This window comes from Heloderma suspectum, chromosome 6, assembly GCF_057233095.1.
Source record: "Heloderma suspectum isolate Gila_16-S chromosome 6, 16-S_ref, whole genome shotgun sequence".
NCBI lineage: Eukaryota > Metazoa > Chordata > Lepidosauria > Squamata > Helodermatidae > Heloderma > Heloderma suspectum.
The window spans coordinates 109,484,760-109,607,810 of NC_139463.1; the positions used below are offsets into that span (position 1 = coordinate 109,484,760).

At 45.1% G+C, this 123,051-nt stretch overlaps 5 protein-coding genes across 15 annotated transcripts in view; 2 read left to right on the forward strand and 3 right to left on the reverse strand.

Moving 5' to 3' along the window:
* The first annotated feature begins 4,108 nt into the window (after nt 1–4,108).
* Nucleotides 4,109–55,792, forward strand: SLC12A6 (solute carrier family 12 member 6). 6 transcript variants are annotated; one of them, XM_084806153.1, is made up of 26 exons: nt 4,109–4,288; nt 5,102–6,284; nt 36,190–36,234; nt 39,530–39,624; nt 40,333–40,464; nt 41,001–41,147; nt 41,771–41,825; nt 44,507–44,637; nt 44,865–45,106; nt 45,429–45,643; nt 45,933–46,091; nt 46,590–46,688; nt 46,830–46,887; nt 47,372–47,546; nt 47,666–47,784; nt 47,860–47,958; nt 48,328–48,447; nt 49,083–49,187; nt 49,400–49,568; nt 50,796–50,991; nt 51,075–51,244; nt 51,331–51,462; nt 52,040–52,147; nt 52,244–52,428; nt 53,051–53,184; nt 53,293–55,792. In XM_084806153.1, exons 2-26 carry the CDS (start codon nt 6,038–6,040, stop codon nt 53,382–53,384), a joined length of 3,429 nt encoding a protein of 1,142 aa, XP_084662279.1. In that variant the 5' UTR covers nt 4,109–4,288; nt 5,102–6,037; the 3' UTR covers nt 53,385–55,792. The 6 variants fall into 6 exon arrangements, with proteins under 6 accessions (XP_084662279.1, XP_084662277.1, XP_084662276.1 ...); XM_084806151.1 differs by having other exon boundaries at nt 52,040–52,428; XM_084806150.1 differs by having other exon boundaries at nt 53,051–55,792.
* EMC4 (ER membrane protein complex subunit 4) lies at nt 54,724–63,190 on the reverse strand. 2 transcript variants are annotated; one of them, XM_084806161.1, is made up of 6 exons: nt 63,118–63,190; nt 59,025–59,116; nt 58,784–58,898; nt 58,439–58,592; nt 56,607–56,767; nt 54,724–56,160 (listed from the first exon to the last, which is right to left on the reverse strand). In XM_084806161.1, exons 2-6 carry the CDS (start codon nt 59,108–59,110, stop codon nt 56,125–56,127), a joined length of 552 nt encoding a protein of 183 aa, XP_084662287.1. In that variant the 5' UTR covers nt 59,111–59,116; nt 63,118–63,190; the 3' UTR covers nt 54,724–56,124. The 2 variants fall into 2 exon arrangements, with proteins under 2 accessions (XP_084662287.1, XP_084662288.1); XM_084806162.1 differs by having other exon boundaries at nt 54,726–56,160; nt 63,043–63,190.
* Nucleotides 63,191–63,618: 428 nt separating this feature from the next.
* On the forward strand, nt 63,619–80,181 carry SDR39U1 (short chain dehydrogenase/reductase family 39U member 1). 5 transcript variants are annotated; one of them, XM_084806160.1, is made up of 7 exons: nt 63,619–63,663; nt 65,690–65,796; nt 66,268–66,350; nt 67,867–67,988; nt 68,997–69,140; nt 74,641–75,101; nt 78,608–80,181. In XM_084806160.1, exons 1-6 carry the CDS (start codon nt 63,648–63,650, stop codon nt 75,054–75,056), a joined length of 888 nt encoding a protein of 295 aa, XP_084662286.1. In that variant the 5' UTR covers nt 63,619–63,647; the 3' UTR covers nt 75,057–75,101; nt 78,608–80,181. The 5 variants fall into 5 exon arrangements, with proteins under 5 accessions (XP_084662286.1, XP_084662282.1, XP_084662283.1 ...); XM_084806156.1 differs by lacking the exon at nt 78,608–80,181 and adding an exon at nt 64,343–64,702 and having other exon boundaries at nt 63,619–63,770; nt 74,641–75,220; XM_084806157.1 differs by lacking the exon at nt 78,608–80,181 and adding an exon at nt 64,343–64,702 and having other exon boundaries at nt 63,619–63,727; nt 74,641–75,220.
* A 17,770-nt stretch (nt 80,182–97,951) lies between these two features.
* Nucleotides 97,952–110,386, reverse strand: LOC146342455 (vomeronasal type-2 receptor 26-like). The gene is made up of 6 exons (XM_084807847.1): nt 110,289–110,386; nt 108,150–108,441; nt 106,768–107,622; nt 105,186–105,413; nt 99,118–99,244; nt 97,952–98,856 (listed from the first exon to the last, which is right to left on the reverse strand). The coding sequence occupies exons 2-6, from the start codon at nt 108,438–108,440 to the stop codon at nt 97,952–97,954; spliced, it is 2,406 nt and encodes an 801-aa protein (XP_084663973.1). The 5' UTR covers nt 108,441; nt 110,289–110,386.
* A 10,765-nt stretch (nt 110,387–121,151) lies between these two features.
* LOC146342456 (vomeronasal type-2 receptor 26-like) overlaps nt 121,152–123,051 on the reverse strand; it is a 9,881-nt gene continuing 7,981 nt past the window's right edge. Inside the window, exons 3-4 of the mRNA XM_084807848.1 lie at nt 122,930–123,051; nt 121,152–122,056 (exon numbers count right to left, since the gene is read on the reverse strand). The exon at nt 122,930–123,051 is cut by the window's right edge and continues 5 nt beyond it. Coding sequence (XP_084663974.1) covers nt 121,152–122,056; nt 122,930–123,051 — 1,027 coding nt within the window. The remainder of the gene's footprint in view (nt 122,057–122,929) is intronic.

The window sequence follows — 123,051 nt, forward strand, 5'->3', positions numbered from 1 at the left end:
AACGACTGAACAACAAACTCTGTGGGAGAGTGATTACTTGCATTTGATCTCTTTTTAGTTCAATTTGCTTGAGAGAGAATAATGATGACATCACTAACCATTGGGAGAGAATACACACTTCTATATACAGTTGGCTGAGCCTTTTTATCTGAGCCAGGCTTGCATATCTTGTGACCACCAGGCCAAATGGTGCTGAGCAACTAACAAGGCTTTAAGAAACCTATTTTTGCTATCTGCCTGTGACTACAAAAATAGGTTATGAATCACCTGGCAGACCACACTGTGTGGCTACTAGGCAATGTTAATCTTGGTGGGTCACAGTTTTGGTCTTAATAGCCTAAAAGCCCCATTTTCCTGCCCAAGCTGGGAATCCAACAAGGAGATATTGCTTCCCGCCCTCCCTCCCTCTCTAGCATTAGACATCCCACTGAACCCCCAGATCAGAGGATAGGACCCAGGAATTTTTGTTGAATATAAAGGTGTTGGCAAAGAAACTGCAGTGGGGGTGGGTGGGTGCCAAAGCTCTGCAGAAAGGATTCAAAGCCAGAGAGTGTAGTCAACAATTTACATTTGGAGGATATCACCCCTAATGTCTTTCCCGCAGAGATTGTGATTAGAAAGATGGTTGAGGTTGTCGCTAACATATGCTGGGACATGATAGCATGTTGTATCTTGGGAGTGGGATTCTGGAAATACACCTACATCAATTAATTTGATGAGCTCCCCTCCCGCATTGTTTCCTTTGTGTCTTGGACATATTTGCATGATCATGCCACCGCTAGAAAGGGGCTATGCCTTTTTCCATCCTGCAATGTACCTTAGTGTGTAGCGTGACATTATTCAGTGGCATACAGTCATTGCCCCACAGTTGTAGGCCAAAGGTGCTTTGGGAAAAGGGTGGTTAGCCACATGCTCCAGCAGACATGTTATCTGTTCCTGGTTACCAGATATAGCAGGAATTCAGAGGAGTAATATTAAGATAGCTTGCTCATTATGCGTTTTCATCTTGTGTTATTGTGTTACCTCGCTCTGCTTCATTTCCTGCCTCAAATTGGAAATGTTCATGGCTTATCTGAGTGAAGGGCGGCTCATTAAAATGCTTCCTGCTTGCATCCTGCCACTGAAACCGCAACAGAAGTTGTTGTTGTTGTTGTTGTTCAGTCGTTCAGTTGTGTCCGACTGTTCATGACCCCATGGACCATAGCACGCCAGGCCTTCCTGTCCTGCGCTCTCTCCCGGAGCGTGCTCAAGTCCATATTCATTGCATCAGTGATGCTATCTAGCCATCTCATCCTCTCTCGTCCCCTTCTCCTTTTGCCTTCAGTCTTTCTCAGCATCAGGGTCTTTTCCAGAGAGTTTTCTCTTTGCATTAGGTGGCCAAAATATTTCAGCTTCAGCTTCAGTATCTGTCCTTCCAATGAGCACTCCGGGATGATTTCCTTTAGGATGGACTGATTTGACCTCCTTGCAGTCCAGGGGACTCGTAAGAGTCTTCTCGAGCACCACAGTTCGAAAGCATCAATTCTTCGGTGCTCAGCCTTCCTTATAGTCCAGCTCTCACAGCCATACATTACTACTGGGAAAACCATAGCTTTGATTAGACAGATCTTTGTCGGCAAGGTGATGTCTCTGCTTCTTACTATGCTGTCTAGGTTTGCCATAGCTTTCCTCCCAAGGAGCAAGCGTCTTTTAATTTTATGGCTACAGTCACCGTCTGCGGAGATCTTGGAGCCCAAGAAAGTAAAATCTGTCACTGCTTCCATTTCTTCCCCTTCTATATGCCAGGAAGTGATGGGGCCAGATGCCATGATCTTAGTTTTTGTAATGTTGAGTTTCAAGCCAGCTTTTGCACTCTCCCTTTCACCCTCAACAAGAGGCTCTTTAGATCCTCTTCGCTTTCTGCCATTAGGGTAGTATCGTCTGCATATTGGAGGTTGTTGATAATTCTCCTGGCAATCTTAATTCCGACCTGTGATTCATCCAACCCGGCGTTTCTCATGATGTACTCTGCATATAAGTTAAATAAGCAGGGTGGTAATATGCAGCCTTGTCGTACTCCTTTCCCAATTTTGAATCACTCGGTTGTTCCTTGTCTGGTTCTTACTGTTGCTTCTTGACCCTCGTACAGGTTTCTCAGGAGACAGGTAAGGTGGTCTGGTACTCCCAGAATTTGCCACAGTTTGTTGTGATCCACACAATCAAAAAGTGGGGGAAGCCAATCAAAGGCAGTAAAACAGAAAGGCTGCTGTTACTTGATGTCAAGATGTGAAAGCTAAGGTGGAGGCTATGCATCGCACAAGTTAACAATTCCCAAATCAGCACCTAGTGTGACAGCTCTTTGGTGCTGTTCAGACATTTTTCTGGCAAGGGCGTGTAAATAAGGAAATTTGTGTCCTCGAGCAGGGAATACTCAAGCTTGAGTGCTTGTGATGGCATGCCAAAAGCTGACTGTTGTTCATAGTCCACGCACATGACTGGCTTACTTATGGTGTGTGGGAGCCACCATACTCAAGTTTTTCCTTCAGAGCACATGCATAGGCTAGACATTTAGGGAGTTTATTATATTAAGTGGTATATAAGTATTCCTAAGAAATAAATTTGCATCAAAATGCTACCTCATGTTCCCCCTGGCGCCTTCACGAGCTATACTGAGGGCCAGTGTGGTGTAGTGGTTAGAGCAGGGGTGGAAAATCTCTTTCAGCCTGAGAGTCAAATTCAGTGTTGGAGAAGCTCTTGAGGGCCAGATTTTGGTGGTGGGTGGGGCTGAAGGCAAAGCCCCCGCCCCAATTAACATATTGCAGCTTGAAGCTCTTGCTGCCAGTAACTAATCCTTAAGAGAGGCTTTTAGAATGGGGATAAAACTGCACAAAGGCTGGAGAGACACAAAGCAATCAGTGGTTGGGAGAAAGGGTTTGTGGCCGGGGCAATTGGGTGTGTCCATCTGGGGAACCTCAGAGGGCTGGATTTGGCCCCGGGGCAGAGGTTCCCCACCCTGGGTTAAAGTGTTGGAGTAGATCCAGGGAGACTCAGCTTCAGCTCCTCAGTTGTCATGAAGCTCCCTGGGTGACCTTGGCCTATTTCACTGTCTCTCAGCCTAACCTACCTCACAGGGTTGTTGTGGGGGATAACATTGTGTGAGTGGGTGAGAGGGGGGAGAATATGTATGAGCTTTGTAGAGGAAATGTGGGTCATAAATGAAATAAAATCACCCAAGCAGTTAGTTTGTAATATAAGATGTAACAGGGCTGATGCTGGCTTACATCGCTTTGACATCGAAGCCCTGCCCTGTGTCTGTTCCAGATACATTTTTGTACAGAATGTGGTTACTCGGGTACTCGCTACATGTTGAGTCACTTTCTTCTGTTTTATCAAATATCCTTCGCATCCCCCTCCTCAAATACTTCCATATTTCCCCTACCAAATACGCCCATAATACCACCAAACGTAGCTAATAATTTCAGGTCAAGAACGGGGGTGAAAAATCGCTGTACTCCTGACAGAAGTTCGACTTGTGAAGATCCTCATTTACATGTATTTTGAGGGGATATGGTATTACAGTGCAGATGTGTTTTTAAATGTACCGGTGCTTCTGTTTTACTACGAGCCACAGTTAGTATGCGTAACCCCTTAAAATGTGTCTTTGGGGGCAAAACCAAAAGCAACCCCTTTGACCCACCACGAACCAATATTTAAGGGCGAACATACAGCAAACTGGCTTACAGTGCGATCCTATGTATGCCTACTCAGAAGAAAGTCCCACTGGGTTCAGAGGGGTATAGTTAAGTGGATATAGGATTTCAGCCTTAATCGTCAGTTGTTTCCCTAAAGTTTCCCCAATTTGCCTATCAAATATCCTCCTAACTAAATATTAGTTTCACGCCCACCTATTCTCGCATCTGCTTGCCCATCTGCACCCTCACTAAAGAGAAACTACACCTCCCAGCAACTCTCATGCGTTTGTAGCTCTCCCCGACACGTTTCTGCCCTGCCTCCCCCCCGCCGGTTCCTTGAAGAGAAGAAAACCCAGCAACAGCGACCGCTACTTCGCTCTGCGCATGTGCGGAGCCAAACGCGGGGAGGAGGGAAACGGGGGAGGATGAGGACAACTGAGACTTTTGCTCTTTTCCCTCCTCCCACATCGGAGCCGGCATCTGAGGTAGCGGCAGTAGCGGCGCGCGAGCAGCAGCAGCCGCCGCCGCAATAGCAGCAGCAGCTGCAGCGCGCGCCGGCAAAGTGCGCGCGAGACCCCTTCAGAACGTTGGGAGAGCAGCTGCGGCGCGCGCCTCAGGTAAACAGTTAACGGCCACTAACTGCCGCCTTTACTTTCTCGGGGGCTGCACATCAAGGGAGGGGGACGGGGACGGGGGGGGGAGAGAGAGACGGCGCCGCGCACGCGCAGTTTCACCTCCCCCGGTTCTGCCCAGTGACTTGGGCAAGGTGGAATACACACACCTGTACCTCCTCGTTCCCTCCCCCCCCCCGCGCCCCAGGCGTTCTTGCACGCTCCTCGCAGTGGGGCACACGTAGGAGTCTTTTATATGTGGCAGACCCGGTTGCTAGTGTGGAGGGAACGTCGTTTCTATCCGTGGCAGAAGCTGACAGGGTCTTCTTGCACGTTACACGTTGCCTTGCTTGCCACTGGCCTTGGGAGTCGCTCTCACACGCACGCACACTTCGTACCATGGCCTCTCTGCCCTTGGTCTTGCTCGGCCTCACACCCTCCTCTGACTTGTGCAGCCCTTACGTGCCATTACCTGCGTGCCATTACCTGCGTGCTCCCCTTCTCAATCTGCGAAATGTATGTGCCTCCCCCCCCCGCCCCATTTGCACGCGTCACAGCGGTGCCAAGTGCCATTCCCTGACGCCTTTTGGGTGATAATGTGTGGTGTGTTCAGACGCTTCTGCACTTGCCTCTTTGTGAACTTGCAGTAAAAGTCTTGAACCTGCCCTAATGCCTTATGGGATGTGCACCCAAGTATGGAGAGTTTGTGGGATTGGCACATGACCTAACGCGGGGCCCCTGTGTAGAAATGACTCATCTCTGCAGTTTCAGTTTTGTGTAAGACAGAGTTTTATATATATATTCAATCTGTTTTTCCAGGACCCTATAGGAAACGTATATCCTCTCACGCCATCCGAGCGAGGGCTGGTCATTCCCTTGCACTAGGCCCCATCCAGTGGTTATCTTCTCACGTCAGGAACTTTGAAAAACCACCTCAAACCTGTGGAGTAGTTGGGCATCCTTTTACAGTGATATCATCTTAAGGAATAACTATGCTTTCAGCTTTTTTTATGTTCTTGACTGGGACGCTGTGACATTTCTTCTCCTCCATTTGAGATAAGAAGCCTTTCAGTATTTCTACACCAGAACTATAGGGGATATTTGCAACAAAGAGTATTTTCCTTGCATGTCACACTGGAAAACAAGTGGATTATGATCTTACTTTTAACAGGAACTCTCTAGCCTTTTTCTGCACCTTTCAGACCTTCACACTTGGATTTTCCCAAGTGGGAAGAAATTACCTCTATGCATTTTGCTGTGCCAAAAAAACATATTTGCCTAAAATAAATTTTGACCAGGATCTGCAAGACCGCCTCTTACAGGTGCATGTTAATGCCAGGAGTGTACAGTATGGCCCTTTGGCAGGCAAAGATTACAGCCAGCTTTCATTTGGATCTGTAGACTGCCTCTGGGAACAGAAAACGGCCATATTTGCCTGATAAATGGGATTCTTTGAACTAGTCATCCATGAAATACTAGCCTGAAAAATCATGGGGTATCATCCTCTCTGTCTTTGGCCATGCTTGTGGAAAATGCACCTGATAATAACTGATGTCTAGATAAAACATTGTGTGAGACAGTTCATGAATTAATGCTAGACATGCATTTTTTTGTTGCGAGCGCCTTTGGTAACAGAGTTGGCGTCTGTTGCCCTTTTGAATGGTCTTCTTCCTCTTACTACTTAGTACTCCAGTCAACTTTTGCTTAAAGTTATCAAGGAAGTAATTTTTTTCCCCTTCCATTCCTGCTGCCAAGATGGCTTCTGTCCGGTTCATGGTTACCCCCACAAAAATTGACGATATCCCAGGCCTGTCCGACACCAGCCCAGACCTCAGCTCCCGCTCCAGCTCCCGTGTCCGCTTCAGTTCCAGAGAAAGTGTCCCTGAAACAAGCCGTAGCGAAGGTGCCAGTGACTTTTCTAGAGCAACCACTTCACTAGCCACTGAAGCAGCTGAGCCAGCCACGGACAAGACAACCAATCCCCACACAGATGTGGCTGAAGGTAGGTCGCCTTTTGGTATATTGGGTGGGAGAGGGAACACCCGGAAGCTAGAGGTAACATTGTCATTGGAGAACGCCAACTTATAAGTGCCTTTGCAGTTGAAGAGGAGTTATGGAAGTGTTGGAGGTGCACACTGTTTGAACAGCTCGCCGCTTCTAAGTTGTGGAAAGGACAGGTCAATTCTTGGCTATGCTGCTGATATCCCTTTATATCTCATGTGACTTGGGAAATGCATGGTTGTGTTGAAGGTGGCAGGGATCTTGAATGGATCTGTCTCAATTCCTGCATGCATTTTGTTGTATCAACCACTGTCTGGCAGATGGTGTTTTCTGGCATGGCTGGATTTTCCTGCCATCAGAAATACCTTGACTTGCCCTCTCCTCTTATGTCAAGGGCTTGACCAATATGTTTCAGGCTGCCACGGAGAGAATAGTTCACCTCCTAAATTTCCTAACCCCTTTTTCTGTGAACACCTCTTGGCTTCTTAGTTTCTAAAACAGGGGCAGGCTGTGTTTTCTCCGTGCTATGGCTTCTCTTTGAGGTTATTGGCGTTGCTGATCTGTCGAGTTCTTCAGTTCTTTTTTTCCCTTGTGCCAGGAAATGCTGAGCAAGTCTCATGGGAAATGACTCGGGAGAATTTCAGTTCTCTTAATCTTGTTGGTTCCCTTGTCTAACGCATTTAAAGCACAACAAAGAATATCTGAGGTCAGTCTGGGCTTTGCTCAATCACCACTGACTCAAAGTCACATCTATTGTGGGGCTTATGAATGGCAACATTGAACCCTCAACAGTCTTTTTAGAGGCTGTTGTCCACTAACCACCTTGTGATACTTATTTCACACGCACTTGTATTTTTTGCTTTTTGAGACACATGCACAAAAGAAACACATAGCCAGATCACACTTTCATCCACACACATACATGAGTTGTGTTAGTTGTGGGACAGTCCACAGTAGTATGACCTCCCCCTCCCAAAAGCTGAGTGAAAAAAGTGGAAATGTTGCATTAGATAGTGAAATAATAAACTGAGTTAGTGTCGATGTAAATGGGGACAAAGAATAGTTATACAAAAGGCCATCTATAAAGGACTAAATACCACTGGCCCAGGCTCGTAAATAACCCTTTTCCTGTTCAGCTGCGGCTAGCAAGAATCACCTCTGGGATATCAGGCAGGGAAACTTTTGTAAATTGAGTGTTGATTGCACTTCACCCACCCAGGTTCATCAGTGACTGAAATATAGGGACATGTGGGCACTAGCTTAGTTTGGTTGTTTTAAGTTGGTTTTTGTAAGGATGTCATTGGTGGCAAGGGAATAGTGCTGTTGGTGCTTTTTCTTCATAGTGTGTATGTGTGTGTATGCCTGTATATTAATTTATTACATACCATATATACAGTAGATATAAAGCTCCATTTCTCATATCCTTCGTTGCCCACCATATGCCCATCTCTTCCATATACGTGTCTGTCCTTCAAAGGATGAAAACAAATTCTATGTAAAAAAAGAAAAGAAAAAGTCTATCCTGCCCTCCTCTGCCCTATGCAAAAGAATACTGCATGTGATACTTGTGCACAAACAACCCACACTGTACATTGCTCCTATATCCTTCCGGGGGGGAGGGGTGAGGATCAGGGGAATATATAACTCCACTGACACATGCGTCTGGGTTTGGATCATGAGGGTAAAAGAAGCCATCATGGCTTCTCCCCCGCTGTGCATGTCACACATGTGACTGTTGTTTGCATAATTACCTGTGCAACTGTGTGGGTTGGCGTGTCGTTTGAACCCAGTGTGTGGCACAGCAGGATGGCTTCATACCCACCCTACAAGCCCTACTGCAAGTCATAGGTTATAGGGTGGATATGAAGCCACCAGGTTTGGACGACATGCCAACCCGTGCTGCAGTGTGGGTAATTATGCAGACAGTGCTCATGCTCAGGGCGGGGGCAGAGGGAGAAGCCACGATGGCTTCTTTTACCCCCATGATTGTCCAAACACCCCCATGGTGGTAAGATCATGGGTTGGAAAAGGTCAGTACAGGAGTTAATACCAGAGAAAGTTTAATATTATTCTTTGGTGGTATCTTTGGCACTGTTGTCTTACTGGTCACCTTTTCAATTTTTATTGGATTGATCCTGCTGTTGTGGCTTTAACAGTAAGTGGTCACACAGAAATATAGCTACAACAACCAAGGGTCATGCTTCATTTTAAAGTAACAGATTTATTATAGCATAAGCTCTCATGGACTAGAGTATACTTCATCAGATGATTTGTCGAAGGTGGGTAGATAGAGATTTTTATAGTGCAGCTGTATCTATACCAATGCCCGATGACAGTTCAAGCCCTGTGGTTGAAGAGCATGGCAGGATATAGGAGAGTAGGCCAGGCCAGGCCAGGGGACTGACCAGGAGGCAAACAGTGATCAGTTTGTAATCACCAAGATATAGCCTGGTGATTTCCCTCCACAACTACTTCGTAGGCTTTGGAATTATATAGCAGGCAATACTGTGGGATTGGCTCTCCTTGATCATCTGACTTCCAGGATCAGGACAATTCTGGTCTGTCATGTGGCTTGGAGTAGCTGCAGTTTCTTCCTCTAATCTACCACTGCCCCTGATGGTAGAGGAAATAGGGAACCATAAGGCTTCCTGTTTCAAGCCCTGTAGTGCTTTACAAGTAGCCTCCTGAATCTGTTTCAGAATTAGGTCCCAACCATACCCAAGATGAGAACTGATGCTCTCTCAAACAAACAGGTCGCTGCATTGCTTTCAGATAAGGTGGGCCTTGCTCATCCAATGTGGTCAGGTCTTGTTTCCCTTTCTGCTCACAGAATGAAGTATTGTTTGTTTGTTTGTTTCTGTATTAGTTTTAGTTCTCAATATACCCTACCCAATTTGTATACCTCAGCCTTCCTTCCCTAGCTTGCTTGTTTTCAACCTGCAAGGTTTTATGTGAACTGCAAAAAAAGTAACCAATCTCTAAAAACAGAGGCTGGACTCATTCCTATCAAATCTCAGGATAGGCTTAAAATCGTGAGATTAAAATAGCATCGGGGTTTTCACTTCACCTGTCCTTTGGTTTTAGAGCATTACAGTATTTTACAGTGTAAGTCTAGAGCCTTAATTTATGTATCTGTCTCTGACCTGGTTTGCATGTAACGGTGGCAAACTGTGGCTTAATAACCTAGGATTTGCCAAAGCACATGCTGGGCACATTCTGCAGCCATTTTGAATATTCAGACCCCGATCAGGCTGATTGGGGTTGCTACATGACATCTGAACCCAGGCACTATTGGTTAATCATGGGTTAACCCACAGTTAACCTACAATAAGGCCCTGTTCGAATGTAACAACAAGCCATTGATTTAAAAACCAAGGGGTTGTCATGCATGAGAGGGAGATAATAGGTGCGCTACCTGCAGCATCCCCACCTCTTCTTCTTTTACCCAGCAACCCACGATCAGCTTCTCCGTAGGTTGCTGAGCATGATGTCTGAACCCAGACCATTGGGTTGTTTAAGGGCTAAACAACTCAGCAGTTAACCCAACAACAAACCATGTCATTACCTGCGAGCCAGGTCTTAGTAATTAGGTTAACTGTAGGTTGTTTAACTCACGATTAACCTACAGTGTCTGGGTTCAGATGTCACATAGCAATCCCCATTTGACCTGATTATGGGTTGAATATTCAAAAAGACAGCGGAATGTGCCTGGCACATGCTGTGGCAAATCGTGAGTTAATTATCCCACAATTTGTTGTCTTATATATGAACAGCCCATTTTTATGCATATTTTAGTAAGTCTTCCATGGCTGACGGAATTTTAGGCTGTGATTCTAAGCTAGGAATGCTTGACATTGTGGAGGTTTGTTTTAAACACAATGAAGTCAATTTTAAGTTCCATTGCTTGCTCATTTCAGTCATCTGGTGGTGTGTCCCCACCCCACCAAATAAATGTGTATTGGGCTGTAAACAGTTTTGAAGCACCTTAAATTGTGAAAGTTAGCGAACCATCTTTACCTCCCTGTTGGCTTGCTCAGTTATTGCCCAAGCTTGCAGAGCATTGATATACACATGTTCTCCCCTTCAGTGTCAATGTCTCAGGGTCTAATCCTTCAGATTTGAGAAAGTATTTTTTCATCTTCTGCTGGTACTGCATCTCTAGTTTCCTCCCAGTCGCTATATTCGCACCCCATCCTCCATACACTCGTTCCTAGGCATCGATTTACATCAGTTATTTATACTCCCCACTCCACCACTTTCCTTTCAGATCATGTTGACATTTTATGCAGACCCATACTGTAAATGTAGGTCATTCCATAATATCCACGTTTTTCTGTTAGCTATTCAGATTTTTCTAATGGACCAGCACAGATGGCTGAAAATGTTGCCTTTTTTCTCTTGTGTTTGAATGCCCTGTTGTTGGAGTCCCAATCCCTCTAAGGTTGTAAATGAAGCCAGCAAGCCTGGCTTCCTTCCCCCATTTATCTCCACATGCACAGATATCAGGGAAGATATATTGTGTAGCCAGCCAGCCTGTCAGTGCCTCCGGGACTCTATGTCCCTGGTTTATCTCCTGGAAGTTGCAGGCTGTCTGATTCCAGTGGGAAACTCCTCTCTGCTGCTTTGTCCTTGTAGTAATAATATAGGTGACCTGTGGAGAAGCTGGCAGTGGGGTGATGGCTTCTCAAGGCAGGGATGTGTGAGTGAAAGGAAGCCATGGGCAGGAAAACATATGCTGTATTCTTCTCCCCCACCCCATCTAGTAAATCTTGAGCCATGCACACCAGTCCACATTGGCACTTCCAAGGTTGTTGTTTATTTCTGAAAACAGCTCCAGGGACCTCCTTACATATGCAGAGTTCGCTTTACTATTACATATGTGCGCAAGTGTGGGAGACACTCATATACACAAAGCAAGAATGGTTTATGCTTTGACACGAACACATTGGTTACCCTTCTCCAGATGCAGGTTTTCAAATGTGTATGTAAAGCTCACTTCATTTACTTTAGCTTTTAATTTGCATGCCTGCACACATGAACAAATGTGCATACTAATGGATATTCCTATAGGAGTTCCATAGGGGTGTTTTTGTCATGTTCAAGTACATTATCTGCCCTATTTGCTGTCTTTGTGCTCCTATACATATATTCCCCATTTGTTTTTACACCAGGAGGCTCACATTTGGAGAAATCGTATTAGAATACCCAGAGATCTGTATGCTTCTAGGGAGGAAATAATTTTATCTTAGTGGATATCATGGGAAAGAATGGAAAGGGCCCTTTTCCAGTAATATCCCTAGGTGGCAGATAGATGCACATGTTCACAGGAGTGCTAACAACTGCCTTTAGTAAATATGAAAGCTGAAATTCTCAGGATTCTGCTTAATTACCTGGCTCACATGTTAAATGTCATTTTGTCTGTGACCTGATCATGGCCACATAGATTTCCCAGACAATAGCATCTGGTCTGCTGAACTTCCTCTGTTCCCTTGTTGTTTATGCCAGATAGCAATCTGCTTTCCTCCCCCATTTGTCTTTCTCCCCCACCCCCACCTTTGATCTTGTAACAAGAAGCTCTTTTGCTCTCCCTGCCTACACATGTTTCATTTCAAATGCTCAGCAGAACCCCAGAGAGGGGAAAGCTTCTAACTCTTTTGTTTCTCAGATGTGCACTTTAGCCCCCAGTCCCTTCCATTTGGATGTTTCACAGGCCCCCTTAGTTCTGCCTCTTGTAAGTAAGGTAGGGGGAAATCTCCCATGCAGATAAAGTAGTATTCAAAACATATTACATTTTAACCCATTCACTTTCAGTCACTTTGAGAATATATCCTTAGAAATGTTTGTTGTGTCCTCCCACTAGCTACCTTGCAGCGCTTAGATGAGAGGATGCCCTTTGTGAAATATGAATATGGTGCTGTTGCATAACCATACACAAGTTGCAACATAATTTCACTTTTCCATACATTGTCTGTTGTTAGATGTCTAGAGATTCCCACAAATGAATTGAGTCCAAAATTCTGGAATTGGGCAGAAACTAATAGACTTTTATAGTTCAATGGTTTCCCAAGATGACACATCTTAAGTAACTAGAAACTTCTCAATGGTCTATTCAGATTCCAAGGAGGTCCCACAATGTCCTTGCTCTTAAAGACAGAATCCAAAAACTTAAGATGTGCATTTAGGGCTGAAACACGCTCTCAGCTGGAGGTTTCTACCTATGGATCCAAAGAAGTGAGGTAGGTGTGTGTGTGTGTGTGTGTGTGTGTGAGAGAGAGAGAGAGAGAGAGAGAGAGCTCGGGAGGGGACCCATGCACAACTTGGTTGTTACTTTTCCTAGTAGCTAAGCGGCTTGTTTCTGTAGTAGTGGAAACAACGCCTCATTTTTTTTGCACCTGTTCATTATGTGTTTGGATTGCAGGTATAGTTAGGAAATTTTCCCTATGTCTGACTTAATCTTTACCTCACAGAGTTTATAATGTGTGTGTGTGTGGGGGGGGTCTCCTCTCCTCCATGCATAGGGTGAAAATCATGTCCTTCTGTGAATCTTTTTACACATTTGAAAATTTAGCATATCTTCTCCCCTCTCCAACACATTGACCTAGTTCACACGAGCAAAATAAGACACCACAGCTTAAATAACCCTACATCAGCCTATTGTTTATTGGAGAATTGTTTTCCCCTCCAACAAGTTATTCCACCTGGGTTCAGATGACACGACAACCTGCACTAGGGTGGTTTTTATGGAAATCACACCCAGCATGTGCTTGGCATGCACTGTGATTTAAATAAGCCACAGTGGCTTCTTTTGATTGTGTGAGCCCACCCATAGTCTTCACTTCCATAAGGTAAACCTTTTAGCCTTTTTGTCATACTGTTTGCTGTTATGAAGTATGCTTTAATTTACATGGACGTTCATATCACATAAATGTAAACCAAACACATACATGAGGGATCTTTTGTCATTGGACACTGGGTGCTTAGGAAAACCTGATACCCCCAAAAGCTGAGTCAGAGACCACAACAAGGTCTTTGAAAGCAATTCTTTGTTTTATGAAAGAATTTAAAATAAATTTAAAATAACACATCAGGGGAATTAGAACTATATATACATTTGGGGAATCAGAATTACACATTAACACTGAGAGATAATTATGCATTTAAAGTCGATAGTGAAGCTACGTGCACTGGGATTTATGGAAAATTTGTATGTGTGTGTGTGTTTCAAAGAGGCTTGATAGAAGTGCAGCACCTCAAAGAGAAGTTTTAACTCCTAGCAAGGGGTGTGTGTGTGTGTGTGTGTAGCTGATCATGGAGGGAGGGGGAGAAAGTGGGTGGGGGGAGAGAGAGAAATTTCAGCTTGGGATCATTTGTCTGGGGGAGAAACAGACTCTTTTGAGAAATTGTGAGAGAGTTTGGGAGGAGGGTGTTAGAGCAAATCCAAAGGTTTGGGAAGAAAGTGGATGGAGAGGTGTAAAAGAGCAACAGGGAGCTCCCAAAGCCAAGGGCGTTTGAAGTTTGGAATGGGATGGAATATTAGGAAAAAGGGAGGAAAAAAGAATAATTGAAGTATGGACCACTTAGAAGGAAAACAGAAGATAATCCGAAGATTTACCTGTCCGTATCTGCTGACTTGTGAAGTGCTGAGAAGCTCTGTTGAGCTCCTTTTCTGGAAAAGAAGGGGAAACAGAGGAGGAAAAAGGGGTGGATTGCTCTTCTGAGCAGAAAGGATGGAAGGAATTCCTTTTCCTTCTCTCCTTCTCTGTGTAATCTATGGATTTGGATTGCTGTTTGTATCTCTCTTCTCAGGATTTAGTAGTCAAAACAAAATAAGTTATTCTTCTAAGATTGCTCATGAGTGTTGGAAAATTGATTTTTAGGTGTCAGACATTAAAGAAAGAATGAAGACAATGGGCTCCTCTTTCTTTCCTGATGTGAGGAAAGGATGGGAGTTGATGGGTGCATATCTCTGGGTATCACAGGTCTAGGTGAGCATGATAGCCAAGGGGATTTTGGTAACTGTGTTAAACAAAGTTGACAAAAAGAGTCATGTAGGCATGCCTGCTTACACAGTGTTGGGTTTTCAGGGCCTCACAGCTTTAAAGGACATTGAATTATTTATTTTTTCCTTTTATTTGGCTTAAACAAGAAGGTTAGAAATCAGCATAAAATGTTTCAGTGTGGGGACTTCTGTGGTTGTTGTCCTGAGGCAGGATCTGAAATTTGCCAGTGTTAACACGGAGGAATTAAGGAAATCTGAGCATAGTGGCTGATCAAAAAGTTGTATGCAAGGAGTTTGTAGCTCCACTTGGGATGTGGAAGTCCTCAATATCCTGTGGAACCTGCTTTTCTGCTCTTCTCCAAGACAAAAAAACCAAAACAAAACCCATAGTCCCTTTCCATATACAGGCCCTCTCTTCCCAAAACAGCAGAATTTTGGGGTGCTTCATAACATTACCTTGGAATCAGAGAGGCCATTTATAGGTGAATCACTCTAGACTTCTCCAAAACCAAGGTTAAATTCTCTCCAGGCTTTGACTCTTGTCTTCAGTGCTCCTAGATTTAGGCCAAGTGGGAATTTGGGATGATAATAGCCAGATAACACGCACATATTTAGTGGGCATATGTGGATATACTCCAGAAAGCTGGTCAGAAGCCCTAGAAAATCTGTTACTATCCATTATGGATTTTGTGGATTAGTAAAAATATAAAGCTCACCAGTTGGCAATTTCCAGTAATACAGGGCTCTGCTGTTATCTGGTGCTTTCTGTAAAGATTTGGCCATTTTTCTATGAAAAACTAAGTATATAAGACAAAAAAGCTTTTCTTTGGTAATAATCAGAACTGTGGTGGTGTTTCATCATTAATAAATGAGCAGCTTTAGTTCTGTATGCTGTACAAATAGAAGGAGGGATGCCTGCCTTCCCCAAAGGGCTTACATTTTTTATTTAAAGTATTTCTAACCTGGTCCCAAACCATTCAGGGCTTTAAAGGTTAACACCAGCGTTTTGAATTGGGCCCAAAATCACACTGGCAACCAGTGTAATTGCTGCAAGATCGGTGTTAACATGTTTTGACTTTCTCACCCCCACCAGCGTCTGGGTAGCTGCATTTTGCTCTAACTGAAGTTTCTCAAAGCAGCCACACTTAAAATGCATTAGAGTAGTTCATCTTGGAGGTAGCTAACCCTAGCTGCATCTGATCATTATAGTTAGAGTTGCAGCTGGCGTACTTTCTAGTATCTTAACCCTGAATATTTTGCATGGCAAATGTACTTGCAATGCTAGAAGACCATAGGCTGGGTTAGCACAGTAACCCCCTTACAAAAGCAGTGATGTGCAGTGGCTAGAGAAGCTATCCCCAAGTTGATCCCCTCCAGATGTTTTGAATGTCAGTTCCCATCAGCCCCAGCCAATGGTCAGGAATGCTAGGGGTTTATGGCACAAAACATCTGGAGGGCATCAGGTCAGGGAAGACTGCTGGGTTTGGCTGCATGAAATCCCAGATCAAATCCTCCTTTGGCTATGAAGCTCAGTGTGTGGTGGCACTGGGATTTAACAGTGTCTCCACCTAAACTACCTCACAGGGTTGTTGTGTGGATAAAACAGTGCTTTAAGCTCCTGAGAGGAAGGGCATGTTGTAAATGTTACCAATAAAATGATAGCTTGAGAATTGGTGTGCTGGTACAGCAAGTTTTAAGACTCGGCTATAAACCTGGGCTGATGGGTAGACCAGGCAGGTGCTGTAGCTCAATAGAAGGCAGAGAAGCAGCCATGCAAGTATCATAACAGTTCCACAGAGTAATTTGTTTCCCCATCTGACTGGTTTGCATGACAGTATGGTTTCCTTACCACTTACACAGCAGCAACACTTAAATATGTCCATTTTATTAATAAGTTGATGTGTGAGCATGTGAATAGGCCTGCGCCAAAGTGTATGGATGGAGGGTGAAATGGCAAAAGGCAAGATCAAACTCAGTAATATTATACTCCTGAAAAATGTAGGAGGGGGATCTCTGCAGTGGGTAAGGTGTCTTTTTAGCCATTCATCCTGCCTAATATTTTGTCTTTGGGCAAAATCTGCACAGATCCTGTACCTTTTTCTCATACAATTGGCTTTCTAGACTCATGTCTTGTAACTTTCCCCTGAAGACTGTCCAGATTGTCAACATTTTGTGTAAACTCAGAACTGAATGCAAGCTTGTTTCAAAATCTATAAGATTATTTAAATGGCAAGCTTATTCAACAGTGGATCTCCTTGTAAGTACAGCACCTTTCCATTTGTGGCTTCTAGTTGTAAGAAAATTAATTTTAATCATTATAGTCACTGAGGGCTTGCCTGATATAGATGAGAGTATGTCATGCATTTGTGTATGTGTGTGATGGGGTGGTAATGGCAATGCTGGGTGGGTGGTGGGGAAGAGGAAAATTGTGTCAAAGTATAAAGAAATGATAAAACGTTGCAAATTGTGGCAATTTTTTAATATTATTTTTTCATCATCCATTTTTGGATAGAACAGAGAGCCTTGTGGCACCCTAAAGACTAACAAGTTAAGCTTTTATGGACACTGTCCACTTTATCAGATGCAGGAAGTGTCAACCTCAAATTGGCTGATCTATATACACATGCAAGGGTGGTGGGGAGATGTAAACAGTGTTGTCAGAGGGAACTGGAATGTAAAAAATGTACAGACAGTGATAATTACCTTAACAGGTAATGCAAAAGACTGTCTGCGATAGCACAGACATCATTACAGTGCTGAGCTGATTAACATATTGAAATACAGAATTGAAGTGCAAAGAACTACAGACAGTGATTGACACTTCCTGCATCTGATGACATGGACAGTGTCTCCAAAAGTTTATGCTACAATGAATAAATGCGTTAGTCTTTCAGGTGTCACAAGACTCTTTGTTGTGTTTTCTGCAACAGACTAACACAGCTGGCCCTCTGGAAATTCTTGGATAGGACTGCTGTATAGTGCACTTTTAATAAGAATAGCCATGAATGGATAACTATCAAGTGCTTTTTTACTTAGACCAGGATGTCCTCTTTCACCATTTACAAGTAACCTTTGTAGAGAGATGCTGTATTGCAGTTATGTCTCATAACAATATTTAATCAACAGCTTTATATACCAGGGTGTATGTTGAGATACAGTGGAATTCTAATGGGTAAGTTGTGGAACTTGAAATTATCAGGAAATTAAATGAATCAGAGCTGTTAGATCACTGCACAGCTGGAAAAAAAAAGAATTAAGAAAGTTATGCCATGAAAGATGGAAAGGGAAGTTAAATTATCTAAAGATAACATTGATCTGCTGATTAATAAGATGAGGCAAACATTGATTAAGGTTACTATCCTATTCACAGTTACCTGGGAGTACACCCCATCAAACTCAATGGGCTTACTTCTGGGTTCATGTATAGGATTGCATGGTAAATGATCCAAATGTGATGAGATCATGGATAGGAAGAGTCACTATAGTAGAAATGAACGTCTTGCCTAAATTTCTGTTCATTTCCTAAATATGATACATGTGGCATAGATAACTTCTTTAATATAGTATAAATCGTTTCATATGGAACAACAAAGCTCCTGGATAAAACAAGTATAATGTATCAAAAAGGTTAAGGAACAGGGACTGGCATTAGCAAGCATTACAAAATATTGCTATCTGCTATACTAACTGTGCTGAGTCATTGATGGGAGGAAAAAGATAACAATACTGGATTATAGAAAAACTTGATATATCTTCTCCTTTAAGGTGGCAATCCTATATACATTTACCTGGGAGTGAGTCCCATTGAACACATTGGGGCTTACTTCTGAGTAGACACACATAGGATTGTGCTGTAAGAGAATGTGTTTTTTTGTTAGGGGAAAAAAGTCTTTGACTTAAGCGTAACTATTTCTGCATGTGACGCTTTAGTAAAAGATCTGGGACTGATCTTATATGATATTTGTTTTTGTTTTTTACCATCAAGACTTCATTTTTGCTAGATATGTTAATAATGTTGGCATGTGGGGAAGAACCATTATGACTAGATTTTATTAGCTACATATAGGAGATTAGTTTATAACCCTTTATTTAGTAGTTTAAAGAGTTTTAATATTAAGAGTGGAAAGAGATGACTAAAAGGTATTTGGAATTTAACTAGTTGTCAGCAAATTCTAGTATAGCTGAAAACATACCAAGGTCTCTTTTTCAAAGATTTACCATATATGTACGGTTATGCAGATAAATACAGAAGGTAATGGGAGAGAAACTTGCAGATCAACATTCCTGCTGCACACTGGAAATAAATTTTTGTGATAGGGCCTTCAGATTCAGCAAATGCAGCAGTCAAGGCAAGTGTTTACAAAACAGAAAATAGGAAGCATAATTGGAAGACTTAAAACAGAACAGCAAATGAGAACATTTTGTAAACTGACTACTTTAATTTTAGCTGGACTCATGCTTTCTGAAGAATTTGAGTTAATGGCATGAAACATGGGGGTGACTCTGTATTTAATGGGCCTCTGCAGGATCTGGCCCTTACTTCCTTTAGCCCTGAGAGTTAAGAGGATCATCTAATTGAAGCCCATGCAGTGGCAAAATTTTCAGAAACCCATATTGTTCTCCCTTAGCATATGACATGCTGAGCTCAATCTCCCTTCCTTCCTCTTCATGGCATTAGCTTACACCCGTGCTTATAGAGCTATGGTAAAGATCAATGGAGGAAAAACTGGAACAGCCAGGACTGAAATAGCAGATGAGGATGCAGTCAGATTACAATTGAAGGGTATATGTAATGATTTCCAAATGACGGGTCCAAAGAACATGCCAGTGGGTCACAGGTGCTTCATTATTCCTGAATAACACCAACATTCTGTTGGAAGTACAGTCTGGGAACCAATGCCTCCTAGTAAGCTCGGTGCTTAACCTAACAAAATATGTAACCCACTTTTACCCATCTCGACAGAGACTATACGGTAGAAACTATCAGTGTGCTTTGAACAGGGCTTAATTTGGATCAGGGCTCAATAATTCCTGAGAAGGTTTGAAAATCAGGAAATTAATGATTTAATGAAATAGAAATGTCCACTTAAGAAGGACAACACCTCAGGTCCTGCTTGAACCTTTGCCAAATACCTCTGGTCTTACAAAGAGGCACAGAATTTACAAGGAGTTTTGCAATTATATTCTGGCACTCTTGTCTCTGTGATGAAATGGAGTTAAATATTTTCTGAAGACATCATTCCAGTTTGTTCCTGCTCACTTCTGCTGCTCTATATCTTTCTTAAAAAAAGGAAGAAAAGGTAACCCCTCAGAGACTGCACTCTTTCTCCCTTGTTGCTTCAAACTGCCTCCCAGAACATTGGCGTGATGCCATCTCCCTTAATTCCTTTAAAGCCTTTCTCAACATCCACCCTTTCTGTGAAGCTTTTGTCACAACCCTGTAGTTCCCATGACTTACTGTAACTAGGCCTAACTACATACAACTGAAATAATAGCAAGTTCTCCCCCTGTTTACCCCATCTCCACTTCTTTCCATTTGTATTCCCTATGTTGAATTTTAAATTGTAACCCCCTCAGGGCAGAGACCTGCTGTCTTGTAATTTGTGAAGTGACAGGCACTGAGAGGTAATGTACTATTTGGGTCGCAAGGGTCAGTGCAAATGAAATTCTGACTTTAATGTTAACATTTAAATGGCATTAAATAAGATGTTTAAACACGATTATTATGTATGTTTCATTAAGTTTGTAATACTACCTGTTCAACAAGCACTCCAAACTTTGATGAACAGGCAGTATTCAACAGGCATGGATTTTGAAGCTTGCCAGAGCTTCAGTGGGGGGTGGGGGTTCCCCAACTAGATTCATTCTGGGAGCCATGTATGATGGGGATATGTGTGATGGGGATAGTTCTGGTTTCCTAGATCCCAGCACATGCAGTGCTGGCGCTGGGCTGTTTGTAGCACTGGCCTCATGTTCCCAGTTAGCTGTCTTTTAAGTTGATTATGGCCTTGGTCCTAATCTCTGCATCTTGAGGGTATAAATAGTGTGGGTGAGATTACTGGAAGTAGGAGCAACTGGAATTTTCTACATTTGGCTCACAGCCTCTACTCCTCTGACCCACTAGAGTGCTGCTACTTTTATTAAATGGATATATAGATTACTAAGGGCTGTGCAAAGATATAGACATGATACAGTCTCTGCCCAAGGGACTTGGCATCTACATAAGGTGTACAGAGGAGGTTGTGTAAGCACAGACCACAGATCTGACCAGTGAGTGTTGTGTGGATTCAATAAAAAACATATGTTGGAGATGTGGGTCTTGAGAAAGTACTTGGGAAGAGACAGAATTGGGTTGACAAATAGAAAGGAGAGGCTATTTCAGTGATAGTCTGTTATCTCACTCTTCCATCCCTTTCCAGTCTTACCAAAACTGGAGGTCATACCTAGGAGTTCCAACTCCCAGCTTTTATTTCCTTCCTTTTTCGAAACGACTAAATCCTGTTCTGTTCCTGAGCATGAAAATGCAAGCTCCCACTCTCCCTGCTAGCTTCTGTTCTCCCCTCAGAACCAGGAACAAATCCCGGGGGGGGGGGGGTGCGCTGCCAATACTGCAGGGTCAATTTCAAAGCAATTAGGGAGCTCTCTGCAGTGAATTGTCACCATGCAGCTATATGCACTGTGAGTCATGTTATGGCTTTGGGGAACGGCATTTTGCCCAGAGTAGACTGTCTTCTGATGGGGAGTTGGTTTGCTTTGCTTTAGTTTGTTTTACAGAACACATTTCTTGTCTCACAGGCACTGCTAGTATGGCTACACCTCAGTCACTCCTGTTCTTTGCATTATACTGTTCAATTACTCATAGCTCGTATTCTTTAATTATACACTGGTTCCTGCCCTCAGGTGCATGACCTTCACAGCTTCTCCTAACTTTATAGTTCCCTGCTTCCCAAGCACCCTCTGTGTGGTGCGGGGCAGTTGCTAACCAGCTTTTGTACCTGCAGGCAGGCTGCATTTCAAGCTCTCAATGGGAAGGTTTCTATGTGGTTGCTCCAATTTAAAGGTTGTTGCAAATCAGTGCTGTGTGGCTGTAAATCTCCTTTCTCACTGTCCTGATAAACTGAAGACAACAGTATACATGGAGGGGATAATCCTTTTACTGTCAGGATAGTAAATACACTTACTGGCATGCATGCTCTTGGACACACGCGCGCACACACCGTTGGAGGCGTGTCTCCCTAACACAATACACATACACACACCTTATCCCTCCCCTTCCCTGGGGGTTGCCTGTCACCTGATCCACCAACACTTTCAGTTCTTCATTTCCTGGCCTGGGAGAAAGTTTTGCCTTGAACATGCCTCAGTTCACTGTGACGAAGGTAGAAGATGATGAAGAGGGGGAAGTGGAGGAAAGCGGGCAGAAAAGACCCAGCACAGGGCAGATCTGGAAACCTAATGAGACTGTGTCAGGTAAGCAAGTTAGACTGGATGGTTTCTCTGAGATTAAGACTGCTCCCCCTTCTCTTCACCATCAACCCCCCTTTCAGCTTTTCATTGGAGAAGCCTTGGTGTGAAGAACTAATGTTTAATCCCAGTTACTCCTGTCCTAGCACACGGCCTTTGTGTCTCCTCACAGAGAGCATGACCCGGCTGAGCTGGTTTCCAGCTCTACTATAATTCCAGATTTCCCTTTACCGCTGCCTCTGTGCTTAGTGGCACTCCAAATGTCTCCCTCACTTTAGTTCCTATCCCTCCCACCTGGCCTTATATAATGCCTCCTTTCTAGAGTTCTCTGGTTTGACCTTTAGTTAAACAATAACGGAATGCCAAGGGGATGACTACTGAAGTGGAAGAGAAATGTAATCTAATGTACTCTAGTTATAGAGCCTAGTAAAACTGGGGACCAGGTCTCCTGAGCTCTGCTTCTCACTCTTGGAAAGAAATAGGATCCACGTGGTCACAACAGGCAATCCAGGTCTCTATTTTCGGCTCAGGAAAGGAGTCTATTTATTTATTTATTTATTGCATTTATACCCCGCCTTTCTCCCTCTCGCAAGGAACTCAAGGCGGCTTACATTATCCTCCTCCTCCTCTACAGCAATGGGGGCAAACTATACTTTCCGTGTTCTCTTGAGAGTATCATCTATGGGTCAGAGCAAAGTAGAACTGGGCCACATGATTCCCTGATGCCATAAAAATCCTTTAAAGCTTCTCTTTTGTGCCTTTCTTGTCTTCATCTTACACAGAAGCAGTTTTTTATGAACTTTTAAATTAAACCTTAGAATAACCCCTCCTTTCCTCTCTGGGTTTCCATCCATGCTAGCATCTTTTCATATCTTATCCACAAATATTGCTTGTGGCTGTGCCATGTCCCCACCCTAGCAGTGGCTAAATATCAGTTCCAAACAGGTAATACCTGTGCAACACTTTCTCCTCGTAGCTTAGTGCATGGTTTGAGAGACACCTTGCTCTCCGTATGCGTTTCTGTGTGCTGCGCTATCTGTTTGACAGTATTTACTTTCTTGTGATTTCTGTTTTAACTGTACAAGTGGGACCTCCAAGAAAACGTTGTAGAGTGGAGTGACCCTATTCAGGGTTCCATCCAGCTAAACATGACTTCTTCCAGGACACTCAATTTCATTTCCCCTCCCCACTGGTTTTCCACTCCCCCCTCCCCAACAGCTAGCATTCTGTGGCCACTGAGCATGCTCAGTCCTTGTTAGGTTGGGGTTTGGGGGGTACACCCCCTTCTAGGGTTTTGTTTTCTGAAGGGCTTTTTTTTGTACTTCTACACACCTTGGGGTTTCCCCAGGCCTGCTGACACCTCCCTCTTGTGTTTGGCCAGTGCCATTTTGGCTATGTAAGGATCTACACTTGGAGAATTGAGTTTGCTATTTGTGGGTGTGATCATCATCATCATGGCGATCACTCGTGACCGAGTAAGATTGTCTTCCAAAGATAGAGTCTATATAGATAACTCTTTAAAAGGATTAGACAGATTCATAGAAGTTAGGTCAATCAACACATTAATCACTAGCAGTGGGTCTGCAGGTGGCTGTAAAGGCCGATTCTGGATCTACACAGCCTCCCACAGTGAGGACATAGGCTTCCAGGTGGAAGGCGGTCACGGTGAGGGTTTGCTTGATGTGCCTTCCGCTGAGCTCATTTCTCCCTTTCGCTCTGTACTCGTGCTTCTTCAAAGTCTATAGCGCCTTTAATATAGGCTGACCTCCAGATGGAACGCTCATGAGTTGGAGCTTCCCAGTTCTCAATGCTTATGTTACATTTTTTTAGATTAGCTTTAAGAACATCTTTAAATCTCTTTTGCTGTCCACCAATATTCCATTTTCCATTCATAAGTTGGGAATAGAGTAACTGCTTTGGAAGACGATAATCAGGCATTCGAACAACATGGCTGATCCAGCAAAGTTGATGTTGGAGAATCATTGTTTCAACACTGGTGGTCTTTGCTTCTTCCAGTACACTCACAGTAGTCCGTCTGTCTTCCCAAGTAATTTGCAGAATTTTTCGGAGGCAGCGTTGGTGGAATTTTTTGAGAAGTTGGGAGTGGTGTTTATAGATGGTCCATGTTTCACAGGCGTACAGTAAAGTTGGTAGTACAATGGCTTTGTAAACAAGCATTTTGGTCTCCCTGCAAATGTCCTGATCCTCGAACACTCTACGCTTCATTCGGGAGAATGCTACAGTCGCAGAGCTCAGGCAATGCTGAATTTCAGCATCGATGTCAGCTTTTGTGGAGAGATGGCTGCCAGGATAAGAAAAGTGATCGACATTTTCCGGCATCACACCGTTAAGCTGGATTGATGGCACTACAGAGGGATTGGTTTGTGCTTGCTGGTAAAGCACTTTGGTTTTTTTGATGTTAAGCGAGAGGCCGAGCTTTTCATATGCTTCTGCGAAGATGTTTAGGATAGTTTGGAGATTTTCCTCTGAATGTGCGCAGATTACGCTATCATCAGCGTATTGAAGTTCTGTAACAGAGGATGTAATTACCTTTCTGCTTTCAGCCTTCTGAGATTAAAAAGTTTTCCATCTGTTTGATATATGATTTCTACACCAGTGGGAAGTTTCCCTTCAACAAGGTGTAGAATCATAGTGATGAAGATAGAGAATAAGGTTGGAGCAATGATGCATCCCTGTTTAACACCTGATCCCCCTTTGAATGGATCACTTTGAGAGCCATTGTTATCCAAGATTGTTGTCGTCATGTCATCATGAAGGAGCCGCAAGATGTTCACAAATTTATTAGGGCATCCGATTTTCAGAAGGATGGTCCAGACAGCAGTGGGTGTGATCTATATGATTGTCAGCTACAGCATGCAGTCTTCATTTACAGATGACTGGGGCTCAGTTAAAAATGGCTTGTATCTCTTTTTTTTCTATTATCTTCATCAGCCCATTCTCAGCCAGGCCTTGCTCTCTGCGTGATGGGAATTGGCTTGAATGGCTTATCTTCAAGTTGTTATCTTGCTATCAGCATGAACAAAACCTAAAGTGCCTCATGAAAGTCTCCTTGTTGCTGGCCCTGGTTAACAGGCGGAAAAGCATTGTACACTAAGTAAATGGGGTGGTGTAATAATGACAACTTGCCTTTATTTGTTGCATACTATTGTTGTTGGTATAGGATTGTTGATTAGCATTGCTGGGCAAAATGCTTTGTCTCTTTCTTCTGTCCAATCACTCAATAAGGTAATTAACTATTACTCCCATTTTATAGATACTAACAGAAGCTAAGTGACATTGACTTACTCAATGCTACCCATTGACTTTAAGGAACATAATAAGCTGCCTTATACTGAGTCAGACCATCAATTGGTCCATCTAGCTTAGTATTATCAACACTGACTGGCAGCCACACTCTAGGGTTTCAGGCAGGAGTCTTTCCTAGCCCTACCTAGGCGATGCTGGGGATTGAACCTGGGATTTGCTAAATGCAAAGCATGTGCTCTACCACTGAGCGATGTCCTTTCCCATTTTCTTATAACAGATTAAGGATTTGAGCCCAAGTTGAAAAAAGACTCCTGTGTTCTGCTCCAAGGTGCAGAAGATGGATGCCTAAGAGTATTGTAGCCATTCCCAATGGGATGGCTGCAGTACTAATGCCCTACAGATGTTTTGGACTACATTTTCTTGCATTCCTGACCTTCGGTCATGCTGGCTGATGCTGATGAGAGTTGTAATCCAAAATATCTAGAGATACCAGATTGGGGAAAGTTGGAGTATAGACTCCTGCATTTCCTTTCTAGCTAGGAAGAAACAAAGTGGCGGTCCAAAGCAAGAAGATTTGTAAGTTAAGGATTTCTTTGTTACAGGTCAGACTGTAATGCTCTTCATAAAAACATAGCATAAGAAGAGCTATGCTGGATCATACCAAGGGTCCATCTAGTCCAGCATTCTGTTCATACAGTGGCCAACCATCTGTCGACCAGGAACCCACAAGCAGAGCATGAGCACAACAGCACCCTCCCACCCATGTTTCCCAGCAACTGGTGTAGATAGGCTCACTGTATCTGGTCCTGGCAGTAGCAAATAGCCATCAAAACTCGTAGCCACTGATAGCCTTTTCTGCCAGGAATTTGTCCAACACCCTTTTAAAGCCATCCAAATTGGTGGCCATCACTAATCCGTGGTAGCGAATTCCATAGTTTAACTCTGCGCTGTGTGAAGAAGTACTTCCTTTTATCTGTCCTGAATCTCCCACCATTCAGCTTCATAGGATGACCCCAGGTTCCAGTATTTTGAGACAGGGAGAATAATGTCTCCCTAGCCACATTCTCTACACCATGCATAAGTTTCTACACCCCTATCATGTCTCCCTTTACCCTCCTTTTTTTCCAAGCTAAACAATCTCAGCTGTTGTAACCTTCTCTCATAGGGGAGATGCTCAAGCCCCTGGATCATTTTAGTTGCCCTTTTCTGCTCTTTTTCCAGCTCTACATTATCATTTTTAAGGTGTGGTGACCAGAACTGTCCACAATATTCCAAGTGTGGTCACACCATAGGTTTGAATAGGGGCAGTATGATATTGGCAGTTTTATTCTCAATTCCTTTTCTAATTATGCCTAACATGGAGTTTGACTTTTTTACAGAGGCCGCACGGTTGACATCTTCACTGAACTGTCCACCACAACCCCAAGATCTCTTTCCTGGTCACTCACCACCAGCTCAGATCCCATCAGGCTATACTTGAAGTTGGGATTTTTTGCCCCAACATGCATCACTTTACACTTGCTTACATTGAACAGCATTTGCCATTTCGATGCCCATTTTCCCAGTTTGGAGAGATCCTTTTGGAGCTCTTCACAGTACCTTTTTGTTTGAACCACCCTAAGTAATTTGGTGTCATCCGCAGACTTGACCACTTCACTGCTCACTCCTAATTCCATATCATTTATGAACAGGTTGAAAAGCATTGGTCCTAATACAGATCCCTGTGGGACCCCACTATTTACTTCCCTCCATTGGGAGAATTTACCATGTATTCCTACTCTGTTCTTTAACCAGTTACTGATCCATAAGAGGACCTGTCCTCTTATTCCATGACTGCTAAGTTTGCTCAGGAGTCTTTGGTGAGGGACATTGCCAAAAGCCTTTTGGAAATTCAAGTAAACAATGTCTACCAGATAACCCCCGTCTGCATGCTCACTGATACTCTCAGAGAACACTAAAACGTTAGTGAGACAGGACTTACCTTTGCGGAAGTTATGTTGATTCTTTTTCAGAAGGGCTTGTCCTTCTATATGCTTACTAATTTTATCTTTAATAATGCCTTCTACCAATTTTCCCAGAACAGATGTTAAGTTAACTGGCCTGTAATTTCCCGGATCCCCCCAGATCCCTTTTTGAAAATTGCTGTTACATTGGCCATTTTCCAGTCCTCTATATCAGTTGATCTTAGGGACATGGTGCATATTTTGTTTAGAAGATCAGCAGTGTCATATTTGAGTTCTTTGAGAAATCTATCTATCTATCTATCTATCTATCTCTATACTGACCAATAGCCAAAGCTCTCTGGGTGGTTCACAAAAATTAAAACCAAAGAGCACCAATAAAATAATACAAAATATATAAAACATTAAAACCACAGTAAACAATACAACCAGAATAAACTCTAGGATGGATTCCATCTGGGTCCAGTGATTTATTTGCTTTCAATTTATCAATAAGGTTGAGAACTTCATCTTTTGTCACCACTATTTGCCTCAGTTCCTCAGACTCCCTTCCTGAAAACGTCAGTTCAGGCACAGGTGTCTGTCCTATATCTTCTGCAGTACAGTTCTTTGTTTTCTTAGTGTTCACCTTAGAAAGAAAGGAAGGAAGGAAGAAACAGTGGGAAGGACTGGTTTACGTGTGTGGGAACAAACCCACAGTTGAATGGAGGACGTGAACAAAAGCTACACATGCACACCAGGATGGCAGCAGTGCTACAGATCTGCCAGCTGTATAGTTAGATATCTGCCCTGTCCACAAAAATGAAATGCAGATTTTTTAAATGACTCTAGAAATTAAAGGCTGTCCATCTTTTGCTCTATGCAAAAGCAGATGCTGTTTTTGGGAGGCCAGGAGTTGTCATGGGTTGTGTGTATTTGCTTTGGGTGGTGGCAAGTGGGTAAGAATCTTGGGTCACACAGAAGCCCAGATAATTTGTTTTAAGTTCTTTCTGGGAAAACTGACTGTGGTCTGGCAACACCAACTAAAAATACATGTAATGCCTGGCATAAGAACATAAGAAGAGCCATGCTGAATCAGACCAATGGCCTATCTAGTCCAGCATTTTGTTCACATGTACTACCCAATTAGATGTTTACGTGAAGTTCACAGGCAGGATATGAGAACAATTTAGCACCCTTTATGTTCCCCAGCAACTGAGATTCAGAGGCATACTGCCTCTGATACGGGATGTATTATATATAGCCATGACTAATGACTCCCACAGTGGAGGCATTCAAGATGAAGCTGGACAGACACTTGTCAGGGATGTTTTGACTTGGATTCCTGCATTGAGCAGGGGGTTGGACTCGATGGTCTTATAGGCCCCTTCCAACCCTATGATTCTATGATTCTAATAGCTATGGATAGCCTTAACTTCCATGAATTTGTCTAATCCCCTCTTAAAGCCATCCAGGTTGGTGGCCATTGCTACATCTTGAGTAGTGAATTCCGTAACTATGCTCTGTGTGAAGAAGTACTTCCTTTTATCTGGCTTACATTGGTCACATTCTAGTTCTTTGGTATAGAGGCTGATCTTAGGGAGATGTTACATATTTTTGTTAAAGATCTGCAATTTCACCTTTGACTTCTTTAAGAACTCTTGGATGGGTACCATCTGGACCCAGTGATTTGTTTTCAATCTGTCAATAAGGTCTAGAACTTAGTAGTAACATGCCACTTTATATGTACCATGTCCCTAAAATCAGCCTCTGTACCAGAGGACTGGAGAGTGGCTAATGTTCATAAATTATCTGGAATTAGGAGTGAGGTGGCTATGGCTGTTGATAATATATTTAGAATGGCTAAAATAAAAGGGGATCGTAAAGAGCTCCAAAAGTATATCTCCAAATGGAGACAATGGGCATGAAAATGGCAAATACTTTGTACTTGCTTACATTGAACTGTAATACATGTTAGGGCAAAAAGAATCTCAACTGCATATATGTGATCCGAGTTGGCAGTGACAGACCAAGAAAGAAATATTGGGGTTGTGGTGGATAGCTTAATGAAAATGTTGACCCAGTGTGTGGCTGCTCTGAACATGGCAAATTCCATGTGTGCATAATTAGAAAAGGAATTGAAAATAAAACTGCCAACATTGTACTGCCTTTATACAAATCTATGGTGTGACTACACTTGGAAGACAGTGGACAGTTCTGGTCACCACACCTCAAAAAGGATATTGTAGAGTTGGAAAACATGCAAAAAAGAGCAATCAAAAGGGAAGGTTACAACTTCTGGGACTGTTTAGCTTAGAAAAAGGGTATATAAGGGGAGACACAATAGAGGCGTACAAAATTATGTATGGTATGGAGAAAGTGGATAGGGAGAAATTTTTCTTAGAACCTAAGATCATCCCATGAAGCTGATTGGTGGAAGATTCTGAACAGATAAAAGGAAGTACTGTTTCACACAGTTAAACTATGGAATTTGCAACCAGAAGATGTTGGCCACCAATTTGGATGGCTTTAAAAGGGGATTAGACAAATACATGGAAGGATAAGGCTACCAATAGCTACAAGTCATGATGACTATGGTTACCTCCAGATTCAGAGGCAGTATGTTCCTGTATACCAGTTGCTAAGGAGCATCAGTGGAGGGCGCTATTGCACCCATGTCCTACTTATGGACGTCCCACAGGCAGCTGGTTTCCTATTGTGTGAACAGAATGCTGGACTAGCTAGGCCTTTGGTCTGATCCAGCATGGCTCTTACGTTCATCTCTTGTCACCACTATTTGCTTCAGTTCCTCAGTCTCCCTTTCTGGAAATATCAGCTCAGGCACAGATACCTGCCTTACATCCTCTGCAATGAAGACAGTTGCAAAGAATTCATTCAGCTTCTCTGCAATTTTGCCATCCTCTGTTAGTACTTCTTTAACATCCTTGTTATCCAACATTCCAACTGCATCCTTAGTTGGTTCCTTACTTCTGATGTATTTATTTTTATTTTTATTATTATTGGTCTTTGATTGCCCTTCGGAATCCGTTTTTGTTCCTTTATTGCTTCCTTTGTATACATTTGTGTTCCTTTTTGTTCTCATTTGGACAAGATTTCTGTTTTCTGAAGGAAGCCTTCCTTTCACTAATAGCTTCCCTGACACTTTTTGTTAACTATTCTGCTGACCTCTCGGACTTGGTGCTATGCTTCCAAATCTGTGATATACATTCTAGCTAAGCTTCTATTATTGTAGTTTTGAGTAACCCCCAAGCATTCTGGAGAGATTTGAGCCTCTTGACTTTGCCTTTCAACTTCCTTTTTATAATTTCCCTAATTTTAGAGAAGTTTCCTCTTTTAAAGTCAAATATGTGTTCAATTTCTCTGGAAATTTTCCACTTACATATAAATTAAATTTGATACCATTGTGTCCAGTCAGTTAAACAACACTCACAATTCACACTAGCTCATGGGCACCACTTAGGATTAGGGCCAGGTTCACCTTCCTTCTGGTTGATTCCATGACCAACTGTTCTAGGCCACAGTTGTTTAGAGTATCTAGAAATTGTATATCTTTGTCATGGAACATGCATTTATCCAGTCTATGTAGTTGAAGTCACCCATTACTACAAAACTTTCTCCTTTGGATGCCTCCCTGTAGAACTGGCCCTACTGAGGCAACTGCCTCAGGTGGCAGATGCAGTAGTGGTGCCCCACATCTGTTCCTCCTGAGTCCTCCAGCCATTCTCATCTGATGGAGGGCAGAGCTCTGTATGCCACATGGCCTGTTCTCGACTCCCTAAACTAGCCTGCTCCCTTAGGTGCAGTGGAGGACACTATCCTGTTAACTGCTAGTCCAGTTGGATTCTGTCATTGGAATGGAGAGGCGTTGTTGTCTTATCCTTTGCCTCAGGCAGCAAAATGTATTAGTACAGCCCTCCTTCCTGATTTAATTCTCCATCACAAGCCCATGGTATCCTGCCACTCTGTGTACCCAGCCCCTTCCTCTTTCTCATGCTACCTTAATTCTTCTTGTAGTGGTTCATCTTGGATCTTGGGATGTACATCCTACTATGGAAGGGAAAATCTGGTTAAATTAAAAGGGTTAAGAGATCCAGGCTTCTAGTTTACACCATTCCCCACAACTCAGATGGGAATGTTTAAAGCTGGAGAAGAGACTTTTATTGATAGCCTAGCGTATTTGATGGGCTCAGAGTAGGGCATGCAGACAAGAAGGATGCAGACAAGCTGGAGAGGGTTCAGAGGAGAGCAACGAAGATGATCAGGGGACTGGAAACAAAGCCCTATGAGGAGAGACTCAAAGAACTGGGCATGTTTAGCCTTGAGACGAGAAGACTGAGGGGAGATATGATAGTGTTCTTCAAGTACTTGAAAGGTTGTCAGAGAGAAGAAGGCCAAGATCTCTTCTCGATCATCCCAGAATGCAGGACATGGAATAATGGGTTCAAGTTACAGGAAGTCAGATTCTGACTGAACATCAAGAAAAACGTCCTGTCAGAGCAATACGACAATGGAACCAATAACTAGGGAGGTGGTGGGCTCTCCCACACTGGAGGCATTCAGGATGAAGCTGGACAGCCACTTCTCAGGGATGTTTTGACTTGGACTCCTGCACTGAGCAGGCGGTTGGACTCGATGGTCTTGTAGGCCCCTTCCAACCCTACTATTCTATGATTCTAGGTTGTAGCAATAATAGGCATGAAAGCCAAAACCCGTGGCACATACTATGTTGATGAAGTCAGGGTTGTCCTAGGACTGCTGCATTCAGTGTGCCCCCCCCCCCCTTCCACACACACACACATCCCATGGCCTTGGTCAAGTAACTTAAAATGTGTTTTAAGAGAATCCAGCTTTGTGACACATCTTAAAGTATTCTTGTTGTATATAATTTACCTTTTGTGAATTATATTTCCATTTTGTTCAAGGGCAACAAAGCCACATTTAGTGTGTGCTATTTGGACCTCAGAGTCTTTTGAAGGCTGAAAGTTAAAAACAGATGAATAGCTGCTTCGGGGCCTAAGTTCTGAACCCTGGAATAGACCCTGAAGTAAAGCAACAAGCCTCTTAACCCAAGATCTCCTAGGCTGAATAATACATTTTTATGCCAACAATATGACAATCCTAAACCCAAAGCTTTTATCTGACCCTCATAAAGATCAACATCTCTAGGGATTTGCTTGCTATTCTGCTGCTCTTGGTGGAAAAAAACAGACGTCCCATGCAAGTCAGTCCTAGATTGTGTACATGCATAGTTTCTGGTCGGAAATGCCCAAATCCCTGCAATCTCCAAATAATCTGTTTATCCCAGGCAGTTTGAATGCCTCTGTCCAGACAATGAACAGGAACTATGCCCTATGTGTTGAGCACTGAGTGCAGACTCACAAAGAATACTTCTGCCGCTGGAAGTCAAACTGTGCCAACAGGGCAAGGGAAACTGCCCAGGCTAAAATGGTTGACAGGAGTGAGGATAGGTTGGTGAGTGGAAACACATTATTTGTGTTTTATCCCTCATCAACAGGCCTCACTCCTGTCCATCTCTTCTGAATGATCTGTTGTTTAATTGGCATCCCCCACATATTCACTTTAGAGAGTGAAGTCAAGTGGGCCTTAGGAAGCATTACTAACAAAAAGCTAGTGGAGATGACAGTATTCCAGCTGAGCTATTTAAGATCCTAAAAGATGATGCTGTTAAAGTGCTGCACTCAATATGCCAACAAATTTGGAACACTCAACAATGGCCACAAGACTGGAAAAGGTCAGTTTACATTCCAATTCCAAAGAAGGGCAATCCAAAGGGTGTTCAAACTACCGTACAATTGTGCTCATTTCACATGCCAGCAAGGTGATGCTCAAAATCCTACAAGCTAGGCTTCAGCAGTATGTGAACCGAGAACTACCGGAAGTACAAGCTGGGTTCCGAAGAGGCAGAGGAACTAGAGATCAAATCGCCAACATTCGCTGGATCATGGAGAAAGCAAGAGAATTCCAGAAAAACATCTATTTCTGCTTCACTGACTACACTAAAGCCTTTGGTTGTGTGGATCACAACAAAATGTGGCAAATTCTCAAAGAGATGGGAGTACCAGACCACCTTACCCGTCTCCTGAGAAACCTGTACGAGGGTCAAGAAGCAACAGTAAGAACCGGACATGGAACAACTGAGTGGTTCAAAATTGGGAAAGGAGTACGACAAGGCTGCATATTGTCGCCCTGCTTATTTAATTTATATGCAGATTACATCATGAGAAACGCCAGGTTGGATGAATCACAGGTTGGAATTAAGATTGCCGGGAGAATTATCAACAACCTCAGATATGCAGACGATACCACCCTAATGGCAGAAAGCGAAGAGGATCTCAAGAGCCTCTTGTTGAGGGTGAAAGTGGAGAGTGCAAAAGCTGGTTTGAAACTCAACATTACAAAAACGAAGATCATGGCATCTGGCCCCATCACTTCCTGGCATATGGAAGGGGAAGAAATGGAAGCAGTGACAGATTGTATTTTCTTGGGCTCCAAGATCACCGCAGACGGTGACTGTGGCCATGAAATTAAAAGACACTTTCTCCTTGGGAGGAAAGCTATGGCAAACCTAGACAGCATAGTAAGAAGCAGAGACATCATCTTGCCAACAAAGGTTCGTATAATTAAAGCTATGGTTTTCCCAGTAGCAATGTATGGCTGTGAGAGCTGGACTATAAGGAAGGCTGAGCGCCGAAGAATCGATGCTTTCGAACTGTGGTGCTGGAGAAGACTCTTACGAGTCCCCTGGACTGCAAGGAGGTCAAATCAGTCAATCCTAAAGGAAATCAACCCTGAGTGCTCATTGGAAGGACAGATACTGAAGCTCAAATATTTTGGCCACCTAATGCGAAGAGAAAACTCCCTGGAAAAGACCCTGATGCTGGGAAAGATTGAAGGCAAAAGGAGAAGGGGACGGCAGAGGATGAGATGGCTAGATAGCATCACCGATGCAATGAATATGGACTTGAGCATACTCCGGGGGAGAGCGCAGGACAGGAAGGCCTGGCGTGCTGTGGTCCATGGGGTCATGAAGAGTCGGACACGACTGAACGACTGAACAACAACAACATATTCACTTGCAGGCCTGGATGATTCTGATGTACGTGACTTGTCTTGCTGGCCTCCATCTATAACCATGGCCTTCACTCTGCTCCACTCTCCTCCTTGCTCCCTGTAGCTGCCCAAGAAAGAGGGCAGTAACCATTTAGCAGGCATCTATAGTTCCGAATTCATTCCATGTGGAACTTGCACATGACTTGCACATTTAACTTTGAGGAAAACACCTTGAAACCTTTCTCCCCGACACACCCCACAATGTTAATAAAATAGTTGTTTCTATAATTGCCTTTCCTTCATTATTTCGCCTTTTGGCCTATACGAGACCCAAAAGGCATTTGGCAACATAAAAACACACCATAAAAATAAATAAAGCATAAACTTTATTAACAGTAAGCAATTTAAATCTTCAGAACAACAAAACCAACAAAATAAACTGCAGTAAAATCAAGGTAGCAGCACCAGTAAAAAGCCCCTCAGCAAAACACACTGATTAAGAAGACATTTTGAAATAAAGAATTCTACCGAATGTCTAAAAGCGATAGGTGAATAGCCTGAGAACCCTCCTAACAGTGTTTCAGAGTTTATCCTCCTCTAGGAATTTCAAATTGGTTTATTAATGGTTTTCTGTTGCCATTTGCACAGTACGCTGAGCACATTAATAGCTGGTATATAAGCACCATGCCATAAATGGATTTGCCAAGTCCTCCTTCAGAGGTTCAAACCAATTTTAACCCCAACTCTTCTCGTCATCCCCAGCCACCATGGCCAGTGGACAGGGATGCTGGGAGTTATAGTTCAAACAACATCTGGGGTCCCAAGGTTGGGAAAGGTTGCCCTAGGGCATAGAAACCCTGCATCTGAAACTATAGTACACTCTGCTGCCTCTCATCTTCCCCCTTCTATTTTTGAATTGTGTGTGTGATGGTTCAGGAAAACCAGCTTTTGGTGGTGGATTTTGGGGTCTGAGCCTCTTACATTTTTATTACAAGCAGACTCTCTAGGTATAATTAAGACAAAACAAAGCTCATTTTATCCCAGGACCAGGGAGATCAATAAAAAAGGGAATCAGCCTGGTACCCCATAAACTCCCCAGAAAATTTAAAACAAAAGGGAAGGAAATTAGGGAATTGGTCCCCAGCATCGCTAAGTACCTCACATTAGGAGAAACAGACATATAAACTGATTAAGAGAGAGAGAGAGAGAGAGAGAGAGTAGGGGGAGATGTCCATATTATGCCTCATAGTCAACATGGATAAAATTCAGGGGTGGAGAGGATGTTGGGTAGAAGTTTGCATCTCTCTTAGCAACAGTTTGTGCCTGCACAACAACATGCACTGTGCATGCCTAAGCCTAAATGAATCAGTGTATTTCTTATACAAAGATCGCTTTAAATCTAGACTGTAATAAGGGTGTTAGTGTGCTTTCCCCACTCACAATGCTTACTATTTTGAAGGACCCTAGAGCGTCTATGTTCCTGATCTGGCTGTCCTTTTTGCTTGACTGCTGCAGCAGGCAAACCAAATCATACACTACAGGGAAAACTAGCTCCATCATTGGATGGCTAGCTAATTAGATCTGGGGAAATTCATGCATATGAAACAAAGCTAATTTACACAGAGAATTTGAATCACCATCTCTTAATGGCAAGGAGAGAGACTTATCTTTTGCTGTCCTGTTGATCATGCCAGTTTCCCCACCCTGCACAAAATCCAGAGGGCTCTAGAATGGAAAGAGCCGTTCTGCCAGTTGTTCATCGCCGTAGAGCCTGAACCACCCAGTGGAAAAAGAATCCATTATCTCTCTGTTCTTTTGGATTACAGAGTGTTTTCAGCTGTGTATGGGAAGGAAGGGAGAAAAATAGTTCCCTATAGTGCTTGAAAGACTTCTGAATATTCTTGGTTCTTTTCCCCCTGATTGCAGCTATTTTTGGTTTTGAAATTACAGCATAAAATTCCATGATCTTTTACTCCGTACCCTTTTTGCTATTGATAGTGATTAGTGGGGGGGACGGGACCATTTGCTTTTTTTTTTTTTATCCTGGGGAGGTGGGAGAGAAGAACCCTCGCCTATCACCTTATTTTCTCATTCGCTTTATTTTGCAATTCATTTTCTTTCCCATCTTCTGTTTGATTTTTCAGATGTGAGTCAAACTTCCATCACAGGGGAACAGTATCAGCTCTTAGGTACAGTATTGCAGACAACTCTTGTATTTGTTTGCGTGTGTGCAGTATATCTGTCTGTGTTGTCCGTTGTTAAACAGTCAAAGGTGTGTGTGTGCTCCTGTGCATTCATGCCTGTTGCATGCAGCTAAGTTAGTGGGCAAAGGAAAGACTAATACTCTGTGTGTGCAAACTTCTAATTGAAATAATATGTGTGGAACCATCCCATGCTGAAGGCAGAAGTCTTCCATTGACATGGTTCTCATATAACAACAATCCCATCAGTTTAAAAACTATAGCTTGTTGGGGATGAGCAAGAGAGAGCAGGTGTGCTGCCTACAGCATACATCTCTCTTCCACTTTTACTCCACATCCCACAGTCAGCTCCTTCATAGGTTGTGAACTTGGACTGCTGGGTTGTTTAGATGCTAAACAATCCAGCAGTTAACCCATGGTTTGTTGTTGGGTTAACCGCCGGGTTGCTTAGCCCTTAAACAAACCAGCGGTCTGGGTTCGCACATCATGCCTACGAAGGAGCTGATTGTGGGTTGTGAAGTCTAAAGCAGAAAAGGCAGGTGCACTTCAGGCAGCATGCCCGCTCATGCACAACATCCAATCTGTTTTAAACCAATGGGTTATCCTTAGATGTGGGTGTCCTTTAGGGCAGTCTTGTAAATAGCCACTTTCCTTGTTGCCTGTGGCAAATGTTCTCCAAGTAAGCACAGCAACTTTACCAAAGTTATTTCTGTTTTGTTTGTTTATAGTAGTAGCTTTGGGGGAGATTTGTGGGGATGAGACAATCAATCAGTCTTGGGAGAGGGGAGAACTTTAAGAATGTTCAAGGTGGTCTTGCCTTAAATATGAGGTGGCTGAGGGTTTTTCATGCTTTTTCTTTTACTTAAAAAGAAAAAGTCTTTTTTGCTATTTCACGCAGCAGCCCAGCACTGTTCTTGCAGGCAGGAAATCCCCGGGAACAATGCTACATCATGACATCGCATTACTTTTGGGTGCATTCTGTCCCCAGGAACACTGCTGGGCTGCTGTGGGGATCCAAGCCACTGCCTGAAGCAGCAGAGTTACCTTTTTTTTAGTAAAAGGAAAGGAAAGAAATAACCTGAACCACCTTGTTTTTAAGATAAGCACCACCACATGAAAATTCGTACAAGTTCAGCTGCCCATGTAATTCCCCAAATATCTCTCCCCCACCCCCCATTTCACAGGGGATGAATAGTCCCACAAACAGATGATAGGATATGTAAACTGCCCAGAAAGCTTTTGCTATTGGGCAGTATAAAAGGTAATTAATAAATACATATAAATAAATATCGGGCACACTTTTATTTTATTGGCCATAAATTTTATAGAACATAACATTTGAACAGGCCAGGTATTGTAGATTATTTGCAAGATTACTTTAGTATATGTAAATCATACTGGAACGCTGGTGCTTATGCTAACTTTTGTAGCATTCAGCTTTAACGTAATTTCACCATGGGGCAGCAGCTGTCTCTCTTTGTGTTAGGTAGAGATAGGCAGTGTTCACAGTGTTCTCCTTTGTGCAACACATTCAGTCCAGCCCAGCATCACATCTAGATGCTGAGGAGAGGTGCAATGCTGTGCAGAGACTTGCTTACTTCGGTTATCCGAGAATAGCACTTCTACTTGAACTCACTTATACTTTTTATACATTTGAGGAAGTGAATCGACTCAGGAGAGTTGAAAGAAAGCCAGTGATCTTTGGAAAGATCAGAGACTCTTGATTTGTCTCTCCTTCAGCTTGGGATGATGTAAACAGAAACTAGATTGTTGTTTTTGGTATGTTGGAGTGCATGTAGGGTTCCCCAGACACATGGTCAGCAGGGGTATGTAGCCGAAACACCAAGGAACTCCTTGTTCCCATACACTGGGGATGTCTCAGGACAAACATTCAGAGAAGCCTGATAACCTGATTGAGAGAATAGAGTCTGCATTTTCTAGTAGCAGAAGGGTGGGGGTTGAACTATATCCCGTGTCCACAAAATCATTTCCAATCAACCAATTCTCCTTTCCTATACACAGATAGCTGTTTCAGTGCTGTCTCTCTCATGTAGCCAGAACGGGAAGCAACATCTCCTGAGCTTTATTATCCCATTTGTTCTGGTTGCTGAGGGAAACAGGGTGGGGTGTTAATCCAGCCCAGGCAGATGCCCAGATTCCATGCCTCAGGGTTGTTGGGTAGGGCCTAGCAATAAATGCTGCTGTTGTTTGCTTGGGGCCAAGCCTGTGCCTATAGTTACTTCCATGTAGAAGACCTCCCAGTCCTGCCCAGAATCTACTTGCTTATCTGCCTCTTCTGAGGCAGGGGGGCAGTGGGGGGGGGGAGGGCGCACGAGAGAGATGTTCTCTCACATGGAGTAGAGCCGTATAAAATCTGGGGACTGTTATATGTTGTTGTTTGTGGTTTGGAGATCAGGCACCAGGTTTTTGAGGTTCTGTTCTGGCTCTGTGAATGGGATGGGGGTAGGGGGGAATGGAAGGCAATTTGTAATTTGGGGTGCAAAAAGGGATCAGGCTCCTGGATTCTCTTTTTGCAAGTTGTACCAATCTGTGGTTCTTTCTTTTGTAATTTTTTTCCCCACCAATAAGGAAGTTTAGGGTGGTTTTGTTCTTCCTCCTCAGGGTATTCATTTCTAGCCTTCATGGCTGCAGATAAAAGTTTGGAATGATGGTACATTTGCAGAAGGACTGTATACAAATAAAAAAGCAGCCCAGCTTTATTAGCTTTCTCAGCTGTTGTGATTTTTAAGTCCCCACTCCACCCCATCAAGGGCTGACTGCACCTTTTCACACCTGAAGCACTTTCACAATAAGAATCTTGCAGGAGGAAGGCAGTCTGTCAACCAACCTTAATTGGGAATGCATCATATTCTTGAAAATGACATGCAGTTTAAATATGAAAATTAGCTGTAGCCCTGGAGCTCATTATCCGTTTCCTTGCCAGTAATTGTAGAAGTAAATGATTGCCTTTCGGGAAACCTTGCCTCTATGCAAGAAGGATGTAACAGCTTTGCAGGTAAGTGGCTGCTTCTCCATCTATCTATCCTTCCAGCCACCAGAAGCAAGAATTCCAGAACAGAAAAACTGTGTGGTGTGGGGCGTCCTTGCTTATTCCCTCTGTCTGTAAGGCAAGGAGAGGAACAGTAGGTGTTCCTTTTACCATTCTCAGTGTAATAAGTACAGATACAGCTCTAACGTCCAGTGTTGGGAACACATTTAAGAAACTTTTGCTGGTTGTGGCCTATGCCTTCCATTCCCTTAAGCTCACTCTCTCTTGTTGCAGATCCTGGGCACAAGAAGGATCCCCACACCTATCTCAACAATATCAACTATGAAGATGGTGACGAATTCTTTGACAAAAATTTGGCACTCTTTGAGGTGAGATCATCATTCCCTGAGTTTGTTCTTCTTGCCTCCTCCTCCTCCCACTATCTGTCCACATATGTATTCATCCTTCATTACACCCTTTCATGACATTCACTGATGGGTGTATACTCCTTTAATCCCAAAGCTATATGTGTTCTTCTAAATGGACAAAAATGGTGCAGGGACAATGAATTAGAATTGGGACACTGAATTCTGCATTTTGAAGATCATTTGGCCGGTCTGCCTGCCTTTCTTTCTTTCTTTCTTTCTTTCTTTCTTTCTTTGCAGGATACTTCTAGCCCTCATAGCTACAAAGACAGACCTAAAAAGTATGTAGGCACTGTTTAGTGAAATTTCTAAAAGCCTGATGGAGATTCAGTAGGCTTTCCAGTTGTCACGCAGCAGGCTTCAGTGCTCAGTATCACTGCCCCCCCCCCCATCATTAGAGGAAGCAGAATAAATTATGCAAAATAAGAAACGTTTGCAAACTTGCCTCATTTTTTTATTCAGGCTGCAGAAGTGAGATGCATGTATTTTTTTATCTCCAGATTAAACCTAGCCTGTTTATACCCAGCCCCTGTTTCTCTTCTCTTAATCTGCCTTCCTTGTCCCATCACTACAGCCACATTAGCATTTACTGAATTCTTTCCTCATCCCTCTTAAGGGGATTTTTCATAGCAAATTGTTTTAATGTCTGCTGCCCTCCTTCTTGCTTTGCAGGAGGAGATGGACACCCGGCCCAAGGTGTCCTCCCTGCTCAACCGCATGGCCAACTACACCAACCTGATGCAGGGAGCCCGTGAACATGAGGAGGCTGAGAATGTCCCTCCAGGCAAGAAAAAACCCACCAAGGTGAGGAGCAGAATGGCTGCTTGTTGACAACAAGGCGTGCGGGCAGTTAGAGGGGGGAAGCATCTTGGGTTGAGAGAGCAGAAGAGTTGGAGGTCAGGTCTGTGAGGAGTTGATACTTCCCCATAGCTTCCTTATAACTATGGACACCCCCCTTTCCTGGACCCTTGCCAGAATCAAATTCTGGGCTTCTTTGTGTTTGGCCTGGATTTTAGCTGCTGGGGCAGACCTGGGAACAGGGCTTTATTTTTGTGTGTGTGTAATCTATTTTTAATTTATTTTAATTTGACATCTTACATGTACATATTTAATACTGTTTCCTGCCCTGAGCTTGGTGATTGGTAGAATTTCCAGACCAACTCAAATAAAAGTTTGGAAGGTGGGGGAGGCAAGGAAAAGAGAGCTGAAGGTCTAAGGAGCAGAGATTTCAGGTTGGCATTTAAGGGAAGTTGGCAGAGCGGAAGGCTGGAGAGTAAGGTAGTTACAACAAAGTGAAGAGGATAGGTCTTGTGACCCTGTTTGTCCTTTCTGTATCCCAGACTCCACAGATGGGCACATTCATGGGAGTCTACCTGCCCTGCCTACAGAACATATTTGGGGTGATCCTTTTCTTGCGACTCACCTGGGTGGTTGGTACAGCCGGCGTGTTGCAAGCCTTTGCCATTGTCCTCATCTGCTGCTGCTGTGTGAGTTCTCCACTCTTGCCACCTGTATCACATCCTAGTAGAGTGGCCTTTGATGTTCTACAGAGGAAGATTCAGGGAGGAATTGCCCCCCAGCTCATGGAAGGGGGAAGAGAAATGACACTTTCCCATTTTAGCAGGCCACAGTTGAAATGCCAACATAAAAATCACAAGTTATCCTTCACAAAAGTATCCCATTCTATATTGAGACCAGTGATGGTCTTTGCTTCCACAATTGTTCCAAATTTTCTTTGCCTGAACTATTGTTGTATCTTTTGGAATGTTCCCTGTCCTTCTATCTGACCAAAGTTGTTTTGCTCAACCTAATGAAGAAGGAAAGGGGGACTTCTGTCCTAGCATCTTATCATAATTGCCCATAATAATATCAGTTAGGAAAACCTAATGAAGATGCACAATACATTTGCTCACTTTTTTGTGAAACTGACAAGAAACGAAAGCAAAGCAGATCAAGAGTTGTTAAAATAAGATCCAAAAGTTGTAAGAAGGTGCATCAGTCTTAATATCTGTAGTCTTTATCACACAGCAAGATAAGAGTCAGCAAACCTCTATGTTTGTGTATTTGTCTTCTTAATCCTCCTGCTGTCATTTTCTCGTCTCCTCCTCAGACGCTGCTAACAGCCATCTCCATGAGTGCCATTGCAACCAATGGAGTTGTGCCTGGTGAGTACCTAATATTTAAAGAACCATGTTCGCCTACGTGTACCTATCTGCCCACCAATTTCAGTCATCTTCAGGAGCCCTGCTGATTGCTTCAACCCTCAGAAGTTATACAAGTAGCTATTGGGAAAAAGGATATTTCCCTGTGGTCGCACCCAAATTATGGAAGTCTTTCCCTAAGCGTGTTCACTTATTTATTGATTGATTTAAAATATTTCTTGGCCACCTTTCAGGGCAGAAGCCCTCCCAAGGCGGCTTACATTAAAATACATAAAAACAGTTACAATATTAAAAGTGATAAAAACAACAATAAAAGCCAACAATTAAAACAACAATTAAAACCAACAATGATGTTAACAGCAGCAACATTAGCAGTCATATCATGAGAAGGCCAAGGTAAAATAATACATTTTCAAGGCCTTCTTAAAAGTCTGCAATGACGGAGCATGGTGGACCTCCGATAGCAGCTTGTTCCAAAGATGTGAGGCCACTGCAGAGAAGGCCCTCCCACATGTGTTCACCCACCTGACTGCTCTCATGGGTGGGCAAATGAGAAGGGCCTCTTTTTCTGATCTTAAAGTCTGGGCAGGCTGATATGGGTATAGGCGGTCCTTCAAGTAACTTGGTCCCACACCATTTAAGGCTTTAAAGGTGAAAACCAGCACTTTGAATTGTGCTCGGAAACGCACCGGTAACGAGTGCAGCTGGCACAGTATAGGCGTTATATGATTGAATCGCCTCACCCCCACCAATACTCAGGTGGCTGCATTCTGTACAAGCTGGAGTTTCTGAACAGTCTTCAAAGGCAGCCCCACGTATAGCACATTACAGTAGTCCAGCCTGGATGTGACTAGCGTGTGGATAACTGAGGCAAGGTCCATCCTCTCCGGATAGGGCTGCAGTTTGCGTACCAGCCTAAGCTGGTAAAAAGCCCTCCTGGACACCACAGCCACTTGGGCTTCCCTAGTTAGCTCAGAGTCCAGGAGGACTCCCAGGCTGCGCATTTGGTCTTTCAGGGGAGTGCAACCCCATCTAAAACTAGTTGTAAACCTCCATCCAAAGTAGTTGGTTTCCCAACCCACAGTACCTCCCTCTTGTCTGTTTTCAGTTTCAACTTGTTCACCCTCATCCATTGCAAAACAGCCTCCAGACACTGGTTCAAGAGTTCCACAGCCTCCCTGGGATGTGCAGATGGGAATGAGAGGTAGAGCTGAGTATCATCTGCATACTGATGACATTTCAGCCCAAACCTCCTGATGACTTCCCCCAGCGGTTTCATGTAGATATTGAAAAGCATGGGGGACAAGATAGAACCTTGCAGCACCCCACAGTCTAATGGCCATGGGATGGAGCTGGAGTCCCCCAGCACCACCTTCTGAGACTGCTGCTCCAGAAAGGACTGGAACCACTTTAAAACTGTGCCTCCCAAGCCCAGTCCAGATAAATGATCCAGAAGGATACCATGTTTGATAGTATCGAAAGCCACTGAGAGGTCCAGAAGAACCAACAGGGTAGCACTCCCCCCATCCATTCCCCAGTGTAAGTCATCAACCAGGGCAACCAAGGCTGTTTCTGTCCCATAACCAGGCCTGAAACCTGATTGGAATGGATCTAAATAATCAGTTTCATCCAAAACAGCTTGGAGTTGTGAGGCCACCACACGCTCTAGCACCCTGCCCCCAAACGGCAAATTTGACACAGGGCGGTAATTACCTGGAACCATAGGATCTAAATTTGGTTTCTTCGGGAAGGGCCTCACCACAGCTTCTTTCAAAGCTGTGGGGACCTCGCTGTCCCTCAAGGCATTTACCACCTCTGAGGTCCAGATATCCAGCCCAGCTCTGGCAGATTTCACAAGCCAGGATGGGCAAAGATCTAAAGGGCAAGTAGTAGGCCTCAGTCCTCCAAGCAGTTTGTCCACATCCTCAGGTTGCACAAACCGAATGGTATCCGTTACATTATATGGTGCACCAGCCCCGTCCATATCAGACTCTGTCAAAACAACGTCATCCAAGTCAGCCCAAATATGAGCGATTTTATCTGCAAAGTGTCTGGCAAATTGTTCACAGCGGGCCTTTCAGGGTTCGAGTTCTTGTGTTCTAAGGACTACACCCAAGAGGCCTTTAACCACACAAAAGAGCTCTGCTGGACGACACTGAGCAGATACAATGATGGTGAAGTAGGATTTCTTCGCCGCCATCACCACCACAGAATAAGATCACAAATGGATTCTTACCTGTGTTCGATCATATTCGTTCTGAGTCTTCTGCCATTTGCTCTCTAATCATCGACACAGTTGTTTCATCACCCTCAGCATCTCAGAATACCAAGGAGCTGACACTGTGTCATTCACTTCAAACCACTGTTGTTATCTTCTAGATGTCAGGCCAAGTCCAACCAGTTCTCAGGCTTTTAATGAGCTCTAATGGTATTCGAGATCCTTTTAAATACCGTTTGACCTTTTATCTTTTGTCTGATATCTGCTGATTTTATCATGTTGGTTTGTATTAGAGTGCACTATTGCAAGCCACCTTGAGGCTGTCCTAGTAAAAAGTGGTATATAAATTCTATAAATAAATAAACTCCTCTACAGCAGCGGTTAAGGTGAGTAGGAACTGTAGATAGTAAGATTTTTTGCTCCTCCACCCCCTCTCTCCAGCTACGTCTTTGTCTCCTCTCTGCAGCTGGTGGTTCATATTTCATGATCTCACGAGCGCTGGGGCCCGAGTTTGGAGGAGCTGTGGGACTCTGCTTCTATCTGGGCACCACCTTTGCTGCTGCAATGTATATCTTGGGAGCCATTGAAATCTTCCTGGCAAGTATTCAGCACCTCATAAGATCCGTGAGATGCAAGAAGGCTTCGTACTTGTGAAGTATGTGCCAGGCCACTCAGCTGTGGCCCGTCCTGAGAGGCATGAGACTGCCCTGATCAGACCCAGCTCCTCCTACAGCCATGCAATAATGATGTCTTGTTTTCATGCTTCTGACTAGGCTGTTGCCTCTCCTAAACACGATATGTATCTGTTTCTTGCCCTTTCTCAGATGTATATTGCCCCTGAGGCAGCTATCTTTCATAGTAAGGATCCCCTGAAGGAGTCAGCAGCCCTGTTGAACAACATGCGGGTGTATGGCTCAGCCTTCCTGGTGCTCATGATGCTGGTGGTGTTTGTGGGCGTGCGCTACGTGAACAAGTTCGCCTCTCTCTTTCTCGCCTGTGTCATCGTCTCCATCCTGGCCATCTACGCCGGTGCTATCAAGTCCTCCTTTGCACCTCCCAATTTCCCGTAGGTTACCAAAATGTTTGGAGATAGCTAACTGTGACATCTCCTTAAATCACTCTCAAGATCATGGGTCTCCCTCCCCCAAATGATGCTGGGTAATGTAGTTATGCCACAGTGCTTAGGGTTCTGTGTTCTGCAAAAGAGCTAGAGGTCTCTGCTGATGCTTTTGGAAAATTAGACCCCTCTCTGCACATGCACAGAACTACAGTTCTCCATATCCTTGGGTAATAGGGAGTAGGGACTCTCAAATTGGTTTACATGTCTGTGTGCCTTGACACCTTTAAAGTCTTAACGGTTTTGCTCATCTTTCTCTCTCTCCATTCAGTGTGTGCATGCTGGGGAATCGCTCCCTCTCCAGACAAAACATTGACAAATGCGCCAAGACTCAAGAGCATGACAACCTCACCATGCCCACTCACCTCTGGGAATACTTCTGCAACAACAGCAAGCACCTCAATACCTCTTGTGATGAGTATTTTCAACACAACAATGTCACTGTTATCCAGGGCATCCCAGGGTTGGCCAGTGGCATTATCACTGGTGAGAGAGACTGTTCCTTTTTTTCTTCCCTACCAACAATGCACTTGTTTTTCCATGGTTGAAAAGTCCTAGAGTTGCCTACGCACTGTCCCAATAAGCACCTATTTCCCTTCCTTCCCTCACTGAAAACCAGTGTGGTGTAGTGGCCTTGAAGTTCAGCTGGGTGTCCTTGGGCCAGTCACCATCTCTCAGCATAAGGGGAGAAGGGAGAAGTTTGTACACCACCTTGAGCTCCTTGGAAGAAGGGTGAAATAAACAAAACAATGATGGTGTTGATAATTAATTGCAGAGAATCTGTGGAGCAGTTACCTGATGAAAGGCGAGATCATTGAAAAGCCATCACTGCACTCAGCTGATGTTGGGGGAGCCCTGAACCAGCTTTATGTGCTAACCGATATCACCACTTCCTTTACCCTTCTTGTGGGCATCTTTTTCCCCTCAGTCACTGGTAAGAGCTATGTTGCTGCTGGGCATGGTTCAGATGTATCTCCAGAGCCAAGGAGAATCAGAAGGGTGGATAGCTGGCCTTGAATCTGGCTTATATTCAGAGCTGACTTCTTCCATGGACTTTTACAGATTTCATCAAATTACAGTCTTTCAGCCTGTAAGGAGGCTTAATCTTGGCCAGTGTAAAGCTCCTAGTAGTAGGTGGGGCTGGATGCAACTTAGTTTTGCTGTTTTCCCATAATGGCTCAATTTGACATAAAATAGCAAGGATCTTCCCCATATTGCGTATCATAAAATCGACATATTTTCCCCCACATCAAGGTAATGGATCCCCTACAAAAAAGTTTGTACAAAGAACCAGTATTGTTCTTTAATATTGCCTCCTTCAGTCATGGAATTTGGTTTTTGCACTCGCCATATGTGGTTCAGAATTCACAGTGCCCTATCAGTGGTGAGATATCAAGGGCTCCTACATGCTTCTGTGCTTTTGTCTTCACAGGAATCATGGCTGGATCAAATCGTTCTGGGGATCTGAAGGATGCCCAGAAATCTATTCCCATTGGTACCATCCTGGCCATTCTCACCACCTCCTTTGTGTGTATCCTTTGTGGCAAATGGATGATGCAACATAGAGTGAATAAGCAAGGCTGGGGGCAATTTGGGCATGTAAGAGAAGGTTGCACAGTATTTGTTCTTGTGCAATGATATGTTACTGTTCCTTGACTGTTTGACACACCAGATCTTAGCAATGTGCTGCTGTTTGGGGCTTGTGTGGAAGGTGTCGTCCTCAGAGACAAGTAAGTTATTGTGCCACAGTTCTCAGATAAAAATCAGTTCTCTAAATTTATTCTGGATACTAAGTTTAGATTAAAAGTGTGGGGTTCCTTTGGAGGCAGAATCTGGACTTTTTGGTACACATTTCTGACGTATGCAGTTCTCTTTTTTTTAGGCTGGATATTTGCTGATAGTTTTCTCTCTTGCTTCCTCTTTATAGGCTGGATACAGACTAAGGCTGCTATCCTATTCACGCTTATCTGGAAGTAAACCCTACTGAATTTTCTTCCAAATAGAAATGTATAGGATTGCGCTAGAAGTTAGTTCCCTTTATTCCCATTGAAACTAGCGAGACTCAAATGCAGCTAACCTAGTCTGGATCCATCCTTATGTCCTCTGAATTTTTTTTACCTCCTGGAAGGTTTATTTCAGGTGAATCCCTGCACTACTCATCATTAGCCCTGAGGCCAGCAACTTATGGTCTTGCTCTTTGCTCCCATCGGATAGGTTTGGTGACACAGTGAAGGGGAACCTGGTGGTGGGGACACTGTCCTGGCCCTCCCCTTGGGTCATCGTCATTGGTTCATTCTTCTCCACATGCGGAGCTGGTCTACAGAGCCTCACCGGTGCACCCAGACTGCTCCAGGCCATAGCTAAGGACAACATTATACCCTTCCTGCGGGTGAGAGTGACAACAGCTTATTGTCTTGCTCCTAGATAAAAGCATATTTTTGTTTCAAGCAGTCACTTTCTAAAGTAGAAGTGTGCACTCTCTTTCTCACTCTTCCTTATTCACTCTAGGTATTCGGCCATGGCAAAGCCAATGGGGAGCCTACCTGGGCCTTGCTCCTTACAGCAGGCATTGCAGAACTGGGGATCCTTATTGCTTCTTTGGATTTGGTAGCCCCCATCCTCTCCATGTAAGTGCCATATTTATCGGGGGGGGGGGGGCTAGGAAGCATGCACCACTGACTCCACTTGCTGTTCTCTCCTAGGTTCTTCCTTATGTGTTACCTCTTTGTCAACTTAGCCTGCGCCTTACAAACCCTACTACGCTCCCCCAACTGGAGACCCCGCTTCCGGTACTACCACTGGTAAGAGTGCTACACTACACTACCTGATGGGCTGGGAGAGGAAAGGACATTGGTGGGTACTACATGCAGAGGGGGAAGATAGGGTGGGAACTTGGATGTGGGAGTTCTTATATCAGTTGTGCAAAAGGAATGGAGTCTGCAGATGAGAGTAGAATGGGGGAACTGGGACTCAAGAAGTTTGGGGTTGGACTCCTTGGTCTACCTCCAGAGGTTTGCTGAGAAGTGCACAAGTTGCTCTCTGGAATAGAATTTAGCATCCTGAGAATCTCGGCTCCCATTTAAGCAACAAAACAAGAAAACTATAGCTTTTGTATTTGGAAGTTGACCATGGCCTGGGTACCTTCCCCTTCCCTCTTTCCCTCCTTGCAGGGCACTCTCCTTCATGGGCATGAGTATCTGTGTGGCCCTCATGTTCATCTCCTCCTGGTATTATGCCATTGTCGCCATGGTGATAGCTGGAATGATCTACAAATACATTGAGTACCATGGGTGAGTGTCTCAAACCTTTTGGGGTTCTGGGATCCAGACCTCCTTTATGCAGCCTCCCCGCTGTCAACAAAGGAACAGCTGGGAGTATTCCTTGCAGCTACACTCATTCAGCCATTCTCGGGGGGGGGGGGGGGGGTAGAATCCTTGGTTTCTGGGTCCCCTTCAGCCTTCGACACTCTTGCTGAAATTGTCACATAAAGGGTTGGTTGTGGGTTTCTAGTGCTCAGCCTTTGGATTCTGTATTCAGCTCTTGGAAATAGATAACTGCGGCCACAATTCTTGGGTCTTCTATTTTCAGTAACAGGTCATAGAGGGATAGGATTTCTGCCCTGTCTTCCCCCACTGAGGAAAACCTTTTTCTCTTTGTGAAAAATGCAGCATTGGTCAGAGGATGTTGAACCTTAGAGCCAAGATCCTTTGTATCCCTATCTTTGAAGGATGAGAGATTTAGAACAGCGTGGGGATGAGGGTGGGAGTCATGACCCCTGACCACTTTCTGTCTGGTTTCTTCACGATCACCTTGTCACTGTTTCCTCCTGGAAAACGGGAAAATTCTGGAAAGGAGGGGCACTGTGCGACTTGGCTCTCCTAAGCTCCTTGTTTGGCTGAACCCTTTGTGCATTCATTCCCCCTAGGGCTGAGAAGGAGTGGGGCGATGGCATCCGTGGCCTGTCCCTGAGTGCAGCCCGCTTTGCCTTGCTGCGCCTTGAGGAGGGGCCACCCCACACCAAGAACTGGAGGTAGGGAAGAGACTTCCTGCTTCTGAATTCTGCTGCCTTACTGTGGGATAGGTGTGCATGTTGTAGAAACCTTGGGCACATGCGTGTGTGTATATGTGTGCTGTGCTATCGACCGCTCCATGCATGTACATGAATATGTGCTTGTGTGTGACAGCCTGGACCCATCTACTTTCATTCCCATACCTGCATTTTGGGCATCCTTTTCTCCCTAGGCCACAACTGCTGGTGCTGATAAAGCTGGATGAGGACCTGCATGTGAAGCATCCACGCCTGCTCACCTTTGCCTCCCAGCTGAAAGCCGGCAAGGGCCTCACCATTGTAGGCTCCGTCATGGTGGGCAACTTCTTGGAGAGCTACTGTGAGGCACTGGCCGCCGAGCAGGTGAACCTCTGCTGAAGCCCATTTCAGCTTACTGGACTTCATTGGATAAATAGGAGGCTTAAGCCCCAGTGCATGTGTCATACTTGGAAACCTCCTGGTCCTAAATGCAAAGAGGCAGGCTGGTGGTTATTCAAGCAAAAAGCAAAGCTTTCCAGTAACCATTAGGTGCACAGAATGTGGGAAGCTGCCATATACCAGGGCAAACCATCGGTCCATCTAACCCAGTGCTGTGTCGTCTGACTTGCAGCAGCTCTCTAAATCTCAGGAAATGGGTCTTTTCCAGGCTGGCTATCTCAAACTCTTTTAATTGGAGATACTGGGGATTGAACATTCTGCATACAAAGCAGGTGTTCCATCTCTGAGCTGTGATCCCTCCATAGTGGAGATTTCAGTTCCATACCTGAGCGCTGGCATCTGGAACAGGTCCCAGGTTATGAGCAACTAAGGGTCAAAGCAGACACACACATGTTAACTAAAGCGGGGTGGGAGGGTGGGGATTAACTTCTACCATTAAAGGAGCAAGGGGGGAATGGGAGCACAATCCACTGCCGCACCTTTCCCCCCACCTCTGGCTTTAAGATGCTTCCCCTTAGCTTGACTCCAGTATTGGAGTGAGGGGTGGGAGGGTGTTTTAAAGCAGTGGAGCATGAGATGGTGAGGCAGGCAAGAGGACAGGTTTTGCTCCCACCCATCCTGCACATTTTCCTCTAATTTAAAAAGGTAACATTACTAAACAGGCATGTATCTGGTTTGGCCCTAAGCAGGTTCTTCTGTTCTGTCCTAGCTATGAATGTGGCCTGGCCACACTCAAACCCACATGAAGGATGGAGGAAATTTGCCTGGATTAGGACTAGCCAAGTTGCTGGATATGTGAATTCAGTCTGTGTCTCAAGATTTCAAGTCCAGCAGCATCCATGAAGTGTGTCTTGTTAGAAGGCTGTTGCTCTTCTTTAAAAGAAGATATTCAAATATATTGAGATCCCATGTTTCCACAAGTGAGCCTCAGTTCTCTTATTAGATCCTGTCACAGAAACCTCTAGCAGAGTTATTTTAGAGATTGTTCTGTCGGTGATTCCTCTATCCCCACACTACATTCAGGTCCGAAGGATGGGTTTTAAGTTATACTCTCTTGACCAGATTTCACTGTAGCAAAGCATTCCTCTAACTTGAATATGAGGAGTGCTTTGGATGCTGGCACCCTCAAGCAGCCTATGTATATTGTTTCAGACCATCAAACACCTGATGGAGGCAGAGAGGGTGAAAGGCTTTTGCCAGATCGTAGTGGCTGCCAAGGTGCGAGAGGGCATCTCCCACCTCATTCAGTCCTGCGGGCTGGGTGGCATGAAGCACAACACTGTAGTGATGGGCTGGCCCAATGCCTGGCGCCAGAGCGAAGACGCCCGTGCTTGGAAGACCTTTATTGGTATGGTCACTTCTGTGGGGGGTGGAGAGGAGGCTTCAGCACAGGTGAACCATACTGCCTGATTTGCTATTCTGTCCTTCCAGGCACCGTCCGTGTGACTACAGCTGCCCACCTAGCCTTGCTTGTGGCAAAGAATGTGGCCTTCTTCCCGTGTAACACAGAGCCCTTTCCCGAGGGGAACATCGACGTCTGGTGGATTGTGCATGATGGAGGGATGCTGATGCTACTCCCCTTCCTTCTCAAGCAACACAAGGTGGTGGTGGCGGGGTATTACTAGGGAGGGAAATCAAAGAGGAGGTTAAGCTGGCAAATGGGGTCACTGACTCTCCCTCTTCAAAGGTGTGGCGTAAATGCAAAATCCGCATCTTCACAGTAGCCCAGCTGGAGGACAACAGCATTCAGATGAAGAAGGATCTGGCAACCTTCCTCTACCACCTCCGCATCGAGGCAGAGGTGGAAGTGGTGGAAATGGTGAGAGAGACAAAACTGTGGCAAGAAGAAGCGGGGAGGGGTTAGGGGCACAGGGATTGTTCTTTGTTTCTCCTCTGGTCAACAACTTAGATTGGTGGTAGACAGTGATGACCAGGACTTGGGAGATCAGTTGGTAAATAGGGAATAAGGCAAGGACTTGGAGGCATATTGAATACAAGAATCCCACCTGTGCCTTATGGAATCTGTACTCGACTGCCGTCTGTTTCTTCAGCATTCACTAGTAATTGTGCACAAGTTGCTTGTTGACTTTTCCCCTCCATAGTTATGAGGGCTAGCCACTTGAGATCTTGGTTCTTACATGCTTTCTGCCTTTCAAGGAAGCCACTAGGTTCTGTGTTATAGGCCACAATACTTGATTTTTCAAGACTTGTCTTCAGCTATGCAAATCCCTAGAGAAATCTGCAGTAGATCTGCCATTTGTTGCACTAGGAAGGAATCTAGGCATCATTGTGAACTTCGGAAGTGTGCTGGACATGGCCAAAGGTGGGATGGGTTGTGGCTTTTCACTGTCTACGAGTTTCTACCCTCAGCTCTTCTTTCTTCTTACCTCTGGCAGCATGACAGTGACATCTCTGCCTACACATATGAGCGGACCCTGATGATGGAGCAGCGTTCTCAGATGTTGCGACAAATGCGTCTCTCTAAGACAGAGCGGGACCGAGAGGTGAACTGGGCTAGACAAGGTGGGAGGGAAGAGGCTGAAAGATCTGCAGTGTTGGGTTTCTCCTTCACTGGTCTACCTGGGTTACCCTCCTCACAGGCCCAGCTCGTGAAGGACAGGAACTCTATGTTGCGGCTGACCAGCATTGGCTCAGATGATGACGAAGAGACTGAGACTTACCAGGAAAAGGTGCACATGACGTGGACCAAGGACAAGTACATGGCATCCCGTGGGCATAAACCCAAGACGCTGGAGGGTTTCCAGGATCTGCTCAACATGCGGCCGTAAGGATTTGCCAGTTCCTGGGACACCTCAAATACCTCAGCCCAATTCTGTTCACTTAACTCCTTCCCAAAGATCTGTCCTGCATTCTATGGCTTAAGGAGCTCTCTTGGATAGTGACACAGACTATCGCATACCCTGTTTTTCAAACCCAGCATTTTCGGGGGGTGTCACACTTCTATCCCGTGGCAAGAGCATCCTTGACAACTTGTCCTCTAGGGCTGGGCATGAAGTTGCCCCGCAACAAAGCTGAGAGATGCAAGAAACAAACTTCCTTGCTACTACTTTTCAAGCTGTACCACCAAATGCTTCCTTTTTCTTTCCACTTTGGGGTCCCCATCACTCTGGCAGCAAAAGATTATTCTGTTTATCTTTCTATCCCTTATCCAGCATGGCCCACAGTCGCTGTTGGCACCTTGCTGCAACTGCCATCTCATTCACTGTTCTGTGGGAAAGTCAAGGCACTGCCCCTCTGCCCTCTGATCCATATGTGCTTTAGTGCTTTTTCCATTTTCCCAGATCCCTGTGCCACAGATTGGTTATCCTGATAAAGCACCTCGCTTCTGTATGTCTACATAGGTGCTGGGTCTTTGCCATAATCTGTCTCTTCCCACCCCAACCTAGGGACCAGTCCAATGTGCGCCGCATGCACACAGCTGTCAAGCTCAACGAGGTCATTGTCAATAAGTCCCATGAGGCCAAGCTGGTGCTGCTTAACATGCCAGGCCCACCACGAAATCCTGAGGGTGATGAGAACTGTATCCTTTTCTTCAGAGGCCTGCCGTTATGCTGGGGCACAAGAGGGATTGGAGGTGGTGTCTGGACACTTGTACACTGCTGGTTCCTTGACAGTCTTCCACCTGCAGATATGGAGTTCTTAGAGGTCCTGACAGAGGGGCTGGAGCGTGTGCTGCTTGTCCGGGGCGGTGGCAGCGAGGTCATCACCATCTACTCTTAGGGGAGCTGGGAGGGCTTCCTCCTGATGGACTCTGTCAAATCAACATCTGCTTCCTGCCTGTTACCACCCACCACTTGATCTCCTAAGGAGGGTTGCTATCAGTCCACACCTCCTTTGCTTTCTTCTCCCAGTGGCAAGTTGGGGTCTTTGGTTAAGGTGGTTTTCCTGTTTGGGAGGATGGAGGGCTGACCCCCTTGCCTCCCATAACATTAGAGGTATGTGCTAGAAACTACATAAGCTTGCCACAAGAGGAAATTAGACTTGAATGGGGGTGGGAGATGGCTGTCTCCCCCTCAACTAGTGTAGGAAAAAACTGAGGCAAATACTAACTTTGGAAGGGGTCAAAAGGAGCAAAAAAACCCCCAGGGATGCTCCCACTGCTTCCACCTTAGAGTTGGTGTTGCTGCTGCCTCCCAATGCTAGCCATTACACAGATGGACCCCACAGGGTCCTTCAGCTGGAACATGGTGGGCTTGGAGCAGCTGGAGAGACTGTTACATGACACTGGTATATCAAGAGAAACAAGAAGAGGGCAAAGGGGATGCTGCTGGGAGACTTGGAGGGAGGGAGAGATGCAACCTCCATTGTGCCATTCCCTCCTGGTCATTGCCAAAGTCTGTCTGTTGTTTTTCCCATTGAAATCAAAGTGGGGAGTATTTAGAAAGATGGACCTGAGTTTCATAGTATTTATCTTCTCCCCGAGTCCCTTGTGGGATTCTGAAATCCAAATTCAGTGTTTGCTTGGAGTGGGGAGAGAGAGAGAAGTGGCTGGCTCTTGAGCTGGGATGATGGTGGCGGCATACGGACCAAGGAACATAAGCGACTGTCCTCCCAGTTCCTTTCCCCTCTGGCCCTTGCACTCCCATCTGGGCAAGGCAGCTTAGTTTTCCCAGTCTTTGTACGTGTTCTGTAGTACTGAGAGTGTATAGGTGAGGAGGAGGTGAATAGAGCATCTCCTTCCTAAACGGTTAAAAAGGAAGCAGAAGTGCAGTATCTTCTGACTTTTGTAACTGTGCTCCTGAATGGCTATCCCTCTCCCCACTTCCACCCCAGATCAGAGGGAAACCACTACAGTCCTGTCTATTGCAGACAATAAAGATCACCCCCTTCTTAGAATAGGTGCGTCAATAATGAGGACCCACAACTTGCTGTTTTTGTGAGGGTTGGGAAATGACTCCTTCCTCCCACTCTATAGATGCAAGCTTGGGAAAAGGTGCTGTGTCTGTTTTGTCCTATCCAATTTCAATAATGGATGTCTAAATCTCCTCCTACTCACACCCCTTGCTCAAGAATACTGCACAAGGAGCACTCCCTTTGGGTACCCTTAAAGCAGACACATCTCCAGCCTCCAGTTTTATTTTTAAAGGGAATTTCACAAAAACTTTCTCATCTCTTTATTTTGGGAGAGGCTTTTTAATTTATTGGGGGTGTGAACTTGTTTACATAGCATCAAGTTTTGGAGTATGATTTTTTTTGCTTCCTGAATTATGTAATGAATAAACGTTTTATATATAATTTTGTCTTTCAGCTGTTGTGCATAGGTGGTTCTGCTAGCAGAGCCCATTTATTGATCACATAGTACTCAAACATGGTAGAGCTGAACTATTTTCATTACCTTTATGAATCTGTGAACTGAAAAAGGACTAGTTTAGACTTTTGCTCTATAAACTATCCAAAACATTTGCCAAGAGAAGTTACATTCAGTGACCTGGTTCACATATACATGCAAGAGAAGACTGTGAGTAAATAAGCCATCATGATCCAAGCATTCACCTCACCAGCAGTGCTTTTCCATAGGCAGCTCATATCAACAACTGGAAAATCAAGTGATGGTCATGAATTGTAAATAACCCTGCATGCCCTGTGTGAAGTACGTTGGCTTATTTCAAATGATTCCTACTGGTTTTTATGGTAGAGGGCAAAGCCAGAGTGCTGTACGGTACTTCAGCTGTATTCCTCCCACAAGGAGTCACCAGGCATCCATCCACACCCTCCCCAGCTTATCTTTGGAGTTTGAAGAGCCAAGCATGTTAGGGGGTAGGTGGAACAGGGAAGCCAACTTACACCAGATCAGATGATTTATGCATCTACCCTGACTACCTTTGGCTCTCCAGGCAGAGGTCTTTCTGATCATCTGCTGCGTCATCATTTTTTTAAAGTGGAGCTACTAAAGCAGGGGCAGGCAACTCATGGCTGTCTGGTTGTTTTGGCCTACAAATCCCATTGGCCCTAGCCAGCATGGCCACTGGTGAGGGATGATGGAAGTTGTAGGCTAAAACAACGGGAGGTCCACGAGTTGCCCACCCCTCTGCTAAGGATTTAAGCTGGACCTTCTGCATGCAAAGCATATGTACTGCCACTGAGTGTGAAATATATACATGTTATATAAAAAGAGAATGAAAGATGGGTTTCAGCCTGTTCAGCTTCTTGTGTCCATTTCATGGAAGCTGTGAAAACATTCAAGTGCGTGTTAACACTTTTATTCTGCATTCAACATAACGGCGTGAAAACAACCTGTCGGGATGAGCCCTTTGCTCCTCCCTATACAGAGCATCTCAGACCTTCATATTCTGTTTCCCTTTTTGTCTATGAATTTTCATCTGCTGTTCCACAAAGCAGTTAAAGACCACTTAGGATCCAGGAGCTTCTTAAGTCAGGGAGTGTGGGGGAAGAAGAATATGCTGTGACAGTGATCATCCAGACATCTAAAGCAGCAGCCGGTTTCTGGATCTCACTTGGGTCATAACACTAGACCGCCACCTGTCAACTCCATGCGCTGAGCATAAAAAGAAGAAAGGCAGTGTCACCAACACACCAGAGCAAGCATCTCAACAGCTAAGCTATCCTTAGAACCAGGCTCCCAAACATTGAGACCAACCAACAGAACATAAAATGCACCATTATAAGTTGTTTTAATATCTGGTACTCAGTTTTCATAGTTAAGAGTCAAGAAGGGAGCATAGTTCTGATCCAGGGAAGCCAGTTTTCTGCCACCTCCCTAACTCTCAGCCTCCTTCCAGGAATACGTCCTAGACAGGACATGACCCCTGAGTGGTTGTGTGCTCATGGGGAGGGAGGGTGAGAGAAGATTCCCTATACTCATTCATAAGCCAGTTGTTGTTGTTGTTGTTCAGTCGTTCAGTCGTGTCCGACTCTTCGTGACCCCATGGACCATAGCCAGTACTCTTCTTCAAAATGTCACCCCCACCTCTTCATACTCACCTCTGGTGGCTCAATAAAAGCCAGCCAGTCAGAGGCATGAGTAGGCAGCAGTCCCATTGACTGGCACTTGTAAACGGCCAAGGCCAACCCTAAGAGGTTGCCAATTAAATACACCAGACCCTGAAGGAACTTCTGGCTTGAGCTCTCAAGTAGCTTGAAGGCTGTGGAGACAGCAGGAAAGAAGTCAAAAGACAGAACAGACCACAGAGATACAGCACAGGGCTCTGCTTGCTGCCAGCTTTGGATGTGAAGACCTGTCTGCACATCTTTTGAATGACAAGCCAAAAAAGGTACCTTTCTAGCATGCTCAGAAGTTATCTACACCTTAGCAAGAAGGATGGCACAGAGACAAAAGAGACCTAGCCATGAATTTCTGTCCTAGAGGGTGTACAGTCAAAAATGTATAAGCCCAGACAAAAGTTCCATACTGCTGAGAAAAAATATCAGTGAGTAGATGATCCATCAATATTGGGTACTAGAGAACCCTCTTCTACTAATCAGCACTTCAGTTAAAGCTGGTAATTTATAAGATCTCCAGGCCTTTAGACTGCACAAGCTTTTCTCTGTACCACCCTAGAACAGATTCCACATACACACATCCCTCATTCGCACAACTTCTCTTGGACTGGACCACTTGGGGATTATACAGTGGCATATTTCTCCATGAAAAGGGGGACAATGCTCACACATACCACACTACCATATCTTGTCCCTGATATCTAGCTATGAGAAAGAAAACACCCCCTTCCACAGAGGAATCATGCAAACCCCATCTGTAATCTGAAGCAGTCCAGGAACAGTTTTACCATCCCCTTTGCTGCTTGTTTGAACAAGGCTTTGTGCAGCTAGATTTCAACTGCAGCTATGCATCTTATCAGATCCTTAGAGTACACATGGCTGGTTCACATGTGATAAACCAGAAACCTTTAGAATTCTGGCTTGCCGGGAATGAGTGAGCATGCTAGTGTACACTATCTGATAACTCCCGCTTGCTCCTCCTGCCAGTGGAAGCAATGAAACAAACCAGGGACCCTCTGTCTGCGGGTTGTTTAGAGCTGGAGTACAGAATGTCTCTTAGTCCAAGTGCCAAATTCCATTTTGAAACAAAGCTCTCGGGGGGTCGCATTCCAGTGGTTGCATTCCAGTGGTGGACAGGGCCAAAAATACCAGCCTATTTGAGCTTAAAGCTCTTACTGCCGGTAACGAAGTCTTGGAGAGAGGCATTTCAGCCTTTCAGAAAGGGAAAAAACTGCACAGAAGCTGGGAAATGATTGATAGTGGGTAGGAAAGGGGACGTGGCCATCTGGGGAACCCTGGAGGACTAGATTTGGCCCCTGGGCCTGAGGTTCTGCACCCCTGGTTTAAAGTTACATCTGAACTGGAATCTCTGGCTTGTTCTCCTCCTAACAAGCTACAGTCATAAGCCAAGGACAAACTCTGGCTTATTAGGAGAGGACGTAGCCAAACACCTTGGTTTGGATGTCGTGGTAAACAAGCCATGGTAAACAGAGCTTCGGCTATTGGGCGGTATAGAAATGAAATGAAATGAATAAATAAGCAAGCCAGCCAGCCAGCCATGCATGGAGGCTTGCTGGTTTGTTGAGCTGCTCCCACTGGCGGGAGAAGCCGGGCAGGAGCGATCAAGAAGCATGCACCAGCACTCTTGCTCACTGATATTGCTCATTATTGTTCTGTGCTACCTTAGTCACAGTCTTTCCAACTGGGATCCCAGACAAACTTAATCCCATAAAGCAGGAAAAGGGGGCAGAGTGGGATAAAAGAGTGGAGGAGCAAGAAGATTGCTAGGACAGTGGGGGTGCAAATACACTTACTGGCGGAGATGGACATGAGTGCTTGGATGGGCCTCCAGGCCATCATACAGACCATCATGGTGGGGAAGATGGAGATTGTGTTGCCCGCCATGTACATGATGAACAAGTTCATAGGGATTTGCTTCAGCGGACCGAGGGCGATATCCCAGCAGCGCTGAAAAGGTTATTTCAAAAGGGAAAGGGCAGAACTCAAGAGGCAAATTCTACACTCAAAAAGCTATTCCACGTTCACCTCATGCTTCCCTCCAAGCCCACACAGAGAGTTCCTGGGTCCACCTGTCTGCTCACCCATGGAGAGAACCAAGGAATCCAATAGTCAGCCCTGTCCTCCCACCCTTCTGCTACCTTTTCCACCAGGATGCGATCCGTCTCCTGAACGCTCGTGTCTGGCACCTGCTTGTCTGAGTAGCCTATAGGATAGAGGGTGTCTCCCTGGCCACTTCCCCGGTCGCTCCGGCCCCTGGCAAGAAAAAGGATAGGTCAAACCTGAGTCAAAATACATATACTCACCCGGGATACAGCCAGCTCTGGATCAAGCCAACTGTTTACAAGGGAGAGCATAGACAGACCTTCTCCAGGTACATACCTGCTACCACTGCCTGGACCACTCAGCTCAATGGCCCATTTGAAACGCCGCCCACGATTGGTCACCAGCCCACCTTGGGTGCTCATCTCTCCCTGCAAAGGAGATACAGATAGATTCTGAATGAGAATCTCAACCAGACTTTAGAGGCCTGAGCAGCTTGGCACCCCCACAGATATATTTTCAGTGACTGCCAGGATATCACAGGTTTCCCCACTGCCTCCACTCCAGCTCCTAGAAATCAATAACTTCTCAGGCCAATGGTTAAATTTGAATTGGAACCCAGGAAGATTCTGGGTTCAAATTTCATGTCAGCTGGAGATTCACCAAGTGGCTTAGGATGAATTTCCGGCTCTCAGCCACAGTTCCCTATCTACAGTAGAGTGTGAAATATATTGTAAAGATGCAAAAACAATAGAAACCTGGGACACTCCCCTCTGGCCCAGTTCCATATGCCCCACACAGACTTTAAAAGTGCAGAAGAGGGAATTTCAGCAGCTGTACCTTCGATGACAAATGACACCTGGTGAAATTCCCTCTTTGACACAACTACTAAAGGTGCTGGAGCTCTGTCCTCTTCTGTATCTGGCCACCCTGCTACCAAACCTACCTGTATCTAAACCAGCCTTCCCCAACCTGGTGCCCTCTAAATGTGTTGGGACTCCAACTCCCAGCATCCCCTTATCAGCAATAATCTAAATCATACACTAATCTTGCCACTTGTTGTTGTTCAGTCGTGTCCAACTCTTCGTGACCCCATGGACCATAGCACACCAGGCCTTCCTGTCCTGCGCACTCTCCCGGAGTGTGCTCGGGTTCATATTCATTGCATCGGTGATGCTATCTAGCCATCTCATCCTCTGCCGTCCCCTTCTCCTTTTGCCTTCAGTCTTTCCCAGCATCAGGGTCTTTTCCAGAGAGTTTTCTCTTCTCATTAGGTGGCCAAAATATTGGAGCTTCAGCTTCAGTATCTGTCCTTCCAAAGAGCACTCAGGGTTGATTTCCTTTAGGATTGACTGATTTGACCTCCTTGCAGTCCAGGGGACTCGTAAGAGTCTTCTCCAGCACCACAGTTCGAAAGCATCAATTCTTCGGTGCTCAGCCTTCCTTATAGTCCAGCTCTCACAGCCATACATTACTACAGGGTAAACCATAGCTTTGATTAGACGGACCATGGTTGGCAAGGTGATGTCTCTGCTTCTTACTATGCTGTCTAGGTTTGCCATAGCTTTCCTCCCAAGGAGCAAGCGTCTTTTAATTTCATGGCTACAGTCACCGTCTGCGGTGATCTTGAAGCCCAAGAAAGTAAAATCTGTCACTGCTTCCATTTCTTCCCCTTCTATATGCCAGGAAGTGATAGGGCCAGATGCCATGATCTTAGTTTTTGTAATGTTGAGTTTCAAACCAGCTTTTGCACTCTCCTCTTTCACCCTCAACAAGAGGCTCTTTAGATCCTCTTCACTTTCTGCCATTAGGGTGGTATCGTCTGCATATCGGAGGTTGTTCATAATTCTCCCAGCAATCTTAATTCCGACCTCTGATTCATTCAACCCGGCATTTCTCATGATGTACTCTGCATATAAGTTAAATAAGCAGGGTGACAATATGCAGCCTTGTCGTACTCCTTTCCCAATTTTGAACCACTCGGTTGTTCCATATCCGGTTCTTACTGTTGCTTCTTGACCCTCATACAGGTTTCTCAGGAGACAAGTAAGGTGGTCTGGTACTCCCATCACTTTAAGAATTTGCCACATTTTGTTGTGATCCACACAATCAAAGGCTTTAGCGTAGTCAATGAAGCAGAAATAGAGTTTTTTCTGGAATTCTCTTGCTTTCTCCATGATCCAGCGAACGTTGGCGATTTGATCTCTAGTTCCTCTGCCTCTTCGGAACCCAGCTTGTACTTCCGGTAGTTCTCGGTTCGCATACTGCTGAAGCCTAGCTTGTAGGATTTTGAGCATCACCTTGCTGGCATGTGAAATGAGCGCAATTGTGCGGTAGTTTGAACACTCTTTGGCGTTGCCCTTCTTTGGAATTGGAATGTAAACTGACCTTTTCCAGTCTTGTGGCCATTGCTGAGTGTTCCAAATTTGTTGGCATATTGAATGCAGCACTTTAACAGCATCATCTTTTAGGATTTTAAATAGCTCAGCTGGAATACTGTCATCTCCGCTAGCTTTGTTGTTAGTAATGCTTCCTAAGGCCCACTTGACTTCACTCTCTAGGATGTCCGGCTCAAATTCAGTGACCGCACTATCATGGCTATCAAGGACATTACTATCATGGCTATCAAGGACATTAAGATCTTTCCTGTATAGTTCTTCTGTGTATTCTTTCCACCTCTTCTTAATCTCATCTGCTTCTGTGAGGTCCCTGCCTTCTTTGTCCTTTATCATGCCCGTCTTTGCACAAAACGTTCCCTTGAGATCTCCGATTTTCTTGAAGAGATCTCTAGTCTTTCCCATTCTGTTGTTTCCCTCGATTTCCTTGCATTGTTCATTTAAGAAGGCCTTCTTGTCTCTCCTTGCTATTCTCTGGAACTCTGCATTCAGTTGGATCCAGCACAGCTCTACTTATTTTCTTATGATGTTTATTGCTTTAAAGTGGTCTCTGGCAAGATTCAGTCCAACTGAATCCAACTGAATCTTGCCAGAGACCACTTTAAAGCAATAAACATCATAAGAAAGTAAGTAGAGCTGTGCTGGATCAGACCAAGGGTCCATCTAGTCCAGAATTCTGTTCACACAGTGGCCAACCAGCTGCCCGCAGGAAACATGAGTGCAACGGTACCCTCCCGCCCATGTTCCCCAGCAACTAGTGTTCATAGGCATACTGCCTCTGATATTGGAGGTAGCATATGGCCATCAAGACTAGTAGCCATTGATAGCCTTCTCCTCCAGAAATTTGTCCAATCCCTTGTTAAAGCCAGCCAAATTGGTGGCTATTACTAAATCTTGTGGAAGTTGAATTCCATAGTTTAACTATGCACAGTGTGAAGAAGTAATCCATCACCCATCTCCCACCCACAACATGACAGTCCTGACCCTACAGCCATTCATCCTGCCCCCCTAAGCTACCCAACATCAGCCTCACCCAGAGCTACTCAACTTCCCAAATTGTGGAGCTTTACCAGACAAGTCTTAGCTGCACCCCCCCCCTTTCACCTTCTGTGCACAGTCATGAAACTCTCAATGCTGCTCCCTTCTTCCTTAAATCAAGTCCATTCACCCCATGGCTCCATTCCCTCCTTGTCCTCCAGCCCACAACTGTCTTAGCTCCAGACACAGATGAACCCATCTTCAAAATCATCATCATCAGCACAATATGCAACCAGGTGAAGCTTGGGGAGGGGGATCAAAAAACGAATTTTGCTCAGGCACATTCCTTAGGAAGTTGGGGAGATACTAGAACAGTGCTGGGCAGAGTTCAAGCTTACAGAATCTACTTCATTTTTTTTACTAGGACACCTGAAATCTACCAACAGAAGCCTGGTGCAGAAGACATATAGTTAGAATTAAAGAACGCTAACTCCAGGAATTTATTTTGACTTTCACAACTGAATGGCACTACAATCCCTTTACCGAATACACACACACACACACACTCCTGGTTACCCCCAAGCTTTCGTCATGTTCGCAGTACCATTTAGGGCTGGAGGCGAGTTATTGCCTTGCTGCTGTTGTTACACAACTGGGAGTCAGAAATCCCTGCCAACCTACTTCAAATCATCCAGCAGACCCAGTCCTCCCTTCTGCCCACTCCTGCGCTACAAGACCGTAACTCTGTCCTCTTGCCATAATAAAACCTGCTCAGCCGGCGAGGAACTGCAGGTTGAGACACTGCATAGCTCCGCTTGGCTAAAGAGCCAGTGCGGGAAAGCAGCTTTCCCCAGCCCGGTGCCCCCCGGAGGCGTTGGACTACAACTCCCAGCATTCCCAAACCAGCCGTGCTGGAAGTTGTAGTCCAGCACCGCTGGAGAGCACCAGGTTGGAGAAGGCCCGGGTGCGGCTACCCCACCTACCCTGATAAGGTCACACTTCACCCTACTGGTAAGTAGCTGCTGGCCCTTTAAATGCCCCTGGGTAGGATCCCCCACCTTCTACTCGCTGCTCTAACCGCTTCTCCGGATCTTCTCGGACCGGCACCACCGCTATGACCACTTCCTGTTTGGCTCGAAGCTTCACTTCCTGCTTCCTGTGACGTCCTCCGCGCGTGGTAACTATGACGACGGACTTCTTTTTTTTTTTTTTTTTTTAACCCCCCGAATTCCCTCTCTCTTTCGGCGTCAAGCGTTTGCAGCAGCCTTTCCTCCCACGTATGACGCGTTAATATTGCCTTCTCCTGGAACAGAGATAGAAAAAGTGTAGAGTCGCACAACTGCGCAGTCCTTCCGGGCACTAAAACGGAACTGGCCTTCTTACTCTAATTCCCCTTACACGGTATGGAGACTACCATAGAAACGTCGAGGGCTAGAGCGACGCCATTGGGTTAGTCAGAGGCGTCTTGGCCAGTGGCGGCTTTGCCGGAAGTCTAGCTGCGTGTCCCCCTCCCCCTCTCTATGGCCCTGGTGGAGTAGCGGCGCCCCGAGAGCCTCCGTGCGCACGCGCGGTAGGAGCCTGTTTCGCAATGAGAGTCTTAGTAGGTGAGCGAACTGGGGAGGCGTCCTTGAAGCCGCCAGGAGTCCATCGACGGGAGGGTCTATAATTGTCGGTCCTGTTGGGGTGGTTTTGCAAATGGAAGAGCCGTGCAGTTATTATTATTAATTATTATTATTGTCGTTCCTGTTGGGGTGGTTTTGCAAATGGACGAGCCGTGCACTTATTATTATTAATTACTATTATTGTCGGTCCTGTTGGGGTGGTTTTGCAAATGGACGAGCCGTGCAATTATTATTATTAATTATTATTATTGTCGTTCCTGTTGGGGTGGTTTTGCAAATGGACGAGCCATGCAATTATTATTATTAATTATTATTATTATTGTTGTTCCTGTTGGGGTGGTTTTGCAAATGGAAGAGCTGTGCAATTATTATTATTATTATTTATTATTGTCGTTCCGGTTGGGGTGATTTTGCAAATGGAAGAGCCGTGCAATTATTATTATTAATTATTATTATTGTCGGTCCTGTTGGGGTGATTTTGCAAATGGAAGAGCCATGCAATTATTATTATTAATTATTATTATATTTATATCCCGCCTTTCCCCCAATGCTGGGACGCAAGGCAGCTTTACATCAAAACTTGTACAGTTAAAACCTATAAATAGAAGTATACAGAAGTTAAAAGTTAAAAATACTGTTATTATATTTATTTATGGCAAAGGGAAGCGCGTTTGCAATTTGGTTGCCTCCACCTGCGAGTGGCAAGCGGCATGCACGTGAAACACGGAGATTCCCCTTGAGGGCTGTGCGCCGTGGGCGAGGGAGCACTAGCCACGAACCGGGGGAGAGCTTGTCTGCCCTCCCTCCAGCCCCCAAAGAGCCCGGGTGGGTAAACCTGTGGCCCTGCAGATGTTGTTGGGCCCTAAATCCTATCGTCGCAGGCCATCCTGCACCTCATACGTCAGCCAGAGAACTAAAGGCCACTGGGAGGCGACCCCGCTGCCTCCTAGGAAGAGCATCGTGGCAAGCGGGAGATCAAGCTGGCCCCTTACATCAGGCAGAGAAGGAGCAGCTGCAGGAAGTATGTTTCATCCTTCCCAGCCAGAAAGAACACCAATAAGAACTTTGAAACTAAGAACTGGTGCCTTGAGTTTTTCTCTTTTTTTCCCCTCCTCCCTCCCAATCCCGTTTCCTTTTGTGTCGTGTCTTTTAGATTGTCAGCCTGAGGGCAGGGACTGCCTCATTAATCTTTGTAAGTTGCTCTGGCAGCCTGTTTTGGCTGAAGGGTAGGGTAAAAATACTTGAAATAAAGATCTGGAGGGCCACAGGTTCCCCAGCCTGTTAAAGAGGGTCTTGGGGTTGCATTTTCTAAATCTGTTTTAATAAAGGGCACCAATCCTCTACCTTCACCACACAAAGGAGCCCTGGGGGTGAGACCTGTAATGTTTGTTTTGCGAACTGCAGCCTTTTTCACTCCTGAAGCTGATAAATTTCCTTTCATCTCTACTTATTACATTCACAAGGCTCCCTTCCTCCTCAGCTTCTGGTCCCTCTCTAAAGAGGCATCTCACATGGGACATGTGCAGGCATGATAAGTTGCTTGTGTGTCTTCCGGCTTTGTAAGGATCAGACAGAGAACTAACAATGCGCCTGTAATCTTATGTCTTACGTCTGCTTACTCAGGAAAAAAGATCCTGCAGAACATGCCCTTTTCAAAGTAAAAAAACACACACACAAACTTTGGATGTGATCAGAGGCACTTTGCCCTTTGACCCCATTCTTTTTTTAGATCATTCTGTGCTTAAGGCCTGACCAGGGTGGACGGATCCACCCCCCCACCCCCCTCCCCGCCTATAGCTGACAACTCTGGAGATGCAAATAGGATTTAATCAAATGGTAAAGCTTCAGTCAATTTACTGGGAGTGTGAGGGAGGTTGATAGTAATTTTCAGTGCTCACCACTACATTTCTTTCATCATCTGATGAGTGTATCCCATCACCTTCCCAGATACCCATCATTTAAAATAATAATTTAAAATAATGTGCTTAAAATTCCACATTTGAATTAGGCGGCGGGACTGGATTTGTTGGCAGAGCCTTAACCCAATTGCTGAGGAGCCGAGGGCATGAGGTCACCTCTATTTCGCGCCATCCTGGAAAGAACCGAATTACCTGGGTATGTAAAAACAAGATGCATTCTATGCCTGTTCAGACAAAAAAAACAAAAACAAGAAAGTCCTACAAGTCTAAATGCTGGCTTGGGAATGCTGGGAGCTGTAGGACTTTTTTCTGTCTAAACATGCATAGGATTGTGTCCTTAGCTTGCTAGGACTCTGCTTAGAGCATACCACAAATACTTAAATCATGTGCCACTCCTTAAATTATTTTCCTGTCTGTGCAGCTGTGATTTAACGTGGATGATGCTCTCCCCTCCATTTCTATCCTTGCCACGTGTTGTGGCAACAAGTGTTGCTTGTTGAATTTCAATATGTAGGGCCAGTTTAAAATAAGAATAAAAAAGAAGCTCACCAGAGTGCAAAATTGCACATTGGTGAAAGCCACTGATTCAAAGTGAGAAGGGCAAGTTTTAGTAACAGGGGAAGCATGAAGCATTTTCAGTTAGTGTGGCAAATTCTCCTTCTACCAGGACGAACTTTCCCGCTCGGGGCTCCCTCGCTGTGAAGGGGCGGTCAACCTCGCTGGAGAGAATGTCCTCAACCCCCTTCGGAGGTAAGTTCCAGGGGCTTCTGCACAAGATCACTTGGGGGTGATGCATATGACTTTCCAGACAAATGCACACACCCCAAACTTGGTTGTGTGTGTAGCTGTGACAGGGGTAAGCAGAGAGGAAGGAACAAGAAGTGTCGCCAGGCAACAGGAAGGCGCAGGCCTAGGGGACAGTTGTGATAGGCGGAGGACTGGAATGACTCCGCTCTTCGATAGGCATCGAGTTTTGCTGGGGTCTACTCCGAAAATGGGAGAGAATGTGGAGGTGGTAAGTTGTAGGGTGTGACGATACCGTGAGGCGTAAAAGGGACTGGTAATTGAAGGGTGCATTGCAGCTCCTGTCTCAGATGTGACAGGCTGGATCAGGAACAGAAGCATAAGAAAAGACCTGCTGTCAAACTTTTTTCCAGCCCCAGGGCTGAATTCCATTTCAGAGAAGCTCTTGGGGGCTGCATTCCAGTGGTGGGTGGTGCTAAAGGGAAAAGGGGTGGAGCCAAAGACACCAGCATGTCTTAGCTTAAACCTTTTATTGCCAGTAGCTAAGCCTTGCGGGAGGCATTTCAACCCTTTAGAATGGGGGAAAAACTGCACAAAAGCTGGGAAACCACTGAAAAATTGAGGGTGGGTGGGGCCAGGAGAAGGGGGCGTGGCCATCGGGGGAACCTCGGAGGGCCAGATTGGGACCTCGGAGGGCCAGATTGGGACCTCGGAGGGCCAGATTGGGACCTCGGAGGGCCAGATTGGGACCTCGGAGGGCCAGATTGGGACCTCGGGCCTGAGGTTCTGCACCCCTGATGCTGGATCAGACAAAGGTCCATCTAGTCCAGCATTTTCCTTCCCACACTGGCCAACCAGATGCTTCTTGAAAAGGGCATGAAGGCAGTAGCTCCCCTCCACTGTTGCCCCTTCAGCAACTGACATCCAGTCATCCATCCTATCTCTGCCGCTTCCAGCTCTCCATAAATGCATCAGGAGGCTACTTCTACAGCAGGTCTGCCCAAGCTGTAAATCGCCAAGCTAAATGCAAGCCGCTGGTCATGCGTTACAACCTGCCAGATTGGTGGTTGGACTCGATGGTCTTGTAGACCCCTTCCAACCCTACTATACTATTCTATGATTCACTGCCTCTGCTTCTCCAGCCCTAGAGAGGCACCCAAATAGCATGTTTAACAAGCCCCTGATACTGGGCCTGTTGCGCGTGGCTTCCAGGCTGCATCCAGCTTGGTAGGTGACAGTTTGCACAGGACTTTTCCAGGGGATGCATTGAGCAGGTGAATGAGGTGTTCTCATTTCTTCTCAGAATGCTATGCGTGAAGAGAGGGGCCCTTTAACTCCGGGAAAAGCAGCTTCTTGTATACAAAATATACGCAAACCTCATCTTTGCCAGGAACCTTTCTTCTCTCGGTTTGTTTCTGGGAGGAAAATTTAGCAGGTTTCTCTTAGGCCCGTGTAAATAGCCAGTGTGAGTAAAGGGACCAAAATGGGTGTGACACACTGGTGGTTTCTGCTACTGCTGCAGGTGGAACGAATCCTTTCGTCAGGACGTGGTTGCCAGCCGGGTAGAGACCACAAAGATTTTGGCAAAAGCCATTGCAGAAGCTGAGCACGCACCTCGTGCCTGGGTCCTCATCACCGGCGTAGGTATTTACCTCGGATCTAAAGTGCAACTCCACTATCCATTTGGCTGTTATTAGTAGTGAAATAGCTTTGGGGGTACTGTGCAATCCCTCAGTCTGGGTGGGAACTTCCATTAGAACAATTAATGTGGGTGAAAGTAAAGTGTCTTTCTAGCACTGAACAATTAATTTTGCCTGTGTCATATGCAAGGAAAATTGCACACCAGCACCTTGGAATCTTTGACATAACGCTAGCTGTACCCTGTCACTAGCCTCCTTATGGGCCAAACCAGCTATTGACTGAACTGTTGTGGTGCTATGGAATGTTCACAAACATTCCAACTGCTCAGGGGAAAGGTGTTGGCAAAAGAAAGCTGACCATCAGTACAGGTTATGCAAGGGGACACTTTGGATAGAAGAAAAACTTCTCACAGGACCTAGGGACAAAGAGGGATGATGTGCTGTTAGCAGAAAGAGTAGCACAGTGGCAGGACAGCTGAGAGGGAAGAGGGCCAATGAGGTACGGAACCGCAGAGACCATTTGGCTGAAGGCAGAGTAGGCAGTTGAATTAATGAGATCTTAATGGGATTTTAAGAAGGGCTTAAGGAAGGCATTTGTGGGAGAGACAGAATCCTAAGAGAAAAGCACGCAACTGACAAAACAAAGGATCAGCCAAAATGATGAGGAAATCTCAGACAAGCCATAAAGGCAGAGGTTGCCAGGAAGAGAACAGACAAATGATACATTGAAACTCAGGAGAGGTGGATTGTGATATATGAAGTGAAAGAAGCAGGTGGGAAGGGCAGAAAACTAAATTTCACATACTGATTTGAACTAAGTAGGTAGCCTTTACTACAGGTTTCTAGTGTAAAATATTTTTGCAAGATCTGCTTTGTATGTACATAGATAAATTAAATTCTTATGCAAGCAGCAGGCTAGATAAGACACAGTATCTGTAAAATATCTGCCCACAGAAGTAGTGTTGGTGGGTCTTCCATACGATGATAAATTGCTGTGTAATATTCCTTCCAGGGTTTTACTGTCCGAGCCATTCCATAGAATACACGGAAGAAAGTCCTGGTGGAGATTTTGATTTCTTCTCTCGCTTGGTGACCCATTGGGAGGCAGCAGCTAAAATCTCCAGTGATGCCACACGACAGGTGATAGTGAGATCAGGTAAGATGGGAACCAGAGCCGGGGGGGGGGGGGACACCTTGTGGGGAGCTTTTTTGGAGTTACAAAAAAGCCAGTGTGAGAGCCAGTGTGGTGTAGTGGCTAGAGTGCTGGACTGGGAGCCAGGAGATCCGGGTTCTAGTCCCCTCTCAGCCATGGAAGCTCACTGGGCAACTTTGGGCCAGTCACAGACTCTCAGCCCAACCCACCTCACAGGGTTGTTGTTGTGAGGACAAAATGGAGAGGAGGAGGATAATGTAAGCCACCTTGGGTTCCTTGCAAGAGGAAAAAAGGCGGGATATAAATGCAATCAATCAGAAAGAAAGAAAGAAAGAAAGAAAGATTACATGCCTTGCAATTCATTCAAGCAATAATCTGAGATGGCCCAAACCAGCATTGAGTGATTTCGCTGTTTATGTGAATGGGCCGGGGGGAGATCAGGTCTTTTAGCACATATGTGATGAACTAGAATCTGAGGCAAACAGTAGAGGGGAGAGGTAGCAGGTGCTTACAAGTGGACAGTGTCTCGTGTGGTTTGAAGGTGCATCAAGCAGGAACCTTATGAAGCTAAGTAGGTCTCGCTCTGGTCAGTACTTGGATGGGAGACCACTTGGGAATCCCATGTAACATCACCTTGGTTTCTGTTGAGCTAAAGCAGGATAAGTGAGGAATGAATAAATAAAAGTTTGAGGCCAGAGTTGCCACATCCACGCTGAACTAGTGTTCAGTGGTACACTGCCACTGAATGTGGAGGTTCCATATGGCTAGTAGCCATTGACAGATGTATCTTCCATGAATATGTCTAATCTGCTTTTAAAGCCATCCAAGCTGATGGCCATCTTGTGGCTGTGAATTCCGTAAGTTAATCTACTTCCCTGGACTTCTGAGTGGATATGGAGAATCCCTAACCCTGGGCTTAACTTTCTGAAATGAGGGTACAACTGACCGCCTCCTCTCAGCTTTCGGCAGGATCAGGTTGCTAAAGCACCAAGGCAAGGAGCTATCTGCCCAGTTTCCAAGATGAAGTCTGGTAAGCCGAGTTCCCTCGACCCTCTGAAACAGAGCGTCTGGAACAGCGTTGTTGAGAGAAAGTATTGAGAAGGCAGGACTCAAGGACATCAATTACCATTACAGAACATTGCGTCTCAAACTCTCTGCTTTGGGAAGCAGAACTTTCTGCTGAGGAAATGTCTGCTGCATCATTCCCAATTGTTGTATGACTCTGCCTTGGATTCGCGCAGTCTTGTGTCTGTCCCAGGGTCTGTGAGACTGTGGCCAAGCAAGGGGACCGCGTGAGGCTGTAGCAAGTAGTAGAGCTCTACTTTGCATTTGTTGTTCAGTCGTTCAGTCGTGTCCGACTCTTCGTGATCCCATGGACCATAGCACGCCAGGCCTTCCTGTCCTGCGCTCTCTCCCGGAGCGTGCTCAAGTTCATATTCATTGCATCAGTGATGCTATCTAGCCATCCCATCCTCTTCCCGCCCCTTCTCCTTTTGCCTTCAGTCTTTCCCAGCATCAGGGTCTTTTCCAGAGAGTTTTCTCTTCGCATTAGGTGGCCAAAATATTTGAGCTTCAGCATCTGTCCTTCCAATGAGCACTCAGGGTTGATTTCTTTTAGGATTGACTGATTTGACCTCCTTGCAGTCCAGGGGACTCGTAAGAGTCTTCTCCAGCACCACAGTTTGAAAGCATCAATTCTTCGGCGCTCAGCCTTTCTTATAGTCCAGCTCTCACAGCCATACATTACTACTGGGAAAACCATAGCTTTGATTAGACGGACCTTTGTCGGCAAGCTGATGTCTCTGCTTCTTACTATGCTGTCTAGGTTGGCCATAGCTTTCCTCCCAAGGAGCAAGTGTCTTTTAATTTCATGGCTACAGTCACCGTCTGCGGGGATCTTGGAGCCCAAGAAAGTAAAATCTGTCACTGCTTCCATTTCTTCCCCTTCTATATGCCAGGAAGTTATAGGGCCAGATGCCATGATCTTAGTTTTTGTAATGTTGAGTTTCAAACCAGCTTTTGCACTCTCCGCTTTCACCCTCAACAAGAGGCTCTTGAGATCCTCTTCGCTTTCTGCCATTAGGGTGGTATCATCTGCATATCGGAGGTTGTTAATAATTCTCCCAGCAATCTTAATTCCGACCTGTGATCCATCCAACCCGGCATTTCTCATGATGTACTCTGCATATAAGTTAAATAAGCAGGGTGACAATATGCAGCCTTGTCGTACTCCTTTCCCAATTTTGAACCAATCGGTTGTTCCATGTCCGGTTCTTACTGTTGCTTCTTGACCCTCGTACAGGTTTCTCAGGAGACAGGTAAGGTGGTCTGGTACTCCCATCACTTTAAGAATTTGCCACAGTTTGTTGTGATCCACACAATCAAAGGCTTTAGCGTAGTCAATGAAGCAGAAATAGACGTTTTCCTGGAATTCTCTTGCTTTCTCCATGATGCAGCGAATGTTGGCGATTTGATCTCTAGATCCTCTGCCTCTTCGGAACCCAGCTTGTACTTCTGGTAGTTCTCGGTTCGCATACTGCTGAAGCCTAGCTTGTAGGATTTTGAGCATCACCTTGCTGGCATGTGAAATGAGCGCAATTGTGCGGTAGTTTGAGCACTCTTTGGCTTTGCCCTTCTTTGGAATTGGAATGTAAACTGACCTTTTCCAGTCTTGTGGCCATTGCTGAGTGTTCCAAATTTGTTGGCATATTGAATGCAGCACTTTAACAGCATCATCTTTGAGGATTTTAAATAGCTCAGCTGGAATACTGTCATTTCCGCTAGCTTTGTTGTTAGTCATGCTTCCTAAGGCCCACTTGACTTCACTCTCTAGGATGTCCGGCTGAAGTTCAGTGACCGTACTATCATGGCTATCAGGGACATTCAGATCTTTCCTGTATAGTTCTTCTATGTATTCTTGCCACCTCTTCTTAATCTCATCTGCTTCTGTTAGGTCCCTACCTTCTTTGTCCTTTATCATGCCCGTCTTTGCACAAAACGTTCCCTTGAGATCTCCGATTTTCTTGAAGAGGTCTCTAGTCTTTCCCATTCTGTTGTTTTCCTCGATTTCTTTGCATTGTTCATTTAAGAAGGCCTTCTTGTCTCTCCTTGCTATTCTCTGGAACTCTGCATTCAGTTGGATATATCTTCCCCTTTCTCCCTTGCTTTTCGCTTCCCTTCTTTCCTCAGCTACTTGTAAAGCCTCCTCAGACAGCCACTTTGCTTTCTTGCATTTCTTTTTCTTTGGGATGGATTGAGTTGCTGCCTCCTGAACAATGTTATGGACCTCCGTCCATAGTTCCTCAGGCACTCTGTCTATCAGGTCTAATCCCTGAAATCTATTCCTCACCTCCACTGTATATTCATGAGGGATATGATTTAGGTCATACCTGAATGGTTTAGTGGTTTTCCCTACATTCTTCAATTTAAGCTGAAATTTTGCAACAAGAAGCTCATGATCTGAGCCACAGTCATCTCCAGGTCTTGTTTTGACTGACTATATAGAGCTTCTCCATCTTTGGCTGCAAAGGACATAATCAATCTGATTTTGATATTGACCATCTGGTGGTGTCCATGTGTAGAGTCGTCTCTTGTGCTGTTGGAAAAGAGTGTTTGGTATGATCAGCGTGTTCTCTTGGCAAAACTCTATTAGCCTTTGTCCTGCTTCATTTTGTACCCCAAGGTCATGCTTGCCTGTTATCCCGGTGATTTCTTGACTTCCTACTTTAGCATTCCAATCCCCTATGATGAAGAGGACATCTTTTTTTGGTGTTAGTTCTAGAAGGTGTTGTAGGTCTTCATAGAACCGATCAACCTCAGCTTCTTCAGCCTCAGTGGTTGGGGCATAGACTTGAATTACTGTGATGCTGAATGGTTTCCCTTGGATTCGTACTGAGATCATTCTATCGTTTTTAAGATTGTACCCCATTACTGCTTTTCCCACCCTTTTATTGACTATGAGTGCTACTCCATTTCTTCTAAGGGATTCTTGCCCACAGTAGTAGATATGATGGTCACCTGAATTAAATTCACCCATGCCTGTCCATTTTAGTTCGCTGATTCCCAAGATGTCGATGTTCAATCTTGCCATCTCATGTTTGACCACCTCCAGCTTACCTTGATTCATTGATCTGACATGCCAGGTTCCTAAACAATATTGTTCTTTACAGCATCGGATTTTCTTTTCACCACCAGACACATCCACAGCTGAGTGTCCTTTCGGCTTTGGCCCAGCCGCTTCACTCTTTCTGGCGCTACTTGAAAATACTCTCTGCTCTTCCCCAGTAGTATATTGGACACCTTCCGACCTGAGGGGCTCATCTTCTGGCGTCATATCTTTTAGCCTTGTGATACGTTCCATGGGGTTTTCTTGGCAAGAATACTGGAGTGGGTTGCCATTTCCTTCTCCAGTGGACCACATTTTGTCAGAACTCTCTGCCATGACCTGTCCATCTTGGGTGGCCCTGCATGGCATAGCTTATGGCTTCACTGAGTTACGCAAGCCCCTTCGCCACAACAAGGCAGTGATCTATGAAGGGGAGATGCTTTGCATGCAGAAGCTTTAATCCGCTCTTCCCCTAAGCTGGCAACTTCCAGATATGTTGGGCTACAACTCCCAAGGGACCTGCTAGCTGGGAATGGTGGGAGTTGTAGTGCAACACATCTGGGGAGCGCCAGCGTGGAGAAAGATGCTCTATCCACCTTCTCCATAGATTGGATAATGTCATGAACCTCCACTGTGTGTTGCTAGGTTTCGGAGCATCACAAAATCTCATGGCAGCCAGTTCCATAGGTGAGTTACGCATCCGGGGAAGTTCTTCCCTTTCTCTCTCCTGAATCTCCTGCCCATCAGATACATTGGAGTTGTAGATCCAAGGGAGGCAACCCACCTACTATTCCAGCTTTCCCCAACCTGGCGCTCTTCAGGTGTGCTGGATCCCCAGCCTGCAGGGCCATGCTGGTTGGGGATGATAGGAGTGGTGGTCCAACACCTCTGGAGAACACCAGGTTGGCGAAGGCTAGTTTAATCCCTGACCTCTCCAATGAAAAGGATCAGGTAGCAGTTGGTAGGAAAGACCCTCTTTTGCCTGAGACTCGAGGGATGGTTCCCATCGGAACAGACAGTACTGGATGAGATGGATAAAAAGCCTGACCTGCTATAGGACAGCTTTCTATGTTCCTAACCTGTCTGGCCTGCAGGACATTTCCCCCTGTGCCTGTACTACCATAGCACAGCAGCAAATGGACTGACCTGGAAACTAGGAAGTGCCTGATTCAAATCTCACTCTGCCACCAAGTCAGTATATGGCTTTAGGCAACAAACTTTCTCAGCTTCCATTCTTCCACCTGCCCCCGCTCCCTGCAGTCACCTGCAGTATAGGGATAATAACAGTGACCTACCTTGAAGAGTTGTTGTAAAGATAGCTGAGATCATGTATGTGAAATGTTTTGAGCGTTCAAAATGGCTCTGTAAGTTGTTATTAAACCCTGTCTTTCCCCCAAGGTGTTGTGCTGGGCAGAGACGGTGGTGCCATAGCCCAAATGATATGGCCCTTCCGCTTTGGCCTGGGAGGTCCCATCGCTTCCGGCCGCCAGCCCTTTCCCTGGATCCATGTGGCAGATTTGGCGGGCATCGTGGCCCACGCACTGGAGCGGGAGGGCGTCAGCGGGATCCTGAATGGTGTTGCACCATCTGCGGTTGTCACCACGAATGGGGACTTTGCCCAGGCCATGGGATCAGCGCTCCGACGGCCTGCCCTGTTGCCCCTGCCGGGCTTTGCGGTATCTGCCATCTTCGGTGCTGAGCGGAGCATCATGTTGCTTGAAGGGCAGCGTGTGGTACCCAAGCGGACGCTGGAGAGCAACTACTGTTTTGCCTTCCCTGATCTTCCCTCCGCCCTCCAGAATATTTTAACCTGACCCTAGAAAAATGGTGCCTGTGTATTATTAGCACTGTCTCTGCAGGTAAAGCCTACTGAGTAGACAGGCGTGTGCATGTGCTTGCGCATGCGCACACACACAAATTCTAGAGGACTACCCCCATTAGTCTACTGCCGTTAACACAAATAAAGGAATTTTCCAGCACCTTAAAGACTTAACACATTTATTGTGGCAGAAGTGTTCGTTAGTCTGTTATCTCTTGCATCTGCCCCAGTTTAAGTGAGCCTGTGGCTAGGTAAAGGGACTGTGGGATGGTAGCTCAGTGGTACATTTCCTGCTTTGCATGCAGAAGATTTAATCCAGTCTTCCCCCAGACTGGCACCTTCCAGTGTGGTCTAGCAGTTAAGAGTGTTGGATTAGGACTCGGGAGATCCAGGTTCTAGTCCCCACTCGGCCATGAAGCTCATTGGGTGACTTTGGGCCAGTCACTGACTCTCAGCCTAACCTATCTCAGGGGTGTTGTGAGGATAAAATGGAGAGGAGGAGGATCTTAAAACCATAAGAGCCATGCTGGATCAGGCTAAGGGTCCATCTAATCCAGCATTCTATTCACGCAGCGACCAGCCAGCCATCTGTGGGAAAACCCACAGCCAGGTGTAGTGGCTAGAGTGTTGGACTGGGAGCCAGGAGATCCGGGTTCTAGTCCCCACTCGGCCATGGAAGCTCACTGGCTGACTTTGGGCCAGTCACAGACTCTCAGCCCAACCTACCTTGCAGGGTTGTTGTTGTGAGGCTAAAATGGAGAGGAGGAGGATTACATATGCCACTTTGGGTTCCTCAAAGAGGAAAAAAGGTGGGATATAAATGTAATAAATAAATAAATAAATAATAAAGCCCCAAGTAGGACATGAGAGCAATAGCACGCACACACACACACACATACATGCTTGTGTTCCCCAGCAATTGGTATACATAAGCTTTTTTCTTTCTGCGATGTTACCTGATAGCAATCCTAAGGATGCATGCTTGGGAGTAAGTCTCACTATACTCATTAGGATTTACGTCTGAGTAAAAACACGCATAGATTCAGAATTGTACATTGTCCTTATATGCTTGAGGGCTAGAAACTTACTCTAAAGAAAAGCAATGGAAGTAAAGATACTCGGGGTGCTGTCATCATTGCCCAGAACCAGCTTCCTTTATTTGTGTCATGCATGTGAAGAAAAAAAACTGGTGTTGGAGGAAAATTCTGAGAGTGCCTTGAACTGCCAGAAGATCAAACCAGTCCATACTCCAGGAAATAAAGCCAGACCGCTCACTCGAGGGAATGATATTGAAGGCAAAACTGAAGTACTTTGGCCACGTAATGAGAAGGCAGGACACCCTGGAGAAGATGCTGATGCTAGGGGAAGTGGAAGGCAAAAGGAAGAGGGGCCGACCAAGGGCAAGATGGATGGATGATATTCTGGAGGTGACGGGCTCGACCTTGGGGAGCTGGGGTGGCGACGGCCGACAGGAAGCTCTGGTGTGGGCTGGTCCATGAAGTCACGAAGAGTCAGAAGTGACTGAGCGAATGAACAACCACAACATGTGAAGAAACAGGTAAGAGTTTACGTGTTGTTTTTTATTGCAACCACTGAAGGTCTGCTTCACTGCTTTTCATCAGCAGAAGAAAAACGTATGGATTTTACTAGGGGCTTGTGCCTGAGGAGAGTTATACTGTAAGTAGCTGGCGAATTGGCAGTTACCAGGAGGTGAAAATGAAGACAGGTTCTCTCTATTTATATGGGAAAGTAGGATTGAAATTGGTACCATCTGATTGGGGAATAACTGAACATTCTAAAGATGCCCATTGGTCGAAGGTTTACACAGAGGTGGGGTGACAGAACGTTGGCCACCCCAAAGCTGACTGGCTGGAGGGTTCTGACTAGAGGGAATATAAGGAGCTGTGAAGAGTCTGCCGAGGGCAGTCTGAGTCTGACAGGGAGTCTGTCAGGAGTCTGACTGGAGAGTTGCCAGAGGAGGTGTCTTCGTGAGAGGCCAGGGGGCCTGAAGAAGACATCAGCCAGGAGGAAGAGCTGGGAGCATGTGAGGCAGAAGCTTTAAAAGGCCTGCAGGAAGGGAGAGGAAGACTCCTAGAGCAGACTTCAGAGAAAAGAGCTGAAGCCTGAGTCTCAGCTGGTGGTGGTGGTCTGGAGACTGAACAGCTGCTGGACCAGACTGAAGACTTCAGATGAAGCCTGGGGAAGAGCACTGCAGGTTCCATGTGGAAGTCAAACCTCAGAAACCTGACCAGAAAGAAGGCTGCCATTCATGTTACTGCCACTCATGTTAGGCCTGTGAGCTCTGGGATGGAGCTTGATAGGGGAATTGGCTGAAGGTTGGTTAGGGATAGGAATTGGGGCTTCAAACCCCTGATATGTGGTAAAAGTAACTGTATATGAAACACTGTTTTAAAAGTAGTAACAATTTTCTTAAAATAATAAGCGTTCTTATTTTTTAAAATAAAATACTATATATCTTTATTTTTCTGGCACCTCTCATCTGTTTTGTCTCATGCCTAAGGATCAACTACTTTAGGGTTAAAGGCGTATGTTAAATAAAAGGAGTGTAGTTTAATGGTGGCAGCGGAAGTGAAGGGAGGAATTACCCAGTGGTGAGGGGTGATCTCCATTTTTGGTAGTAAGGGGTGACTTGGCCCTCGAGTACAGGCCCCCACCCCAAAACCTAGGTTCTAGTTTAATGGCGGCAGCGGAAGTGAAGGGAGGGATTAGTCTGTGATGAGGGGTGATCCACTTTTGGTAGTAAGGGGTGGGTTTGCCCCAGGGTAGAGGGCCCACCCCAAGGCCAGGTTCTCCACAGTGTATCACCCACCCATGCTGATTTGAGGGTATGCTCAGGTGCTGTTTATGTGTTACAGCAACAGTGAGGGAGCTGCTTTTCCATGGCTTTATTGTATGGAGGAGGATAAGGCTACCAATGGCTACTAGTCATGATGGCTATATATATGACCTCCATTATTAGAGGCAATATGCTTCTGTAAACCAGTTGCTGAGGAACATGAGCAGGGCGGTGCTGTCGTACTCATGTCTTGCTTGTGGGCTTCCTACTGGGGCATTTTTATATTTGCTGTTTTAAATGTTGCTGTCTTTAATTTATGCTGCTGCTGTTGAATTTTGTTCTGTTTTATTGATCATTTTAATGGAGTTTTAGTAGCTGTCCTGAAACTATTGCCAATAGGGTGGGATGTTTTTAAAAATTCAGAAAAGGCTACATGCCAAAGAAGTTGGGAAACTTTCTGCTAGAAGCACCCCTAAAGCACAATCCTATTCACTGGAACTTGCTTCCTAGTAAGTGTGTTTATGATTCCATTCTAACACAGCAATCCTCCATATGTGTACACAGAAGTAAGTCCCATTGGGTTTAATGGGGGTTTCTACTAAGTAACTTGGTGTAGGATTGGAAGCTAAGTAAAGGACTATGTGCTGCTTGAATTGGAATTGCTGCTTGTTTGGATGTATGGCAGTAAAATATATTAGGTTAAAAGCGGTTTGCAACATCTAAATATTAAATCTTTCTTTCTCTTGCAGGAGTGAAGCTTTTCTCTTATTCTGCCAGCATATTTAGCCTTTGCATAATGCCCATCATCTTCTTCAAAACTGGTGTGGATGTTGACAGCAAATTGCCTTTTACAGTATTGTAGGATTCTTTATGTTCATGACACTAGTTAACCTGTATTTAATTGCCAATGGCTACGTAAACTGGCTGTACCATAAAACTGAAGCGGACCCCTATGCAGCCATTATGTATGTATAATGCTATTTTGGCGGAAAGGAAAACTGTGTTCCATCTCAAAGATGTGATGTTTCCAGACATCAGCAAGACGTTCACTGCATTACAAAATAAATGCTTGTTAACCCATTGACTTTCGATGGGCAGAATCCAACGGGGTGCTTATGCCTCCAGCGATTCTCATGTGCCCTGCTGATTCCGTTGCACAAGTAGTGGGTCCCACTGATTCCGTTGTGCAAGCGGGACCCACCGCTTGCGCAACAAAAATTTAGCACTTCCCAGAGGAAGCCCTGAAATGAGCGGAAACGCTTGTTTCTCGATAGGGATGGGTTGGCAGAGCTCCCTTATGCAAGCTCGGCCAACCTTCTCCGTTCCAGAAACTAGTGTTTTCACTCATTTTGGTGGCCCTGGAAGCACTAAATCTTCCTTACACACACAGTGGGTCCTGCTTGTAGGTGGAAATCAGTGGGGAGTAAGGGAATTGGTGGAGACGTAAGCGTCCCATTGGATTCTGCCCAATATCTACAAGACTATAACCATCTTATGGATTATGACAAGTTTTACTCAGAAGAGCCAAAAAGATCCAATGAAAGCAAATAGAGTTCTAGATACCCGGAGGTTCAGTTTAGCACTCATGCCCCAATGGCTGTTGATAGACATATCCTCTATGACTTCATCTAATTCCCTTTTAAAGCCATCTAGGCCCATATCCATCAAAAAACTCTTGTGGCAGCAAATTCCATTAACTAATTACTCAGAGTGTGAGGAACTTCTTTAGTCCAAGCGTGGGCAACTTGTAGCCCTCCAGATGTTTTGCTCTACAACTCCCATCAGCCCTAGCCAGCATAGCCAATGGTGAGGCTTGATGGGAGCTGCAGTCCAGCAATAGCCGGAGAGCCACAAGTTGCCCACTCCTGCTTTAGTCTCTCCCGAATATCCTGCCCCTCAGTTTCATAGACCCCAGGGAGGCAGCCTGCTTTCTGTCCACTTTTCTCACACCATGGATAATACTATAAACCTCCATTGCGTGTCATTTTTGAGAACATCCAATATAACCTTTGTTAACTGCCCTGATAGGATTCCTATGTAAGGGTGAGGAGAAGAGATCTTGTAATAACATAAACTTTGGCCTCTTTGTTATATATATTTTAGAAGTTTGCAAAATCAGCTATGTCTTGCTCTTAATCTTTAATTGTTTGGATCCAGACCTGGTCATATTTCGAAGAAACCTATTGAGTGAAGTTGTGGGTTCATTAAGATTAGGGCTCTCACCCAACTCAAGAAATCTTAGTCAATCAATTCTATGTTTTTAACTATTAAGCTAAAAGGTTAAATATGCATAAATGGGTATATGGATAAAACCATTGTTTTGAAGGAAAACTTGCTTTCTTAACTTTTAGAAGGCACCGTATGTGTCACAGTAGGCACCACCTCTAAAGAGCCATTCTCTCCTCTGTGTGTGTGTGGGGGGGGAGGGGCATATAGAGCAATACCGTTCTCAGCAAACTCATTCTCTGAGTACCTATCCATGCACAAGAGGGAGGCATCAGCAGTCTAGAAGGAACTCCAGGGTTTGCAGAAGTAAAAAAAAATCTTTAGGAAAACACACGCACGCACAAAGCCCACTGATGCTGAGTATGCTCAGGGAGCATGGAATGCTAACGTTACTGTTGTGGGGTGCGGGTGGGGGGACACCAGGAAATGGGGTGAGACCAGAAAATGGAGGGAGAGAGAAATGGAATGGGATATCTTCAAAGACAGCCTGGCTGGCAGGTATCCTGAACAGGAGCACTCTACACTGCAACGTTTTGTTGCAGTCCCACCACTTTGTGCATGTGTGAGTGTATACACACACGTCAAGAACGGTAGTGAGATTACAAAGGGTTTGCAAAACAAAGTATGCGTTCCAAGTTGAATTAAGCCCTGGCACGTCATTTCAGAAAGTGCTGGTCATATTTACCTGAGGGATCTTGAGAACAGACCATCAGAATATGCCTCTTGCTGCAGATGTCACCACAAGTGGAGATGACAGCTTTTACAAATTCTCTTCTGCAAAGCTTCACAGGAGAGTCTTCCTCTGCGGCAGAGATGATCACCAAGAGGCAGAGAGAGAGAGAGAGAGGGAGGGAGAGCAACCCAGTGGTCCTGGCTTTATTAAGGAAGCTTTATTAAGGAAGAGAGGGGAAGACAGCTAACACAACAGATGGATCCCCCTTCTTTCTGGAGCTTATATGCAGGATGTCTGCTCACTTTATTGGACAGGGGACATGGTCAACACATTTTGAACGCCAGGAGGCATACGTCAGCTCTTCCTTGTAATACCTTAAATGCTATGGGGTTTGAGGAAACGCTTTCCTCAAAGAGTCATTAAAGTGTATTGGTCTAGCGCTTCAGATGATGGAATCTCAACCTGCTGGCCGATGAGTGTTGGGTGCTAACAGTTCTGTGTTCAACCCAACCGCATTTCCAAAAACACTAGCATGTTTTGAAAACACAGCACTATGCTGATGTAATAGGTTTCTAATTACATTCCTCTGTTTTATGTCACATTTCTCCAGTGACATATTTATGTCCTCGATCCATTGTTCATCTACTGCTGAACTGTACTCTGATAAGGTTTGACTGCACATTCACAATTGTCCTAACATCTCGATATGGGTTGCCATCTCCAGTGGCATTGCAGCCTGGGCTCATGGGACCCTGGCTCCAAGTCTATTTCCCAGGAGCTCTGGATCTATTGCCCTGAGTGTAAATTGATGCCAATTTATGTCTTACCTTAATTGCCACTGATGTGTGTGGGGGAGGTGATTTTCAAGGGGGGGTTGAAGCTGGGGAGGGAAGGATTAACCCTCCCTCCCCCACATGCTGGAATATCTACCCCACCCAGCATGGCAACTGCATTTAGGTAAAAGAAACTTCCATTGGTGCCAATTGAAGCTTTTATTCTCGACTTAATTGCACAGGTGGGGGCAGTTTTCCTCTAAGCAGGCGAGAGAAAGAAGTGTGGGGTAGGGGGAGTGCAAATTAATTAATTGCAATTCAAGAGGAACTAGTGATTTGGGATGATCTGGGGCAGGGTGCAAATTAATCAAATAATTCATTTCTTTGAAGTGATTTGGATAAGAAAATAATTGGCCAGCATTGCCTTCTGTGAAATTTAGATAAATCCAAGACATTATTTCTAAATTTGCATCTCTAGATATAAATTAGTCTATGCAAATTGTATGAGGATTTGTGTCCGATGGACTTGGGCTCCGAATCTTTTAACAGCCTAGCAACTCTGCTGGCCATCCCTGTTGATTGCTGTGGAACTGGTCTAAGTATCCTATTTGTAAAAATGTACCGTCTCCTTGGAATAAGTCCATTTCCCACTTCCAACAAACTCTTCCCCACTTTCCAGTCTGGGTGTCCTAAAAAATCCTATCGAAAGAAGACATCTTTGCCCCTCCCCCATCCCCAACTTTTGAATCTTTACTGTTCCCATTGCTCTCTGTTCAGCCTTTGCAAGGATCTTCTAGCAGCACTTGTGACCACCCCAACTCTTCCATTGGCGTCTGCATAACTCACATAATCTTGCACCCCTTGCCACAAGTGTTTCCATGCTGTGTGATTCAGTTTCCCAACATTCTCTCTTAAGTTTTTCTGCTAGTTCTAAGATGCAATTCTGCAAGATGTCCGGGCCCACCATCCAAAGGATCATTACTTTCTGCTCCTACCCCTATACAGCTCTGTCGGCCTAGTTGTCTCCCTAGACATTCCATCTCTTTGCAATATATCTTAAGTGGGTTATTTCCCAACCAGGAGGCAAACACTTTAGTTCTGCTTTGTCTCAATGTTGTAAAAATGTCCCAAGCTGTATTAGAGTCGACTGAGATCCAATATCAAGCAAAACAGGTACAGTGATCATCCCAAATCTCACTGAGATTATTGCCCCTCCCCCCCAACTTTCCCTCTAATCTCTTTGAGGGCCATTGTTCTCTGTTCTTTCCCAGGGTTTTTCTCACGAACTCAGGGCAGAAGAGTTCAACCACACCCCTCCTTGCCGAGCTATATGCCCAGGCTACTTGCAGTGGCAACAAATTGGATGGACATCTTCATCTAAGGCCGTTTGTATATGAGGCATTTATTGTGCGCCCGTGATTGGTCCCTCACAGAAGTTCGCAGGTCCAATACATGACATCGTCATCCTCCAGGGCAGCTCCCGCTCTTTGCAAGCTTTATTGTGCTGTTTTCCATGAGACCGAAACTCTGGCATTTTTGTTCCTCCCGCAGTTTACCATTTTAACTCTATGCATACTGACGTAATGGCGGATTATCACAAATAACAGCGCCATCTAGTGGCTTTATAATGAAATGCATAGATCTTACTGAGGGAAAGGGAAGAAGGAAAGAGCCCTGTGGAAAGGACCCAATTTAATCCTATGAGGAATCCGGAAGGAGAAGCCCTGATAAAGTTGTGGGATTTTTTCCTGGTGTAGAAATGCTCTCAGTTGTATTATGAGGGAAAAATCCCTATCAGCATCTGCTTTGTATTCTCTTTCATGGTTAATAGTTTCCTTCTGTATCCTGTTCTCTTCATGCAGTTCTGTCTCCAGGACCTTAAATTTATCCTCAATTAAATTCACAATTTCTTTTAGTTCTGCCTCCTTCATGGGTACAAACTCTCAAAGCTGAGATCCATTCTATCCTACAGTCAGTTCCCTTTCCCACATTCATAAACCCTGCTGTCAAAAGTTCAGAAGCTTTCCCCTGAATGTTGGTTTCAGTGCAACCACAGGGTAGAATCCAGTGTTAGGCCTATTTAGAGTAGTTAGTCATGCCTAACTTAAGTCCCATTCATTTCAATGGGTCTACTTTAAGTAGGACTAACATGGAGACAACCCATAATTCCCTAATGAGAGCATCAATTCATATCCCTTCAATGACATCCTTTAATTTCTCTTCCATACTCCCTAGGCTACCAGGTTGTAGATGTTCAATAGCTTGGGCCTGTTCCTTTAACCCAGGAGTGCAGAACTTCACTCTCAGAGGCCAAATATGGCTCTCTGGGGTTCCCAGTCTGACCCTCTGGGTAGGAATGTATGGCTTGTGTAAAATCCATTCCATCTGTGTTTCGTGGATTGTCAAGCGCCTTTTGTTGTGTCATCCGCCCAGCCACGGAATCGGATTTCTTTTGTTTCCGAATTTGCCCAAATGCTCATTTGTGCAAATTCGGATGTGCGGAAATGTGCAAATCCCCCCCCACACACACACACTTTCACACTTTATCCTATGGGGGAAATGTGCATTTTTGGCCTGGTTTTTTATTGTGCGTATTTTTCTATGGCAAAATTCAGGGAAGTTAGAAAAATGATCCACAAGTCATCCACAAAAATGATCCACAAAATGATCCATGGAATCCACCCAACAGGGGGAGAACTGTTTCGCTGCCGAATCCGCAGGTCAGATTCATGAAAATCTGAACTCATTTGGTTCCACTGCAGATTTCTGTGACATCTCTGGGATTCCCCAGAGGGCCATGCTCCCTCCCCTCCCCTCAACCACCAATGGTTTGGTGGTTTCCCAGCTTTCGCGCAGTTTCCCCCTCATGCTAAAAGGCTGAAATGCCTCTCCTAAAACTTAGTTCCTAGTGGTAGGAGCTTTAAGCTAAAATATGCTGGGGGTGGGTGGGTTTGGGGGGTATTTTGGCCCCACCCACCACTGGAATATGACCTGAGAACGTCTCTGAAATGGAATTTGACCCTCAGGCTGAAAGAAGTTCAACACTCTTGTATAACCTCAGGATAACCTTATGCAAAGATTCATCTCTGTGTATAGGAGAAAAGTGTTTCCGGCATTTGAACATGAGTCTGGGGAGAAAAGACAGCTCCCAAATTCTTAAAAATTAATTCAACAGTGGCCTTCTGTCCTGGAACCCAGGCCCCTTGACTCTTATTAACTCCCCCAATTGGCCCAGGAGAATTTCTACCTTATGCTCTTCAGATATTTGATAAAATCTCAGCACTTCCTCCATTCTTTCTTAGAAATCAGCTCCCTGAGGAATACCAACTTAGAGTATTTCTACACCAGGCTTTTATTGCATGCTCGCGATTAGTCATTCACAGAAGTTAGCAGGTCCTTTACATGGTGGCCTAGGTTTCCAGCTCATTCCCAGATCCTGTTTCTGATGCCAATGAGGTGAGGCAATTGCAAGAACACAGTTCAGTTGTAATCTGGGAAGAGAGTTGAAGCCAACACAAACACTTATGTTTACAGAAGGTTCACAGTGAATGAGTTTAAAAAGAAGATTCCCTTCAAGATATAATACATTTACAGTGCCACATTCTTTCTTATATAATCTGCTAACACTTCAGTCCTTCTTTGTTGACGAAGTCCTGTATGGTACCATGGTGTTCCCTAGATGCCATCATGAGGTGACCGTTACATGATATTCTCATGTTACACCTGTGTATGAACCCATGCACATTCCAACAAGACCCACCCACCCATTTATAAAGAATCTTTATGCACCAGCAAACACAATTATAGCTAAAAAGGTGATTCCCACCCAAAGAGATCCACACTCAGAGAATGTTGAAGAGGATAATGCCATGATGGTGCATTTACTTGAGGTTTACAGAGATTCAAATGCACAAGCTGATTTTGGGGGGAGCTATTAGCTGAGCAAATAGATTTGTTCACACACCATCTGGGGATGCTCCAACCTTCACCGAGTTTTGCTTTGATGGGTAAATTAGCCTTGTTCTTGGCAAAGCTGAGCTCCAGGCCTAAAAGTACTTTTCAAAATAACGGGAAGGAGTCTTCCTGGGCCTGAAGCATACACACCAAAGCAGGAGGCGGAGGCTAAAATTTGTACTAAGAACCTCCAAAAGCAATATACCTTTCCTTCGGCTGAAGCCCTTTCCTGCAGACAAGAACTAGAGAGTGTTGCAACTTCTGGTCTCAGGTGAAGAGGAAGGAAAACAGGGAGCCTTAGCTATGGGAGGCAAGGCACCCAATGATGGCACCTTGCTCTGGCAAGCAAGGAGCCTGGTGATTTCAGTGGGAAGGGGTCTAGTCCTTCGTTGATTTCAGCATGGGGCCTTTCCTCTGGGAGGCGTGTTGAGTGATTTCAGCAACAGCACAGCATCTTACTCCTGGGGGTGAGGCACCTAGTGATTTCAGCGGCATCTGGGAAGAGGGGGACTTTGCCTGCCCAAACCTAAGGGCTCTTGTCCAGTTCAGAGAAAGGATGTGACATCACAGCTTTGATGAACCAGACAGAGCTCACAAACACTGGAAATGGTGCTACTTGCTATGAGACAAAGACGGCTGGCCCTTCTTCCTGTATAACAAAAGAGGGTGCTTGGGGATGGTGGCTGCACATGCTGGAAACAAAAGACTTATTGGGTCCTCCCTGCCACCTCCCTCCTGTTAACAAAGATGACCTTCAGTGCCAATGACTCTTAACTACATGTGTCAAGGCTGGAGTGCAACAGCGGGAGAACACGGCAGGTGAATGATCAGGAACCTTACCAGGTATCACTCTTGGTTTTCAGTGCATTCTTGTTCTGCTCAGTTCTTACTCCCACCTTTGTCTTTGGGGCATGCACTTTAGGAAGTCCATTAGAAACGGGATTACTTGATGTCATCTTACATGATTTGTTCTCAACCCGATTCCTGTGCCTTTTCCTGCCTTTGCTGAAGCTGGAGACAAAGCTTCTTTGCTTTCCCTCAAAATGGAGTCAGTACTGTTCACTCAAAGAGAGCTACTTCATAACACGATGTTCCCACACTGGTTGTTCGCATTGCAGGCTGCTAGCTCCCCTGCTCCTCACAGCCGTTTCGTTTTTTGGCACCCAGGCAGACCAGCCTCCAGACTCTGTGGTCGCTTCCAAAACCTGATCACACACCTCACTAGATTCACTCCACAACAACCCAGCAACACTTTCCTTTCACTCCTCATCAGCTTTTACCTATCACCTCTCTCTTCTCCCCAACTCCCCAGTTTCTATAGGTTAATGGCGTCTCTTCCCAACCATTCCAGCCTCCTTAGCAATGGTTTCCAGGAGCCATCCATGCTCTCCTCGCTCCTTTCTCTCTTCCTGATTCACATTTCTTTACGTATTTATTTCCCTCTTTTCTAGACAAATCCTGTTCACAATACAGTATACAAATTACAATATAACCCAACTAATATATGGTTATCTTAGAAACAATGTAAAATCGAAAACACTCATGAAATACATAAAACCTAAAACGGCAACATTGAGAAACATCCCATTTCAGACCGACAAAGATAAAACAGTTCTCAAAGAGCCTTCAAGGCATCTATTCCACATCTGACTCATCTGCTCAGAGACCTCAGCAGGTCTGCCATAGAATTCCAGTGCACTGCAGAAAAGCATGCTCTGAGGCAGCACCCTGTTCATGTGGGGCACTGAAGAGACCTGTTTGGCCTCACCCCTGCCCTCCATGAGGTGAGCGTGCAATCAAGGGAAGAGTCGACAAATTGGGAGAGAAAGATCAATAACCTGGGTAACCTGTTCTTCCAAAGCAGCTTGTCTGTTATGACTGATCTCCACATGAATAAGACCCTTAATCAACTTCCCCCAAACACAGTAAGAAAGCCATTGCTCACAGCATTTCATGGCAAGGCAGTTACCCTAGTACACACAGGGACTAGGAAGCTTATGGGATGTGTACAGCAGCCTTCTTTTGTCTCTCTCCAGATCTATTGGACTCCAAAACTCATCATCCACAGCCAGCATGGCATGCAACAGAATCAACAGTCTGAGATACTCCGAAGAAGAACGGGCTGAGAAGTCCTCACAAAGTTAAGCTTCACCTTGGTTGATGCCTTTCTTTGGACATAAGTCCAAAGAAAAATGTCATGTTTAGCCATTTCAAGGTGGAGTGTTAGCTTAGAAGAGAAGCAGAAGCACAAGAGTCTAACATGGTTCACCCTATGGATCAAGATTAGAGGCAGTTGGGGCATCGTCTTGTTTTATATAAGTTCTTCATTCAGATCAGCCCACCTGGGACGACCACATCTAGCACCTTCAGGGATGTTGCCCAGAATCAGCTAAGCCTCAAGCTCCTTAGAGCCATCCCTCCGACTCATTCTTAAAGTCCCTCATGGTGATGAATTCCACGATCTGTTTCTGATCACCAATTTGATTACCCCATTGGTGTCCCATGAAGAAAGAAATGGAATTAAATTTTCTTTCGGAGCATCCTTGTCTAATATCTGTGACCACCATCTATTTAAGAGCTCAGTGAAATGATAAGGATTCTGGTGCTGTTCCATGTGGGATTCACCTGTTTCCCCCCAGGACCAATTCCCTGGTTTTGTCTGGATTATAAACGACTAATTACTGCACTTCAATCCCTGGGTGTTGCTTCTGCCTTTGCAATTTGGGAACCACGCGCAGAACACATTTTTGAAATGATGCAGTTGTGATACATTCACAGCGGAGAGGCCTCAATCAGCCATGAGGGCTAAGAAAGGAAACTCTGTGTTCGCACACAGTGTATTCCTGATGATCAGGTGCTGGAGCTAAAAATATCTAGCAGGTCCTGCAGGCGGGTTTGCCTGGAAGTAAGAAGCCTGATGTTGAGAGGGACAATGAGTCTTGGGCTTGGTCCTCCTAAGTGTCTCCCAACCAAGGATGCCCCAAGCAGCAATGGAGGGCCAGAGGGCAGCACTAGAACCAATGGGTGGAAATTGCAGGGAAGGAGAAGTTGGCTAAATATGAGAAGAACATCCCAACAGTAGGAGCTGTTCGACAGAGGAACATGATGCCCTGGGAGGCCTGGGGTTTCTTTCAGTGGAAGCAATTCAGCAGAGGGTAGATCACCATCTGTCAGGGATGCTCTTTGCAGATCCTGCACTGAACACGTGGTTGGACTAGATAACCTCTAAGGCCCCTTCCAGCTCTTTGATTCTATAAGAGCATGCTCCCTTTCCCCAACCACCAATTATTTGGTGGCTTCCCAGTCCCCCCCCCCATTCTGAAAGGTTGAAATCCCTCTCCTAAGGCTCATTTAATGGAAATAAGAGCTTTAAGCTAAAATATGCTGGTCTGGGGAGCTATTTTGGCCATGTCCCTTTTGTCTTTGGCCCCAGCCACCACTCAAAGGTGGCCCCTGAGAGCGTCTCCAAAGTGCAAGTCAGCCCTTGGACTGAAAGAGGTCCAACATCCCTGTTCCATATGGAGAAGCATCACTGGGGTTGCTGGGGCTCAGGGATTGACCTGAACTTTTGGCATTTTTGTCTCCTCCTCAGAGTCTACAGGAGTAAAATCTCAGGGAAAGCAGCCAGAACCACAGTGGCAGGCTGAGTTCAGTTTCACATGATGAGAGCCAAAAGTCCATCAGGCTCTAGGGGACATAGACTCATAGAATAGTAGGGTTGGAAGGCGCCTATAAAACCATGTAGTCCAACCCCTTGCTCCATGCAGGAATCCAAGTCAAAGCATCCCTGACAGATGGCTGTCCAGCCTCGTCTTGAACGCCACCAGTGTGGGAGAGCCCACCACCTCCCTAGGTAACTGGTTCCATTGTCATACTGCTCTAACAGTTAGGAAGTTTTTCCTGATGTTCAGCCAGAATCTGGCTTCCTGTCACTTGAGCCCATTATTCTGTGTCCTGCACTCTGGGATGATCAAGAAGAGATCCTGGCCTTCTTCTCTGTGACAACCTTTCAAGGACTTAAAGAGCGCTATCATCTCTCCCCTCAGTCTTCTCTTCTCAAAGCTAAACATGCCCAGGTCTTTCAGGCTCTTCTCATAGGGCTTTGTTTCCAGTCCCCTGATCATCTTTGTTGCCCTCCTCTGAATTCTCCCCAGTTTGTCTGCATCCCTCTTAAAGTGTGGTGCCCAGAACTGCACACAGTACTCCAGATGAGGCCTAACCAGTGCTGAGTAGAGGGGAACTAGTACTTCCTGGGATTTGGAAGCTATGCTTCTATTAATGCAGCCCCAAATAGCATTTGCCTTTTTTGCAGCCATATTACATTGTTGGCTCATATTCAGCTTGTGATCTACAATTCCAAGATCCTTCTCGCTGGTAGTATTGTTGAGCCAAGTACCCCCCATCTTGTAACTGTACCTTTGGTTTCTTTTTCCTAGGTGCAGAACTTGGCATTTCTCCCTGTTAAATTTCATTCTGTTGTTTTCTGCCCAGCGCTCCAGGCTATCAAGATCACTTTGAATTTTGTTTCTGTCTTCCAAAGTATTAGCTATCCCGCCCAATTTCATGACATTTCTAAATTTGATAAACATTCCTCGCACCTCCTCATCGAAGTCATTAATAAAAATGTTGAAGAGCACTGGGCCCAGGACTGAGCCCTGCACTACCCCACCCGTTACCTCTCCCCAGTTTGAGAAGATCCCATTGATAAGCACTCTTTGAGTCCGATTCTGTAGCCAACTGTGGATCCACCGGATCGTTGTTTCATTTAGCCCACTTTTAGCTAGTTTGCTAATCAGGATATCATGGGGCACTCTGTCGAATGCTTTGCTGAAGTCAAGCTATATTATATCCACAGCATTCCCACAGTCCACAAGGGAGGTTACCTGATCAAACAATGAGATCAGATTCGTCTGGCAGGATTTGTTCATGACAAATCCATGTTGGCTTCGAGTAATCACGGCATTGTTTTCAAGGTGCTTACAGACTAATTGCTTTATCATCTGCTCCAGAATTTTCCCAGGGGTTGATGTCAGACTGACTGGTCTGTAGTTCCCAGGTTCCTCCTTTTTGCCCTTTTTGAAGATAGGGACAACATTAGCCCTCCTCCAGTCATCTGGCACTTCACCCATCCTCCATGATTTCTCAAAGAGAATAGGCAGCGGTTCTGAGAGTTCTTCTGCCAGTTCCTTTATTACTGTAGAATGCAGTTCATCTGGCCGTGGAGATTTGAACTCATTCAAAGTAATTAGGTGTTCCCTGACCATATGCCTATCAATCTCAAGCTGCAATCCTTCCCCTTCAGCTTGTAATTCGCCTTTGCCGGGTGTTTATAGACCCTTTTTCAGGAGAAGACTGAGCCAAAGTAGGAATTGAGCACTTCTGCCTTTTCTTTGTCATCTGTTATCATTTTGCCATCCTCACTGAATAGTTGAACCACCATTTGTTTCCTCTGTCTTCTACCATGCATGTATGAAGAAAGATACCATGTTCCTTTTATTCTTTGCCCCATTTGTTTTAACCCAGATGCTCTCGATGGGGCTACCGAGCTCATCCTCCTGTATTTTGGTGCAGAGATATGTATTTTTAACATATAGTGCAACCCTACCTCCCTTTCTGTTCCTTTTGTTATTTTTGAACAAATTATATCCTTCAGTTGCTGTATTCCAGTAGGGATGTCCGCAGAATCTGCCACGGACTCAAATGAGGCCAAATTCCATTGAATTCGGCCTCCTGGAGTCTGTGGCGGAATGGATGTACTCATCTCTGCCTCCCATACCCACTTGGACTGAATCCTCCCTCCTGGCAGCTCCATTCAGGAAGTGATCCGGACACAAATGGCGTCTGCGACACCATTTGTGTCCCTGTATTTTCTTGTGATAGGCTATGCGTTTGAATTTGCATAGATAGTTGCATAGCCTATCGCATGAAAAAGCAGGGATGCAAATGGTGTCATGAACACCAGTTGCATCCGGATCACTTCCTGTTTCTGCCCAGCAGCGGTATGGCTGGCAATGGCGGCCATATCGCTGGCGGAATGGAGCTGGCTGGTGGCTCCGTGGAGTCAATGCGGAGTGGAGCTGACCTGGGTGGAGGAACGGATCGCCTCCCCCCCCCCAGCGGACCCCCCCACGGACGCAAGGTAAGGGATTCGTACATCCCTATATTCCAGTCATGAGAGTTATCGCACCAAGGCTCAGTTACACCTATCAAGTCATAATTTCCCTCCAGTATTAAGAGTTCAATTAATTCTGTTTGTTTCCCATACTCTGGGCATTAGTATACAGACACCGAAGACCATGTGCCTTATAGTCTGTCTTTCTTCCTACATGTTTGTGAAGGCTATTATTGGGCGCTATTAGAGCTGTTCTCCCCGTTGTGGTGCATGAGCCTTCGTCCATTGTTACCCCCAACATTACATCTCCCTTCCCCGTAGGATTCAGTTTAAAGCTCTCCTGATAAAGTTCTTCATGCTGTGGCCAAACACATTCTTCCCAGCCCTTGTGAGGTGCAACCCGTCCCTTGCCAGCAGTCCATCTTCCAGGAAGTATAGCTCGCGGTCCCAGCATCCAAATCTCTCATTCCGGCACCACCTTCATAGCCAGTCATTCACCCGGAGTATTTTTCTTTCCTTTTCTGTCGCTCTTCTAACTACTGGAAGGATGGATGAGAAAACTGTGTGGGCCCCAAAGTTCTTGAGTTTCCTTCCTAAAGCTTCAAAGTCTGACATGATTTCTTTGTAGCTCCGCTTGGCAGTATCATTTGTTCCGACATGGATGAGAAGAAAGGGATACCTGTCAGTGGGCTTTATGAGTGCAGGCAGCCCTTCAATCAAGTCTCTAATCCGTCCGCCTGGGAGACAGCATACCTGGCGAGTCCATGGGTCTTCGCGACATACTTGGGTTTCAATCCCATGCAGCATGGACTCCTAGTCCCTTCCTTACTTGGGAAACAGACACCCTTAATACCTGCACCACCGCCTCTGCTATTGCCATCTCCCCTCCTGCTGCCCCAGGTTTGTGGGCAGGACGAGGCAGGTCACCGCAGCAGAGGTGCACTTCAAGATGACTGCTTGAAGAGCCTGCGCATGTTCGCACATGTTCCTTCAAACCATGTGCAAAAGAACAATCCACTGCACGCTTGCTCTTGGAGTATGTACAAAGGATCAAAAACTTTTCTGTGTGAAGGGAGGCTTGTCCATCCATGATTGCCCCTTTGCATCACAACTCCCACCCCTCCCAGATTGAGAGCATTTCTACATGAGGCTAAAATCCCACACCCTTACCAAAGCTTCTGCCTCTGGAATCCTTGCAGGATTGAGATCGGCTCCTTTTCATGTGGTGTTATCCAGGGTGTTTCTTTCCAGGCCACTTCTAAATGTTTCATTCTACAGCCACTTGATGGTGCTGCGATATAGAAGGATTCCGGAAATTCACCGGAAATTGATCATGCTTTGAAGTCTCTTATTGCATTTTCCCCATAGATAATTAAGCTACTATAATGGTCAGAAAAGATGGGAGGGGCCCTGGAGGTTGACGACGTTGTGTAAAGGACCTGCAAAAAACCATGAGTGACCAATCACAACCGCACAATAAAAGCCTCATGTAGAAATGCTCTGAGCCTCAGGAGACCTCACAATCCTAACAAATGCAGGTGCACACTCCTGTTCATGTTGCGAAGCTTCTCCCAACCCCATTTGTTTGGTGCATGTGGCTTTTGACATAGACATGGGGCTAATCTACACTAGAGCACCTTTCATGTGTCAGGCAATGCTGTCTCAGTATTTCTGCATAGCACAATTGTTGCAGTAAGGGCACATACTAACGAATACAGCACAGTTTCCACCGTGTTGATAATGCAATCGAGCTCCACGCAGAAATGCAATGGCAGGAGAAGTAGGAGGAGACGCTCACATGTGTTCTGTTGTTTGTGTTTGTCACGTGAGCACACAACACAAGCCACCGAAACTGTGTGGGAAACGGCCCTTTCATATTCCTTAAAGAAAATTAAAAATCCACTGAGTGGATGCACACCTTTAAGGGTGCTGGACTAGATGGATCCGTGGTCTGATCCAGCATGGCTCTTCTTATGTTCGTAAGTTCTTAGGAAGGAATGGGGATTTTATAAAAGAGTGCATGCTAATTCACAGCTTCTCCTGCAAAAAAAGGGGGGGATCACGGAGGACGAGAAGGGTGTCAGGAGCGCCCTAGCGGCCTCTTTCAGTCTACTCCAATAGCCAGCTCAAGACTCAGACAAAAGGATTCTTTTCAAGACTTTAATCCTTTTACAACTGAATGACTCTTTCAGATGCTAATTACAGCGACTAAGCAATGAACAGCAGGGTAGCCTATGCTCCGGGTAGGCAGTTGGTCCCCGTTTGAAGGAGAATCACTTGAAGACCCTGAACTTATGGGCTAGAGAGAGATCCTCCCTCTTTCCCTTGGATCCACGGGATGCGGCCATTGCTTGCGTGCCAAACGGGCGCTACGCCTCCTTTCCGCGCCCTCCATCGCTTACCGCTCCCGGCGGTAAAATGGAGACCAATTCAGTTGACACTCTTATTGAGTGAAATCAATGTGATTCTTGTCTATGGTGACAATCAATCTCTAGAGGTGTTAAGAATGATGTTGTACTGGACTGAACTGGTTCATATGGACCCTTTAGAGAGGGTGTGGATAACAACAGCTGAATGGGATTTCACTGCTATCTTGTCCGACTCTACAAGGGGATCCCTTCCAGCCCTGTGATTCTGTAATTGTAACAAGAAAAGGTTTAACTGATGCAGATGCATCAAACCTGCTGAACCAGTCTGGCCTGGCCAGGGCCCCATCTACACTGGGCTTTTACTCCGGGGCGGGTGCCAGTTGAGGTTCCTCGTGATGGATGACACAGTCGTGACTTCACAGCTATCTGTGGTTTTTGCCCAGAAAAAGCGGAGTTCCAAGGAGTTGTTTTACTGCATTTTTTTGGGTTTGCTGTGGGTTCCCCTGAGGTTGCGGGCCGTCTGTTCCTTCCCCAAACTGACTTCGCTTCTTACAGTGGGCATATTGTAGGTGTGCGTAGTGCCTGCATCACTCTATGATACCCCTTTGCTTCCCCATCCCTTCGCAGCTGCACAGTTACAGAGACACAGAGGGACGTTATCATTTATTTAATCACACTTTCGCACATTTTTGCAGCTTTGTATCTTTGCAATGGTTGTGGTCTCAGTACCCAAGGGCTTGGGGTGGGGGAGTCTTGGGGGAGGAACAACATTGCTCCGGCCACCATTTTGGAGCAATGGCTAGGCACGGAGCACTCACGCTTGTGAGTGCGAACCATTGTGAGAGTCTTGGGCTGGGGAACGGACAAACTGATGCTGCAGAAATGAAGGAGCACAAAATACCCAATTTTCACCGAAAACAGGGTCAGAAAGACACAGCAGAGCCCGTCAAATGTAAAACAGCCACTGAAGTTTCGCACCCCCACACTCATGGGATTGCACAGCTGCACATTTCAGTATAATGGCAAAAAAAGAGAGGACATGGCAAGACTCTTAGGGAAGCATGCAGTACATCGCAAGTGTATTGCAGGACATGGTGATTCAAAGCCGCATTGCTGCACAGTTGCGATGGGGTGGGGGGCCAAAGTGGTGCCATGTAGATGGGGCCCAGCCCTCTTTCATTAAGAAGATGTTTGCTTTGGAGTGGAATGGAATAGGGAATTGGATTGTCCCGTTCTCCCTAATCAGTCGATCTCCACTTTGGCTCCCATACCTGTTGCGTCTATGGATCTTAGGCTGTGTCTTATTCAGATAAAACCTTTGTTGCATGTCAGTTGGAGACTGCAATTTCTTTTTAATAAAGTCTAATGTGGCTGATTTCTGGTGGTACAATGCAGCTAGTTCTTCTTTTAAATGTGTGTTTTCGTAATGTCCAATAGTTCCTTATTTTGGGAGGAGGTTATTATGTGGATAAATTTTGTACTGGAACAGTCTTTAATGTTTGCTGGTAGGGATGGCTGAACTCACCCTCTTCCATACTGTGCACCACTTGCCAGACCCTTGCTGGCTGCCTGACCCTGTTCGCTGTGTGAACCGTGGGCACCTGGCAAGTGGTACGTGGCTGTCCGATCCCTCACTGAGCCACTGTTTTGCGTAAAAATTGTGGTTTGGCCTTTTTTGTAAATCACCATTTATGCAAATGGAGGCCATGAAGTGGCCATTTATGCAAGATTACAGGTGCAGTGGTCCATTTACACCTGTAATCTTGCTTAAATGGCCCATTTATGGCAGCCATTTGCGTAATGGGGATTTACGAAAAAGGCTGAGCTGCTATTTTAATGCAAAATGGTGGCTTGGCAGACCAGTGGGACTGCCACGCTTGGCTGGCTCGGCGGGTGCCATGTCAGGCAAGTGTGGCAGTCTGCAGACCGGAGTCTGGGAGGCTGAGTGGGGGGAAGTCCACTGGGCAACACTCCCTTCCCAGACTCCTGCGACATCCCTACTCACTCATGTATATGCTTTAAATTATTTATCTGCTTCATGAAAATTAATGAATGGTCAGTGTAAATGGATTCTCTGTGCCCTCTTGACATCTAAAAGACTGATATGACAACACTGGAAGGATAAATGCTCACCTCCTATAATGCAATGCATTGAGGATTTCATAACACTTTCAACTTGTATGGGTGGCATATAGACACCACCTTCAAATGGATACATATTCGGATATCTGGTCTGCTTTTGCTGAAGCTTATGTATAATTGCTAGTAAGTTATATTTTCATGTCTATGGATTTCATATGTATTCATTGCTATGGATATATACAAATTATGTATGCATATATAAAAACACACACACCAAACAATTCATATAGTACTTCTTTCCATATTATCCCCTTGAGTTATTCCAGGTAGCCCAAAGCAAAACTTAGGGAGAATAAATGTGTAATTCTCACTAATCAATGCAAGACAATGCAAAGAACTGTCTTTCTACAAATTTGACATATTACATGAATTTCTAAACCAATGAGTAGCAATTTCAAATGTTTTTTTAAAATATATAGAAGCACTGGTTCTGTTGAGAAACTTAAGCATAAGAAAAGGAATATGAATAAGAAAAAAGGCTTCAGCGGTAGTGGCCAGGGGATTGGGGCAAGCTAAGCTTATAGTCTTGGGGCAGTTGTAGAAGAATCAGAAGAGGGGGCACTGGGGCTGAGTTGCTGTCTGTGAGGATCTGATGGTGCTGGTGGTCCCCCTAGATAGGGGGCAGTGTTTGTTGCTGTGTGCTAATGTTGAGAACCTCCATCTTATGCTTATATAGCATGCTCATCAGCCTGCCTTGGTCTGGATGGTGGCTGGAGGAAGCCCTTATGGAAGTGAAGATGGTGGCCCAAAGAAAAGGCACACTGCCATCTGATGTGAGGCACAAGTGGAGAAGACCTTGCACTTCCCCTCAGTAGAACAGATTCTTAGCATGGTGGAGATGATGTTAACATAGGAGACAAGTGTGAGGAGATAACCTCCCACACCAAAAATTTCACCACTAGTAAGGACAACCATCAAAACCTTAAAAAGCACCCAGGTCAAGCTTGATGGCAAGTCTGGGCAACCTGTTCTTTGTGCTGGCCAGAGACTGCCTTCACCTCCCACCACCCTGATTATGAGTCTTGAGGACATAGAAGAGAACTAGGAGGATGTCATGGAGAAGTGGAAAAGAGGAAAAATGTAACATGGACAGTGTGTCAGCTTTCTAGACAAGTCTCCTTCTTCTAAATATCCTGCAGTTACACCATGGCCGACGTTGTAGAGGGTGCAAGAGCAAAAACAATCAAGTGAGACAATTCCATTTCTTGCTAATAGCTATTGCCAATTATCTTTCACTACAGCAGTGTAGCATTTGGGAAAGGAATGCAACCCAGTAGTCCAGAACTAAAAGCCAAGATGCAGAAGGTAGCTATCACCACCATACAATGTCTCAGACTCCCCTTCACAATGTGTCTATACACCTGGATTCAGCCCTAAATATGAATGGCCAGGTTTTGGCAGTGGTCAGGAGTGCATTTGCACAGCAAAGGCTAGAGTGCCAACTGTGTCCGTTCCTGAAGATGTTAGATCTCACCATGGTGACACATACTAGTTGGGGCATGATGGGAGCTGTAGTCCAATATATCAGGAGGGCACCAGTTGGGGAAAGCTAGCCTAGAACCATTCTCTTTGGACTATTGTAATGGACTCTACATGGGGCTGGCTTTGAAAAGTGTTTGGAAACTTCAGCTGGTCCAGAATGCTGCAACCAGACTATTGACTGGAGCTAGCTATAGGGAGTACATTACTATTCTTACAACAACTTCACTGGCTACCAGTCTCTTTCTGGCCAGAAATTAAAGTGGTGAGGACCTATAAAGCCCTAAACTATTTGAGACCACAGTGTCTGCGCAGCTATCAATGGACTGCCATTCCTAAGGATGGCATCACTTCCCGTCTTAATTCTAACTATTCTTTTTCCTTACTAATTGCTCTCTCATGTTCAGCTCAGGCCTGAATATAATAATGTAGCATTTGGGGAAGAAGATACAAGCCAATATGCTAGCACTAGAGGCCAAGATGGAGAAGACCTCCACAGCCACCACGTATTTCCCCTTGGTGCTTAGGTAGCTTGGCACAAAAGACACCCAAACACTGCAGAAGACCAACATGCTGAAACTGATCAGCTTGGCTTCATTGAAAGTATCAGGCAACTTCCTGGCAAAGAAAGCCACAGTGAAGCTGATGAGGGCCAAAACCCCCATGTAGCCCAGGACAATGTAGAACATGAGGGCTGAGCCTTCATTGCATTCAACTATGATTGTGTCAGCCTGAGAGTGCATGTCAAACTCTGGGAACGGGGGAGAAATTGTCAGCCACACAGTACAGATGCCAGTTTGAATGAGAGAAGAGAGAATGATCACTGATACAGCAAGTCTCTTCCCCACCCATTTCCTCATCGTGTTTCCAGGCTTTGTGGCCATGAAGGCCAAAACCACCGTGATGGTTTTTGCTAACACACAAGCAACAGCGAGGGAGAAGATGATGCCAAATACTGTTTGCCTCAGAAGGCAGGTCACCTTCCCAGGCCATCCAATGAATAAGAAGGAGCAGAGAAAGCAGAGAAGTAGAGAAGAAAGTAGGGCACATGTGATGCTCCAGTTGTTGGCTTTGACGATGGGAGTGTTCCAGTGCAGACTGAAGCTCCCAATCACAACAATTGTGATCACAGAAAGGACAACAGCTAAGGATGCCAGAACTAATCCCAAGGGCTCCTCATGAGACAGGTAGCTTATTTCTTTGGGAATACATTGATCTTGGTTCTTGTTTGGATACTGATCTTCTGGGCACATCTCACACTGGTCTGCATCTGAAAGTAAGAAGCAAAGTTTTCAGCATACACAAAAGCTTTAGCTTTCATCTAATCTAGTCTTGCAGCAAATAAAATATATTACACCACTCTGTATCTCTTTTTGCAACATCCAAGTTGGTTGCTCTTTCAGGTTGTCCTCTGTGTAAGGAAATGCAGTAATATATTTGTGCATAGACAAAAGAGACAGCAATTACATTAAATTACTGAATTTAAAAATTCTGGATTATTTTCCAAATAACTCTAGATTCTTTCACTTACCCATCTGGGTGGAAATCCTCCCTTGGGGGCACTCAATGCAATCGTAGCAACACACTTGTTCCCCTTGCTGGACGAACCTGCTCTGTCCAGGATGGCAGCTCTCGACACAGGTGGAACTTGGCAGGATCTAATGGCAACCAAAAGTTGGTTGGAAATGGCTGTAATAAAGCTCTGAGGTGTTCTCTGGCTTTCATGTAAGGGCAGATATCATTTCCCAAGAAGGAAATCAGACTATTTTAGTTATTTATTCTTTGTTCAAAACTATGGGGGTCCAGAGCTTCTAACTATAGTCACCCAAAGAGCCATCTCAGCAACAACAACTAGAGGTCCCCAGCATCTTTGGCATCTCTTCCAAAAATCCCCTCTTTGCTCATCACAGTACTATTGGCATATAATGTTTACTACAGGTAGGGTTTTTCCCCTCTCTGCTGTAATTCTCAGTTTTTAAAAAGGAATATAGGAAGATCTTGGGACCAGCAACAAGAATCAGAATCTTCAGGACCAAGGACTTAATCACTTAGCCCAGCACTAACCAGACATATATTTGCAGAGATATAAATAAAGTAACTGGATTTGACTGTTCTTTCATCTTGTTGTTGGAGCTTTTCTATTCACGTGTATCAAAAAATATGTTATACAATTGTTTCTAATTTACTAACAGTAGCAATGTTGATCATTGCTAAGAAATGGGGGGAAATAAGATGTTGTTACTCGTAGAGAATGGATAAATAAGTTTTGGAACTTTGCATAATTCTTAAGAATCAGTGAAATTGAGAGATGGTAGACATCACAATCCAAAATGTGTAAACAAAAAAAGGAGATGGGGAAGAAGAGTGCTTTTATTGATTATTGGAGGACAAAACATGATGTGGAAATGAATATGTATTCATGCTTCACTATCTCATAATTAATAGTTTAGCTAAGTTTAAGAATAGCTTTGTACTTAACATTAGAATAAAAACAAATACAAAGAAGAGAAATAATTAGCCAAATCATGTGCTGCAGATCTCTATGAGTACAGATACCAGCCTCAAGCTGTAAATTCAGAAAAGCCATGGGCTAGCAAGGCCAAAGGGCCAATATAGAGTAGAGGAGCTAAATTCCATATTGTGCTTTGAGCTCATCGGTCAAATCCTGAGCGTCAGGCCTCCTGATAGAAGTAGAGGCCAGGTCCTACATTCCACTCAGGAATTTGTCAGCAAAGAAGCAAATATTCCTTACTATCATTTTTCCCCATGCAAAAGACATTCTGCTATACTAGGGCTGGGCAGCATGAGGGTTTTTTCCTATGACTCCCATGATCCCTCACCATTGACTACAGCTGGCTACAGTTGGGAATTGTAGGCCAAAACATCTGGCGGGCCACAAGTTCCCCATCCCTATCCTACACCCTACTAGGATTTTCTTGAAGGCATCTGATGGCTATATTTTTAAAAAGTAGGGGAATAACAGTGCAGTTTGAGAAAGTTATCTCTTTCCTAACTGGATAGCTGGGCTGCAGTCACCCATGCCTTGGTAAAGTCCCATTTGGATTACCGTAATGGTGCTACCTTTGAAGATGGTCTAGAAACTTCAGCTAATGAAAAGTATGGCTGTGAAAATTCTAACTGGGACCAGGGGAAATGATCATATTACGACAGGCCTCTCTCACCTGCATTGTATCCCAATTTGTTTCCTGGCCCAATACAACATCCTGGGGCTTTTTGACCAATAAATCTCTACATGGCTTAGGTCTTCTGTACCTGATGGAGTGTCTCCTCCTGTATATCAACCCCTTCAAAGTTCCCCCTCGTTCTGAAATTTTGAGGGTGGCCACAAGAGATAGGACTTTTTTTGTGGTGGCCCCCCAGCTCTGAAATGCTCTCCTAAGGGAAGTGCTACGGGTACCCACATTGCTAACCTTTCAGTGCCACGCTAAGACTTTTTTGTTATGTTTTCCCAGTCATTTAAAGCATTTTAGTATTTTCAGAGGTAGGAAGCAATCCCATGTCCCCTAGATAGTGTCTGGAGAACCATAGGATGTTGTGGACCTCCTCTGCCATGCTTGTAGACACATCTACTAGCACAGAGGAAGAGACTGTGGATCTTCTTCCCCCTCTTCCCAGCTGCCACTTAAAGCTTCTGTTATGAGGTTATAGTTGCAAATTTTGAAGAGAAATTGGAGGGGGAGAAAAGGGGTTATGCTGGTGGCTGAGAAGACATGGGGAGAGGAGAGGGAGGATTGCGCAATATCCTATGGCCTCTCCAATCCTCTCCTTGCCCACCAAAAGGCAAGTCAACTAGATGGGCTCAGAGGTCTGTCTAGTGGGTCTTTGCATTTAAAATGGAAGAAGGGAGGCAAAATCATGTCCGTCTTCTTCTCGTCCTGCCTGGCTTTTGCTGGCAGAGCATAGGATAAGAAGAGAGCTCCAAACTCAAAGCCCTCTGTCTCCCAGAAGCACAACTCATAGTCTTGTGCATTCAATATCATACTATTTTAGTCCCTGGGATGTGGTTTTTCCTTTTTTATCTGCTCAAAGCCATCACGGATTTGTCAAGAACAAATCCTGCCAGACTAATCTGATCTCATTGTTTGATCAGGTAACCTCCCTTGTGGACTGTGGGAATGCTGTGGATATAATATAGCTTGACTTCAGCAAAGCATTCGACAGAGTGCCCCATGATATCCTGATTAGGAGACAAGCTAAAAGTGGGCTAGATGAAACAACTATCAGGTGGATCCACAGTTGGCTACAGAATTGGACTCAAAGAGTGCTTATCAATGGGGTCCTCTCAAACTGGGTAATGAGCGGGGTACCACAGGGCTCAGTCCTGGGCCCAGTGCTCTTCTTCAACATTTTTATTAATGAGTTGGATGAGGAGGTGCAGGGAATGCTGATAAAATTTGCAGATGACACAAAATTGGGTGGGATAGCTAATATTTTGGAAGGCAGAAACAAAATTCAAAGTGATCATGATAGGCTGGAGTACTGGGCAAAAAACAACAGAATGACAATTAAAAGGGATAAATGTCAAGTTCTGCATCTAGGAAAAAGAAACAAAATGCTCAACAATACTACAAGCGAGAAGGATCTTGGAATTGTTGTCGATCACAAGCTGAATATGAGCCAACAATGTGATGTGGTTGCAAAAAAGGCAAATGTTATTTGGGGCTGCATTAATAGAAGCATAGCTTCCAAATCCCAGGAAGTACTAGTTCCCCTCTACTCAGCCCTGGTTAGGCCTCATCTGGAGTACTGTGTCCAGTTCTGGGTACTACACTTTAAGAAGGATGCAGACAAACTGGAGAGGGGTTCAGAGCAGGGCAACGAAGATGATCAGGGGACTGGAAACAAAGCTGTATGAAGAGAGACTGAAAGAACTGGGCATGTTTAGCCTTGAGAAGAGAAGACTGAGGGGAGATATGATAGCGCTCTTCAAGTACTTGAGAGGTTGTCACAGAGAGGAAGGCCAGGATCTCTTCTCAATCATCCCAGAATGCAGGACACAGAATAATGAGCTCATGTGATTCTGGCTGAACATCAGGAAAAACTTCCTGACTGTTAGAGCAATACAACAATGGAACCAATTCCCTAGGGAGGTGGTGGGCTCTCCCACACTGGTGGCGTTCAAGACGAGGCTGGACAGCCATCTGTCAGGGATGCTCTGACTTGGATTCCTGCCTTGAGCAGGGGGTTGGACTCGATGGTCTTGTAGGCCCCTTCCAGCCTGAACATTCTATGATTCTATGATGGTCTTTTTAGTTTTTGTATTCATGTTTTGTGTTCATGTTGGCATGTTTATTAATTTTACATGGTTGCTTCTTTTTATTGGGATTTTATTATATTTTTGAGTTGTTATGTTTTGTTCAACACCTAGAGAAATGTATTCTTGAATCTTTTCTTAAAACAAATTATAAACAAATACCAGCCATCTCCAGCATATTCTGATCAAGCATATCCCTTATGAATATACAGTGGAGGTGAGGAATAGATTTAAGGGATTAGACCTGATAGACAGAGTGCCTGAGGAACTATGGACGGAGGTCCGTAACATTGTTCAGGAGGCAGCAACGAAATCCATCCCAAAGAAAAAGAAATGCAAGAAAGCAAAGTGGCTGTCTGAGGAGGCTTTACAAGTAGCTGAGGAAAGAAGGGAAGCGAAAAGCAAGGGAGAAAGGGGAAGATATAGCCAACTGAATGCAGAGTTCCAGAGAATAGCAAGGAGAGACAAGAAGGCCTTCTTAAATGAACAATGCAAAGAAATTGAGGAAAATAATAGAATGGGAAAGACTAGAGATCTTTTCAAGAAAATCGGAAACCTCAAGGGAATGTTTTGTGCAAAGACGGGCATGATAAAGGACAAAGAAGGCAGGGACCTAACAGAAGCAGATGAGATTCAGAAGAGGTGGAAAGAATACACAGAAGAACTGTACAGGAAAGATCTGAATGTCCCTGATAGCCATGATAGTGTGGTCACTGAACTTGAGCCCGACATCCTAGAGAGTGAAGTCAAGTGGGCCTTAGGAAGCATTACTAACAACAAAGCTAGTGGAGATGACAGTCTTCCAGCTGAGCTATTTAAAATCCTAAAAGATGATGCTGTTAAAGTGCTGCACTCAATATGCCAACAAATTTGGAACACTCAACAGTGGCCACAAGACTGGAAAAGGTCAGTTTACATTCCAATTCCAAAGAAGAGCAATGCCAAAGAGTGCTCAAACTACTGTACAATTGCACTCATTTCACATGCCAGCAAGGTGATGCTCAAAATCCTACAAGCTACGCTTCAGCAGTATGTGAACCGAGAACTACCGGAAGTACAAGCTGGGTTTCGAAGAGGCAGAGGAACTAGAGATCAAATTGCCAACATTTGCTGGATCATGGAGAAAGCAAGAGAATTCCAGAAAAACATCTATTTCTGCTTCATTGACTACGCTAAAGCCTTTGATTGTGTGGATCACAACAAAATGTGGCAAATTCTTAAACAGATGGGAGTACCAGACCACCTTACCTGTCTCCTGAGAAACCTGTACGAGGGTCAAGAAGCAACAGTAAGAACTGGACATGGAACAACCGATTGGTTCAAAATTGGGAAAGGAGTACGACAAGGCTGCATATTGTCGCCCTGCCTATGTAACTTATATGCAGAGTACATTATGAGAAACACCGGGTTGAATGAATCACAGGTCGGAATTAAGATTGCTGGGAGAATTATCCACAACCTCAGATACGCAGATGAAACCACCCTAATGGCAGAAAGTGAAGAGGATCTAAAGAGCATCTTGTTGAGGGTGAAAGTGGAGAGTGCAAAAGCTGGTTTGAAACTCAACATTAAAAAAACTAAGATCATAGCATCTGGCCCCATCACTTCCTGGCATATAGAAGGGGAAGAAATGGAAGCAGTGACAGATTGTATTTTCTTGGGCTCCAAGATCACCGCAGACGGTGACTGTGGCCATGAAATTAAAAGACGCTTTCTCCTTGGGAGGAAAGCTATGGCAAACCTAGACAGCATAGTAAGAAGCAGAGACATTACCTTGCCGACCAAGGTTCGTATAATCAAAGCTATGGTTTTCCCAGTAGTAATGTATGGCTGTGAAAGCTGGATTATAAGGAAGGCTGAGCGCCGAAGAACTGATGCTTTCGAACTGTGGTGCTGGAGAAGACTCTTACGAGTCCCCTGGACTGCAAGGAGGTCAAATCAGTCCATCCTAAAGGAAATCAACCCTGAGTGCTCATTGGAAGGACAGATACTGAAGCTGAAGCTCAAATATTTTGGCCACCTAATGCGAAGAGAAAACTCCCTGGAAAAGACCCTGATGCTGGGAAAGATTGAAGGCAAAAGGAGAAGGGGACGGCAGAGGATGAGATGGCTAGATAGCATCACCGATGCAATGAATATGAACTTGAGCACACTCTGGGAGAGAGCAGAGGACAGGAAGGCCTGGCATGCTATGGTCCATGGGGTCACGAAGAGTCAGACACGACAACAACAACAACATCCTGGATACCAGAATCTGGAATGTGCTTCAAAAAATTAATGCTGATGATGCAGATGATGATGAAAATAAAAACCATCATTCCCACCTGATTGAACTTGTGATTCCACACAATGGCACTTCCATTAATGGTGAACCCATCCTCTGGAGTAGCCCCGGGTGCCACCCTTCCGACTCGGACTCTCTGGAACGATTCATTGGGGAAGGTGACCATGTTGATGAGATCGTATCCCCCTGCCAGGTCCCCATTGTCATCAAAAAATATTTCTTCCTCAGCACTGTTATTAAAGCGGATGCTTCTCAGGAAAGAGTGGAGCTGGATAGGAGGTAGAAAACAGTTTCCAAGTCAGCCAGCTCTCTTCCGAGATTAGAGAGAAAAGCATCAGTGGCAGGGGATGCTGGTTTTCCCCAAGCAGCTCTCTTTCTATTGAAGGGCCATGGGAGTGCCTCTTTAGACAACGTGAGGCACAAAATGAAGCCACCATTGTAAGCCTTAAAACTTTACTGCTTATAAAAATGGCTCATCTTGAGCTTATATTGTGAGCCTAGCACCCATGATCTACCTGATGAGTTCTGTATATAGTTGTGCACGATTCCAAACTGTGCCTTTTTACTCCAAGATGCAACCCATTAAGCCATACATTTCTTCTATGTTTTAGTAAAAAATACTGATGTACTTTGTTCAGGCTTGTTGTGGAGGTGTGGCTTTCATGGCTTCGGGGAAGTTCTGAGCAGTGGTTCAAAAGTTATTAATGATATACTGCCTAATGAAACCTGATGGCAGCAACTGCTGACAAAGTTATGTTGAGCATGCTCAGTTTAACTGTGAAGCTAGAATGTTGCCAGTACTCCAGGGTTTTCAGAGGAATTCTGTTACAGAAGGTTTCTGTGTGCAGTGCCTGTTTTTGTACTTATGGAATACGACTTCACAAGGTGAGATTACATGTTACTTCAAAGACTGAGGCCCCCAACAAGGGGGGGGCAGGAAGAATTTAATCCTTTACCACCCCTGCTGTGGTCCCCAGTCCTCCAATTTACATTGACAAACTGACATATAGTTTGTAACGTAAATTGCAGGCATGGAGCAAATTGTTAAACCCTCTCCTATCCATGGACATTCTCCACCAGATATGAGAATCCTGATTCTTGAAATGAAATCAGTTTAGCAGTTATCATCCCATTTATCACATAGGTCAACTTGCAAGAAAGCAGATTCAAATCCATTGGGGAGAGGGTACGATCGCCAGTACTGTACTGGTACATTTTCTTTTCAAAACCCAGCCAAATTCAATGATCAGAAAACCTGCTGGCTTAATGCCAGAGCTAAGGCTATCTCATGTTGGTTCAAGCTCCACCAAACCAGAAAACTGGAGGCTTTAATTGATATGCCCCATAACCAGTGATGATGTTGTGCAATGTCAGAAATTGTGCTTGCTTGCAACTTAACTTCCATGCACCCACATTTTCCTTGGTCAGCAAAGATGGCCCGTGTTGTTCTAGTCATGTGATATAGGACCAGGACAGCATGGGACATCTTTGCTGGTCCCAGGCACTGCATCCATCACATATGGTCTTGGCCTGACACACCAAGGGAAAGTGTGCTTGCATGGAGGGTAAGTTATAAGCAAGCCCAATTTGTGACATTATGATTTGTCTGTAGCTGCGACTACCTGCCATGGCTGGACTTTCTGGAGGTTCCATCTGTCCCCATCAACTCTTGATTTCTGTTTGGCTCTCACCAAATACATGGCATATAGAGCATGCGCGACAGTATAGACAGCATTGTAGATACCGTAGCTCTGGCCAGACATTGTCATTTCAAAGGTAGATTTAGGAAGGCTCCTCAGCTTCTCCTCCCCAGTGCAGATTTCCAGCATTGGGAAAAATCTGTGATGTTCTGGGAGTGAACAGGTAAATGCAGTGAACCAGAAATGCTTTATGTAATAAATATTTGACTGATATAGACGTATACTCTCAAGAAAGTTCTGAAATCCTGGCACCACATTTGTATGGAGAGAGAATGACAAGGTGCCATTGAAGGACTTGGGGGTGAATTTGTCCTTATTCAAGATAGCAGTGAAATCCCATTCAGCTGTTGTTATCCACACCCTCTCTAAAGGGTCCATATGAACCAGTTCAGTCCAGTACAACATCATTCTTAACACCTCTAGAGATTGATTGTCACCATAGACAAGAATCACATTGATTTCACTCAATAAGAGTGTCAACTGAATTGGTCTCCATTTTTCCTCAAATATTTCATCTGATAGAAATGCTGTCACTGTTTGGATCACCTGTGTCCAAGCAATGCAAATATCGCTCTGCAGAAGCCTTGGTCTCAGGGTTCGAAGGAAGGTTTCTCCACTATCATCATCTGAAACCATGAGGCCAATCCAGTTCCATCCAAAATGCTTGAGGAGTTGAACAATCCCGACATACTGAGGATCTTCATTGGGGACCATCCGGTAGAAAGAAGGGAACTCAGTTTTGTCCTTCAGCACTGGATCAAAGGAGCCATAGCTGAGCTAATGGGAAATATATGCTGGTTTTTAATCTAAAAATAAGCATTCCTTTCTTCTCAGACCTAAACTGACTTTGGAGAAATGTCTGTCAAGGTTAAGATCTTGATTGCCTTGAAAAGGGTTGTCTTGCAAATGTTATGGTTTCTAACATTCCAATCTTAAACTGCCAAGTAAACTACCTGGTACTATCAATATAGTATGATACTATGCAGGATGTGGAAGACGCTACTTTTCTCAAGGTTTACATTTCTGCCTGCCACTATTCACTGGTTCAGCTGCAATCCTATACCAACTTACATGAGAGTAAGCATGAATGAACTCAGTGGGGCTTCTTCCTGAGTATACAGATATAGGATAACACTCTAAGAGCTATGGGTTCTTGTTTCCAGGAATCCTAATAGAGGCAGCCTTCTGAGTTGCCTTCTCTGAGGCAACTCAGAGATCCAGGCAGAGACATTGGACCTTTACATATTTGATGTAGATGCAACCACTGTCATAGCAGTTGGCTCTATCTAATTCTGAATATATACCTGTGGGATCTTGTAGGGGTTAAAGAGTTTGGCCATCTGGATGGAGTTTTGGCAAGTGAGACCACCAATGACAGCTGTTAATTTCTCATTCCTGACACAGTTGTAATTGACAGGGTCCCCATGTCCCATAAAGAGAAGTTTCAGAGTGTTCCAACCGGTATGCCTTGAATCAAAAACATTCTCATAAATCTTGGATCCCAGTGTGGTGTTGGGTAACAATTCTGCTTCCTTGTTGATCTCATCAATGGCAAAAACAAAGGCAAGGACATGCTGGTAGTTTTTATGGATCATGCTGCAATGAGATTGTCACATCAACTTAAACCTTGATATCAGAGATCCAGTTGCGTTACAACTTCCATTGTGACTTGCCCATCTCAGTAAGTTGGACATTGCCATACATACTATAGAAAACTCTTGCTTAAACTAAGGATATGAGGATTTTCTCCTAAGATGCTCTGACTTGGATTCCTGCATTGAGCAGGGGGTTGGACTCGATGGCCTTGTAGGTCCCTTCCAACCCTACTATTCTATGTTTCTATGATTCTAAGACAACATGAACAGAAATATGTAAGTTGCACAGCGGAAGAGATCCAATGCTGTGAAGTGACTAAAATGTGTTCAAACTATGTTGTCATGGTTAAATTTCAGTGCAGCCTTTGTGCTACCTTCATCCCATGGGAAAATCCCTCCCTCCCACCCCATTTCCCTGTAGCTTCTAGCCCTATTCAGGCATTCCTAATGTGGTTAAACTGAATGCCTGAGGAGAGGGAGGTCTCTAGCCCTCCCCCTCCATTGTTACGGTCCTCACGGTTTGAAAAGGAGAAACTCCTGTATCCGTGGAGGCTCTCCGTATGATTGGGAACTTTGGAAAGTCAGCACTCTGAGTCGTGTGGGGAGCCTCCATGGATACAGGTGGCTCTCCAGGTAGTCGCCCTCCAACAACAGAGGGCAATGGAAGCATAGGAGTAGGGAGGACGGAGCCAGAACACTCCCTCTCCTCACACAACATTTAACCACATTAGAAAATGTCTGAATAGGGTGTCTATCTTGTGCTCATCACTTCCTCTCCTATCTCTTTCCATCTCAACCATCTCTCTCTTACCACCTTCACCCCACCTTCCAGCCCATCTCTCCCTCTCCTTCAACACCATGACATATTCACTGTTTGTGGGCAGAACACGCAACACAAATAGATGACCAGAATTTCCTTTTGAATTTACAGCTATTTTTCCAAACAGTCCCGCTGGTTTGCACAGGGGGGGGGGGGGCGTGATTTGGGGTTTGCCTTTTCTTTTCTTTTCTTTTCTTTTCTTTTCTTTTCTTTCCTTTTCTTTTCAACCTATGACAATATTTGGGTTATTCATAGCCAACTATGAACATCTGGAATGATCAGGACTGCCTAAAAAAGCAAATCTATTAATTGCTCTATTCTCTTTCTTTTAATTGCTCCTTTCCTTCTGTCTGTCTGTCTGTCTGTCTGATCTAAATCTACAGAAATCTACAACACTGCTATTGCAGGAAGGAAAGGTACCATTTTTGGGTGGTGGTGGGAAGCCTTTCCCTCCAGGCCAATGCCAAAAACAGTAACTGAGACCTCCTTGTTTTCTTAAAGGAAGAGATCTAGTTTTGACTTTCCACAAGGAAGGAGGATTAGCCATCAGGCGAACCCTGGGTGTGAGACTGGGACCCCAGAAGGGCTGGATTTTGTCCCTGTGCCTGAGGTTCTGAGCCCAGGTGAATATGTAAATCTACAGAATCAGAGCACAGCATTTGCAGTTAAGAAAAGTAGCATTTCCCCCAAACTCCAAATTGCACTTTGGGTTCTGTGGAAGAGCACGTATGGATTCTTCCAACAGGGATGAACAACCAGTCCCAGCCCCCAAGCCAACTCCAAAAACATGTTCAGGAACTGAGACCTGGAGAAAGTTTGCTAAGAACCTGGTCTAATCTTGGCAGGCTGATGGGTCTGTTTCAGCTAGCTGAGCAATGGGAAATGATTCTGAATGTACATCTCCAAGGTTAAGACATGAATGAAAGAAGAAAGAGAGGCTGTTGCTTAAAGGTAGTAATTTATTTTGTCAAGCTAAGAATGATCATTGCGTATTTGATGCATCTTTTTAAAAATAAAGAACTACTTACTAGGTACCTATTGTAGAGGAAAGTGGATATACTATAAACTCTGGCACACTGAAGTTGGAAAGTAAAATGGATACAAATTCAGCAATGATGAGCTCATCTGAAGGACTATATGAATCAGCTGGAACTGATCTCCCCAAAGTGCATATGGCGGAATTCAATCTCTTGCTGGAAGTATAATGCAACACTAGCAGAAGCAAAATCAGATGAAAAGATGACAAATCTATGGTCATGCCCAAACCAGACCCCTCCATGATCACCAATGGCCATCAACTACAGTTCCAAACTTTCCAGAAGACACTTCAATCTTGGACTGAGAGAGCTGTGTAATACCTCCCAGACTGGGGTGGATCAAGTTGTGTGGACAGGAGTCCGTATAGGCTTGGCATAGAATATCACGCTTCAAATGCACTGTTTTTGGTATGTAAGCACAGGGGCAGTGATCCCCAATGGGACTTCTGAAAATAGCACTGCTGATTACAGTAATTTTAATCATTCCAGGCCAGGACATCTGTTTTGCCAAAGTCCTCAAGACTCAGAAAGCGAAAAGCAAGCCTGTCTCTGTGATCTCCCTCTAGGGCATGGCCCTGCTCCATCTGAGGAAAGTACAACTGTCCAGAAGATTGTGTTGGGTGTGAAACAGTCTCTTGGAGAGTTGGCCTAACTTTCTGAATGAAGAAGGATAATAACGTTTGTGAGGTTTTCTCTGGACTTCAGCTCAGGACAGGTTCCGCTTCCCACAGAAGAAATTTACTAATTTGAGTTTTGTGACACCATCTACAAGTGTGTAGTGATAACATAAATCCTGAGTTTTGTCCAAATTCAAAAGCTGTAAAATGACATACCCTTAGGTGGGGCCTGGTGAAGGCTAAAAAAACAACACATTCGTCTGTCACTGCTGAACCTATGTCAAAGTTTTATGTTAGTCTGGGCTCTTTTTTTACCACACCAAAAGCCTGAAGATGATATAATCTTAGGCGGGTCCTGGAGAGTGCTAAAAATCCAACATTGTCACATCACCTCCAAACCTGTGGCAATGTTTTGTGCTAGGTTTGTGCTTTCTTGTGCAACAACAACTATTTTGCAAAAGAATCCTGACCAAGTGCTATGTGAAGACCAACTTCCTTTTATCTGTTCTGAATCTCCCACCATTCAGCTTCATGGGATGGCGCTGAGTTCTAGTACTGTGAGAGAGGGAGAATAAGAGACAGCCAGTGTGGTGTAGTGGCTAGAGTGTTGGACTAGGAGTTGGGAGATCTGGGTTCTAGTCCCCGCTCAGCCATGGAAGCTCACTGGGAGACTTTGGGCCAGTCACAGACTCTCAGCCCAACCTACCTCGCAAGGTTGTTATGAGGCTAAAATGGAGAGGAGGAGGATTATGTATGCCACCTTGGGTTCCTTAAGGAGGAAAAATGGTGGGATATGAACAAATAAATATCTCCCTGTCCACTTGCTCTACACCACGAACAATTTTGCCTCCCCTTGTTCTCCTTTTTTATAAGTGAAAAAATCACAGACGTTGTCAGCTTTCCTCATAGGGAAATTGATCCAGCCCCTTGATCATTTTGGTTGCCCCTTTCTCCACTTTTCCCAACTCTGCAATATCCTTTTTAAGGTGTGGTGACCAGAACAGTACACAGTATTCTATATGTGATTGCAAAATAGATTGATATGAGAGCGGTGTGATATTGGCGGATTTATTTTGGATTCCTCTGCTTATTGTGCCTAACCTAGAATTGGCCTTTTCTACAGCAGCCACACAGTGGGTTAACATTTTCACTGAGCTGTCCACCACAACCTGCAGATCTCTTTCCTCGTCAGTAGTTGCTAGCTGAGATCCCACCAGCATATATATGCAATGGGTTTTTTTGTCCCAACTTGAATCACTTCACACTTGCTTGCATTGAACCGCATTTGCCATTTGGAGGCCCATTGTCTAGACAGCTGATTTAATGTGGTGGTAGAGTGCATTCTTACTCCAGGAGAGAGCGGAGGACAGGAAGCCCTGGTGTGCTATGGTCCATGGGGTCACGAAGAGTCGGACACGACTTAATGACTGAACAACAACAAAAACACCCAGAGTGGCTAGGTGACCAGCCAGATGGGCGATTAATAAAATAAATAGATAGATGATTGATAGATAGATAGATAGGTAGAGTGCATTTTGTCATTGGTGACGGATGATGCTGTCACCAATCTACCAACCCAGCAGCATCCGTCCCAAGAATGTGCATTTCCAAACAGTCCTCTTACGTGATAGTTTCTCTCAACTGTGGCTTTGGAGCGGTTCCAAACTGTGGCAGTGTGAGCCATCGCCCCACATTAAATCCTGGGTGTGCCTCTGTGACCTGGCTATGACCTGCCAGTGACGTGGTCAAGGGGCGGAGCTGCCTCCACCCATCCCCTCTTTTTCCCCATTTGCAGTAGGGCTGCTTTCACAATGAGTAGCCTCCCTTTTCCATTCACAATAGCAGTAGCCCTGCTTCATTCACAATGGTGGAGTAGCCTGTTTATATGTAGTGTACAATAAAGAATACACAGAGCTGAAGGACAAAGGGCAGCCAGTAGCAGGATCCTGTGGCCGCAGTATTTCGCAGTCGCATTCCTTCGATACATCCACAATTTCACAGTTGCGTGATACACCTAAAGCTAAGGACTACCGGAAGGGAAGGAGAAGGGCGGCCAGCCTCGGTATTTTGCAGTCTCAATACACCTGCACTTTGCAGCAGTGATACAGCCACAACCTCACAGTTGCGTGATACACCTACAACTAAGGAATACCCAGAAGGGAAGGAAAATGGCAGCCAGTACAGCAAGGGAACATGGACGGGGCTGGGAATAAACCTCTCCAATCATGGAATCGCACTGAGCCGCCCCTTCAGAGTAATGCAGCAGTTTGCTTTTTCTGGTCACAGGTAGCAGCCCCAATTCATTCATACCACCCCTTCAGAATAGTAACCGGTTAGTGAGATTTCCGTGTGTGTTTATGAGGATGGGGAGAAGGCTTAGTTCAGGTTGGGGAAGCAATTCCAGCCCTTTCCCTTGGCGCAGGACCTCGGCACCTCCTGTCTGCCCACCTATCCATCTGTCCCCGGGCTTCAATATTGCTAGTTCACCATCAGGGAACGTGAGGGCGGGGGGAGGTGTAGGGTAAACTATCCAACGTCTCTCATCTCTTCCATTAAACTTCCCTGAGCAGTGGAACATGGAGAGGGGCAGGAGCAAACCTCTTTCATTGGCTGAGCAGCATCTACGGCATTGATGAGGTTCATTTCTACTAGGGGTAAATAGTAGAACCCATCTAGGGATGTTGGAGAATTCCGCCATGGACTCCAGTGAGGCCGGATTCTTTAGAATCTGCCCCCCTGCAGGTACATGGCAGAATGGACTACCCTCCCGCCACCCCCCAAAATCCCCGGAACAGACCTACCTGGCGGCGGCTCTGGGTCATCTTCCGGGCTGCTGCGGCTGCCATTTGCGTCCCCACTTTAGCCGTGATAGGCTACGTAAATATTTACATAGCCTATCATAGCTAAAGCAGGAATGCAAATGGCGGTCGCTATGCCATTTGCGTCCCTGTCTTTTGCCGTGACAGGCTACGTACAGTCAGGGCCAGAAATATTGGAACAAGGATAACTGTTTTGGCAGTTGGCCTCTGTGCACCACCACATTGAAGATGAAAGGGAAATACACCCAGATGGGAAATATACCCTGATGGGAGTGAAGTCAGGACTTCCAGCTGTAATTCAAGGGGTGTGACAAAAGTGGGGCACTAACCATTCAGGAAGGACAGCCAGTTTTGGCATACACACACACACCCATCGTTGGTGTCTCATAAGTAATGGAACGAATGGCTGACAAGCAGCTGCATGGCCAGGTGTGGCCTGTTTCCTGGGTGCCCCATGACCAATCAAGCAGATAAAAGGCCTGGAGGTGGTTCTGAGTGTTACATTTCCAGCTGTTCACTGGAACTCCCAACATGAGCTCCAAAGAGGTGTCCATGCAAGTGAAGGAGGCCATCATTAGGCTGAGGAAACAATATGAACCCATCAGAGAGATAGCAAAAACAGTGGGAGTGGCCAATACAACAGTTTGGAACATCCTGAAAAAGAAGGAATTAACTGACAAGTTCAGCAACAGCAAAAGGCCTGGAAGACCACAGAAGACAACTAAAGAGGATGACCGCAGAATGCTGCTCATGGTGAAGAGGAACCCTTTCACAACATCTAGCCAGGTCAAGAATGCTCTTGAGGAGGTAGGCATGTCAACATCTACAGTCAAGAGACGGCTTTATGACTGTAAATACAGAGGCTTCACAACAAGGTGCAAACCACTGGGAATGCTCAAGAACCTAAAGGTCAGATTAGCCTTTGCCAGCAAACACCTAAAAAAGCCTGCCCAGTTCTGGAATAAGATTTTTTGGACTGATGAAACCAAGATTAACTTGTACCAGAATGATGGGAAGAGAAAAGTATGGAGAAGGAAAGGAACAGCTCATGATCCAAAGCATACCACATCATCTGTCAAACATGGTGGAGGCAGTGTTATGGCATGGGCATGTATGGCTGCCAATGGAACCGGGTCACTGGTGTTTATTGATGACCTGACTGCTGATAAAAGAAGCAAGATGGATTCTGAAGTGTATAGGTCTAAATTTTCTGCTCAGATTCAGCCGAATGCTGCCAAACTGATAGGACGCCACTTCATATTGCAGATGGATAATGACCCAAAACATACAGCAAAAGCTACCCAAGAGTTTCTCCAGGCAAAGAAGTGGGATGTTCTTCAACGGCCAAGTCAGTCACCTGATCTCAACCCAACAGAGCATGCTTTTCACTTACTGAAGACAAGGCTGAAGGCAGAAAGACCCACAAACAAGCAGCAGCTGAAGGCAGCTGCAGTAAAGGCCTAGCAAAGCATATCAGGAGAGAGAATTCAGCATTTGGTCATGTCCATGGGTTCCAGACTTCAGGCAGTCATTGACTGCAAAGGATTTCCATCTAGGTATTAAAGGCGATCCTTCAGTTTGAGATGATGTTGGTTTGTTCCATTACTTATGGGCCACCAACGATGGGTGTGTGTATATGCCACTGGCTGTCCTTCCTGAATGGTTAGTGCCCCACTTTTGTCACACCCCTTGAATTACAGCTGGAAGTCCTGACTTCACTCCCATCTGGGTGTGTTTCCTCCTTTCAACTTCAGTGTGGTGGTGTACAGAGGCCAACTGTCAAAACAGTTATCCTTGTTCCAATATTTCTGGCCCTGACTGTAAGTATCTACGTAGCCTATCACGGCAAAAGACAGGGACGCAAATGGCATAGCGACCGTCATTTGCATCCCCGCTTTAGCCGTGATAGGCTATGTAAATATATACGTAGCCTATCACGGCCTAGCGTAGGGACGCAAATGGTGTCCCCTATGCAGGATGCCATTTGCGTCCGCAGCAGCCTGGCAGCGGATGGAGGCCCTGCTGTGGATCAGCCTGGCCGGCGGCTCCACAGACTGGCCGCAGAGTGGAGCGGGCTGGGTAGGATTCCGGGGGGGAGGACCAGATTGCCTCCCCCCAGCGGACCCCAGTGGAGCCAGGTAAGTGGGGTTTCGTACACCCCTAAACCCATCCAGCCACAAAATAAGGCGGATTGAAGTGCGGTTTGACCTGTGAAAAGCGGGTTTTGTGTTTACTCCTCATGTTTTCTTCATGTGCCTGAGATGGACTAAAAGCAATTTCATGAAAATCTGGATAATACCCAAAGCGCTTCTCATTCCATTTCCATGTAGTCTCCTCCCACCCTGAGTTTGGAGAGATGCTTTTGGAGCTCTTCACAATCCCCTTTTTGTTCTAACCACCCTCAATAATTTGGTGTCATCAGCACACTTGACCACCCCACTGATCACTTCTCCAGTAGGGATGTCCATACAAATAAAACTCAAGCTCATTGAAGTTTGCGAAATTTCACTTCAAACCTTTTTCTGTCTCATGTCTGGATCAGACGGTGTGCTTTTGTTTTCACATGAAAATTCAGCTGCATCTTTGTGCCTATTTATACAAATGCATGTATCAGTTCTGAATATCTTTAAAATGTACACGTTCTCTCATACATTAAAGCATATTTCTGCACATTTTTCAAAAGTGCACATTTTATAAAAGTATGCATGCTGTCAAATGCTTTTTTGTGAATGTGAAAATCACACTGCAAGCTCAGAAATGTATGGACTTTGATTGGAGATTGCATTCAAGTCTGTGTTCAATCCAGGAAGGGCAAACTGGGTAAATCCTGGTCAAAAATGCACAGAGGGAGTAATCCTATGGCCCCTAGACAGAGGCTAGACGGCCATAGGATATGCTGTTTTCCAGGAACTGACCTTGGAGCCCGCATTCTGAGGTCAGTTCCTGGAAAACCGACCTCCCACCACATCCAGGCTGCCTCGGAGGCAGCGTGGAGAAGCCCCGTCCTCCCTACTTGGAAGAGGAGCGCAGAGCGGCTGAAAAGGGGGGGGGGGCTGGGAGTGTTCTGGGGCAGGGAGAGCGGATCTGCCTGTATGACACATCCTATGTGTCGTACAACAGCCTCCTCTCCTGTTGCCTGCCCCCTGCTGCGGCTAGACAGCCGAAAACGGCTGTCTTGCAGAAAAAGCAGGGCAGGAGAGGCACGGAGGGAACGATCCCCTCGTGCTTCCCCTGCCCTGCTTTGGATAGGCGGTCGCCTCTGAATTCGGAGGCAGCCACCTATCTCGACAGGATTGCACCCTAAAACAAATTTCTCAGACATCTCTAGTCCCAATACAGATCCCCGTGGGACCCCAGCGTTACATAACACCCAGAGTGTTATTGACACTCTCAGAGAACGCTAAAATACTTTGCCGAGGCTATTCTGATCCTTTCCCAGCAGGATTTGTCTCTCTGTATGCTTCAGTCATACATTCATTCATTTACCTGGAAGAGAAATAAAGCTAACTGAGCTGGAATTTCCCAGATCCCCCCTGAATTCCTAGACCCCCCGCTTCTTTAATGGCATCGCATTGGTCTTCTCCTGTCCTCTGATACAGAGCGGATGGCCCTGTGCAGGGCAGTCAAGAGCGTTGGCAGCAGCAGCAGCAGCAAGGAGAAGGCTTGCTGCAAAGGGGAGACAGGGAGAAGTGATGGGAATGAAAATTCAAGGGGTGCAGCGGAGACACTGCTGATCAAAACGCAGCCACGCCGTGTGGGCGAACGTGGCAGGCTGAGCAGCGAACTGCCCCTCACAGAGGTGAATCCTGTGAGTGGCGTTTGGGGTATTCCTGGGAGAGCGTGGTGGAGGTTACTCTAGTGAGCAGCATTTTTGAGTGAGCCCCCCTCCCCAAGAAAAATCCGTGCATTCCTGCCTGTGCAAGCGAGTGAATGAGCGAGGAAGTGAGAGGAGTCCCAACTTCAGTGACGCGCAAACCCCAGGGTTTGTACAGCACACTTGCTCTCTGTGTGTGCGCGTTCATGAGCCTTTCAGCATGAGGCTTTTATTCTGCCGTTGTGATTGTTCCCGCAGAAGAACATAAGAACGTAAGAAGAGTCCTGCTGGATCAGACCAAGGGTCCGTCAAGCCCAGCGCTCTGTTCACACAGCGGCCGACCAGCTGTCAGTGGGAAATGCACGACCAGGACACAAGAGTGACGGCAGCCTCCCACCCATGTTCCACAGCAGCTGGTGCACATAGGCTCACTGCCTCTTATTCTGGTGGTAGTACAGAGGCGACAAGACTAGTAGCCACTGATAGCCTTCTCCTCCGGGAAGTTGTCTGACTCACTTGTAAAGCCATCTGAATTGGATGGAGAATTCCATGGTGAATTCCATAGTTTGACTATGGGCTGTGTGAAGAAGTTCTTCGTTTTGTCTTTCTGGAATTTCTCACTAATCTGCTTCATGGGATGACCCTGGGTTCTAGTATAATGAAAGAGGGGGGGAAATGTCTCCTTCTCCACATTCTCCACACAATGCATAATTCTGGACACTTCTATCATGTTTTCCCTTGCCCTCCTTTTTTTCCAAGCTAAGCACTCCCAGCTGTTGTAATCTTTCCCCATAAGAGAATTGCTCATGGTAGTTTGTGGGTCCTTTACATGACATAGTCATCTTCCAAGGCATCTCCTGTGTTTTCCAACCATTATCGTGGGTTTGTTTTCCTAAGAAGGAAAGTCCGGTATTATTAGAAATGGCAGAATGAGAGACTCATGCAATTGTGCAATTCCGCTATACCACAGTGCTATCTAGTGGTTGTATAATGAAACATATACAAAGGCTGAGAAAGAACCCCCCCGGAAAAAAGCACATGTAAAGGAGCCACTCTGAATCCCGCAAAGAATCTGGAAGGAGAAGCCCCGGATAAGGTGTGGGATAAAAGCCTAATGTAAAAATGCCCTGTGTGTGTCTGCCAGTGCAAGCTTCTACCTGAGTTTATTTTTATGCTCTAAAAGTTATCAAAGATATTTTGCATAAATCCTTTGAAATTGTATTGATTTTGGTTTTTCTCCACCGTGCTGGCGAGCTGCCAAATTTGTGGTAGTGCCCTCAACACTTCCTTAAAAAGCCCAAAACACCCATGTGCCCACAAGGTTGCCTACTCCCGATGTACAGTCTGCATATGTGTAAACAGATAGTCAGTCGGACATCGGTACATTCACACATAACATTCAATCCATGTGCAGTTTATTGCTATTTGTATTGCTGTTTTTATCGCTGTGGGTTTGCTGTTTTTGTTGCATTTCATGGCTCTTTGGACTTGTCCATTTTTATTATGTGTTTGATTGTTGTGCACTTCCTTGGGAGGGCTCCTGCCTGGAAGAGCGGCCAATAAACATTTTAAATAAATAAGTATGAATGCCATGGACACACATTGCTTCTCTCCACACATGTACAGTTATTCACATGTAAGGGAGCATATGTAAACGTGCATAGGACTGGGATATAAATAGGATTGGGTTATACATCGCATATGTGAGGTTGACCTGTGGCCCCAGGAGTGCTTGGTGCTGTTACCAGTGTCCTTAAAATATTGTCCTTAAAATATTGTCCTACACTGAAAGGAATGGGAAGGTGGAAGATCCAGGGTGGTACATGCAGGCTTGCCAGCATTCCTTGGCCGGGTCCTTGTGCCTTTAACAGCTGGCTGGCAGGCAAACAATTTAAAAGGTGAAACTCTCCCCTTATTCATGAGGGCAAAAGCCCCACTGAATTCAGCAAGACTTTAGCAAACAGCTGGCGTGGAATCCCTGACAAGCTACCACAGGGGGAATGCAGATCTCTACAGTAAAAAGATCCCCTTCTCCTGAATTAATTGACAGATCAAAATGTGTATGAGTATTCAACTAAAATTTGTTTTATTCAGTAGTGGTTCCACTGAAAACCAAGCAGTTTATATTAAGGAATATTTTAAGAGTTCCTTTGATAAGGAGTTATTTGAAATGCACTGGAAACCATACCAAGTTGTGTAGCAACACGTACAGTTACTCACATCATTTTCCTGATAATCCACGCATTGATTTCAATTACAGCATTTATTGGAGAGGAAAACACATACATATTCTAAATTATAGAGCCATTGAGGCTTGGGGGAAAGGAAATCCTTTTCATAAAGTTGCAATAATGAGTGTACAGGACACCAGAAGTACAAACTTGTGACTCATCAAGTTGAACCCCACCCACCAGCTCTGTTTCTTTTAACCAATATATTTAATCAGTATTTTAAACATGTATGACAAATATCAAAATCAACAGGAAAATCAACAGTTAGTTCTCTTTACTTTAGAGAATTAATATTTTAAAGCATAAATATATGTCAGTTCAAATGTTCACTGAATAGGTACTCAAATATCTGAGTTCAAACCATGCATGTTGAAAATGGTTATGCTAAATAAGAAAATGTTCACTAATTTATGTGTATACTTGATTCCAAGACCATAGGGATGTCAGAGAAATCCGCCACAGACACCAGTGAGCCAGATTCAATAGAATCCGGCCTCTGGAACCCGTGGCGGAATGGGACGACTCACCTCCGCCTCCCACTGGAACCGTCTGGGGCTGGATCCTCCTCGCGGCAATTTTGTGGAGCTGCCGGCTGGCTCCTTAGCACCAGTGATATGGCCGCCATTGCTGTGCCGTATCGCTGGCTGAGGGCTCACTCCAGATGCAAATGGCGTCCACTACACCATTTGTGGCCGTAAAGCTCTTAGATTAAGCCAAATGCAGCCATAAATGGCTGCATTTAGCTTTAAAAAGGGGCTTTATGGCCGCAAATGGCATGCGCTACGCCATTTGCATCTGTGGTTTTCCCCGTGATAGGCTAGCCTTGAAAAGCAGAAGCAGAGAGATTTTATTTTATTATTTCACCAAAAAGGTTACTATGCCACTTCACATTTTTACAAAAGATACTAACGTAATTGACAAAATACAATCTTAAGAAAATACAATAAAACCAATAAATAAAACTGTACAACATTAAAATATTCAGGAAAATCTGGGGTAGCTGGTGGTACCAACAGTCAAGGATAGCAAGGCAAATAAATATGTCTTAAATTGTATGTGGAAGGACCCCAAATTAGGAGTAATGCACTCTACATGGGGCTGCCTTTGAAAAGTATTCAGAAATCTCAGCTGGTCTGAATGCTGCAGTCAGAATATTGACTGGGGCCAGTGATATGGAGCACGTGACTCTTGTTACAACAGCTTCACTGGCTACCAGGCCATTTCTGGCCATAATTCAAAGTGCTGTTTGTGACTTAGAAAGCCCTACATGGTTTGGGACCAGACTATCCAAAGGACCACATTTTCCCATATGAACCTGTCCAGGTATTGATGGATTGCCATTTCCAAGGATGGCATCACTTCCCCTCTCAATTCTAACTATTCTTTTTCCTTACTAATTGCTCTCTGATGTTCAGCTCAGGCCTCAGCATAATAATATAGAACTTAGGGAGGAAGATACAACCCAGTAAGCCAGCACTGGAAGCCAAGATGGAGAAGACCTCCACAGCCACCATGTGTTTCCCCTTGGTGCTCAGATAGGTTGGCACAAAAGACACCCAGACACTGCAGAAGACCAACATGCTGAAAGTGATCAGTTTGGCTTCATTAAAAGCATCAGGCAACTTCCTGGCAAAGAAAGCCACAGTGAAGCTGATGAGGGCCAAAAGCCCCATGTAGCCCAGGACAATGTAGAACATGAGGGCTGAGCCTTCATTGCATTGAACTGTGATGGTGTCAACCTGGGAGTGCATGTCAAACTCTGGGAAGGGGGGAGAAGTTGCCAGCCACACAGCACAGATGCCAGCTTGAATGAGTGAAGAGAGAATGATGACTGATACTGCAAGTCTCTTCCCAATCCATTTCCTCATCCTGCTTCCAGGCTTTGTGGCCATGAAGGCCAAAACCACCATGATGGTCTTTGCTAACACACAAGTCACAGCGATGGAGAAGATAATGCCGAACACTGGTTGCCTCAGGAGGCAGGTTGCCTTCCCAGGCCTCCCAATGAACAAGAAGGAGCAGAGAAAGCAGAGCAGCAGAGAGGAGAGCAGGGTGCATGTGATGCTCCAGTTGCTGGCTTTGACAATGGGAGTATTTTGGTGCTGAATGAAGCTTCCAATCACAACAACTGTGATCACAGAAAGGACAAGAGCTAAAGATGCCAGAACTACTCCCAAGGACTCCACATAAGATAGGTAGCTTATTTCTTTGGGAATACATTGGTCCTGGTCCTTGTTTGGATACTGATCTTCTGGGCACACCTCACATTGGTCTGCATCTGAAAGTAAGAAGTGACGTCTCCATTTTCTAGAATAAACAAAAACTTTAGCTTTCATGTAATCTAATTTTTCAGCAAACACAATATATTACACAGATTCCTTTTTTCCAACATCCCTTATGGTTGCTCTGACAGTTGTCCTCTGTGTAAGGAAATGCAGTCATGGACAATAGAGAAACCAATTACATTAGACTGAACATATACAACCAACTCTGGTCCACTTGCACTGGCTGCCTGTATGTTTCCAAGCCCGATTCAAGGTGTGGGTTTTAACCTATAAAGCCTTACATGACTTGGGACCACAATACCTGACGGAGCACCTCTTCCGACATGAACCTACCCACACAATACACTCAACATCTAAGGCCCTCCACCAGCTGCCTACTCCAAGGGAAGCTCGGAAGATGGCAACAAGGGAGAGGGCCTTCTCGGTGGTGGTCCCCTAATTATGGAATGATCTCCCTAACGAGGCCTGCCTGGTGCCAACACTGTTATCTTTTTGGTGCCAGGTGAAGACCTTTCTCTTCTCCCAGGCATTTGACAGCATATGATAAGTTTTCATCAATCCTGGAATGTCCTATGGTTATGGTTGTTTGCTTTGAGATTGCTTGTTTGAAGTTGTTTTAGATACATGTTCTCTTGTGTATATTGTCTGTTCGTGTGTTTTTATGTAAATGGCTTTTAATCTCTGTGCATTCTATTTGTAATGTTTTTAACCTCTGTAAACTGCTCAGAGAGCTTTAGCTATTGGGTGGTAGAGAAATGTTAATAATAATAATGATAATGATAATGATAATGATGATGATGATGATGATGATAATAATAATAATACCTAAATTCATAACTTCTGTAACTCTGCATTTCTTCACTTACCCATCTGGATTGAAATCCTCCCTTGGGGGCACTCAATGCAATCATAGCAACATGCTTGTTTCCCCTGCTGGACGGACATGCTCTGTCCAGGGTGGCAGTTCTTAACACAGGTAGAACTGGGC

Excerpts from the sequence above, each read along its gene's own strand:
- EMC4 (XM_084806161.1), bottom strand. The coding sequence starts at position 59,110 with ATGAGCACCCAAGGTGGGCTGGTGACCAATCGTGGGCGGCGTTTCAAA. Across the intron at positions 58,593-58,783 it reads ATCGCATCCTGGTGGAAAAG|CGCTGCTGGGATATCGCCCT; the intron begins GTAGCAGAAGGG and ends TAACCTTTTCAG. Across the intron at positions 56,161-56,606 it reads CTTTTATTGAGCCACCAGAG|CGCATGGAGTTGACAGGTGG; the intron begins GTGAGTATGAAG and ends TTTTATGCTCAG.
- LOC146342455 (XM_084807847.1), bottom strand. The coding sequence starts at position 108,440 with ATGATCCATAAAAACTACCAGCATGTCCTTGCCTTTGTTTTTGCCATT. Across the intron at positions 105,414-106,767 it reads AGAAAGTCCAGCCATGGCAG|CTCCACTCTTTCCTGAGAAG; the intron begins GTAGTCGCAGCT and ends CCTCCTATCCAG. Across the intron at positions 98,857-99,117 it reads GAGGATTTCCACCCAGATGG|ATGCAGACCAGTGTGAGATG; the intron begins GTAAGTGAAAGA and ends TCTTACTTTCAG.
- SLC12A6 (XM_084806149.1), top strand. The coding sequence starts at position 6,038 with ATGGCTTCTGTCCGGTTCATGGTTACCCCCACAAAAATTGACGATATC. Across the intron at positions 49,188-49,399 it reads CCCCACACCAAGAACTGGAG|GCCACAACTGCTGGTGCTGA; the intron begins GTAGGGAAGAGA and ends TTTTCTCCCTAG. Across the intron at positions 51,245-51,330 it reads TCCTTCTCAAGCAACACAAG|GTGTGGCGTAAATGCAAAAT; the intron begins GTGGTGGTGGCG and ends CCCTCTTCAAAG.
- SDR39U1 (XM_084806156.1), top strand. The coding sequence starts at position 64,531 with ATGTTGTTGGGCCCTAAATCCTATCGTCGCAGGCCATCCTGCACCTCA. Across the intron at positions 64,703-65,689 it reads AGAAGGAGCAGCTGCAGGAA|GCGGCGGGACTGGATTTGTT; the intron begins GTATGTTTCATC and ends CATTTGAATTAG. Across the intron at positions 65,797-66,267 it reads GAAAGAACCGAATTACCTGG|GACGAACTTTCCCGCTCGGG; the intron begins GTATGTAAAAAC and ends TCCTTCTACCAG.